This window comes from Desmodus rotundus, chromosome 11, assembly GCF_022682495.2.
Source record: "Desmodus rotundus isolate HL8 chromosome 11, HLdesRot8A.1, whole genome shotgun sequence".
NCBI classification, from domain to species: domain Eukaryota; kingdom Metazoa; phylum Chordata; class Mammalia; order Chiroptera; family Phyllostomidae; genus Desmodus; species Desmodus rotundus.
The window spans coordinates 13,421,235-13,545,214 of record NC_071397.1 but is presented as its reverse complement, the minus strand read 5'-3'; the positions used below and the strand labels follow the sequence as shown (position 1 = coordinate 13,545,214).

The 123,980-nt window shown below is 38.0% G+C and overlaps 1 protein-coding gene and 1 pseudogene across 3 annotated transcripts; one reads left to right on the top strand and one right to left on the bottom strand.

The window, feature by feature from the left end:
* Window positions 1-7,677: 7,677 nt before the first annotated feature.
* CD2AP (CD2 associated protein) lies at window positions 7,678-110,462 on the bottom strand. Of its 3 annotated transcripts, none has more exons than XM_053913482.1 (18): window positions 110,323-110,462; window positions 93,224-93,384; window positions 75,412-75,565; window positions 66,107-66,207; window positions 62,461-62,581; window positions 52,769-52,956; window positions 46,301-46,361; window positions 45,812-45,906; window positions 44,073-44,177; window positions 42,705-42,741; window positions 41,326-41,388; window positions 32,354-32,516; window positions 31,039-31,181; window positions 23,935-24,047; window positions 23,126-23,227; window positions 20,823-21,004; window positions 15,562-15,625; window positions 7,678-11,023 (listed from the first exon to the last, which is right to left on the bottom strand). In XM_053913482.1, the coding sequence occupies exons 1-18, from the start codon at window positions 110,324-110,326 to the stop codon at window positions 10,982-10,984; spliced, it is 1,899 nt and encodes a 632-aa protein (XP_053769457.1). In that variant the 5' UTR covers window positions 110,327-110,462; the 3' UTR covers window positions 7,678-10,981. The 3 variants fall into 3 exon arrangements, with proteins under 3 accessions (XP_053769457.1, XP_053769458.1, XP_053769459.1); XM_053913483.1 differs by having other exon boundaries at window positions 52,769-52,953; XM_053913484.1 differs by lacking the exon at window positions 15,562-15,625.
* Window positions 101,314-101,950, top strand: LOC112302045 (small ribosomal subunit protein eS10 pseudogene; annotated as a pseudogene).
* Window positions 110,463-123,980: the final 13,518 nt, after the last annotated feature.

Sequence of the window (123,980 nt, the reverse complement as noted above, 5' to 3'; positions counted from 1 at the left end):
TTGTCTTTAGTCTTTTTCTTTTTTTTCAAAAAAAGGAGCAGAAGACGTACAACACAAGAAATCATCAAACCCAAACTGGTGGTTTTTACTAAGATTCTTCTTTGTCTTTTTTTTTCACATATTATTATATGTGTTCTGGACACTGTCCATCTACATATTCAATCATTAACTATAGGACTATTTAAAGACACAGTTAGACGCTGAAGACCCAGTCACACACACAAAAAAATTTAGAGAGAATCACATATTTATTTCTTAGAAACATCCAGAATGCAGTATTGCAAGTAGTTTCTTATGGGGGTGAACTATGCTCTGTCATAATTCAGCCCCGACGATTGGCACCCAAATGTCACACAGCAGAGTAGTGTCCTGTTACTTACTCCTCTCTTACTGAGCGTGGAGCAAGAACTGCACAGAGTCCCGCTAAGCACGGGGTATTGCTCGGTGATCACTGAAGCTGCTGAGAACATAAGCCCAATCTGAAGGCTAGTTACTGGGACACTCTACCGCAGGCACAAAACCTGGAATGTTAAATCTAATTTGTGGGCCCACTGGATCATCATTAGGTACATGTCCTACTTCCAAAAAATCTCATGAAGATGGGTTTTGAAAGCCCACTAGGTCCATAGGAAAGTGGCTAAAATTGTATCCTGAATTCAACCTGGGAGAGGGATAGAGAGATATAAGGGGCACCAGATAATTTTCACCAAATCAAGAGAACTTTAAGAGAAGCTTCTGAACACAGTCAACTTCTGTAAGATTCTCTGACTGCTGATGTCCATGCCCTAAGCCTGCCTGTGGGCTTCCTAATCCAGCCTCAGAATGGACCCAGAGTCCTGAGCCTACAAGGTTCAGGCTACACCGTCTTTTTTTTGTCCCAGCTCAACTGGATGGGAAAACGTGCAGCCTCACAAGTGAAATAATCTCGTACTCCAAAGGCTGAGCAGAGAAGAGGAGATTCCGTGCCCTCTATTCAGCGGCATTTCAAAGACTAGGAAGTGGGCGGGGTTTGCCCCAGGAGTGAAAAATAAGCAGTACACCATCTGTAGCGATTTTAAAACAACGATAAAGGTAGGCTAAAAGTTCATCTTCTTTTTCTCATTGCCCTGTGCTTAGTGATAAAATACTACTCTCAGGGAGAAAAAGAAACATTGTTGATCTAAACCACAGGGGGCAAACACAGGCCCGCAGGCAGGCTGGCCCCCTCTACCTTGTTTTATCCAGCCTGCACCTTGTTTTTCCCCCGAGGCAGCGCTGAGCTCCTTGCCCCTAGTTCGGGAGTAGTTACATTTATACAATCTTAGCTAAAATTACATCGGCCCTTTGAAGGCAACCGGGAGGCTGACCTGGCCTCCGCTGAAAATGAGTTTGACAGCCCTGATCGAAACTCTAAAAAATTCCTGTGATTACTGTTTGAACTTTAATAATACAGATGTAAGCTTTAAACTAGCACCTTTTTTTTTTTTACTATTTTTTCTATATGGAAAATAATTTAAAGAACTCTCAGTGTTGTCCCTTAATCTCCCTCTCTCTCTCTCCCTCTCATGCACGCACGCACACACACACACACACACAGAATCAGCTACATGTATCTATGCTGAGAGTCAATTCCCAAGGGTTCACACTCTTCCTAACTCACTTGGCATGTACGTTATATCTCCAACCCATCCGTATTCCTGCATTTCAGGAGTAGATTCAATATAAACAGTACCACAGCCACTGTAGCGATTACGAGAAAGAACTTGAGTTGCTTCAATTCTGACATTACATGTGACTTTTTATGCTTGCAATTTAACATAGGGGAACAGCAAAATGTAATACTTTTTGTTTGGTGAGTACAGATTTACTTTGCACATGAACTGCTTTACTGAATTTGGATAATAGATTTAACGTGAAATTTATTTTTATTCATTATTTTAAAACTAAAGAATGAATCAAGGAAAAACCATTACACAAGTGGTACAATTTAGTAGTTGTTCTATTTCTTTTGTGGACATTTTAGTTTTATTAAAGTTTACTTTTTAGTTACTTTAACTTATTTACATCAATTATTGTATCAGACTAACCAAAGGATCAAAGTTACTGTTTCACTTTATGATTATTACCGGGCACTATTTTCTCATTGGTGTTAAAATTACCGGCGTCTGGCATCGGGTTCATTAAGTATGCCCCTATTGACATGCAGTCAGAAAGTCAGAAAAATAGAGGACTGACAGGGTTGGAATTAAAACTCGGATTTCCTGATCTCTAATCCAAGCTGTTTCTAGTACTTCCTATGTAACAGAAAGCAGACCACTGATTGATTTTGACTTTGGATTTAGAATTAACATACATATATATATATATATATTTAAAGATTTTACTTATTCACTTTCAGAGAGAGGGGAAGGGAGGAAGAGAAACATTGATCAGTTGCCTTTTGCACGCCCCCAACCTGGGACCTGGCCCACAACCCAGGCATGTGCCCTGACCAGGAATTGAACCAGTGGCCTTTTGGTTGGCAGACCAGCCCTCAGTCCACTGAGCCACACCAGCCAGGACAGAATTAACATATACATTATTGGATAACAATTATGTACTAAGTACAACTCAGAAAATGCAACTGCCCCTTGAATATGTTCAAACAATAAGTTAAAGTTATCAGGTCCTATATCTTATCATTTACAGTTTTATTTAGAGTAAATGGGAAGTCTAGAAACCTGCGTATTCACCATTTTACTCATTCTTTTTTTTAAGCTTTATTTTTTAAAAGATATTATTATTATTTTTTTTAGACAGAGGGGAAGGGAGGGAGAGAGGGAGAGAAATGTGGTTGCCTCTCTCATACCCCCCACTAGGGACCTGGCCTGCAACCCAGGCATGTGCCTTAGACTGGGAATCAAACCAGCAACCTCCTGGTTCACAGGCCAACGCTCAATCCACTGAGCCATCCCAGCCAGGGTCCCATTTCACTCATTCAAAAAAGACTTTGTGTACAATGTAAATTGGTGGTCTATTTTCTTTTCTTTCTTTCTTTTTTTTTTTTTTTTTGCATGTATCAGTCCAATTTTCCCAACACCACTTATTGAAGAGACTGTTTTTACTGCATGTATGCTCTTGCCTCCTTTGTCAAATATTAATTGACCATAAAGGCATGGGTTGGTTTCTGAGCTCTCTGTTCTGTTCCATTGATCTATATGCCTGTTCTTTTCCCAGTACCAGGCTGTTTTGATTACAGTGGCTTTGAGGTATAGTTTGATAGACAGTATTGTGATCCCTCCAACTTTGTTCATCTTTCTCAGGATTGCTGAGGCTATTTGAGGTCTTTTTTGGTTCTGTATAAATTTTTTAAATATTTGTTCTAGATCTGTGAAATATGCCATTGGTATTTTAACAGGAATTGCGTTGAATCTACCAATTGCTTTGGGTAGTATGGACATTCTAATGATGTTAATTCTTCCAAACCATATGATCTCACTTATATGTGGAATCTAATGAACAAAATAAACTGACAAAATAAAAGCAGAGGCTTGGATACATGGAACAGACTGACAGATCTTGGAGGGGAGAGGGGTGGAAGGACTGGAAGAGATTAGCCAAAGAACATATATGCATATATGCAGAGCCCATGGACACAGACAACAGTGTGGTAAAGGCAAGGGAGGGAGCAAAGGTTGGGCAGAGGGGCACAAAGAGGGGGATAGGAGATATCTGTAACAGTGTCTGCAATAAAAAATAAATAACCCTGACTGGTGTGGCTCAGTGGACTAAGTGCTGGATTGCAGACCATAGGGTTGCTGGTTTGATTCCCAGTTAGGGCACATGCCTGGGTTGTGGGCCAGGTTCCCAGTGGGGGGCATGCAAGAAGCAACCACAAGACTCATCTATGGCAAGACTCATAGGTGCAGAGGAGAGACTGATAGTGGGCAGAGGAAAGGGGGGTTTGGAGGATGGGTGAGAAACGCCAAGGGACTGAGAAGTACAAGTTCGTGGTTACAAAGTGCTCACAGAGATGTAAGGTACAGCGTAGGGAATAGCGTCAATAATATTGTAATCACTATGTGCGGTGCCAGGTGGGGACTTGAATTATTGGAGGGTCCCACTGTCAATTATGTAATTGTCTAAGCACCATGCTGTAAACCTGATGCTAATGTAAAATAATATTGAATGTCAACTGCGATTAAAAAATTAAAATTAAAAAAAAAAGGAAAGCACTTCCCTAAACCACTAAGCAGAGCTCTGAGCACGGCTCCAGCCTGGTCGCCGGTCCCTCCCTGTATCACACATTATCGGCAGTCGATGCCTTACCGACTGGCTTCCTCATGCCATCAGAGTCCCCAGGCCTCTGTGCGTGCTGTGCCCTACAACCTGGACAACCTCGCACCTTGGTTTGCCAGCAAACTCCTCGTACTTGGTCACGATTCAAACCGCTGTCTCATTCTTAACAAAGTCTCCTCCAAAGCCCGAGATGGAACTGAGTACACTCCTTTTGCACACGTTTACCCACTTACTCATTTTGCAATGCTGGAATCTGAGTCTTCCCCTCTAAAGTCATTCTCACCAGGGCTGAGATCTACCTTGTCTTGTTCCTCGTGCCGCAGCCTCGTGTGAAACTGGGCCCCTTTTCTTTGCCTTTGGCCTCTACTGCAACCTGAATGGCCACCGCCCATCTCTACCCAAAGCTCCACCAGGCTCACTCGTCCTTGTCCTCAGGTGTCTCCTCCACTGTCTCACCTTCCAGGGCCAACTACCCGGTCCCAGTGCGCCCACGGTGCACAGTGCATGGGACTGACACCACCTCATCGTTTATTCCTGTTCCCCCACCCCCAACCCTTTGTCAACAGTGAGCTCATCGTTTAGGTTTAAAGTCAGATGTCACCTCCTTTTACCCACCCAAGGTCATTCCTTCTCTTTCTTGCCACACACCTGTATTTGACCACTCATAACGGTTTTGCACCAATTGTGGCCACTTTTCTGGTCATGGAATTAGATTTGGACAGATGACCATTTGTGTTCAGTGAGTTTCTGGGAGAAGTCGGCTGGGAAAGGATTGAGCTTGTAGGAAGGATTTTTTCTGATAAGATGAGAGAGAGACACTAGGACAAAGGTTATCTTGCCCCTCTTCCCCTACCTCTTTCTCCCTTCTGGCTTTCCAACCTGTAAGAGAAGGGAATGTCTGCAGCTATGGCAAACGTCTTTCCACAAGACAGGAAAATGCCAAAACATTGCGGGTGGGGAAAGAGAAGGACGGAAGAGGTTTGGGCTTTGATGACACGACCAAATTGCTAAACCTGACCTGGGATCAATAACTTCTGGGCTAAAAAAAAAAAATCAATGCCCCTAAGACTTGTGCCGCTGTTAGCTCTTCTATTACCCGTGGTCAAAATAGCCTGACTGATACTCCTAACACCCTGTCTGAAGCAGCACTTCAACCACTCTCTGTCATATTCCACTTCTAAAAAAAGGTTTTATTTTTAGAGAGAGGGGAAGGGAAGGAGAAAGAGAGGGAGAGGAACATTGATGTGAGAGAGATATATCGATTGGTTTCCTCTCCTACACATCCAGACCAGGACCTGACTGGTGACCTTTCAACCTTCCACTTTGCTGGAGGGTGCCCAAGCAACTGAGCCACACCGGTCAGGGCTCTCATATTCCACTTTAAAAAATGTTTAATGCTCACGCAAGGATATGTTTTTGTATTTAATTTTTGTATTTCTCATCCAAGGATATATTTACAAAGGAACACTGATATGAGGGAGAAACATGGATCAGTTGCTTCCCATACACGCTCTGCCCAGGGATCGAACCTACAACTTAGTTATGTGCCCTGACTGGGAATTGAACCTGCAACCTTTTGGTGTACGGGATAACACTCCAACCAAACCAACTGGCCAGGGCTCCGCTTGTTTTTTTAATCTATGTAACTCATCAACATGATAATGCTTGGGAATGTTACCAATTAGTTTTGTTACCCCAGGACTATGGAGGCAGGAATCTAGTCAATTTTATTAGTGCTGTATTTCCAGGACCTAGAAAGTGCTCGACACTGTGTATGAGCTCAGTAGGTGTGTGCTGCACAGGTGCCGAGAGGAACGAATACCCCTGGTGACAAGCCCCTGTGTCTTGTCTCATCACAGACTGTGAGCTCCTGTAGGTCAGAGACCCAGGTTTTATTTTTATTTCCCCCAAAACTAACAGACTGCCTTGCTTGGAATATAGTAGGTAAATGATATTTTATGAATGGATACGTATGCTCTCTGGATCCTTTCTTCAATGACACCTCTCTACTTAAGATACAACTTCTGAGCATCCAATATTGGGCACCTTGATAAAGGAATTCTGAACTGTTGTTTCAGTTGAGCTTACGAGAAAATTTTATGATAGTCTTAAACTGGCAAAAGATCTTAGAGATGGACCTTGTAGACCAAGTTTCCAGATGAAACACTTCTGGTAATGCAGGGCTGGTCATCTCAGGAGACAGGGCCTACAATGAGGTTGGAGTTACATTAAATGTGAGTGGCCTCAAACAGGCCTCTTTGTGATTGACAGCTGTTGTCAAGCTGCTATCTATTCATCTTGTCTTTGAAAACTAACCCTGAAAGACTTGGATTCACATGTCTTCGCACAGACAGCTGAGCCCTATTTCACTGACTCTCAGATGCCCACTGTTTTACGGACCACTGAGAAAAAACAATGCTGACAGTTAAACTCTGAAACAATACTAAGAAACTGGAACAATACTAGAATGTATCCCACTTTCAGAGGTGTGTCTCAGATTGGACTGATACAAAGCATGGGTCTCTTCTCTTGAAAATAAGGAATCCCAGTCTGCCATGCAGTTGGCCGGTCTGTCCTGCTGTGATTCACCGGCAGGCTCACCTTCCCACGTCCCTGGATGACTAACGATATACCTTCGCTCAAAGTCCTCCCCACCCCTCACAGTATCAAGGTCACCTGACCTTTTGCAGAGAAAATAGAAACCATCAGATGTAAACTCTATCCACTTCTCACCAACAAGCCCACAAACCCGCCTGCAAGCACTCCCAACTTTCTCCTTCCCTTGTGTCCAGTTAGAGGACGTATCTATCTGCCTGTCGAAACTTGCCCCTTCTCAGTAGCTCTGTCCCCTTCTCTGACTTCCTCAGGACAGCATTCCCGGGTGGGGTGCCATAGCTGCAGACATTACCCTCTCCTACAGGTTGGAAGGGCGGGGTGCAGGCCAGGCGCGCGGCCCCGTGGGAGCCCCGTGCACAGCGCCAGGATGTGACGCAGAGCCTGGGTCACCGGGACAGGGAAGGTGCCCAGGATCGCTATGTTGACCATGTGAACAACGGCACTGGGCACTTAACCAGAGCAGGCAGAGACGCCACCTACCCAGCGCCCTTCCCAGCTCTTCAACCCGCCTCGCCAACTCGCCAGAGTCGCAACAGCTGGGGGAGGCCCGCGCACGGCGCCGGGCGGCGCAGGGAATGCAGACCTCAGGGTCCCCGTTTGACTGCAGCTGCCACCGGCGCTCACAGCACCGCTCCCCGCCACGCGCGAGCCGGAGGGCCGCCCCCACCTGCCGCAAGCAGCCACCCTTTCCAGCCCCGCAAATCCATGGATCTCAATAAGCACGTGCATACGCTTACTGAGCATATCAATAATGAAATCAATAAGCACATGAAGATAATGAAAAACCACCAAGAGAGACTGACACAACTGACAACTGTATTCTTTATTATTTATTTTTCTTTTTGAAGCAGAAGCATGCTTTTTTTACAGCACCTGTAAACAAGTCAGTGAATTTCGAGTTTCTTGAGTTTTTATATATATTTTTCCCCACCCACCCTGGAATGTCTGCATACCACACCACCGACTGCATTACATTGTAATTACTGGAGAAAAGTCAGGAGAAATCAAGGGTAAAATATTATGGCTAAAAATATTCATAGCAGCAACTTTTAAAAGATGATTTTATTAAATCAAGTCATTGCACTTGGTCATTTTATTGCTATAGCAAAATAAGGCCATTAAGTTTGTAACATTTCTGGTTTTAACTGATTGTCTCATTCTGTTCACACATTTCAAGTTTAAACGCAAGCAAAAAAATGTTCAGTGACACATCTAGAGAGCACTTGGGCTTTCCCCCCCTGTGATCACAGTAAGAACCACGTAGAAAAGAATCATCTGTTACTCCTGGCCCACTTTCTCTTCCTGTCTTCAGACCTAAATTTTCTAAAGAAGTTTCAGAAATAAATTTTGTAAAGAAGCTTTGTGGCCACACCCACCCCCCCAACACCGAAATACAATTAGGAAAATTAAACCTAAACAATACATTCACAAATAATTTGGCAATGACATATTCTGTGCTATTCACCGCTCATCTGTCATTCATGTTCATTCATAGCAAATAATGATGATGACTTAACCTCCAAGTAAAGGCTATTATTCCACACCATTTTGCTATAAACTTTATGAACAGGAATAAAATTCCATATCAAGAACAAATACTGATAAATTGCTAGATTAAAGTAATCTGTTTTCCCTGTTAGTATGAGTTTATTTGGTTTTCTTCACTTTTTGGTCAAAGGCAGAAAAATAGTACTTTTAATTACTTTTCTATTCTGACTGAGGAAGTTCATAAGCAAATACTTTAAATGCATCTCCGGACTTGTGACCATCTTGATTTCACGTGCTAGGGGAGAGAATGACCTGCGGAAACTTTAAGAGCAGCCCGAAATCTGCTGGGAACTCCCCCACCCCATTATTAGGGGGAGGAGGAATCACTTAATAGATTTTGCCAGACAGAAAGCTGGAGGATGATTTCTAGGATACATTGTTTATATTTATACTTTAGGACTTTCATTAAAAGATAAGATCTAACTTATCTGACAAGAAATCATTCAACTGACAAGTCATTTAAAACACTGAGCCCTACGTGGTGTGGCTGAAGGTTGAGGGTTTGATTCCCCGTCAGGGCACAAGCCCAGGCTGCCGGTTCAGCCCAGTTGGGGTGTGTGTGTGTGAGGCAACCAATCAATGTTTCTCTCTCACATGTATGTTTCTCTCCCTTCCTTCCCCTCTCTCTCAAATTAATAAGCATGTCCTTGGGTGAAGGTAAAAAAATATTAGAACAAGAGTAAACAAGTATGTTCAGTAATGACCTTATCAGACAAGCCCAGGGACCTTTTTTTTTTTTAAAGAGTCAGAATATACACACATACTCAATACAATCAGGCTTGTAAAAAACCTCATGAAGTTGTGAATCTAACATGAAGTAATTATGTATTGGAATTTCTATTATTTTCAACTTCAGTTATTTTATTTGAAATTTGACAATTTCATTTAACAAACTTTCAGTATTGTAGTATCAAAATTGTAAAGGAAAAATATTGGTTTGGTGTTTTAAAATAACATAAAATGGAAGCATGATAGAGGGTACTCGAAATCTGAAAGTCATCTGCAATTAAAAAATCTTAAAATCTCAATTTTTTTTGCAAATAAAAACATCAACTTTCCACTTATAATATAAAAACTGACATTTTAAGACCATACATGTTAACACTTTAAAATGCCCAACTGTTGCCCTGTCCAGGTGGCTCAATTATTGGTCAGAACATCATCCTGTACACCAAAAGGCTGCAGGTTCCATCCCCAGTCAGGGCACACACCTAGGTGGAGGGTTTGATCCCCAGTTAGGGTGCATATGAGAGGCAACCAACCGCTGTTTCTCTATCTCCCTTCCTCTCTCCCTAAAAAATCAATAAACATTATCATTGGGTGAAGATTAAAAAAAAGTTCAACTGTCCATAAGTGACTGAAGAAATACTTAAATCACCCACTTTGTGAAAATGCACTTTGAATATGGACTACATTTGGTTTTAAATAAGCTACAGTTTTATGACATACTAACACTCTTTATAAAGTTGGTTCCTAAATCACATCCCAAAATATCTCCACCACGTCGTTTGGTATTAGATCAATGAAACACTGTAAAGCCTGAGTATTCACATAAAGGTAACTTGTCAAGGTATGGAACCTCATATTGAGCTTCTGAAAGTTTGAGTTTTGTTCACCATCATCAAAAATCAGAGGGAGGGGCATAAGGAACTAACTGCAAGACCATGGAGTGAGTGACACATGAGACTGTACAGGCAGAAGAGCACGGCAATTAGGCTGGCGTTTGCGTGGTGTGCGTGCTGCAGTTTCTAGGCACAAGTTAAGGGTTAAGTTGACTAAATGTTCTTTAGACCCAATGAATTTAAAATGTAGCTCATATTTTCCCAAATATATTTAACAACCACCTTAACTAAATTCCTTTTATAAATCCTACAATGCAAGCCATATAAATTATTCCAAAAGCAGATGAAATTATTTTGATTATTTCATTAGATATTACTATATGCATGGGTGAGTACTCTGGCATACCTAGTTAGGAAACACCTATTTCATTGCCCAGAATATAAACAGCATTGCAAACAAACAGGCACAACAGTGTAATCCTGGATAAGAAGCTAAAAGTGAAAGAAAAAAATATATATACATACAAAGTTTATATCCCTTATGTATAAAGTTTATATCCCTTATGTATAATGTATGGGAAAAGTAGTGACTATAGTTACTATAAAGCTAATTTTTCTCTCTCAAATAGTGTATTTTACAGATCATTTGTAAAGATATCACCATATTTATAGTATAGATCTCTTTAAAAATAATACTACAAGTTTCAATAAAAAAACTTGTGAACTTTTTCCTTTTTATACAGATTCAGTAGTATTTTCAAGCAAACTAAAAAAGAAGTTTGCAATCCCAGCACATAAGAAATAAGGCCTCTTTTTTCCTCATATTGGCAAAACAAAATATATAAAAAAATTCACCCCCCCTACTTTTATATAGATATTATAGTTCAGATATTCGTATTTCTTCATCACAACATCAGCATTTTAAGTAACAAGTTAGTTGAAGTTCATAGTGTTGCTTCTGAGTCCCTGGATCATGAAAATACTGGGTCTGTGCCTCTTCAAGAAGACAGGACTGCTTTTTTCAGCTTCTCTACTTCTACCTAAAATATAAAACATAAATTGAGCAACAGATAAAATATATTTATGTTAGTAAAGTTTCTTTATTTCATCCTAAGTCATTAAGATCTGATCATACTTTCAAGCTCTGCAAAGGCTGATTTCTAGTCTAAAACCCAATTTTCTATTCTAAAACAGAAAATTGCCAATGGTGTAAATCAAAGTTCAACAGAAGAAAATGTCATAATGCAAATTCCTAAATGGCGGGGCGCAAAAACCACAAAAGCAAGTACAGTTTTCTGAGCCCAAATGTTAACTCATTTGAACATTTGGAAGAACTGGAAGAAAGTGAGCCCTACAAAGAACAAGAGAACCCTTGAAACCAAATTAAGAATTGTATAAACCTGCAACTAAATTAAAGGTGAAGTACAGAGCAGGAAAATATACACACACACACACACACAAATACATAAAGGACCAGTGTAGTTCTACATTTTCACTTACAACTGATGTGATGCTGGCAAATCACTTAACCTTACTTGTTCTCAATTTCCTTATCCATAAAAAGTATGTTCTAGATTAAGTTCTCTTCAAGTCCCAGAAACACATTTAAAATTCAGTCAATGTACTGGAAATATTTTGACCTGTAGGTAGACTGTATCCTTCTATTAACAGGAATTCACAATTCAGAAACTTAAGAAAATGTGAAAAATTCATTACATTTCACAATAACTACAGTTATGTAATCTTGACATATTACAAATAACTAAGTTGAGGCTCAAAGAGATTAAATATCATGCCAAGGTTCCCTGCTAGCAAACAGCCTATGACTTGAATTGGTAAGGTCTAAGGCTCTAAATCCCGGTTTTTATAGTCTCTTCCCAAGGATATAACATCTCAACCATCTCTGACCTTTCCCAGGCTTTACCATCTTCTGACAGCATCACCCCTGTACCCAACAGTGCCTACGAGTGATACACGCTATGACTAACCTCCGACAAACAGTGCATCACTGAGACGAGGTGCATTTTGTCACACAGAAAAAGTGTAGTTCAAAATGCTCTCCATCTCCTAAGCAATTCTAACTCTTCAAGAATGGTCTCTTAATGATAGGATCTTTCCTGATATTATTCTTTGCTTAATATGATTAGTTAAACTTTTTAGCAGCAATGGACTGGGAGAAACCTCAGTCTTCAGACTGGATGGAGATAAAATTTCTCAATTGTCAGCCTAATGTGCTTTTATTGTTTCTACTCAAAAGATACATTAACCAACTGTACCAATTTTAGTGGGACAGAATACACAGAAAGTGAAGGAAAAAACACTGGTGCAAGAGGGAGTAGGGGGTGGAAAGAATAATCTACATACACTCAGTAACACTCCTTACAGACTGCTATTTGTCCTAAGTTTGGACACCAGGCAATTAGACTGCTGGAAATTGCTGGAGTTTCTCACCTAGCTCTTTTATGTTCATTGTTCATCTTTAGTCCTTTTTATCATTTTAAGTATAATTTAGCATTATACAATATTAATTTCATGTCAAAGTACTACTTTTAATTTTGGGGGAAATGTAATTTCTCTTTAAGCATATGATCCAAAACAAAATGCCTGAGTGAGTGCTTTTATAACGCAGGAGTCAAACCGCTCCCCTTCAGGATCAAATCAAAAAGAATTCATCTGATTCTTTGTCATAATTTTTTTGACAAATCTTATCATATATTGAAAGTCAGCACTGTGTTAGTTCCTCTTTCCTTATTACCTCATTTTCACAGATGAATATAGATGTGTATGTATAAACTATAAAAAATAAAAGTCAAGAAATATTTAATTTCTCAATTTCTACTATGTTACACACTGGAAATTTAAGGCCTTAACATGTATCCTTTAACATTTACCAATTTGACAAAAATTTACTAGCTATCTAATATATATACATATTGGATAGCCCAAAAAGTCTGTTTATTTTTTTCCACAAAAGACACATTTTTCATTTTCACCAATGCCTTTAGTGATTTGGATTTTTTTAGTATGTCAGCTATCTCCCACATGGTATAACTTTATTCTCAATAATGTCTCAGTTTCAACTGGTCTACCCGACCGTGAAGCATCGTCCAGTGAGAAATCTTCAGCATGAAACTTCACAAACCACTTTGGACACATTCACTCAGTCACAGCACCTTCTCCACACACTGCACAAATCTTTTTGTGTTTCAGTTGCATGTTTTTACCTTTCTTTAAATAATAAAGCATGATATGTCAAAGTGTTGCTTAATTTCTTCCATCTTTACTATTAAAATGGCTACACAAAAATTCACCAATTTTGCTAAGTTTTTTAAAAAATGCACTGCTGATATGACAGCTGACACAATACAATCTAGCAAAATTGTTTCAAATGAAGTTAAAGACAACTAACGCTACTAGAGCCATCTTATGAAAAAAACCAACCAAACTTTTTGGCCAGCCCAATACATAGCACTGTGTTAGAAGTTATGGGCAAAGATGAAACACATACAGATCCTGCCTCCGACAGTCTTACAGTCTAGAAACATAGGCTGTATATTATCACATAATGTAACAGTGACAAGATAAACATTTTTACTTATTCACCTCTTATAAAATTAAAGAACATGAATTTGTTAAAAGACAAATTACTTTAAATGAGAAAAAGATTGGTACCAACTTAAGGTGATTGAGCTGGGCCTTGAGAATCTGCAGAACTTGGGCAGGAGAAGATGAGACAAAAGGAAAATCCAGGAAACACAACAGGAGTAAAAGTTCAAATGAGTAACTGTAAGAAACAATGGAGGATCAGCAAGTGAGGAAAGAAAGATAAACCAGGATCAGGACATAAAAGGTATATATACCAAGTTGGGAAGTTTGCACTTTATTCAGCAATTAATAGAAAGTTCTTGAAAGTACTGAGTATGGAAAGATTACTTTGAGATATAAATGAGAGAAACTTCAGCAAGCTAAACAGATGACAAAGAGCAAGACAAAGGGACAGAAACAGTAGAGATAAAAAGATAAAGATTACTGTGTACAAACTCAGAGGCCTGAAAGGGAATGGAATCAGAAAAGAACAGAAGTACCAAGTCTGCATGACTAGAAGGGCAACAAAACAGCAACAAAAACAGAATCAGGAAAAGGACGATGAGAAATTTCATGCTAAGTCTATGTTCACACTGGAACATCCAGGAAACTCAGAGCTAGAAACACAGAATAGAAGCTGGGAAAAGGATTAGATTTAGATAGAGATGCACTAGAGCAAATCACGATATTCATCGGCTCCGAGAAGCAAAGCAGGAATGCACAGAAAGGAGGACCACGGACAGTACTGAAGGAGCACCTTATTTATGTTACAAGACAGGAAGAAGAGATGGAGAAGTTAGAGAAAAATGTGGGATCGCAAAACCAAGCAAACCTTTGAAAGAGTGGCAGTGTTAAAATGTAACAAGCTGTCAAAATGGCAGAGTCGCTGGAGTTGCCGTCAGTAAACTGAGAATGTCAGGAGTTAGGGACTGAGTTACAGGTAAAGAATTCGAGACTGCTAATGTACTTTTTTTTTGCAAGGGGCAAATGCACCTTCACATATATTACCTCAACAACTAAAATTGAGTAAGATTAGGTGACTTCCTCAAGTTCAAAAGGTGTAACTTAATCCCTAAGAGTATAGGTTCTGAAGTCTGGCTGCTTCTGTTAAAAATTTCAACTGAACTGGTGACTTAATCAATCTAAACTCCAGTTTCCTCACCCGTAAAATGGGAAGAATAATCCTCACGAGCTGTGTGTGTGTCCCGTGAGGTAATGTCCAGAAAGTGGCGGGCCTACCTGACACGTGGGTTAGAGCTGGAAGTCACGAGTGTAAGGAGAGGAGCTCAAGCTTTCTAATGGCAAGTCCACACTGCCTGTTTCACAGAGCTGACGAAAGAAATGCCTGCGTGTAACGAGGCAAGGTAACCATAGGGAGGAGAATAAAATAAATACAAGGCAAGAGCCTCTGAAAAAGGGCAGGACACACTTTCTGTGACATGTGTAGAAAATAAGACTACAAATGAAGACCAAAGTCAGCGAGGATGGACAAAAAGTTAAGGGAAATTAAAAAAGGAAATCAAATTGTCAGTCACCAGCAGAGTGAAGATGATGACATCATAGTTAACAAGCTATGAAATCCAAGTGAGCAAGTCTATCGCCATCCCATTATCACTACCAGCAGCAGCAGCAGCTCTTCCCCAGGAAAAGAAAAGAAAAAAGATCAACTGAAAAGAAAACCATAGCTCAAGAAAGAAGCAGTGTGAGTGCAAAGATCTACAACCAGACTCTATGAGGTAAGATCCACGTCTGGTTTATTCACGTGCCTCATGTGCTGCCAATGAGAGGTAGCGCCCAAAAAACAAGCACCCGACCACAGCATGGAACGGGCCAGTGTTAACCAGGGAGCAACTAAGTGGCTACCAAGCAGCAGGGAGTGCTCCCGCTGAAGTAGGACAGCACTATTTGCAGTGGAATCCATCACCCCGCTGGGCTGGAAATGACACTCCTCTCTATGCTGACTGCAATCTCAATGCTGGCAGAAGTGAGTTACCTCTAGGTTACTTCTCTTTGCCTTCTCTTCTTCCAAATCCTTTCGCAGTTTTTCCAGTTCTTTCCTAAAAACGAAGTCTTTATTACTGTTGAGGCTTTTGATTAAACAGTGTATTTGACTAATGTTAACAGTCTCTCTGTTGCCTGATAACCCAGAATGCAGGGAAACTTTTTAAAGGAAAGAGCCACACTGACTAAGACAAATTTCAAAATCGCTAAATGAAATGGCTCAATATAACAGGTAAAACTCAGGAAAACCATGGCAAAACTACTTGAGATTAAAAAAAAATTTTTTAAATGAATACAGAACAGCTCATGATAAAGAAATAATAAGTGGCTTTTAGAAGCAATTTCCCATATTCAGTTATCATGCATTTCCTAGGCAGGACACTCTAAGAGCCTAAACAATTTGGTAAGATGAATGTCAAAATATGTCGCCTTGGCCAAATTAGAGTGTCATCCAATACCAAGGTTGCAGGTTCAATCCCTGGTCGTGGCACAGACAAGACCGAACCAATGAATGCATAAAAGCAGAACAACAAATTGATGTTTCTCTCTCTCTTAATAAATAAATAAATAAATAAATAAATAAATAAATAAATAAATAAGAGTCCCAATAGAAGGCAAAATATTTCTTATTTAATAAGATAACCTGGACTTTACATATCTTTGTTTTTTTTTTTTTAATTAAATGTTACAGCCCTGGCCGGCGTGGCTCAGTTGGATGGAGGGGCACCCTCCCTGTAACCAAAGGGTTGTGGTTTCAAGCCCCAGTCTAGGAATATACAATTCCTGGTCTGGCCACATATGGGAAGCAACCAATTGATGCTTCTCTCTCCCACCGATGCATTTAATGAGAGTCTTAGGGGAATTCCTTTGTAGGTAACTGTCTCCTTTTCTCTTGCTGTTTTTAAGATTCTTTCCTTATCTGTGATCTTGGGTAATGTAATTATGATGTACATTGGTGTGTGCTTCCTTGGGTCCAACTTCTCTGGGCTTCCTGGGCGTCCTGGAAGTCTATTTTCTTTGCCAGATTAGGGAAGTTCTCTTCATTATTTTTTGAAATAAGTTTTCCATTTCTTGCTCTTCCTCTTTTCCTTTTGTGAGCCCTATGATTCAGATGTTGGAACATTTAAAGTTCTCCTGTAGGTTCCTAAGCCTCTCCTCATTTTTTTGAATTCTTGTTTCTTCATTCTGTTCTGGTTGAATGTTTATTTCTTCCTTTTGGTCCAAACCGTTGATTTGAGTCCCAGTGTCCTTCCCATCACTGTTGGTTCCCTTTATATTTTCCTTTATTTCTCTTTTTCTCTATTTTGTGACCATACTCAACCATTTTTCTGAGCATCCTGATTACTAGTGTTTTGAACTGTGCATCTGATAGGCTGGTTATCTCTTCATTGCTTAGTTGTATTTTTTCTGGAGCTTTGATCTGTTCTTTCATTTGGACCGTATTTTTTTGTCTCGGCGTGCTTGTTATGTAGTAAGGGGCGGAGCCTTAGATACTCACCAGCGCAGAGCAACCCACCTTGCTGTGCTGTGATGCTGTATATGGGAGAGGGGTCTGAGAGGTCTGAGAGGGAATAATGCTGCTTGCTCAGCTCTCAGTTGGCTTTCAGTCACTTCCTCCACTTATTTAAGCAAATAAGTGGAGGAAGTGACTGAAGCCATAAGCAAATTGGGCCCTTCTGGTGCTGACTCCCGGGTGGGTGGGTTTGTGTACATTCTAGGACCCTGTGCTCTCTCCAATGAACTCTCCTGTGAGGCTGGGAGTTTCTCCCAGCACCACAAGCCCCATAGTATTTTATAGCCAGAGGTTTTGAGGCTTTACTTCCCCACGCTGGAACCCTGGGTTGCATGGTCTTTCTCACTCCCCAGGTGTTCCTCCCAGTTTATCCTCACACAAGCGTGAGACTATCTGGTCCACCAGCCGCTGCCTCACTCGGTATTCCAAATGCTGCCTCGCCAGGAGTCCTTTCCACGTGGCTGCTCGTCTCTGCCCCTCTAACCAGTCTGGAAGAATGTTTCTTCTTTAACTCCTTGGTTGTCAGACTTCCATACAGTTTGATTTTCTGGGAATTCTGGTTATTTTTTGTTTTTAAATTTGTTGCTGTCCTTCTTTTGGTTGTGTAAGAATACAAAATGTATCTACCAATGCCTCCATCTTAGCCAAAAGTTGCTCATTCTGTTGCTCTTTACAAGAATAGGATCAAACGATGTATCTAGTCCTGTAACTTTTCTAGGGGAGAAATAGATTACTGATGTTACTGATGTATTACTCTGTCAATCTTCCATGTCAAACTCCCTAATTTTTTAATGACTTATTCTATGGATTTAAGATTTTAATACTGAATGATGAAGACTATTATTTCTAACCTGTAAAGATATAATAACAAAGCAAAAACCTAAGAACTCCAAGCCACCTTAGGAAATAAAAAATAAATCACTCTGAAACCCAAAAGTGACCCTCCCTCCTGAATTCCACGTCCCCCTCTACTTCATAGGAAAAATTTTATAGTAATTATTGTTCCTTTTCTTCTTTTTAATTCTGCCACATACACAAATATATCATGAAACAGTATGTTTGCTGTTGTATGCTTTTCAGCTTCATGTAAATAAAATAATACTGTATGCTTACTTTTCCTGCCCCAACATTTTTTAGATTGATTCATGTTGACACATGTAGCCATAATTCATTTATTTATTTTTTCATTGTTTTATCTTTACCCAGGCACTTTTTCCCGTTGCTTTTAGAGGAACAGGAACAGAGAGAGAGAGAGAGAGAGAAACACCGATGTGAGAAACATGGACTGGTTGCCTCCCGTGTGTGCCCAGACTGGGGATTTAACCTACAACCCACGTATGCGCCCGGACTGGTCAAACCCACCACCTTTCAGTTATGGGACAATGCTCCACCAACTGAGCCACACCAGCCAGGGCCATAATTCATTTATTGTTATAGCTGTACATGGTAGAGTATTTCTCCGTATATCTCCATTCTCCTGTGATGCTCTTCTTTTGTTTAAATTTCAGGAGAGTTCTCGGGTTCTTGGGTGGTACTCAATAAAGATTTCCTTGATGAATGAACTTATAATTTATAATATGCATATTGCAGAATCTGAAAAAAATTGCTGGACTCAGAAGAGATAAACTAAAGGATTCAAGACAAAGCCACCAGCCCTGATTGGTATGTGTCAGTGGATTGAGTGTGGCCCACAGATTCAAAGGTCACCAGTTTGATTCCCAGTCAGGGCACATGCCTAGGTTGCAGGCCAGATCCCCAGTTGAGGGTGTGCTAGAGACAACCAATAGATGTATCTCTTGCACATGGATCTTTCTCTTCCTTTCTCCCTTCCTTCCCTTCTCTCTAAAAGAGCCATTTTATATCAAATTAGAAATTCCCACTTTCTATATATGATATATATATATATATATGCATGAAAATATTAAATAATTACTCAAGGATAAATTTGTATCCAAGAAATGTTTATTATAAAGTGCTATGCAAAATATAAGTATATCATATTGATCTTAATATTTTTCAATAAAGAATCCAATGCCAACTGAGTATTGAGGGAGAAATGGCACATTTAAGCTCAGAGGTAACATGGTCTCTGGCAATAACTTTTATACCAGATTCCATATTTCATAAAACACTTGAAGAGGTTACAGGAGAAAGACAGTGAAGAACGAAAGAACACTTCAACCTCAGTTGAGATAAATTAGCTCACCTGTTTTAACTACTGGGCCTTTGCAAAAAATGTCCTTTACTTTCACCTAAGGTATGTATCACCATATACCATTATCAGAAACTTTTCAGAGATAACAGATGGGTCTTAGAGATCACCCATCCCAACCTGTTGGGAACCGCCCTGCCTGGTTTCAGAAGCTGTAACCCCCCATGACTAAGGCTGAGTCAGAGACCTTGGGACCATAAGGAGACAAAGGAGACAAAGCTTATCTGCCCCCTTTTACTTCACCCTGCTTGACCCCAGGTGGACGGCTGGTTAGCCAGTGATGGGTAAGATTCCTCAAGGGAGGGACGACTTAAGATAGGCATGGTCACGAAGGGTCCCTCAGGGAAGGACTTGGGGGGCTATAGAAAAAGGGGGTGATGGACCCTCGCCCCTTGGCTTTGACATAGCCTGGGTCCTCATTCTGTCTGCAAGAAGTCTCCTAATCTCTTGGCTGCCTTACTTAAGCCTGAAAACAATGCTGGAGGGTGGTGCAGCCCTGGGCGGGAATGGGCAGTTCCCTGGGCAATCAGGCCTACGAAAGAATGCATAAAATCCTGTGAAACTTGCTTTGTTAAGAATGTCCTCAATTTTCTGCTAAGGGTCCAAGCATGAAATGAGTTTGTTCCCCAGAGTTTTATGGCCCTTTAGCTAACTGACCCTGACTCAGAATAAGCCTTCATAGTTCTTTGAATGTTATCTACTGTTTGATCATTACTGTCTGACAATGATTGATGAACTTTACCTGTATTCCTGTGCAAACTGAACCCAATGAAAGCCCACTGAGGAACACGCTCAGGGCCCTTCTCCTTTGAGAGACTGGCCACCTTTCCTCCCCAAGCAGATCATGTCTTGGTAGACTTATTCTTATCTGTGGCGGATGGGGGTGCTCTGCGGGCAGAGCCCCCCCACACCAACCCACTTGTTTTACAAATATCCAGCTTGACCCTCTGGAGAAACTGATAGGAGAAACATCTATCAAAGACCTCTGAGAAATAAACTACGTATACAGAGATACATCCCAGATCCAATATACAATATGGATTTCCTAATTTAAATTTTTTAAAAAAATTTATTACTTTTAGAGAGGTTAAGGGAGGAAGGAGGAGAGAAACATCGATACTGATCAGTTGCCTCTTGCACGCACCCCAACCTGGGGACCAAACCTGCAACCCAGGCACGTGCCCTGACAGGGAATCAAACGTTTGCTTTGTGGGACGTCACCCGACTGACTGAGCCACACAGGTCAGGGTGGTTTTTTTAAAAAAATTTTAAGATAAATTAACCCCTGTGTTTAGCCAGAAAATGTCTAGCCTTAAATTATAGGTATGTCTGTACCTTTTCTGTAATTGGGCTACTTGAGTTAAGTTTTTTGCCATGAGGAGATAAACACATTTAAGAGAAATTTCTTTGAAAGCATACTTGTTGACACCAGTAACGTGGCAGATTACATCTTCAGTTCCTATGATTTGAAAGATTTCTTTACACAGGTGTCAAGTAGTATTGAAAGAAGCAACCAAGGCCTACTTACCCATGATCCTTTTTCAGTGCTTCTACAATGCACAGGAGTTCAATCACCTCAGCTTTAAGTTCATCCAGGGAATTTTTGCCCCCATCATCTGCTTCTGATTTAGTTTTAATTTCTAATGGAGTTACAAAAGTGGCTATATTTGGTTTTGAAGGACTTGAAGGTGTTGAAAGGTACAGAGATGGCTGAAAACAAAAATAGAGATTTGTGTGATTTTATTTTCATTCAGACTTAATGCTATATTTAAGTTTAAAAGATTTTTATAGCAAGGAGATAAGTAAATGTCAAGATAAATGGTAAATTGGAAATACTAAAAACAGTCTGATGTTCACAACTAGAAAAACCACCAAAGAATGAATTTGCAAACACCAGGGATTTTTGGAGAAATGTCAAGAGTTTTGGTTTCTTAAATTAAAAAAAAAGAAGTCGTAAAGGAAGACTCCATTAGATTTATATTATGAATGCTTTGCCCAGTGGAATATTTAGAAGCAAGAATTTACAGCCCCACCCTTATCCACAGTTTTACTTTCTGCACTTTCAGTTACCTACACTCAGCTGTGGTTTGAAAATATTAAGTAAACAACTCCAGACATAACAATTCATGTTTTAAACTGCATGCCGTTCTTAAGTGTGACGAAATCTCAAGTCATCGCATTCTGTCCTGTCCAGAATATGAATGATCCCTTTCTCCAGGGTATATGCTACTTGCCTATTAGTCACTTAGCCGTCTTGGTTATCAGACTGACTGGTCCTGGTATCACAGTGCTTGTGTTCGAGGAACCCTCATTTTACTTAAGAATGGGCTCAAAGCACAAGAGTAGTGACACTGGCAATTTGGATATGCTAAAGAGATGCCATGAAGTGCTTGCTGTAAGTAAAAAGATATGTATGTATGTATGTACGTATTTAAAAAACCCATTATTTATTTATATATATAAATGATTGGAATATATGTATTCCAGTACCACTGGGGGTCTGGGAATGGATCCGCCACAGAAAAGGGGAGAATACTGTATCACCATTATGGTATTGTTTTGTTCTTCCACATTAAAGTTATCACTTAGACTATCCAAAGAGCTTCACTTACAAGTAATTATAAAGTGCACGAAGAGATTAAAATTAACACATGGTCTGACACCCTTTTACTAGTTCAATAAAGTAACAGCAAATAAAATTTCAATAGACTGCTAACATCTGAGAAAATCAGATTCAGTATGTCTGATTAACTGGAATAGCAGCCAAATGCCCTGGAATGTATTTGAGAAAGAGAGATGACTTTCTTAAACACAAGTGTCAGTTGTGGTAATAGTACCTAGAAAAAAAATGGCAAGAGTTTCAAAAAGAGTCACCGCCATATAATAGATGGAAGAATCCATGTACTCTGTCATTCATTCCAGTAGTATTTAGTGATGACGGTGCCAAGCATCAAGCTAGGTAAAAAGTAAACAGAAGTGATGGCTTCTGACCTAATGAGTATACATGTTTAATGGGAAAATGAAACAGATGTATAGATCTATGCCTTAAAAAATAGAAAACACAGCCCTGGCTGGTGTGGCTCAGTTGAACGGAGCATCATCCTGTAAAGGAAAGGCTGCAGGTTTGACTCCCGGTCAGGGAATCATGCCTACATTGCAGATTCATCCCTGATCTGGGGGCAGGTGTGTGCACCTGTGATTCCTGGTCCAAACGCCTAAGGGAAGCAACCAATTGATGCTTGTCTCTAACATTGGTGTTTGTCTTCCCCTCTCTCTCTAAAACAAAACTCTAATAAAAAAATATCCATTTGCAAGGATAAACAAAAAATAGAACACATGTAACATTTTATTATTATTTAAAGTAATGCAAGATCTTCTAAAAAAAATAATGATCTGCAGAGAATAGTGTGATTTACCTTTAACAACTCTATTTTGTTTATTTTAATCCTCACCTTGAGGTCATCTTCATTTGCTTTTTCAGAAACAGAGAGAGGAAAAGAGCGAGAAACATTGATGTGAGAGAAGCATTGATTGATTGCCTTCGCAGGCTCCCAGACCCAGACTGGGAATCTGCTGGGATCAGGGATTGTGGGGGGCACACACCTGCCCCCAGATCAGGGATGAACCTGCAACAGAGGCATGTGCCCTGACCAGGAATCCAATTGCAACTCTTCCATTAAGGGGCTTGGGTGGTGGTGGGGGGCATGCTTTAACCATTGAGCCACACTGGCCAGGGCAACAACGCAAAGGACACTTCAAATTACACAGCTTTGATGCTTAAAAAAAAATCTTATAAAGTATACAAATCTTAGACCACAATGCACATCTCACCTTTGGAGAATTGCTAGAATCCTTTTTAAATTCAGATGGCTTTATGTTGGCACTATCTTCTTCTTTTGGTGACTTCAAGATTTTTTCTGGGCTTTGAGTTGGCTAAATGATTTTTTTAAAGTCAAAAAAAAAGAAAAGAAGGAAAGGTTAGTGTTTGGATAATAAAGTAAATAACTTTTATTTCTGTTCTCAGCACTTAACTGTTCCAGCTTTCCATTGCTATTAACAGGATGTTACATAATTTCAAGCTGAATAAGAAGACCCTTGCAGATCTTGAGTGAAAAACCAGTTGCCTGTTAGCTGTGAAAATTTTCCCTACTTATGTAATTTGAACGCACCACAGCGCTTAAGAGCTAATATATTGGCACTAAAGTATTACCAGTATCCCAGGCAGTGTATAAAAAGCATAAAAACGAGTTCCACATTTAAATACCAGGATTAGTACGACAAAAACCTTTTAGTAGTTCAAGGAGATTCTCAGTCTTTCCTAAAATGAATACGCGCCACTCAACTCTAATTATTGTTGTTGGACAGGCAGGTTATACAACACCCTGATCTTGTTTAAGTGCTCTGTGGTTATGGTCTCGGTACAACTCTATTTCTGATTCTGGAACCTTCCATTTCAAGCTCTGATAATGAGCAGGATGTATTCTCTTCATCTCCTTAAATACAAACATGTGCCACTTGAGTGCAACAGCTACCTTCCTGATTTTCAAACCTTAGTGGAGCTATAAATCCTCCCTCATTCTCATCTTCACAAGGACTCAATCTGCAAAATCCCCCGTTTTACAACAGTAAGTGTAACTCACAGAATGTCCACCATTGAAGCGGCCCGGCAACCTTCTTCCAGGCATCTTCGGTCTGTTTGCAGTGAGATGTAGCAAGTTTTCTGAGGAAGCTATATCATCAAAATTTACGAGATCTGGAGAATAAAATTCAATGTACTAAGAGATGACTATGCATTTTAAAAAGTAAAAAAAGTATTTCTGGATTCTTAACAAACCATAAATTAAAGGACTCACTTGTTGACCTGTGCTTTTCATATGCATTTAGAAAACAACACTCACCCTTAAGAACAATCATCCTGTTTACCCGATATATTTTACAGCATAAGACTTTAGTTAACAATATGAAGTTCATGCTTTTAATAGGCTTTGGTCACAGCAAAAAGTTCTTGAAAGATACAAATTTATACCACCACCTGTTGTTGCATAAAAAGCTGTCATCTCAAGTTCTTGCATATTAAAAATATGATTTATTTCAACTCATAATTAATTACAATATATATCAGAAAATTAAAACAAAAAGTTTGTTTTAAACTTCAGGTAGTATCCTGATATTCACATTTTAAGGACTCAGCTATATCTTGTGTCCTGCTGCTTTTCAATTACTTTTCTCAATGTAAAGGGAAAGTATAATTTCATGTGTCTTGGTATGTGTATATATGTATGTACACAGCAAAGCTGTAGCTGGGATGCACACTGTTTGTAGCTCGCTGCATTTCTGCTGAGAAATTCCCATGTTTGGAAATCATAAATCATGAATCTAAGGCAGATGGGAGATCAAGGGAAAATCCTACACAGACCATCCATCTGCTTCCCCACTATCAAAGGCTGGTTGATCTTTGATCCATGAACGGGTGTAAAAACAAATCTAGATAATTCCTATCTTTGAAACAATAGTTTATAATGCCTTCACTTTTTCTACATGATCCAGAAAACCTTGCTAAAGGAGCTGATCTTCAATTTTGAAGCCCAGGTATTTGTAAGTAACGAAAATCTTAAGGTAACTCCGACACTTGCGCTATCAACGCTGTCTTCCTAAAGTCCAGACTGCAAACCGGGGAAATGGCAGCAGGTTTCTCTGGCCTAGTCTTCCAGGTGTGGAATCATTCTTCACGTTACCATTTGCCTGGATGTTTATACGCTCTGTTAAATATTTAATGTCCCATCTCACTGTTTTGTTATTTTATAAAAGAACCTAAAGAGTCTTATCAGTATTGCCTTCAGCTTATTCATCAACTTTCATATTCAAAGTCATTCATTTAGATAATTTTTTTAAAGGACAGAGGATACAAAAGGGGAAGTCAGAGAAAGTGGTATCTCTGCTTGGCAATACATATTTTGTGACAACTTTAAATGTTCGTTGGCCACTTCTCCATCCTCATATGCTGGGATTACTTTCTGTGTTTCATCTCTCATCTAGTCACTAAGTTAATACGTCACAACTGGCAATCTAATGTGCTCGATACAATGACTGTTTTGAGTTATTCAATAGTAGCCTATAAGTAACTATAAAACATAACAAACCATAATAATAAACACAGTGGCTTTAGTGGAAAAGGCATTATACAGTGTGAAAGACTTTGAGTTTAACTATCTCATTTTATCTATAAATATCACCAAGAAAGTAAATAAACAATATTTTTTAAAATGTTAAAAATACTGTAGTTTATAGGGTGAAAAATTGCTTTTTACACTGATGTTTATTGACAACCTAAATAAAAAAACCTTGAAAAGTACAATCCAATCATTTTGACCCATGGAGATTATTTTCAAATGCATATTTAAGCAACTTGCAGAAATAAAAAGAAAGAAACAGAAAAACATAGGAACGGATGAAGATAAATGAAATTGAAAGAGTAAATAAAAGGCAGACTCACAAAATTACACACCATGCTCAGTAAAAAGGCTTTTTTGCATACGTCCAGTTTTGGGCTACAACACCAAGACGAATAATTTCACTATTCTGTGACTCTCTCAGGCCCTCAGTTTAAGCCATTAGGTTGTAAAATGAAACAGTGCACATGTTGGACTCATGACAAAGCTGTACACTAAAATTTCCCTGAGCGATAACAGTAAATTTAGACTATACATGTGGCATAGGAGGCATGACAACTATTTAACTCGCAATCGTGCTGTCACTCTGCCAGCCATCTACATTTCTAAATACTACTGCCAAGAAGAAACGGAGTTTTTCAAAATCACAATGAAATATCATAATTTTTGAGAAAATAAACTGACTTTTATGGTTTTTAAACAAAAAATCTTACCAAAAATTAAATAATCAGGAAAAATTTTCCAACATGAATTTTATTTTAAAATGGAAAACCAATGGGTTAGAATAGACAGACAGACATGTACATTTTTAGTACAATTACAAAAATAAAATCAATGTGCACCACCTATTTATACTGAATATACTATTTTGATTTCTTTGATAAAATTATCTTACCAAAATGGAGAAAGGTAGAATAATTTCCTGACACGTAAGAAGGGAAACATGGCAAACAGGCTAGGAAACAAAATCTGGAAAGAAAAGTCAAGGATAGAAATGTCTAGAAAAAAGTCTAAACCAAAAAAATTATTTTACAAAGCAGGAAAAAGGAACAGTTGTAGAACGAATAGAAACCAGTTCAATGTTTAGCATAAACCTATTGCAAATCACCTAAATTTACATAAGATGTGTATTGGACTTTAGCTTTTTTCTTTTGTTTTAAAGGGAAAAATATGAGGAACATAAACTTAATAGACATTTAACTACAAAGAAGCCGTTTTTTATTACTCACTGAACACCAAAACAGTTTCCAAAAGAATGTTTTAGTACTAAGATTAGTGGTCAGAGTAATAAATCAGCATATTAACAACTCATTAATATAGATGTAACTAAAATTAAACCATCTTTTAGTCTAGTTTTAGTCTTCAGCATGACAATACAATGAGAAAATTTTAATTCTGTGATCTAATAAAACTATTAAATATTATTCTTTTAAAATATCTCACTCTAAAAATGCAACTCAGTACAACACTTGAAATGTCATACATATATAAATGAAATTTCAATAATGTCTCATGATACTCTTATCATTAGACAATACCAATTTTAATCTTTGCTCTTATACCCGGTAAATTCTACATTTCCGTGTGTGGTGCTTTGTATTGTTTTTGTATCCTCGTTCTGATACAGGCTCAGTTTGAACAGCATGTACCACTCAAGGTAAGCATCTTACTGGAAAAAAAACACAACATAAATTCTTTCTGGAAGAAATAAATGAATAAATATGGGCAAGTAGAGCAAACAAAAATAGATCAACTATCAAACAGAACTGAAGAGAAAGAATGGTTCCGTATCTAAAAATAAAGGCTTTTGGATCAAATCATGTATCTATTTCTACAATTTCTTTTTTACTCAAGAATTTACCACAGAAAAACAAAAAGATAAAATACTACACTTGAAGAATACTTTATCAGCTGTGTTTTCTCAATGACATAGTTATGTTACCACTAAATTTGCAACCTTGTATTTTAAACTAATTGCAAACCAATTATTTTCCCGGAAAATCGACTATTTTAGAACTATGTACATTTTATAATTAACCAGTAGTGGCAGTAAGATTATTCTAACCAGTTTTTGATGAAGTGTTTGAAAAAACAATTAAAACATGGTTGTAATAGCTCTAAAATTTGTAGTACTATTTTACATCATATATGAAGAGATAGATATGTACGTATGTTACATATAAAAATATAAATGTTTAATATATATACAAATTTATATATGTTAAATATATATAAATTTTCAAAAGAAACCCAAATTGACTGTTCTAGGAATGTTTTTCTTATAGTATGTAGAAAAGTCAAAGTCTGTATTTATATACATGCATGTGTTTTTATGCACAGGAAAATTCTGAGAGCAGAATAAGAAATTTACATCCTTTATAGATAGGAGCAGAAACAGAATGAGTTGGGATTAAAAATGGAGGAGGGGAGCAGAAGGGAAATAACTTTTTATACCAACTTCCATGTCTGATGTTCTAACAGGTGTAATAGTTATTTGGGGTCATTCAATTGTTAGCAAGAAAATAGGTTAATAAAAGAAACATGCCAATAATGACCATCAGGCAATAATTTACAACCCACATATTTTACCAGCAAGGTCAGTGTACCTTCTATTACATCACTGCACCTGAAATTATTACTACATCACAATAAAACTAAGGAGATTTGTCTATTTTTAAAAAATTTTTCTGAAACTTATGTTAAAGGGCTAGATTGATACGCTGTTTAAAAATTTTAAAACCTCAAACTGAACCAAAAATATTATTTAAAATATGCCTCAACCTAATGCCAAATTTGAGGTTGTATTTGATACAGAACTGTTTCTGAAGAAGTAAAACACTTTTCTACTACCCCGACTAAGAACATATGCTATGCTAATTAAAAAGGAAATAATGGCCCTGGCTGGTGTAGCTCAGTGGACTGAGCACAGGCCTGTGAAGCAAAAGGTTGCCAATTCGATTCCCAGTCAGGGCACATGCCCAGGTCCCCAGTAGGGGACAACATGAGAAGCAACCAGACACTGATGTTTCTCTCCCTCTCTTTCTCCCTCCCTTTCTTACTTTCCCTCTAAAAATAAATAAATAAAATCTTAAAAAAAAAAAAAAAAGGAAACAAGGAATGGCCTGAGTTGAGGTTGGAGACATAAGCATTTTGTTGTCAGCATCTGTGCCTTTTATGTTGACACACTACTTGTACCTGTAACAATACTGTGGGGAGAACACTTCTTAATAAGCATCTGCCACTTAAGATAAACTCAATTTCCAAAATTGGCATTTTCTGAACTTTACAGGGTGTAAGTATGGTACACCAGGGCAGCCTAATGGCAGAAGGAATAAAGAAGAGTACCTAGTCAGTCAGCTGTTAGTTTTTTGACCATATATTTCTCAGCATCTCTACTCCCTTATTCATGTGATTTAAAAAAAGAAAAATAAAATTTCAAAACCCAGTTCCACAAAGCCTCTTCAGTTTTTAATGAAAACCGAATACTGGCTATGAATGTAAGATAAGAATTGGGACCAAAGACAAAGTAAAAAGTAGAACTTTTCAATCAACAGTTTACACTCTTACATGTCATTTCTACTAGAAATACAGCAAAGAATTATATGAAGTAACAGAAAAAAATACAGAAAATATACAGCCTCTAAATATTACTACTTCAGTTCCCAAAGAGACTCATCAAAATTTAAAACTTCTGATCAAGATCGCAGCAAATTGTGGAAACTAAAAATGTAATGCCTATGAATTTTTGATTTCCAGAGTTAAAACGGTGCACTTAATCTTTATTTCTCCAACTATTACTTTTTAAAACACATTTCTAGCAGTACTTTATATTAAATAGAAAACAAGAATTGAGGTTAGTTTTTGCCACTAACCTCAATAGAAAGAGTATTTTTAAAAACACAGAAAGTTTTGATTTATTTAAGTGAATACAAATTATGTTCATCACATAAAACATACTGAATACACTTGAGTGAATTCCTCTCAAATACAATCAACATCTTATATTCCAAAAATTTCTAATGAATATGGCTTCACCCAGAATGGGCAGGATCCAAAATACATGATGAAATAATCTATAAAACATTGCAATTAAAAAACTTCAGGAGGTCATGTTTAGGTCAGAGCTTTGGTACTGGCAAACTAAAAAGAGGAGAAAAAATCACCCCAAAATTTTTGAAAAGTAGTAAGAAGGAAAAAAAAAAAAAATCTAAGTGTAGCCTTGGCTGGTGTGGCTCAGTGGATGGACCACCGGCCTGCAAACCGAAAAGGTCCCTAGTTCAATCCCCAGTCAAGGCACATGCCTAGGTTGTAGGCCAGGCCTCCAGGTTGGGGGCGTGCGAGAGGGGACTGATTTTCTCTCTCATGCATCGATACTTCTCTCCTTGTCTTTCTCCCTCCCTTCCCCTCTCTCTAAAAGTAAATAAATAAAATATTTTTAAAAATCTAAGTGTAACTGACTTTGAGTTTATGTTAACACTAAAATTAAAAACTATAGCCCTGGCTGGTGTAGCTCAGTGGGTTGAGCACAGGCCTGAGAACCAAAGGGTCACCGGTTTGATTTCTAGTCAGGGCACCTGCCTGGGATGCAGGCCAGATCCCCAGCTGGGGACCTGTGAAGGGCAAGCACACAATCATGTTTCTCTCCTTCCCCTCTCTCTAAATAAATAGATAAAATCTTAAAAAAAAATATATATATATTTAAAATATTAAGATTTAAAAAATATTTCATAGAGTATTCAATATAAAGGGATTTAAAGAGTTCTCTCTGGCTTATGTGATCTTGAACATTTGATATGCCTTTAGCTTACTTTGTTTAGATGCAAAATATGGAAAATTAGCATCTGCCTCTTAAGAGTTACTATAAAGATAAAATAAGAACATTAAGTGAGAAAGTGCTTTGAAAATGTAAAAAACCTAAAAACAAATTCAAAGTACTATACAATAACGTTTTAATAGTGAGATCTTTATCAAGACTTTCTCTGTTTCAAGCATTAGAACTAAAAGCTATAAAACACTAGAGACTAATAAAGACAATTAATGGGCTGAAAAATCAGTCTGAAAACTTAAGGAACAACATTTAGCTAAAAAAGTAAAATCTGCTGATACGTAGAGAGAGAAAGTAAGTCACAAAAACCTGATCTGCCTGAACTGGAAACAAAAGTATATTGGGATTAAGTGGAAAATAAAAAGTCTTCTTAAATATAACCTAGGGCTAGTATTGAAAGTCTGTATCACATCTCTTTATTTTTAAACCTTTAAAACTAAAATGTCTTCATATCTGCCTGACTTAGATGGTGTGGTCATTCTATTTTGAAGGACAATAAATGGATAAACTCTTACTATTTACCTCAGTTCTCTGACCAGTAAGAAAGCTTATGTACATCATAAATAGTTCGTCCATTTATCTTCTTTTACATTATTCTACTTGGCTTCACAGATTTTAAAGAAACTTTATTTAAATTCTATTGTATCTAGCCACACAAAATTGCATAAAGAAATTCCTTATTTTCAATACTTTCTGAAAACTACACTGGCAACTTTTTTACAGTACCACCTTTCCACACGCTAACTTACCCGTTTCCTTAGCGCTCCTAACTGTAAAGGAATCTAGGTCTACTGATTTTGGTCTAAGTGGTAACTGTTCAGTATCTAGCTTTGGTTTTGATACTGGCTCCGCTTCAAATTTGGATGAAATGGTAGACACTTCCCCATTAATCCTGAAATGAGACAAATCAGAGGCAAAAAAATCATTTACATGTGAAACAAGACCATTTTTTAACACTGTAATTAATGATATTAAAGATGTTAGAGCATATTAGTGATTTTTCTTTATGTTCTATAAAATGATTTTCAGAAACATTAACATCTACCAAGTATGAATATAAGATTAATATTTAACAGAAAATTATTGAAGTCTATAGAAAAAAAACAAGGAAAACAAATACTTTAAAAATTACTTTGAGATTTAAAAAGGCACAAATGCATATTTTGGCCCAAATTTTTGAGGGAAAAATAAGGATGCATATTATACATGGGTAGTACTAATTCCATATCTATATAAATGTTTTCTAACTCTTTTATTTATGCTTATGTGTTAAAAGTGTAAGTCTAGAAAACAGTAGAGATAAATGTATACAAAATAATACCATGGAATGTGATAATCGGATAATCAGTTTTGCTGAACATTCAAGGAACTCGCAACAAAAGCAGTTTCAGCCAATGATTCAACAAACAGAGTGAGACAGATGCTGCTGCTTCTTATCCACTTGATAAGACAGGTGATGCTGATTGTTACCCAGTTGGTAAGATAGGTGATGCCAATTTTACTACCACAGGGTGAACAGCGTGACATTTCCCTTCACACACTTTAGGTGGGAGAAATTATTGGAAAATCCCTTGGAAAATGTCACAACGGTTTTTGTACACTGCAAGCTTTAAGCTGAAAGTTATTAAATATGCGAAAAAGCACGGCAACAGAGCTGCAGAGAGACTTTGGGCCTCCTCCCATAGAGAGTGTCATCAGACTGGGGCAGCAGGAAGAAACGCTGCTTCAGATGCCAAGACAGAAGAGGGCAATGCCAGGGAAACCTCCGAAGTGGCCGGAGATGGAGCAGGAGGTGAAGATCTAGATTCTGGAGCAGCGTCAAACTGGTATCGTAAATTTGTTACTAGTACATAAAATTTCTTGTACCTTGTATCTGTTCAAAAATAAGTGCTGAATTCCTTTATAATACAAAACCCAAGTATCTAAATATAAATAAATAATTTAATTAGAAAGTTAAAACGAAACATTTTTTTCCCTAAAAGTGGGGCCAAAACCACTGGTATGCATTATACATGACAAAATACTGTATATTAATAAACTAACTTAAAATTAGGTAAAATTTACCTGGGTACAGGTGGTGGTGGAGGAACTGGTTTCTCAGGTCGCTTTGAATACATTGTTGCAGGAGATCTCAATAAATTATTGGCTTTGGTGGGTGGAGTAGGCTTCTTGGGTGGGACTTGGGGAGCAGCTGGCTTAGGTTTCTGTTCCAGCATGGATTTTTCATCTGATTATTTAAGAACATGTAATAAGTTATTAAAAATGGGAGCTGTTTAGGTTTTTCTATGGCTTAAAGCTAATGTCAGGCTGCAAAAGTGTGAAACAGATAAAAAATTATAGGCTTATATTTATAATTCACACCATGGTAACAGGAATTTAATTAACATTTTCCTATTTTGACTTCATATCCATTATTAAATCAACTGTACTATATTGATTTGTTTGTTATATAACTAATATACGATTATAATGTATTTGAGTACCAGATTTTAACTTACATAAAACTAACCATTTTACAGTGGACAAGTCAGTGTCATTTAGTACATTCACAATGTTTTGCAACCACCGCTTCTACCTACCTCTAAAACCCTTCCATCCCCCAGCAAAATAAAACTCTGTTTCCTTTAATCAGTTACTCCCTTTTCCCTCCTCTGCCCAGCCCCTGGAATCCACCAAGCTGCTTTCTATCTTTGTATTTTTATTTATTCTATATACACACAGAATAATACCATATGTGACCTTTTTCATCTGGTTTAATTCATGTAGTGTAATAACGTTTATGAGGTTCATCTCCATTGCACTGGGTTGGCCAAAAAGTCCGTTTAGTTTCTCCCATAAAATAAGAAACACATTTTTCATTTTCACCGATAACCTTATTGATTTGGATATTTTGAGTGTGTCAGCTATCTCCTATCTCCCACTATTGGCTGCTAGTGGGTAGAAGCCAGGGGTGCTCTAAACATCTTCCAATGCATATGACAGCCCCACAGCGAAGAATTATTTGACCAAAATGTCAACAGTACAAGAAACTTAGCAAACTACTTTTGACATATTTGATCAGTCACAGCACCTTCTCCATACACTCCACAAATCTTTTTTTGAGTTTCCGTTGTATCTTTACCTTTCTTGGAATAATAAAGCATAATGTGCCAAAAATGTTACGTTATCTTCTTTCATATTCAATATTAAAATGGCTGCACAAAAATTCATCCATTTTGATGTTAGGTTTTTTTTAAATGCACGTTGATATGACAGCTGTCACAACACCATCTAACAAAATTGTTTCAAATGAAGTTAAAGACAACTAAACACTACAAGAACCATCATATGGAAAAAACTAAATGAACTTTTTGGCCAACCCAATAGGAGGTACCACTTTTTTTCTTTCTTTTTGTAACTGAATAATATCCATAATGACATCTGGGTTGTTTCCACATTTTGGCTATTGTGAATTCTGCTGCTAAGAACATTTGTGTGTAAGTATTTGAATACTTGTTTCCGACTCTTTTGGGTATACGGGTATATCTTGGAGGAACAGCTGAATCATATGATAATTTTTTGTTTAACTGGTTGAGGAACTACCAAGTTTTTTCATAGCAGCTGAAGCATTTTATATTTGCAATATAGGAGGGGTTTAATTTTACCACATTCTCTCTTTAAAAGGCTTTATTTATTTTTAGAGAGAGGGGAAGGGAGGGAGAAAGAGGAGAGAAGCATGGATTGGGTGCTTCTTGTATGTGTGTGTCCCGAATGGGGACTGAACATGCAACCCAGGCATATACCTTGACGGGGAATCGAACCAGTGACCTTTCACTTCGTGGAATGATGTCGTTCAACCCACGGAGCAACCTCTGTCAGGCCTTCACCACGTTCTTGCCAACACTTGCTATTTTCCATTTTTTATTATTATAGATATGAGTAAATATGAAGTGGTAGATCACTGTGGTTTGGTTGGCATTTCCCTAATGACAATCAACATCTTCTCATGTGCTTGTAAGCCGTCTGTGTATCTTTAGAAAAACATTTGTTTCAGTTTTTTTGACTACATTTTGATTGGATTATCTTTTTGCTGGTGAATCCTAATAGTTCTTTATAGATTCTAGATACTGGACACTTTATATATTCTACATACTGAATATACGATTTGCAAATATTTTTTCCCATTCTGTAGTTTCTCTCTCCACTTTCTTTACAATGGTCACTTTCTCGATAATGTCCTCTGATGCACAAAAATTTTTAATTTTAATGAAGTCTAATTTAAATATTTTTCTTTTGTTGTCTGTGTTTTTGGTGTCACATCTAATAATCCACTACCAAACCCAAGGTCATTAAGACTTACCCTCTGTTTTTTTCCTAAGACTTTTAATTTTATATCTCTTATATTTCGGTGAATTTTCAACTTCTAGTCAAATATTGTATATGGTCTGTCTGAGGCAGGGGGTCAACATCATCATTTTGCATGTGACTATCCAATTAGAATTTTAATTTAACTAGAAATTCACCAAAAATAAGAAAAAGTTCGTATTTCAGAAAAAAATCTTACTGCTAGCTATACAAATACCCAAAGAATTGTGTAATACACAGATATTATAACTGAGAGAGCATAAAGGAAGAATTATCTAAATGTATAAAGAGAAATTTCTTACTAAAAACTGCTATAACTATAGAGCAGCTAAAAAATATAGCAAAATAACTGGACATGTCCTATCTTATTTACTATAGACCATAGCAATACATTTCCAACACTGTAATAAATCAAATCATTTATTGATTCAGATGAGTGTTAGTTCCCTCTTGCATGAATAAGAAAAAAAAAAAGTTATGATACTGGCACCAAAACACGAATGATTACAAGTACAGAAATTCTGACAGAAAAATAAAATATTCCATTCTTTATCATCAGTCATTTGGAGTTACCTAAAAAAAAAAAAAACCCAAACAAAAAACAAAACACCACAGTATCCAAAAAGTAGCAATATATTCTTCACTGAATCTACTTTCTGAAGATTTGGGGACAACAGAAATATCCCCCCAAAGTGACAAACTGGAGAAGAACATATTTTCAGAAGCAGTAAGCACAAAGCTCACGAAGCTATCATCACACGAACACACCCGAGTGACCACCACTCAAGCCAAGAACTGAACATCAGCCACATTACAGTTCCCCATGTGCCTCTTCCCCCAACTACTACCCCACTGCTCCTACCAAAAGGTTTCTTCTGACACCACAGGCCCCGTTTGCATACTGGAACTTTACATCAGTGGAATTCGTGTTGCCATGTGAAACTCTAGTTCATTTACTTGTTGCCATATAGTATTCTGGTACGGAGACATTTCAATTTATTTGTGCATTCAACTGCTCGTAGGCACTTGTGTTGTTTCCAGTTGGGAGTCAATATAAATAATGCTGTAAAAAAACTTTCTCAAAGGAGTCTTTTGGCAACATACAGATAATGTATTATAGAATGGTATACCTAAAGCCTATATAGTTTTATTAACCAATATCACCCCAATAAACAATTTAAAAAATGAGTCTTTCGGTGCATATTATGGAGCACACATTTCTGCTAGGTCTACAACTAGAAGTAAAAGTGCTGGATAACAGGATATGAACAGATTCAAATTTAGTTCTTCGTATTAGATAAAAATACATGTTCTCACTAACCGGTATGACAGTTCTGCTAATCTCATCCTCTCCATCATATAATATTAGTCTTTAAAAAAAACCTCACCCATCTTGGTGAGAATCTTACTTTGGTTTACATTTATATTCCCTTCCTGACAATGAAATTGAGTAACTTTTCATACTGACAAAGTGACTATTCAATTCTATTAACTACATTTTTGGGCTGCCTTTGTAGGAATTTATATATATATAAATCTCCACAACTTTTCATCCTCCTAATGTCGTTGTAATAGGCATTACTAATTTTAATGTAGTACAATGAATCTTTTCCCTTACAGTAGGTGCCTTATCTAGCTTGTTAAAGAAATCCTTCCACCCTGGCTGGTGTGTCTCAGTTGCTTGGAGTGACGTCAGGTAAACTGAAAGGTAGCAGTTTGATTCCTGGTCAGGGCACAGGCCTGGGTTGTGGATTTGGTGTCTTGTCAGGGTGTATACAATCCCCAGCCAGGTCCATACAGGAGGCAACCAATCCCAGTTTCTCATATCAATGTCTGTGCCTGTCTGTCTGTCTCTGTCTCTCTCCCCCTCTCCCTCCCTCCCTCCATCCCTCCCTTTTCCTCTCTCTAAGATCAGTGAGAATGTCCTTAGGTGAGGCTTAAAAAAAAAATCCTCCTGACTCCAAGGTCATACAAATACTTGCTTATATTTATTACCTTGTAGAAAATTCACAGCACAATCAACATGGAAGTAACTGACACAAGTATTTTCTAAGGTAGAGTCAGTTTCATTCAGCATCATTTATTGAAACGAATGTCTTTTACCCCTACTTTACAGTGCAACTCTGGTCATAAGGCAAGCACGTATCAAACTATTTCTGGATTCAAATCTGTGTACAGTGTAAGACAGAGGTTAGGATTCATTTATTTACTTCTTATATATAAATGTCGGTTAATCAACATTATTTATCTTTTCTATACTACAATGGCAATTGTTTTATAAGTCACATGGACTTAAATGTCTCTATTAAATAATGTTTCGTCTTTACTATAGTCAACTTTGTCAGCAATTAATATACAGTTAAACCACCTTTCTTTTGACTGACATTTGCCTGGAATATCTTTGTCCATCCTTTCAACTTAATCTTCCTGAATCCTTATCATTTAGATATGTCTCTTGCTAACAAAATATGGCTGGGTTTATTTTTCTTTTTCAGTCTTAAGATTTCTCTTTTAATGGGAATATTTTGCCCACTTACATTTTCTGTAGTTACTTAATATTTGTTATTTTTTTCTTGCTTGGCCTGTTTTCATGTTCTCTCTCTAGCTTCTTTGTATTTTTATTATTCCATATTCTCCTTACTATTATTATCTTACTACCTATACATCATTCTATTTTTGTAGTTGCCTAGAGATGACAACACATGTCCTTGCCTTAGTAAAGTCACATTTAAATTTCCTACTGGCTAGAACCTTAACTCCATTTCCACCCCTGTGGTCCTGTGCCCTCACGTCTATAAAAGCCCAGGAGACGTCGTCAACGTTTCATACAGCCAGTATTTAAACTCACCTATCTATCTAAGCCTTTCTGTTGCTCTTCATATCTGCACCTCCCACCTTACACTTAGAATCAGTTCCCTTCTGCTTGAATAACACCCGTTAATATTGCCAGTAGTATTAGCATACCAGTGTTAATAAATTATTTCTGATTTAACTGATCTGAAAACATCTTTATCTTTTTTTCTGAAGATATTTTCACTGGCAATATAAATCTCTGTTAGCAGTTATTTCCTTTAACACGTTGCTGACATCATCCCATCATTTTCAGGCTTCCATATTTTCCTACCGAGAAGCAACTGTCTGTCTGATTTTTGCCCATCTAAAGTAGTATGTCTCATACTCTGGCTGCTTTCAGGATTATCTTTGTCTTTTGTCTCTAGCAGAAAGACTACAAGGAAGCTATATAGGGAAGTATTCTTTGCATTTTATAACGTTGGAATCCACAACACTTCTTGATTATGTGTAAATGCTTAACACAAACTCTTAGCAAAGGTTCATCTTGTATTTCCTATATTCGTATCAAATTCCCTGTCAAAGCTGAAGTCATGCACATTTTCCTCCAGGAACTGTCTCTATTTCATCCCCATCCTCGCAACCCTTGGGATCCCACCATTCGACAAGCTGTATGTAATGTAAAACCTAAACCACCTTCCTCATTGTAGAGCCTAGTATATCAGTATCTTTAGCAGATAATATATTTTATTCACGCAAATACACCCTGCTTTTACATGATTATGCCAAGCCACTACGCGCACAGCATTCTTTTTACAAGACTGATCAGTCTAGAAGTGCATGTGTCCAAAGTTGGTCCAAAAAACTGAGAAAGACTTACATCCCATAGCTGTGGAGAGGTCTTCCTCTTTCCTATCAAACGGGCAAGAAATCATGTTGCCCTGATTGTCACTGTCACCACAAGGGGAATTAATTTAGTAGGCATTAAGAATGGCAGAATGGAGAGAGAGATATAATCCAGGTCCATAATAAAATTGCAGACTTGGGGGGAGGGGAGGTCAGATGACTCCTACTTCTGGCCTTCCAATTATCTAAGACTGTTTCCCTATTGTTTAAGTTTGAACACGGATTTGTCTTTCCAGAAACTGCTTCACCAAATGCTTGCCAGCACTTATTTCTCCAGCTATGAAAGTGTTCTTACACGCGTGTGTACTCTAGTGCTCATCCAAAGGAAGCCTCATGGTAAGTCTCTCAATGCTCCCAGTGCCCCCTCTGTGTAGTTACCTTCCACCCTGGCATTCTGCCCCACAAACTACAGCTGCTTTGGCCTCCCTAAACCCCAATCTTCTCAACTCTGCAGAAAAACTAAGCTCTGTCTGGCCTCCTCTTTCCTGTTGCCTGTAAAATGCTTCCACACAATAAGCTGGGGATAATTTTCGGGCTTGCCTCATTGGTCTCCTTGAAAACTCCTCTCAGTGACAACAATCCTATGCTACCTGTTGTTCAGTCTCTGACACTATATGAAATATTTGGACATTTTGTCCAGTTTCCTAGTTTTTGTATTTCAGGAGGAAAAATTCAGTCTCTGCTACTCATCATGGCCAGAATTTTGAGGAGATAAATGTAATAAAAATGCATCTCCATCAATTTTGATTATAAGATCAACTCACTGATTTCAGAAAATAGGAGAAGTCAGTATTTGAATTTTAATAAACTATCTACTTGATGGAGAGGACTGTAAAAAGAATATCATAATGTAGATGATGAAGCTAGCAACAAACTGCTACATATCTTTGTAGCTGAGTTTCATGTAGGACAGACACTGTCACCAAGTACTAGTGATCCAAGAATTGGACCTAACAATGGTGATGCCACAAAGGACTAATCTGAGATTAAGAAGTGCTTTTACTAAGTACAAATTATTTTTACACCATAAATAAAAAATTCTCAAATGTAAAAAAAGAGGTAATATATATATATTAAAAAAAAACCCTTCCATACAGAGCTCAAATAATGAGAAAGAACTAAAGCTATGAAGGTACACAACATATTCAGGAAAAAGAGCATGGTTGCTTCATTCAGTCAGTAAAAATGGTAGAGGATGGTAACAAAAATGTAATGTGGGATCAGTTCCTGACGACACCAATTATTAGCCAGGAAGTGGAGCAATGGGGAGCTCTCAATCGCTGGTGGGAATGCAAAATGATATACACACTTTGGAAGATAGTTTGATGATTTCTTAGAAAACTAAAAATATCCTTACCATATGATTTGACAACCATACTCCTTGGTACTTAACATGGTGAACTGAAAACTTATGTACAGACAAAAAAACGCATGGAGATGTTTAGAGCAGCTTTATTCATAACTGCCGAAGATTGGAAGCAACCAAGATACCCTTCCGGTAGGTGAATGGCCCCAAACAATAGAATATTAATTAGCACTAAAAAGAAGTGAGCCATTAAACTCTGAAAAGACTTGAAGTAACTTTAAAGACATATTACCAAGTGAAAAAAGCCAATGTGAAAAGCCCACACAATGCATGATTACCACCATATGACATTCTGAAAAAGGCAAGATTGTAGAGGTAATAAAAGTGTCAGCATTTGCCAGGGATTGGGGAAGGAAGAAATGAAGAGGTAGAGCAGGGAGGATATTTAGGGCAGTGGACTATTCTATATGTTATCACAAGTACACATTTGTCAAATTATACATCTGTCCAAACTCATAAAATGTACAACTCTAGAAGTGAAACCTGCTGAAAACGATCATCTTTGGGAGGTAATGATGTGTCGGTGGAGGTGCACTGATTGTAACAAAGGTGCCACTCCCACGCAGGTTTTCAATGGTGGGGAAGTGTGTGTGTGTGGGGGCAGGGAGTACACGGGGACCTTGCTTTCTGCCCAAATTTACTTGAATCTAAAACTGTTCTAAAAAAGTCTATTAAAAAAATGAGTCCTGCAAAGATGTAAAACAGAAACCAGACAAGGAACTAATGTAGGAGAAATCAGTTAAGAGAAGTCAGTCACAATTTGGTTAAGACAAAGACAAGGAGTAGAAACAAAACCGTTCTAAAATAGTATTCAAGTTTTTGCATGAATATAAAGCTTCATCTACCTGATATAACCACTCGAGATCTTTCTGTACAAAGGAGGTATATTCTCCAAATTAATCAATAATTATACAAAATAAGTAATGCTTTTTAATAAAATACATAGCTTGGAATAACTTCAAGTTTACATGGCAAAAAATACAGTGAAAATGAAACAATACATTATAAATCATTTCCATGTTTTATATTATAATACATTTATCCTTAAGAAATTTTAAAAATTTATTTCAACTGAAGCACTATAAAAATAATAGAAGTATAACTGTGTATGCTTAGTTTTCTTATACATTGCTTGAGATAACTATGATTAAGTACTACATCCTTACTAAAGAAATAGTTTAACATTTTAATGCATGTAAATTGGTATCAGTTTGAATAAAATCGTTTTTATTTACTTCCTTATTTTAATCCTTACATGAGGACATTCTCTCATTGTTGTCAGAGAGGAAGGGAGACAGAGGGACAGTGATGCCAGAGAGAAGCACTGGACAGTTGCCTCCTGCACACGCCTGCACCAGGGATCACACATGCCCTGACCAGGAACCGAACCCGCAAACTTTTGGTTACGGGATGACACTCCAACCAACTGAGCCACACCAGCCAGGGCTGAGTAAAGTCTTAATTTCCTGTGGATCTTGACAAACTACTTCCTCCCAGAAAACACCAAACACTGCAAAGTAAACACTGAACATTTCTTAATATCACTGTAAGTGACTCAGTGTGGAGAGATGTTTTCCTTTAGAATGCCAAAAAAAAGTTATTTTTCTAAAAGTGGAAAGATTAGCCATACCTCTTTCTTCAGGCTTTATAGGAAAACACTTTTTCTCTGCAGATATCAGTTCAGGTTTGGGGGCTAAGAAAAAAAAAAAAGTTCATACTTAAAAAAAATCGCTTTAGAGCACAAAAACAATTATACTACAAACTAAAGGTTAGTTCAAAAATAACATCAGATTAAAAAATGGTTTAAGAGAAATAACAATGTACCTGAAATCACTAGGCTGAATCTAACACTGTACCTGTCATGGTTGGCATGAGCAAATAGTAACTCTAAAATCTCAGTTCCTTTTTTGTCAAATGAAGGTGTTCACATCCGTTACACCACCTCTCTCCTGAAGAACTAACAATGATGATGGAAATATTCAATTGTTATGCTGCCTGATATTGACTACTGAAGACTTGAAATGCTCCCACTGTGACTGTGGAAAATTAAATGTTTTATTATATATAATTTTAACTAATTTCATAATCCCAATTTAACTAGTTTCCAAAAAGCCTTCAACAGTGTCTTTTTTTGTTTAAACTTCAAACACTTCTTTTATTTATTTATTTATTTTTAGAGAGTGGAAGGGAGGGAGAAAAAGAGGGAGAGAAATATCAATGTGTGGTTGCCTATCACATGGCTCCCACTGGGGACCTGGCCTGCAACCCAGGCATGTGCCCTGACTGGGAATCGAACTGATGACCCTTTGGTTCGCAGCCCACACTCAATCCATGGAGCCACACCAGCCAGGTCAACACTGTCTTATATAAAAATTACTTTTAACTTGTGCTTTCCTTTTTGGGGATTATGTCAGCAAATACAAAGCTAAAACCATTGAGAAGGAAAGAACTTATACCATTCTAAAGAGAGCAAATCTTTCAAGTACAAAAAATTGTACTGTATTTAAAAAAATCAGAAACTGGAGGGTGGAAATTCACTGAAAGACACAAAGAGCCAGATTACAAAAAGTTAACTCTAGAAAACTAGGTTTTTAAAAATTCAATGGTCTTTAAAAAATAAACTCTTCTAATTTGTTTAATACCTTAGCACATTCTCTTAAGGAAGAATATATAATCGGTTTTTATTTGCAACATTAACAAATTGATTTCATCTGAAAACATAGGAAATAAAATTTGTCAGGTCAATATATTAAGTTTTCTTAGCAGGTTTTAAACTTAGTCAAGTCTCTTAACTCAAAATGACACAGAACTAAAGCATACAAATTATTTCAAGATTCCTATTTTATATGCCTTGTACTTAAACAAATACTAACAGACATTAATGTATGCGAACATTCAATTTTTATATCCTTATAAAAATTGGTATACAACACATATATTAGACCCAATTTCACAATTTGAGAAGATAAAGATGTGAACAGCAAACTGAATAATGTTTTTCTTACATACCTGGACCCTTAGCAGGAGGTGGTGGTTTCTTTGGTTTCTATCAAAATAATAATGGTAAAAATAGTTGAACACTTAAATAGTAAATGTAGTTAAATTCTGGTCATTAAAATCAAAAGTACATGAGTATCTCTCTTCAACCCCCACCTGCGAAAAATTATGAGATAAACCCTAACGATGCCACAAAAGGTCACCGACAAAAATGTATCTGTTAGAACAAATACCTCCTTGATAAAAATTCAAGTATTTCAAGCTTTATCCCTGTAATGTAAACCTATAAATTCTTAATGATCAACAAAAATGTTCTGTCCTCCCTCCCACAGCTTAAGATTCCCAGCACCATTGTACCGTCTTTAACAGATAAGTTGGGTGGGAAGGGAGGGGTAGCAAGGAAAGGTAGAGAAAGAGACTTGGTTTTCAAATGAAAAACAAAGTATCTAATGTCAAAGAGAAGATAAAGCCAAAGGTCTGTGTTTCCTTTGTTTAAATTCTCCCAGACTTAGAAGGAGTCACTTATAAGATTCCACTTAATGTGTTCAAAAGCTTGAGACACATTTCTAAGTATGTGAATTTGGTTTTTCCATATTAAAAACAACTAATAACAAGCGTGCTCATTAAAAAAAGTATAAAAATAAAACACACTGAAGACTGAATCAACAGTGAATCAAATCCACCAAAGGAAGGGCCTAAGACGGAATAAACCTCCACAGAGTAAACTCGAATAATTTACTGACCTAAGTGACAGACCAAAAAGATTACAGATTTCTGCAATGGCCTAAATCCAATATGGTAGATTGTCTTGCTGTGTGTCTGCCCTCTAACTCCCCTTCCCCCTGCTTTATTTAAAACCTCAATTGGATCCATCACTCTATGGGAGGAAACAAGGGAGCAAGTTGTAGAAAACCAAAAGATCACTGACAAAACTCAGCCTCACTTTATTCACCATGAGAAATAAAATAGACATATTAAATCCTATAAGGAGGTGAAGACTGTTTCTTATTCTCCACAAAATGCACTGAGAAAATAACAGTAAGATAGAAATTGCCTTATTTTCAACAAAATTAAATAAAAATATAATTTCTTCCAGGCAAGTGCTAACCTGCCTAACTAGCACGGCTAGCTTTTTTTCTTTTAATTATAATATTGAGTCTAAGGTTACTCTCTAATATAATCAATGGGGAAAAAACAGGAATAAAGCACAGAACTGAAATAGTGTTTTTTTTTTTTTCCATTAATTCAAGAAAGTTACCTGAAGACATGAATCTAAAACTCTCATAAAACTATTCAGTAACAATATAAAAACTCTGCTTATAAAGAAACATTGGCTAAAGGTTCTTTAAACTATTATCACCATTAAAAATAAAAGCTTACTGGAAAGTCCTTATCCAGTTCATTTATCAGAACGGCAAAATTGTCTGGAAATACTCCTTCTTTACCATTAAGTTCACCCTTCCACCAGCCAGCTTCTCCGGTCTCCTAAAATGCAAAATGAAGAATAATTAAGATTGTATGGATTATCTTTATATAAGGGGAAAATTACAAATACTTCTAGCACTAGTTATAAAACTGGGTTTAATTTTTTTTAAAAGATTTTATTTATTCTTAGAGAGAAGGGAAGGAAGGGACAAAAACAGGAGAGAAACATTAATGTGTGATTGGTTGCCTCTTATATGCCCCCAACTGTGGACCTGGTCTGCAACCCAGGCATGTGCCCTGGACTGGGAATCGAACTGGTGACCTTTCGGTTTACAGGCTGGTGCTCAATCCAACAAGCCATACCAGCCAGTGCTAATTTTAAAAAAAAATAAGTCAGGTAACTTTAAATTTAATTTACAAGGATAAAACGTTCTTGGATGCCCTGGCCTGGCGACTCGGTTGGTTGGAATGCCATCCTGTACACTGAAAGGTTTCAGTTTTGATTCCCAGAGCAAATACGGGAGACAACCAATAGATGTTTTTCTCTCACACCGATGTCTCTCTGTCTCTTTCTAAAATCAGTAGTAAAATGTATTCCTGGATGAGGATAAAATTAAAAAAGTTGTTGGATAGGAGAAAATAACAAGGAAAGAAAATGGAGAGGGTGAACAGAGAATATGAATTACCAAACTGTATCTTACTTGACAGTCTTCCCAACATTTTATATACCAAATATTAAATCATATTATTCACATGCATTAGAAATTAATAGGCTCTTCTTCAACTCCTTCCAAATGCCATCCTTCCATGAGAAATTAGTCCAAACTGTAGGAATATTCAAAATGGCATACAGTGAACCACCTGATTGTTGACTTAAAACAACGGAGCCCTGGCCGATGTGGCTCAGTTGGTTGGAGGGGCCTCCCATAGGCGGAAGGGTTGTGGGTTCAATTCCTGGTCGGGTCACATGTCTAGGTTACAGGTTTGGTTCCTGGTCAGGGCGCATACAAGAGGTGACTGATCCATGCGTTCTCTCTTTCCCTCCCCCTCTTGCTAAAATCAATAAGCATGTCCTTGGGTAAGGATTAAAAAAAGGGGGGGGGGGGAGAAATTTCCAAAACTATACAATAGAATTACACCAAAAGAACAACATATTCATAACTTTTACTGTATTACAAATATTAATTATAGGTTCTGCCCATACACCAATAATACTGAGTTTCCTTTTGCCAAGTTATAAAACTACCTCCTTCTTTGAAATAGCTGCACTATTTCCCACAGTATAAAGTTTCATAACCACTTACACATTGATGGACATTTAAATTATTTCCTTATTATTCTTTGTTTTTTTCTATTAAAAACAATGCAACAAACATTAGGTGGGAAAAAATGGATTGAAATAAGAGAGAAAGAAGATAAACCTGGAGGGGGTTAGGGCTAGAGGTAAAAACACAACATGATGGTAATTTTCCAAACCATTATAACAAAGACAGTGAAAATTTAAAAACAAAACCAAACCCTCTCTCAGCACTCACTATGTGACTATGTGCAGGTTCTCAGGACAGAGAAATAAGTAAGAGAAAGTCCCAGCTCTTCTAAACCTCACATGCTGGGGGGAATGGAAGAGTATTGAGAAATATTTCTATGAATAAATTACATGATATGATTCAGTGAAGAACAGAGAAAGATCTTACCTTACTTATCAAGTGGATTATCTCTCCCTCTTTGAAAGTAAGTTCATCTTCATTAGCACCTTCATAGGCAAATAATGTTCTACAATATTCCTTAGCTAAAATAAAGAATGTAAATAATGTAACTTATATAAATGGATTCTTTCAAAAAAAAAACCTATGAAGTCTCTATTTTGTGCAAAGAAATGTACACTAGAAACTATTAAAATGAATTTAATAATTTCAGCCAATACTACATGTTAAGTAATAATTTTATTCATCCTTCATTCAACTACTTACTAAGTCCTACTATGCTATAGGCTCAGTTCTAATTGTGGGGGTAGAACATTAGAGAACAAAACATCTTAAAAACCTTGACTTCATGGTGCTTACACCTAAGCAGGATTTAATACTCTGATCAAGTAGTACAGTGTTGACGAAAGTTTTTAAAAAATCTAACATATTTGAGCATCTTTCATTCCTAGTATGAAATCTTTGTATTCAAACACCTACCTTTAATTTTACCTTCAGTGTCTGTTTTTATCTCCACACTCTGAGTTCTGGATCCCTGTGACTGTAGGATTAAGGGCCAGAATAGAGAAGGATGAGATCAAATTTTTAAGTTAGAATAAAGATAATACTATTAGACAAAATCTACATTTACAGTCATCCAGCTTTCCCTAATGGTACTTAGAGCCAGGTTAGTAATGTGACTGAAAACTCTGCCAAGATCTCAAAACCTACTTAAATGATAGCTCAAAACTTGTAACTTCTCTGCTTATCAACAACTCCGAGATCAGTGATCAGAGCAGGCCTCGAAAGGCCATCCTGCAGGGTGACGCCGAGGCAACTCTCAGTAATGACAGCTCTGGAGGAGTGGGCATCAGAAGCGGCGATGGAAAGATTTCCAGAGTAGGCGTGATGCACAGGCATGCACATTTGCCCAAATATGCTCACTTGTACTCCTAAGACGATGTGTGTCACTGTGTGAATTCAACTTCAATTGTAAAAAAAGAAACCTGTGCCATGGAAACCACAAGCTGCAGGACAACATGAGCTGTCTGACAAGAAAGTCAAAGGCAGGGTGGATTTTCTGAGACAGCGGAAGCAGGGGAGGCCTGCTGGGGATGTGTCACTGGAGAAGAGTCCCTTGTTAGGCCCAGGCCAGATCTTCCAGCTCCCGGGTGCTAAAATTAGACTAAGTTGCAGAAGCTGCAGTCAGCCACTTGGTCAGGAAATTCTAGAGCTGGCGTTGTACCATCAACTCCTGCATCGCCTTCTTCTGGTGCTGACATCAACCCCCATGCGTCTGCTGCTCTCAACAGAAAGACTTAGAAATCAATCCCTTTAAAAAAGACAGATCGTGGTGAAGAATAAGTTGCAAAACTGCAGCCGACCACTCAGTCAGGATATTCTGGAGCTGGTCTTGTACCATCAACCCCTGCATCAGCTCACAACAGAGATGATATGGCCTTTCCCGACCTGATTTCATCACAACAAGTAATAACCACTGTCAAATAAAGCTGTAGCACTTGAGGCTGGAGTTAGCCATTGGAGACGTTTTGCTCAGACTCTCGCAGGGAACAGCTATGATGACCATGACTTCTACAAACTTCAATATACCATCAAGAAACTTGAACAAAAGAAAAACAATATTGATAATCATCAGCTTGAAATGGCAGGATTGCAGAATGTTCATGAATATAAAGTGAGAGAAGTAAGGCGAAGGCATCAAGATAAAGTAAATGAGTACAAAAGAAAAATCACACAACTTGAACATCTTTTACAGCAGCGCGGCTTGGGAATCAGAGAACCTGATGATTCTAAAATTTATGGTACTGCAAAAAACTATTCCAATTCTACAAACAGAAAAATAACAGTCTACCAAGAAGATCAAAGGACTTGAAATTAGAATGAAATCCCTCAAGAAAAAAATTATCTTCTGTACAAAGTAAGAGATGTTTCAAGGACAGAACAAGACCAGAAAAATGAGAAAAAGAAAAAAAAACAACTGAGAAATGTGAATTGAAGCCCGATATTATGAAGCAAAATGATAAGGTGACATAAAAGGAAAAAATTCTTCCACAAAGTACATCTGTGGAAGAAGTGCTGAGAATGCAACAAGCACAGTCTGATGCTGAAAATAAAACAATGAGATGCAGCAGTTTAAACCATGATGACAATCTCACTGACAACAATCAGAATTTGGAGAAGGAATCAGCACAAAGTCAAATTGAATTCCTCTCTTTAAGTAAAAATTTCACTAATAAAATAATGAAAATAACTCCTGAGGAAGGCAGTAAACAACCTGAAGGACAGACTACTAATTTTTGAAGTCAACTTTGGAAAATCAAACAGGAAAATGAAAAAATTGTAGAAACGTCTCAGGAAAAGGAAACAGAAAGTCAAGCAGTAGTAGACAAAAATATGTGACTTTCTATGATGAGTAAAGAAAATTGGAGTATGTTGCAATGATGAAGAAGGCTCTTGCTGTAGAGGAACTACTGGGGGGAAAAAAGAGCATGACAGGGGAATTAAATCCGCTTTGAAAAGAAGTTATATCTCGAGGACTTCCAGACAAGATGGAGGTAGACACATTTTGCCTCCTCGCATGACCGAAAGAAAGACAAAAACAAATTTAAAAACAAAAAATAACCAGAACTGCCAGAAAATTGAACTGTATGGAAGCCTGACAACCAAGGAGTTAAAGAAGAAACATTCGTCCAGACCAGCAATGGGGTGGAGAGGATTCGGGACAAGGGGGTGGCTGGAAGACCAGAAGGGAGGGGGGGTGAGTGGCCAGGTGACAGCTGGTGGAGCAGGATAAGCCAGGAGGAACAACTGGGGAGCGAGACAGAACACACAACCCAGGGTTCCAGTGCAGGTAAATAAAGCTTCAAAAGCTCTGGCTGTAAAAACTTGTGGGGGTTGCAGTGGCAGGAGAAAACTCCCAGTCTCACAGGAGAGTTGGAGAGATCCACAGGGTCCTAGAACATATGCAAAACCACCCAACCAGGAATCAGCAACAGAAGGGCCCAATTTGCTTGTGGGATATGGAGGAAGTGACTAAAAGTGGACCAAGAGCTGAGCAAGTGGCATTGTTCCCTCTCGGACCCCTCCCCCACATACGGCAACACAACACAGCAACATTGCAAATATCTAAGGCTCTGCCCCTTACTACGTAACTGGTGCACTGAGACAAAAAAAATATGGCCCAAATGAAAGAACAGATCAAAATTCCCAAAAAATACAACTAAGCAATGAAGAAATAGCCAACCTATCAGATGCAGAGTTTAAAACACTAGTAATCAGGATGCTCATAGAAATGGTGAGTATGGTCGCAAAAGAGAGGAAGAAGTGCAGGCTATGAAACGTGAAATAAAGGAAAATGTATAGAGATCCCATAATGACAGGAAAGAAACCGGGACTCACATCAACAATTTGGAGAAGGAAGAAATAAACATTCAACTGGAACAGAATGAAGAAATAAGAATTCAATAAAATGAGGAGAGGCTTAGGAACCTCTGGGACAACTTTAAATATTCCAACATCCGAATCATAGGGATGTCAGAAGGAGATGAGAAAGAGAAGAAATTGAAAACATGATGAAGGAAAACTTCCCTAATCTGGCAAAGGAAACAGACTTCCAGGAAAGTCCGGGAAGCTCAGAGAGTCCCAAAAAATTGGATCCAAGGAAGCACATACCAAGGCACATCATAATTACATTACCCAAGATTAAACATAAGGAGAGAATCTTAAAAGCAGAAAGAGAAACACTGCAAGCAAGAAGGGGATGGAAGGAAGTATTCAAAGTCACGAAAAGCAATGACCTACATCCAAGATTACTCTATTCAGCAAAGCTCTCATTTAGAATGGAAGGGCAGATAAAGTGCTTCCCCAGATAAGGTCAAGTTAAAGAAGTTCATCATCACCAAGCCCTTATTATATGAAATGTTAAAGGGACTTATCTAAGAAAAATACTGAAACTATGAAGAGTAAAATGACAACAAACTCACAGCTATCAACAACTGAACCTAAAAAAACCAAAAACAAAAACAAACTAAGCAAACAACTAGAACAGGAACACATTCACAGAAATGGAGATCACATGGAGGGTTATCAGCCAGGAGGGAGGTGGGGGAGAATGGGGGAAATGGAGTAGGAAGCATAAATGGTAGGTAGAAAATAGACAGGGGGAGGTTAAAAATAGTATGGGAAATGGAGAAGCCAAAGAACTTATATGTATGACCCATGGCATGAAGTTGGGGGAATAATGGTGGGAGGGGGAGGTACAGGGTGGAGGGGAATAAAGAGGAGGTGGAGGGGAAATATATTTTATTGATTATTTTTTATAATCAATAAAAATAATCAATAAAATATATTTAGAAAATGTAGTTATATCGCTTGAGGAAGAGACAGGTATGTCATTTTGGCATTGAAACAGAAATAAACGGAAACTGTGCCTTAGGGTAAGAGGATCAATGTTTATGTGACAAGGAATTACACTTAAGCCAAGACCAAGAGATCCCCTAACCATGCTTTAGGACCACAAGATCATCCTTTGCCAGAATCTTGGGCTGCAGAAGATACAACTAAACTTAGAAGGAAAATCACAGCACTGGAGGAAAAGCCGCGTACCCATTTTAATGCGATGGAAAAGGCAAGCCTTCACGCCAGTATGTAGGTAGTCACTGCACGAACAACTGAATGCTGTTACCAAGAAGAGAGATGATTGTGCATTATTACAGCTTTCTGTCTCTCGGGAATAAGAAAAGCAATATTCTCATGCACTAGTTAACCTGAAGTTGGTACTAGCTGAACAGATGGAGCAGTCTAGATGGAAAACTGGGCGTGTTACAGGGGTGTCTGAATAAAGCAAATGCTGGCTTGGATCAGAAGGAAGAACAAATTAAAGAATTTAAAAAACACAATGAGGTCCCTCAGGATGTCCTGGATACCACACAGAAGAAACTAATGAACTTACTAAGTAGCACAGAAGAAAAAGTCAAGAGTCCAAATGAGAAAGCCCTTTAGAGGATATTTTCAAACACCAAACCATGAATGCTGTGAAGTGTTACAATTAATAGGAAGCCCTGTGGGTGTCAAAAGCAAAGAAATGGAGCAGCTGCTCAGTGAAGAGCAAGGTGGTGTTACCAGGTAGACGACCAGCTTGGGTCAAAACATGTCCCAATGCACCTCTGAAAGCAATGTACCAGTCTACCTAAGAGCTCTTTTTTGGAACTTCTTGTTAAATATCTGCAAGTAGAATCTCATTCAGCTTTCCATCAGCAAACACTGTGCTTGTGATATAAGACTATAGATTGACCAGGAAAGACAAGGAGCGAAAAATGTACAACCAAGTCTTCAAACTATCTGAGCATCCACACCCAGAAAACCAGGTGTGAATCCTTGTTCCACAGCTGTGGCTCTTATTAACAAACCTGGGCCTGTAACTGGTGGCTCTGGCCATCTTTCAAATGCCATTCCTCATGTTCTGCCCACATATATTCCTTAGCTAATGTCACCTGAAAAGATTGCTCAAGTTGTCCTAAAAGACTCTCCAAAGCAAAATAAATGATTCTCGAGCCAAAGATAAGACAGTACTTTAAAGCAGTGGTCTTAGGGAAAAGGTACATATTTGTTTTTGAGGTTTTGCTTTGTTTAATAAAGATACTTAAAAATTGCTCGTGATATCATAAATCAAATGGAGTCACAAGCTTTAGAGCTGGAAAGGGGCCCCAGATCATCCAATCTAGTGTCCCTCCTACTGCAGACATTGCTTCTCCGACATTCCTAGCTACTATATGATTATACAGCAGTACTTCAAAAACCACAAGAACTCCAATCTTTATCTTTAAAACCAAGAATCAATGAGGACCCATAATCTTAAGGCTAGGCAGTGTCAGACCTAGCGGAAGATAGGATTCAAAGTACAAGTTTTCTTTCCGGAACCAAGTCATAATGACATGAGAAAATATGCAGCAAGCTAGAAATAAAAAAACATGTTGAAACTAAACACATTAGGAGAAAAATTCACAATATATTTCACCAGCCAAAAGAGTCTTAAAAGCGAAATATTGCTAAGTTAGGCAATTAAATACGAAATACTTCAAACTCTCAGGAGTTAAATAAAGACATACAAATGACAGCCACAAGGGAAACAGTGCCCTACCAACCTCACAGGAAAAGCATCCTATCTGAACACTCCATCTGAAGCTCCCAGAGGTTAGCACCAAGAACAATAGCCTTGAAATAAATGCCCATAAGATTGTAACTATTTTCCCCCCAAAATACATAACAACTGAAGCCTCTGAAGCTCCCTGATGTTAACACCAGAAAGAACAGCTCTGAAATAGGTACCCTTAAAATTGTAGCTACTTTTTCCCAAAGTAAACACTTACATATTTAGTTTAAAATCTCTTGTTAGAAATTAAAACGTATGGTACATTCACTTTGATTTATTTCACAATGCCAGTGAAATGCATAAGAAAAATAAAGTTCTCCATACATTTACAGAGAGAGGTGAGGAGATTTCACCATTGCTGACAGAACACAGGAGAGCTAAACAGTGCCTAATACACTTAGTTCCCATTGCGAAGCCATTTTAAAATGGCCCATCTCTTGCCTACTTCAAATTAAAGGGGAAAAATACATAATTTTAGCTTTAAAAAGCAAAAAAAAAAAAAAAAAAAAAAAAAAAAACCCTTGCCTTTTCTAATTTTAAACTGACAATTGTAACTCTAAAGCTTCCACTAAGAATTTGTGTTAAATTTACAACAAAACATTCTAATTTTATAAAAATCAAATACAAACATTAATCTCTGTAAACTTGACAAGAGTTTCTCACAAGTTTTCTTAACCAATGACTATAGGTTTCAAAATAGGACATTTAAAAGTTGCAAAGTGACTTTTACGTTCTGCAATATGCTTAAGCAGAAAAACAGTGGAGTTAATCTAAGCGAAGTTACTCTGTATTATTACCTTTTCTGATTTCTTCTCTTCTATCTCACTACTGGGCGTTCTTGTCCTGAGTTTTACGGAGCCTTCTTTAAAAATATCTCCAAATCCAATTCCTCTAATTTTCTTTGGCTGTGTCACCGACGCAGGCGCACTTTCACTCCCACTCCCCAGAGAGGGGAAAGACAAGGTAGGCCCAGTCCAAGCAGCTTCTGAAAGAATAATTTGTGTTTGAAGAATGACACCTAGCATCCTGAAATTCTTGATACTCCCCCCTCCATTGTTTTTACACTGCGTAACTCCTAATAAAAAACATCAAATAAAAACAACGAAATGACTAAGTACTAATATATCCGAGAGTAAGATGCACTCTACATTGACACTTTTCTGAATCTGTGTAAAACACTAACAATTCAGGTATTTTTTAATTAGTAAAGTGCTAATTAAGAAATTGAGGAAACCACATTATTCATGATTCTTACAATAGAATGTCAGATTTACTGCTTTGGACAAAGATGGTATAAAATGTAATCGTGAAGAATTAAAAAGATAAACTGAATCACTTTTTAACAGTTATGCAATTCAGTCTAATTAAAGTTAGGGTGAGTTTCCAAACACAAAAACTGGGAATATCAGCAAATTTTTATTTTAGAAAGTCAGCAGTTCAACACCTGTCACCTCAACTCATGGATGAAGTAATATAAGTTACTAAATTTGAAGCAGTCCATGAAAACTTACATTATAGTGGTACAAAAATGTTAAATAGCGTTTAACATTAAATGGTAAGAAAGTTATCCCTACATTCTTGCTCAATAGCAAGGGTTCTCATTTAGAGTCTTCAAGGAGTGCACGAACAACCCCAGGGAAAACTCTGTGGGTATTTTTTCAGTTCAGTTTTCTAGGTAAAAGCAGCACAGCTTACAACAGATTCTCAAAGGACCTTGTAATCTAAGAAGTAAATTTCTAGGGTAAATCATACAAAAAAATTCCAGAAATGTTTTAGAATGAGGGTGAGAAATGGGGAGAAATAGATAAATTTCAGCCCACTAAACTAAAAATTTATGTTGAAATTTAGCAGCAAGACTAACAACAGGTAATAGTAAAAATGGCAGTTATCACTTATTCCATGCTTTTGTAGCAGGCACTTGCTAAGTACTATAAATGAATTATGTCTAATTTTTATAACCATCCATAGACTTAGCATTAAGCGCTATTACTCCTCATTTTGAAAAACCAGGCAAGCAGATGTCACGAACTTTTCCAAGGCCACAGAAGGTTTAAGTAAGAGTCAGTGTTGGAAGCTAATTCCTGATAACCCCAAAACCAGTTTTAAATATTTTAATATAATGATTCAAACAACAAAAGCCTCCAATCACACATTTGAAAATATCTGAGTTATTAATAAACACAAATTTTATGAACTTAAATATAATGCTACTCTCATAACTTGACATTAGAGCCTAAGCCACATCCGAGGAGGGAACCAAAAAAACCTCCTGGAATGAATTTATAAGAAATTGTGTACTTATTCCTACATGTTTAAACTTCAGTCACCTTCAAAGTACTCTCCATTTGATGTACTACACCTACAGAGATTTTTTCCCCACTGCTCAAAACAGTTTCTGAACTTACTGATTTTGATGTCTTTTAGTGTTTCTGTCATTTTTGTTTCACCTCTTCCACATTGGCAAACTGTTTCCCTTTGAGGACTTTTTTTATCAGGGGAAACAAAAACAGTCACTCGGGACAAGATTGGGTGAATAGGGAGGGTAGGGCACGGGGCAGGGGGCATGCTGTTTTTGGTCAAAAACTACCGAATGCTCAGTGTCATGTGGGCAGGTGAACTTGTAAATCACCCATTATGAAATGGGCAAATGCACTAAGTCTTCAAAAAAATTCATGAAGCCAAACACAGCCTCTTACAACAATGCCAGCTGGTACACTGACACAGATGGGTTCCTAGAACACTCACAGTGGGGGAAGCCTGTCCTATAAGGGGCCTGCCCTCCAGAAGACAATTCCAGGTTTTTGTGGGTCCCCCCTCATATACTTTTTGTAATAAAGTTTTAAGTCAACTTTTTTAAGAGAATATTTATATACAATAAAATAAACCCATTTTAAATGGACAATCCATTTGATAAATGTGTGCCCCACGTAACCCCAACAATTAAAAATATAGAACATTTTGTCACTCCAAAAAGGATACTTTGTTTACCATTTCAGACAATCCTTCCTACCCTATATTCTCAAGAAACCATTGGTCTTCAAGTTGTCACCATTAAATGCAATGTCATTTTTAGATTTCAAATTTAATCACATAGCACATCTTTTCTATCTGCTTCTCCTGCTAAGCAGAATACGCGTAAGCCATCCATGCTTCCACACTTCAGTCCTTTTTATCTACCATTATGATATTGCCCTGACAGGGAATCAAACTGGCAAGCCCTTGGTTTGCAGGCCCGTGGTCAGTCCACTGAGCTATACCAGCCAGGGCTGACTGCAGATTTTTCACAGACCAGCTTTATCCAATACTAAAAGTTCCCTTCCGTGGCTATTATAAAGAATTTTTATCCTAATGTTGAATATGTAAAATTATCTTTCTGCATCTATTGAGATGACCATATGGTTTTTCTCCTATAAACTGTTAATATGGTAGATAAACTTTTGAATTAGTGGGATAAACCCCACCAGTCTTGATGTATCACATATTTTGTTGGATTTGATGTGGCAATGGTTTATTAAGAATTTCTCTGTTTATGATCCTAAAATAATAGTTTGTAATTCCTTAATGACTTCATCAGATTTTGATAAAAGTCATACAGATTTCAGAAATCTTAAAGCATTTATGTTAAGACTAAATGCTTGGTAGAATTCACCAGTGAAACCACCTTGGTAGAAAATTTTGTGTGAGGGTGTTTGATAATGAATTCAATTTTTTTTGACTGTCAAGTTTTTATTTCATCTACATCGATTTTGGTAAGTTGTACTTTTCAAGGAATTTGTATCTCATCTAAGTCGTCAAATTATAGGCCCATTTCCTGACTATGCTTATATTGTCAGATCTGTAGTTTTACTCCATTCATGTCTGATTGTCAATAATATTTGTTCCTCTTTTTACTTGATCAGCTTAATCAATTCTTTTATCTTTTTTGAAAAAATCAACTGTTGAACTTATTGATTTCCTTGACTGTTGGTTTGTTTTTTTATTTCATAGTTTTGTGCTCTTCCTTCCTTCCTTCCTTCTAATTTTTTCAGATTCAATTTGCTCTTTTACTAGTCTAAGATATAAATTATTGATTTTTGTATTTCTTTTTGAATCAGCTGTTAAAGCTATCAACTTCTCTACAGGTGCTGCTTTATCTGCATCCCACAAATTCTGGTGTGTTGTGTTTCCATTTTTATTAATTTCAAAAACCATTCTAATTTCCCTCATTTCTTCTTCGACCCACTAGTTATTTACAAGTGTTACTTAATTTCCATATACCTGAAGATTTCCCAAATATCTGTTATTGATAATTCCACTGTAGTCACAAAACCTACGCTGCAGGGACTTAAACCTTTAAATTCACTGAGCTGTAAATTCACTGAGCTTGGGTCACATAGACCGAAACACAGGGTCTATCGGCTAGACATTCCATGTACTCTTCAAATGCCCGTGTATTCTACCACTGCTGGCTCAGGGGTTCTGTGAGTGTCAGTTAGGTCCACTCATCATTTGATGTTATCATGCAAGTCTTACAAACCCTTATTTTTTTTTTTGTCCACTGGTTCTATTGATAACTAAGAGAAGCATGTTCAAATCTACTTGTGGATTTATCCGTTTCTTTAAATTTCTGGCAGTTTCTGTCTCATGTATTTTCAAGTTCTGATATTAGGTTATACATATTTAGAACTGTTATGTAAATATTTCGAACTGACTCTATCATTATAAAGTATTCCTTTTTATCTTTGGTAATATTTATTTTCTTGAAATATACTTTGACATTAATATAACCACTCTAGATTTCATGTGCTTTGCACAGAGTATCTTTTTGTCATCCTTTTTAAAACCTGTACCGTAATACAGTCATGCACCATAGAACATCATTTTGGGCATCAGCAGACTATGTAACAATGGTCCCATGAGACTATAATGGATCGAAAAAAGTCCGATTACCTAGTGATGTCATAGTTGTCGTAAAATCACAGCTCAATGCATTACCTACTGTAACTTTTTTACTTAATAAAATTAAAAAGTTCATAAGGCAAAAAAGTCACGGTAAGCTAAGGTTAATTTATAATTAAAGAAAAATACTCATTTAGTGTAGCCTGTGTGTACAGCGTTTATAAAGTCTACGGCAGTGTACAATAATGTCCTAGGCCTTCACGTTCACTCACCAGTCGCTCGCTGACTCACCCGGGACAAATTCCAGTCCTTCATGGTAAGTGCCCCATATAGGTGTACCATTTCCGACTTTCAAACTGTGTTTTTACTGTACCTTTTCTGTGGTTAGATGTTAGGTATACCAAGTTACCATAGTGTTACAACTGCCTACAGTATTCAGTACAGTAACATGCTGGACAGGTCTATGCCTCAGGGGCAACAGGCTGTTCCATATAGCTTTGGTAGTAGACTACACCACCTAGGTTTGTACAAGCACAGTCCACAATGTTCACACAACAATGAAATGACCTAACAACGCATTTCTCAGAATGTATCCAGTCATAAGGGACACATGACTATATTTAAAGTGAAACCATATGTTATCATCCAGTTAAGTGGCCTGCCGATTGGAATTTACAAACTTAATTTTAACATAATCAATGATGTGGTGGTTTAAATCCAGTATCTTGCTAATTGTTTTCTATTTACCTCATTGATCTTTGTCTATCTTTTCTCCTCGCTTCCTCTCTCCTTTATTAAGGGCAGGAGTCAGGGGGTGGGAGAGTGTTAAGCATTTTCAGTTCTTAAGGCTGGAAACCCAAGATCAGAGTGCCAGCATGGCTGGGTTCTGGTGTGATCTCTCTTCCTGGCTTGCACATGGCTGCCTTCTGTGTCCTCACAAGGCCTTCCCTCGGTGTGTGCACATGGAGAGACAGTGGGCTCTGGTGCCATCACAATGCATAATTACAAATTTTTTTTCTTCTAATGAGAACTTTTAAGATCTATCCTCACATCGATGTTCCCCACCAAAATCAATAAGCATATCCTTGGGTGAGGATTAAAATAATAATACAAATTAAAAAAATAATAATCAAGACTTCATTTTAAAGAACAAAAACATTCTTGGACATATGTTGTCTTCAACTGCTACACCGCTTTATACTTACTATCCACTGACTCACCTCCCTTCCTCCTCACTTCAGCTTCTATCCCGATGACCTCTCTTTACTGCTCTTGCCCACGTTATTAACGATCTCTTCACTCCTAAATCCAGGGTTACATTTTATTTGGTATCTTATTTACCTTACTTAACCTCGCAGCAGCATCTGACACTACTGTGCACGCCTTCCCTGAAAAACTCTTTTCCCTTGTGCTACCTACCACACACTCATAGGTTTCCTCCTGGCTCTCTGTGCCTTTTCGGTCATTTTTTTAGTTACTCTACCTTGGTCCATACCATAAATGTTGCTACACAGGATCATGTCCTAGGCTCTTTTCCTTTTTCTTTCTAGACATTCTCCTTAGGTACTCTTATCTAACTCCATGATTTCTTGTACCACCTAAAACACCGTTAAAGCCCTAAATTTGAACATCCACCCAAACTTTTTATCCAAGATTTCAGACCCACATATATAACTGACTACCAAGGATCTTCACTTGGATGCCCTCACACCCCTCCAGGACTCAAACCAAACATCTCCAACGGCGAATTCATTAACTTCCAAAACTTTTCCCTTCCTCTCTACAAGTGGTATCTCCATCCACCCATCTTCTTGAGCCAAAAACCTGGTAGCCACAGGCTCTTCTTCCTCAGTCATTCCCATATGCCATCATTATAAGGTGCAGTTCTGTATACCACCTATTTTGCTCCTATTCTACCCGTGTTTCTCTATTCCCATGATCATTCCTCTAGTCTAAGCTGACACTATTTCTACCTTAATTATCAGAACATTATCAACTAATCTTGCTATCCCAGTCTTATTCTTCTCCAACCTCCTTTCAACAATGCAACCAAACCAATCTAAAAAACAACGCAATCATTTCACTCCCCTTTAAGCCTTCTTGGTGACTGGATTGAGCATTTCTGTAAAGCCTTCTTAAACCTGACTCAATAATTTCTCCAGCCTTGACACTCACCACATCCAACTATACACTCTACAATCCATTTGAACTTGAATCTGTTTCAGATCTTGAAATGGCTATGCTCTTTCTTCACCCTCCTGACATAAACTTGCCTAGGGACCTCCTACCCATTCTGGGATCTCAATCTGTAACTTCTGCGGTGCATTCCCTCATACCATGCTAAATTTGGGTTTTCTGACATACATCTACAGCACCCTAAACTTTCCTGTCACAAACATTTCTCATGTTGAATTATATCATTTGTCTAGTAAGCTTTTCTTTTGCAAAGGACCAAAAGCCTCAAATACGGGAAGAATCACGCCTATGTTTCTCATTACTGTATTCCCCAAACCTTGCACATTAAGCACTCAATATATTGAATAAACAAATATATGAACTTTGAATTAACTAAATAGTAGTAGTTATATTCAAATTTCCCTTCACTGACTTTGACTTCCAAATTTCAGATTTAAGAATGCACTGATTCCATGGGAAATGCCACTGTACCCACTGTCATTGCTCATTAACTCTCACAGGGCTAAAAGTACATGAAAATCTAGTTCTACAAGCATGACTAAAAGAATATTAAGATACAACAGGCAAATAAGTGGGCTAAAATAGTGAGAACTGGGTAGTATTCATCCCCCAATACGTTAAATAGCATAGTAAGGTAAAAAGATCAGAAGACAATTCCAATTATGATTTTTACCACTCTAGGTTGAATAATCCCAGTTACAATTTCTTCACCTTTAAAATGGAGTGAACTCACTCCTCAAAAGTCAGGAGAATTTACCCTAGTTGGTGTGGCTCAGTTGGAGCATCATCCTGTAAACCACAAAGGTTACGGGTTCAATGCCCAGCCAGGGTACATGCCTAGGTTGTGGGTTCGAACACCAGCTGGGGAGCATACAGGAGGCAACTGATCAATGTCTCTTGCATATCAATGTTTGCCCCTCTCACTCCTTCCCTCCCCCTCTCTCTAAAATCAGTAAGCATGTCCTCAGGTGAGGATTTAAAAAAAGTTAGGAGAATTTAACATGATGAAGTGTTTGAAAAGTTCTCTGTACAGCACAAAAGACTATTCATTTATTCACTGAGCCCCAATGTGCCGACTTTCTAGAAACTCAATATGCAGTAATGAACAACATGTACATTCTAACACGGGGCAGACAATAAGAAAATTAATAAAGAATAATAACAAATACATCAAAGAAGATAAGGGAATTAAAGAGCAGGAGATGGGAGCTTTTGGCTGTTTTATACAGAGCTGTCAAGGAAACGCCTCACTGAAAAGGTGACTTCTGAGACGACTGAAATCAGACAAAACCCTGTAAGGACATCTCAAAGAAAAACATTCCCAAAGGTTCGCAGCAAGTACAAGGGCTATGAGACGGGAATGCTCCTTTCTTCTTGAAATGGGTGGCTACTGCAGGGTGAGCACTTTACATGTATCTGACAAAAGAAGTCGTTTAATTTTAAAAATGGAAATATAACACTTCCCTTGAAAAGTAAAGCTTTCCATGAAATGGAACACTAAAAAATTTTTATCTTGAGATTTTATATAGAAACCAGCCAGCAATAGAACAAATTATGAATTCACCACATTCCTATAAAAACATACTAGTGGCTCTCTTACAACTTTTATCCTATTGTTCTTCAATGAGAACTTAGGGTATAAAAATAAATTACCCATGAAGGTTCAGGTAATATTGTCCACTTTTTATCTAGAGTCAGAATTATCTTCTTAGCAGAAATAGCTTGAGTGTTTTGTTTTTTTTTTAAAGATTTCATTTATTTGTTTTTAGAAAGACAGGGAGGAAAAGGGAGAAAAATATCAATCGGTTGCCTCTCGTGCGCGCACCGACCACGCTGCAACAGGGGACAGAACCTGCAACCCAGGCATGTACTGTGACTGGGAGCAGAACCAGTGAACTTTTGCTTTAAAGGACAATGCCTAACCAACTAAGTAGCATGGGTGAGGGCTGTAATAGCTAGAGTTTAACTGCTCAAACCAAGAACATCATCCCATATATTTCAGTTTATTGATTGTAAGAAGAGAACAGAAGAGCTCTACTAAATGTAAAGAAGTGTAAGAAGAAACCATGTAAAATAATCAAATGGTGGGGGATATGGCATTCCAATTCTATAAGCAAAAATCAATAGTTTATAATGTATAGTTGACTATGATTCCTGTAGCACACACTATTTTACTAACTAAAATATCAATTATAGACAGAGACAGTAAACATTAATTTGTTAGGACACAGAGAGAGTAAACATCAATTCTTTAAGTCATAAATCATAAGGTCAACCTCTTAAATTAAAACTTAAAGGACTATTTACTTTTATCACTAAAGTTCTTAAGTCCTTATAAAGCACTCACTTCCTGGCATTCAAATCAATATTCAAAAACTCTCTGCCTAAAAATTAGAGTTAAAAAAAAAAGAATTATAGTGTACTTAAACCACTGGCTTACCACCCCATAATCACGGAGCTCCACATTTAGAATGCTTGTCATTGTAACAGGGTTAAGCAAGCACGGAAGTCCATTTTTAACAGATATGACTCTGCAAGGTTGCTAACATTCAAATAGGGCTAAGCTGTACAAGAAAATGCCCGAAGTATTTATAATTATAAAAATAATAAACTACATCCAAGTTTAAATTTGATTTCTTTTGCTACTGGTCCCATATGGAGATTAAATTTTGTACATATTTTAAGAGCTCAATTTATATGGCATCATAAAAATCATTTCACTATAAGCTTTAATTAATACCAAATTTTAATGTTAAAAAGTCAGATGATCCAATGCCTATAAAACATAAGAAATACCAAAATGGATCAGAAGTAATTCAGGGGACAACCTGCTAAAGAATAAGTGTATCATTAAATGTAAGCCAGATGTTTTTAGTACTTATGTTTGTTCTCTAGTGGTTTATATATCCTTAAAGTATAAGTTTTGACTTCAGAATTGGTACCAAGTATTCTCACGTAAGTGTAACATAAAACAGTAAATCTGTTGGCAATGACTCCTCTATCTACCACCATCTCATCCTTCAGTAGAATCAGCATCTGCACTGCAGACTGACTGCATCACCTTTGACTTTGGGAATTTCTAAAATCCATGAAGTAGACGGGCACCTTTGCAAAATCAAATCAAAACTGCATGTAAGTGTACCTTACGTGGGAAGAAATAAGGGAACGTAAGTAATATCATTTCATAATTAGGGTACTTACTACAGGTTTACTTCAGGCCAAAGCAGACATCAGAGGAAAAACATTAAAGATATTTATTTCATTTTAAGACCCTGTCATAAGCTGTTTGTTTTTTTAAGTAGATAAACGAAGCTCACAGTTCAAAAGAAAGAACAGAATGTCAAAAAAGACAAAATAAACACTCCAGGACATACATGATCTATTTAAATCTATTGGAAATTGTTAAATAGTCTACCTGAATCTTCCTGGGCTTCATGAGTTTCACCATCATCAGTTACCTCTAGTTCCTTCACAAAATTTGAGGGAAACAGTCCCAACTTGTTGTTCAGGGTTCCACTCCACCAGCCTTCTTCTACCTGAAAGAGTTCACAACTCAAAAATAGTAAAAATTTCTCTGAATGAAAATCTCCCCCCTATGGGAAAATAAAGCTACAAAGTGAATGAGCACAAAGTTGGTGATACAAAATAATCCCTTTAAATCTGTAAGAAAACAACATAGGAAAAAATATTTTTAAGTAGATTAAATCTAAGTGGATTGGATTAACCATACATGGGTTTAGTCATATATCATGAGCAGTTTGCAACATTTACATCGAGAACCTGTAATCAATTGTAATCTTATAAAGAATTTTCATGAAAGTATCAGATAACTGAGAATAATGTATTAACAGCAAGAAGCAGAGAGCTTTTCTGGAATGTTACTCTTTTAACCTCAACTGAGACTCAGTTTGTAATTATGATGTATATTTCTTGATTTGGAAAAAGTCTAATGAATGTAAGAACAGTGAGTCTTAACCCAAGTATGAAACGAATCACTTATTTTTAAAAATCCTACTGTCATGCTCTACTGAAGATTCTCCCCACCCCAACCAGAAATATTTTCAGAAACCAAACTTTTAGAAAAATATTTATATTCACCAATAATAAGGTTACTAAATTTTCATGAAATTACTTAATACTATTTAATAACTGGCATTTCTAAAATGTCTCAAAATATTTTTTAAAAGATTGAGACATTTTAGAAGTACAGACAATAAGTAATTTCATGAAATTGCTGAATAATACTTAAGGTATAGTTTCAGCTAAGAATGCTAAGAGATACTAATAGGTAAAAACAATTTTTTAAAGAGTAAACTATTCATTGTCAAAATACACTTAGCAGTACATGCAATATCATAGCTATTTTTTTGTTTAAAATATTTTTATTTTTTTTACCTCATTATAATGACAAGCAAACTTTAATAATTTATTCATCTAACGGGCACTATGTAATAAAAGCCATGGTGGTAATTGCTAGGGAAAGATTCAAGTTTGCATATGAGAAATCCCTGTCCTTGATTAAAAAAATCTGAAAGGAAGCCAAAAAATAAGCAGATCGTTGCAATATAATGTAGGCGCTATAACAAAAGTATGAACAAACGCTATAGGAGCATAAAGGGCTTAAAAGAACAAAAAAAGGACTACACTAAAATCTAAATGAAAAAGAGTTTGATATTTAAAGGCTGAGTAAGAATTTTCTAGGTAAAAAGCATGTTAAAAAATATGGTGACACAAAAATGAAGAACTTATTCATGGAATACATATAGCTAAAACATGAGGCGACTACAGGACAAGCTGTTTGAGGGATAAATAGAAGGTGGTAAGTGTGGTAAGTTCCGAATTTTTAGCAGACGTAAGGAGGCACCAAAGTTTGTGAGTTCTTTAAAACCACATGTGATGGAGATATGCAGACCAAACTGGAACAGGCACAAAAAGGAGAAAAACATTGGAAAACCATTATCTACACCTGGAATCCCAAACTGACAGCAAATGGATAGTCAGAGTGAATAACCCTATAATTATCCCTATTAATTAAGAAATTCGTAAAAGGCAGGGTAGTATGGTGGTAAAGAACTGAGTCAAACACTGACCGTGTGGATTCAGAATCTGGCTCCGCTGCATGCCAGGCGTATGATCTTGGGCAAAGATGTCTGAGACAAGGTCTCCTATCCCCTAAGCTCATCTACAGTGTAAAATGACATCCCTCCCACCAAGCAGTGGTGGCCTTTGCCCCACCCCCTTCAATTTTGCTTGGTGAAAGTGACACTATCACTTCCAAGGTTAGATTATATAAAAGGCTCCTCTATGTTCGCTGAAATACTTACACTTATGAGCCCTGAACTGCCATGTAATAAGTCCCATTATCCTCAGACCTCCCCCCCCTACAGTAAGAAAGCCAAGCCAAAGGAGACTCTACATCATGGCTCTCCAGAGGCAGTCCTAATCTTCAAGTCTTCTAAGCACCAGATACATCAGGGAAAAAGCCTTCCCATGATTCTGTCAGCACCCAACCTTGAACCTTTCCAGTTGGTGCCCCCAGACATCACAGAATAGACACAGGTCTTCTTTGCTGTGCCCAACTGAATTCGTGACCCATACACCCATGAACCTAACAACACAGCTGTTCTTTGCCACAAAGTTTGGGATGGAATGTCACGCAGCAACATTAACTAGAACAGCCTGAGATCAAAACTACTATATTCAGGCTGTTTAAAGATTTAAAGGAAATAAAAAATGTAAAAACAGATTTTCAGATGTACGTTCAATGACATTAACTATTATTACTGCTATGTAGCAGAAATAAAACTGAATTGCCTTTTGTGTAAACACATCGGAACTTAACATAAACCTAAGTGATAAACTGCATCACAAGATGTTAGAACCCTGTATCAATTCCTGTGACAAATATATGATATCAAACATATACTATGAAAATGAGAACTTTAGCTGCCAAATAAAACTAACATTCCTTTAAAGGTAAAAGCAGATATAGGGAACCTATCCGCGTGGAATGGCAAATGTAGCCCAGCCCAATTAGAAAGCCTACAGGCAGGTGTCCACAGACAGGACGCCAAACCCATGGATGACTTTCCCATGGGAAACCAGGCCTGCATTGTACCTAGGCTGCTTTGAGGCTTGCTCTTGCTAAAACTTCCCCACCCTGAGTTGAAGCAGCAAAGGCTTACTGCGTATCTTTAAAGTAACTTCCTGAAGTCTCGCTAATTCTCCCAAAGACTAAAGTGTAACCAGACCAATTACTCTTATCATTCCCTTGCATTTGCAACATTTTTTCCCTGTGAATCTGTAGGAAGTAATCAGTAACATCCTTTCCTTTGCTATCTGTGAAAAGTAATCACCTAAAACAAACCTGAGCATAATGAATGAGAACCTTCTTTGATGGATGCTATTAGAAAGCCAATAAAAGCCTGTCAAGGCAAGGGTCGGAGGTGCTCTCCCCTTGAGAGAGTGGCCGCACCTCCCTTTTTCTCCACAGGACTCGGTAGTCCGTGTGAATTTGGTTGTTGCATCCACAACATACGGACCCCGCTGGATGGAGTCCGCATCAAGCAGAGATATAACAAAGTTATTTTTTAAATATTTTAAAATATCATTCTAAGATATTAAAGTAACAGATAAATGTTTTTGGTTAATATTTCAATGTAATAACACAAACAATGCGGATATTGTCATTAAAGATTTATTTTAAAGTCAGTATCTTAAAATTTTTATAAAAAACAATGAAACTTGCAAAAAATTTAATATCCTTGCAAAGTAATTTTCTGATACCCAAAGCATCAATTCTTTTTTTTTAAAGATTTTACTTATTTATTTTTAGAGAGAGGGGAAGGGAAGGAGAAAGGGAGAGCAACATCAGTGTGTGGTTGCCTGCTGCACGCCTCCTACTGGGGACCAGTCCCACAACCCAGGCATATGCCTTGCTAGGAATCCAACCAGCAACCCCTTGGTTCGCAGGCTGGCACACAATCCACTCAGCCACACCAGCCAGGGCCCAAAGTATCAATTCGAATTGCTGCTTTATCTCTAACACATGTTTTCCTTACCTCTTCATTAATATCAATAATATCTCCCACTTTCAGCTCCAGTTCATCATCATTTTGTGGAATGTATTCAAAGAGAACTTTACACTGACGCTTCTTGGTCTCTAAAGAAATAACAGAAAAAAATTCAGGTAACAATGATTAAAACAACAACAGAGCCTTTATTTACATATTGTATCTTTTTCATGGGATTTATAGACATGAACAAAAACAGAACATGTAAGCACTCTAAGCAGCTAACCACAGTCAGTTTGGGGTGGCTTTTCACCTTGCCCCCACATTACAATCTATTCATTCCAAAATAAATTCAAACCAACTAGAAATAAGGTACAAAGCTCACAGCAATGAAATCATTTATACATCTGATCCCACCAATTACACAACTGGATATCCAATGCCAATTTTGAGACATTTTAGAAATACTGACAATAAGAGATACTGTTGGCACAATAAATTTATCACATACAAGTCCTCCAAGCCACTGATTTTCACACCTTCCTGATCAAAGCCTAGGAATATTTACAATGCACTAATTTAAGAGTATCTGAGTTAAAAAAAAAAAAAAAGAGGGAAAATGCATAAATCTAAAATGTACTTTATCTTCTTAAATAGCTGTTTTCTGATAGATAAGAATCAAATTCACATAGGTAAAGATAAAAAATTTTACTTTACCTTTTCAAACAAGCTACATTTATTCAGGCAAGTAATGATCATTTAATAACAATCCAGGTTTGTGGCTCTAAACTTCTTTTAAACTCTTAATAATTGAGAACACAGCCCTGGCTGGTGTAGCTCAGTGGATTGAGAGTCAGCCAATCAATCAATGGGTCACTGGCTTGATTACCGTTCAGGGCACATGCCTAGATTGTGGGCCAGGCCCCCAGGAGGGGGCACACAAGAGGCAACCACCCATTGATGTTTCTCTCCCTCTCTTTCTCCCTCCCTTCCCCTCTAAAAAGAAATAAATGGAATCTTTTAAAAAAGTAATTGAGAACTCAGACTCACTCCTGTCTTTAAAAGTGAATCATTAAAACAGCTATAGGTAGATGACCAGGTATGGCTGATTAAAACTGCTTCTCACTACCCAAAGAAATCAAGAGAAGGCTGAAACTTGGAAAGGCAGCAATGGAAGAATTAGGAAAAATCATCAAAAGCAAAGATGTTTTATTGGAGACCAAGGCTAAGATCATCTAAATTCTCATATTCCCAATTACTATCTACAAATTTGAAAGTCGGACAGTGAAAAAGGCTGATAGGAAAAAAAAATTGATTCATCTGAAATATTACGTTGGAGGAGAACTGTATGGATACCCTGGACCACCAGAAAGATGAACAAGTGGGTCCTAGAGCAAATTAAGCCTGAAACATTGCTGTACAAAAATGACACAAGTGAAGTGGCCCTACTCTGGGCACATCATGATAAGGCAATTGCTTCGGCTCTGACATGCTATGGATCTATAAAATTATCAGTGCAAAAAAGTAAATCCAACTGAACCCCCCAAACAACAAAAGAGCACTGCAACCAACATCTCGGAATAATTTTCAACAACAATTTAATAGTGGCTTTATGTATGTTACAGGGAAATGTCCCATCTCTTAGAACCACAGATAAATATAGTTCCTAAATATTGTAAAAGTTGTTGAGGTGACCTTGAGAAAATGTGTTCTTTGTAGTTATTAGCACTTCAAATATAAGGGGAAATGATCTATATTACAGAAAGGAAAAATCTATTTTGCTCAGGGTACACTTAAAAAAAATCTTTTATATCTCTCTGATAACCATAGACCTTTAAAAATATAGTCTGCTTTTTAATTAATATAATTATCTTTTTAAATGATTTAAAGTGGAAAAGAATATTAATTAGTATCCATATCCACAAACATACCAATCAGCTTTGGGCAGCCAAGTTATGTTTTAACCAAAAGCCTTGGTTCTTCTTCCTCACACTAAGCATAATTCTCCACTCAGTGTTTTTTTTCCAAAGTAGTTTGCAAAGTTATTTGCAAAGAAATTTTTCATTTTTCAAAGGAAAGAGCCATATAGGATGAAAACTTCTAAATTACCCCAATTACTAACACAAAATGTGAGTCATTTATCTAAAAGTATTTTTTCAAGATTCCATTTTTAAATATGGTTCATTCCTAAGTTGAGGTGACTATCTCTATTGAACTCATCTATTATTGGCAGCAAAATTAAAGGAATTTTTTCTTTTTTTTCCCACATCTTCAAATGGCATACACAATGTCCATCCATCCATACTGACCAATATTTACTTAAGTACAACAATGTATCAGAGCCTCTGATAAGCACTAAATAAAACAGAACTTCTGGTCAAGAAGGTAGCGTAGGCAGACATGGCTTGCCTCTTCCCACAACCACAACAAAATTACAACTAAAATATAGAACCACCATCACTCAGAACTGTGGAATTCGAGTTGAGTGGAAGTTTGACAACTACGAAATTAAAGAAACCACATCCATCCGGACTGGTATGAGGGCACAGGTGTGGATCAGGCTGGTCCCTCACCCACATGTGGTGGACAAAAGTTCAGGAGGGATATCTCTGGAGTGTGGAGTCCCAGCCCCACACCAGACACCCCCTCCCAGCCAAGGGTTCCAGTGTAAGGAACCCTTCCCGAGGGGTTCCTTGTACTGTGGGGGTTTCTCCACAACTTCTGGCTGCAAAAACCAGCGGGCATTAAGTCAGTGGAAAAAACTGTTGGAGCCCCAAACAGTTCTTCTTAAAGAACCCACACACAGACTCACCTACTCAGACTCACTCCCTCTGAGCTCCAGCACAGGGGTAGCAGCCTGAAAAGCACCAGTGGTATACTGGGAGAAACTGAAGTGTCTGGCATCAAGGCGAGCAGAGGCCATTGTCCACTTTCTAAACCCTCCCTCCACAGAGGCAGCAAGCTGGTGCCATATCTGAAGATTCTATCCACCTGGCTAACAGTGTTTGATCTGCCTTGCAGATCCCCAGAGACTCTGTTCCATCCAACTTACAGGCCCACCCAGGTGCTTTTCCATATGAACGGCTGGTCTTGGCCCATGCTTCACAAACTTCCTAAATCCTGTGAAACAAGCAATAGCTGGCCTCAGTGAGTTCCTGGCCCCACACAAGCAGCAGCCAGCCTAGATTCATTAACTTGGCTTTGCCTGGGAATCTCTAAGCCCAGTACAAGTAGAGGCCATCTCAGATTTGCAGGGTAGCAGCAAAACACAGGTCAGGGCTGACATGACCTGCACCACCTGAGAAGCCCAGGGCCAGTGCACCCAGTGGGCAGCTACACACCACGTTGGAGCACCACCACCCTGCACAGCTAATCCTCCACAGAAGGTGGAGGTTGGTGGTCAGTGGTCACAGCCAATCTTTGCAGATAACTGGCCTGGATAAATCCCTTTCATTTATCTGCCAATAGCAACCAAGGCTCGACTAGAAGAGGAGGGTGCACTCAGCCCACACAAATACCCAGCTTGGGTAGTAAAGGAGGCTGTGCCACTGGACTCTACTACGTTAGGCCACACCACCAAGACATGGAGTCAAAGCAGTTCTACCTAATACATAGAAATAAACACAGGAAGGCTGCCAAAATAAAGAGACAAAGAAACATGATCCAAATGAAAGAACAGATCGTAACTCCAGAAAAAGAGCTAAACAAAACAGAGATAAGCAATCTATCAGATGCAGAGTTCAAAACACTGGTTACAAGGATGCTCAAGGAACTTCAACAGCATAAAAAAGATCCAATCAGAAATGAAGGATACACTAATTAAAGAACAATTTATAGGGAAACAACAGGAGAACAGATGAAGCCGAGAATCAACACAATGACTTGGAACATAAGGAAGCAAAAAACAACCAATAGGACAACAAGGAAAAAAAAAAAGAACCCAAATAAATGAGGATAGTATAATCAGCCTCTGGAGCAACTTCAAGACGACCAGTAATTGCCTCAAAGTGGTGACAGAAGGAGAAGAGAAAGAGCAAGGAACTGGAAATCTACTTGAAAAAATAATGAAAGAAAACTACCCTAATTTGGTTAAGGAAATAGACATGCAGGTCCAGGAAGCACAGTGAGTACCAAACAAGACAGATGCAAAGAGGCCCACTGTAACACACATCATAATTAAAAGGCCAAAGTTTAAAGATAAAGAGAAAATCTTAAAAGCAGCAAGAGAAAAGAAGTTAGTAGCTACAGGGGAGTTCCCATAAGACTATCAGCTGATTTCTCAAAAGAAACTGCAGGCAAGAAGAGATCTGCAAGAAATACTCAAAGTGATGAAAAGCAGGGACCTACAGCCAAGATTGCTCTACCCAGCAAAGCTATCATTTAGAATCAAAGGGCAGATAAAGAGTTACCCAGTCAAAAAAAAATCTAAAGGAGTTCATCATCACCAAACCATTATTATGAGAGAAATGTTAAAGGGACTTATTTAAGAAAAAGAAGATTGGGCCCTGGCTGGTGTGGCTCAGTGGACTGAGTGCCACACCAGCCTACGAAACAAAGGGTTGCTGGTTCAATTCCCAGTCAGGGCACATGCCTGGGTTGTGGGCCAGGTCCCCTGCAGCGGTGTGCTAGAGGCAACCACACATTGATGTTTCTCTCCCTCTCTTTCTCCTTCCTTTCCCCTCTCTCTAAAAATAAACAAACAAAATATTTAAAAAAATATTTTTTAAAAAAGGAAGATCAAAACTCTGAACAATAAAATGGCAATAAATACATTATCCATCAACAATTGAATCTAAAAAAAAAACAAACTAAACAAACAAGAAGAACAGAAACAGAGTCACGGATATGGAGAACATTTTGGTGGTTGCCAGATGGGAGTGGGGTGTGTGGGAGTGGGTAAAGAGGTGAGGATTAAGAAGTACAAATAGGTAGTTAAAGAATAGCTATGGGAATGTAAAGTACAGTGTAGGAAATGGAGTAGTCAAAGAACTCACACACATGACCCATGGACATGAACAATGGTGGGGGGATTGCCCAAGGGAGTGGGGGGTGCTGTGTGAAGGGGGGACAGAGGGGAAAAAATCAGGACAACTGTAATAGCATAATCATTCAAATATCATTAAAAAATAAAAAATCAAAAAAAGAAAACAATATGTATCATAGTCAGTAAAAGAATGAATAATATTAAGTTGATTTTTAAAAATAGCAACTAGTATTTTCTTTTTTTAAAATCATTGATTTTAGAGAGGGGGGAAGGGAGAGAAACATCTATTTGTTATTCCACTTATTTATGCATTCGTTTTTTTGATTGTTGTATGTGCTCTGACCAGGAATCAAACCCACAACTCCAGTGTATCAGGACAGCACTCTAACCAACTAGACTACCCAGCCAGGGCACAACTAGTATTTTCTTACCACAAGCAATCTTGGATATAGCTTTTTCACATCTAAACAATGTCAAGAAAGTTTTCTTAAAGTCAGTATTTCATAAGTAAAGCTATTAACAAGGAAGAGGATAAAGGAGACACAACAAAGGCAGGGACATATTTCATGTCTTTTACGTATTAGAACTATTCTAAGTCTTTTTCAAACATCTCTACACAACAAATCATAAAAACATATTATCATCATTACCAACGAGAAAACAGACCTTTAGTTAAAGAGGTCGTCCAAGACCACAGAGCCAGACAGAGGCAAAACCTAAGCCTTCTACCGTTCCAGTGTGTTGTCGTGTTGCCTCCTCTACAGATCACCATGCTGGGACGCACCACCCGTGCGGTCTCGTCACGTTGGGCCCTTATTCCTTGAAAACGCCCTACACTTGGTGTCTCCATGGGTCTTCCAAAAGTAACAATTCTACGTGGAATCCATAATCCCCAATGAAAACCATCAAAAGTTAAGAAATACAGGGCTTGAGTCATTCGCTATATATATGGTTGAATCTTCTAGACTCTTTCTTACCCTCAGCAATAAAAAATCCTAATACTTAGGCCATTACACGTAAGATTCAAGCTGTTCAAGATACTAACTACATTGCTGAGACATACCTCTTGGTCAAAATACTCAAAATCTTAGAAAATATTATCATTACCATTACCATGAAGGGTAAAACTCCTATGACTAGGGATGCAATATCATATCAAAAACATACTTTCAACTGATTCAGTTTAAAAATGTATTTGCGTATGTACAAGTATATAGATACAGAGATAAAGCCAATATGACAAAATGTTAACAGCTTAGGTGAAGAGTATACCATGTTCACTGCACAATTATTCTTTCAATTTTTCTGTAAGATTTAAAATTTTTCAAAATAAGATAGAAAGTTAGTACACCCTAACCCATTCATTTGAGAGGCTGAAGCTACAGGAGTCACTTGAATGACTTTTTCCCTTTATGAATCAAGAGTATTTTACCATCAAAGAGCACAGCCTGAAGTAATATGCTCATTAAAAAAAAGCTGCAAAGATGTATTTTCAGTGGACATAATTTGATGGTATTCAGAATTTTCATTACTTTCTTCAGTGCTGACTCAAAATCGGGAGGCACACTATTTGCTACCAACTGTTTGCTGGGAATTAAACTCTGTGTAGACTGCATTCTAGTCAACTCATTTTTCATGTGGCAACATCACTTCTTCCTCCACAACTACTGGCGATCTACCAGTATCAACTTCAATGCATCTTTCACATTCAAACTAATTATTAACTAGATGAAAAATCACTTCTGCAGCATGAGACTCCACTAATAAGGAAAATAAAGTTACAAGCACTGATTCCTTCCCTCACGTGAGCCAAGAGTAGATTCACATCTGACATCCATTTTTTCCCCATATAATATTCCAAAATGAATGTCATACAGAGTTGTAATGCTGAAAGATATCAATTCTTTACTCTCTAAGTAAAATACTCGACACCATTCCTTACCTTCGTGCCTAATTTTACAAGGGTCTCAACAGTAATGTGAGAATTATAGCTGTTTTGCTCTCCTATAACTTTAGCAACTTGTAAGTCAACTTTGTCCTAGAAAAACATTATTCTACGCTAGCTCTAGAAAATACCTGTTTACTTGACCAAAGAAGTTACCATAGTTAACTAAGTTTCAGTGGTTCGTGACCAGACTTTGCAAAAAGCAAACACTTTTTTGGCTGTGGCGACTTCAAAAAGAAACTAACCAGTGCAATTTCCAGATACTTAACATCATACTATCTATTTGAACTGGTCCTTTTTAGTTGCTTATATAAAATTCAGCACATGCAGATTCACTTGTCTTGGCACACGGATTTAAACTGAATATTCAATTTGCATTTTTTATCACTACCAAACCATTTATAATGGTTTTAAGGTATTTAAGAATACATTTTATTAATAGTATTGGTTAGTAGTATCCACTACTATTTAACATTGCAATGAACCACTTTCAAAAACTAAGTCTATTTTGTGAATTAAGAATATGGCACAAACAGTAAAACAAAATGCGGATTAAAAAAGAAAACACAGAAGCTTGCTTTTCCTGGAAAAGCAATTTGAAAGCGAAAACAAGCTGCATCCTGTTTTAAATGTTAGCACCAAACGACCAATTTAGCCCTTGCGGCACAGGCACTTAAAAGCAAGTTATGAAAGAGCCTTAGGAAAAAACCTAAGCCTCCTGGCAACAACTACATAATATTTATTTTTTCTTACAAGAAAAAGAATTATGACCCATGTTCTTGAGGAAGGTAAAAATTTAGTGTGTCCTTTCCTATTAGGAGACAAGATAAAATATTCATAACTTTGAAAATCTTTGTCTAGCCTTAAGAAGAAACTTGTCTCTTTATAGTTCAGTAAAGCTGAAGAAAGTTTTAAATGGATTTTACAATAGGCAGAGGTCATAAATACCCCTTCTCTGGGCCTGTAAATTCTCCTTGTGCACAAAATTCTACAGAGAGCTTCACCTGTAAGATGGGGACATAGCCTGTTATCTGTTCCTCAATCCCCCAACAAACACAATTTCAGAGTCCAGGACAATCAGATCTACTGATTCACCTACAGCCAGTGGACGGAAAATAGTATGGGTAATATCTAAATACTGTTTGTACATTGCATTTACTGGGAAACAACACAGAGAACCCTTCAACTGGTCTGTCTCAATGTCATGAAATTTTTTTATGAAAATCTAGTTTTATTTTATGAAAGTAAACAAAGGGTGATAAAACCCAGCAAGTACAGGCTTCCCCAAACTTCACAGGCAATAGTATAGAAAGCAACAGGTTGAGATATATAAGGAGACTGCAAAATTCATACATTTTTCTTAATTTGTGAAACGTATGTAAATAAAATTTCTTTTCTGTAGACTACTTGGTACTGCAAGGGATTTGAAGAGCACAATATGAAAGATGCTGATCTAAGATAAATGTGGTTGGACACTCATTTACTACTTATTATATTAAATCGAACACAGTAATCAGTATTCAATCTCTCAAGGGGCTTCAGGTTTTACTATGTTAAAATGTCGTCTACTTGCATAAATACTTCACTTCTTCGCACATGTTTAATATTTTTTATAACAGCCTTTCCCAAGATGTCAAGCTCTTTGAGAACAGCAATATTACCTATCTTTTTTTTTTTTTTTTACCACTTTCTCAGCAGCAGCAAAATAAAACTCAAGAGTTTAAATGATCTAAGTAGTAAGATGGACTCCAACTCTGTTTGACTTCAAATGTGCTCTCTCTCTATGAATGGTTATGTTCAGGTGTCTTAACTACTAAAGAAATGTACTATCAGCCCTGGCTGGTGTGGCTCAGTGGATTAAGTGCCAGCCTGCGAACCAAAGGGTCACCACTTCGATTCCCGGTCAGGGTACATGCCTGGGTTGTGGGGCCAGGTCCCCAGATGAAAGCATGTACACAAGAGGCAACCACACATTGATGTTGTTATCCCTCTCTTTCTCCCTGCCTTCTCCTCTCTCTCTAAAAATGAATGAATGAATATTAAAAAAAAACCAAATATACTATCAAAATTCTGGCATCTATCTATACTGCTTAAGGATAAGCAGAGATTTAAGTATCTCATTAAATAAATGTTATTAAAATAAGTTTAAGGCAAAGTGTTAACTATTCTACAGAGAATGTAACACTATTAAGAAAACAAAGCCTCATTCTAATTTATAATCCCCGCGCATAGTTGTCAGCAATTCAAGCTATCATATGAAGAATGACTACATGAGTCAGTAACTTGTAACATTAAGAATACGTAGAAAGTTTCTGCACTCAGCTGCAAAAGGTAGAGCTAATTTTCTTAACATAATTTATGAACACTTACAAGATATATTTTTTATTCTGACTTAATTTAGTAGTAAAAATAGTATTTACATACTCTTCTTAATGTTTTTAATTTGTGGATGTGGCTGGATCCCTCCAGCTGGAAGTCCATAGGTGCTTATTCGCTGTACAAGACTTGCTACATTTCCATGCCTTTCCCGTCTGATAGGCAAATCGTCATCCTTGGATTCTGTCTCTCTCTTAATTTCCTAGAAAGGGAGAAATCAGTAAATAGGCAATTTTATATTTTATTAAATTGAATTTTCAAATGTAAAATACCAAAACAAAGGTATAGTGATTATTATATAAAACACCAATATCCACAGTGTTTAACGTTTTCCTCTGCCCACACAAATTTAAAGAATGCAACACACTTTGGTAACAGTGACTCATAAGTTTAAGTTTTTATCTGAATTGGAGATATAGGTACAGAAAAGGAAGCTGAGAGACCACCTCCACCCCAACATTCACATTCAACCGAAGTACATAAACGAACAATGACAAACAATAATTCTAAGTCAGAGGTAGACATACTTTTTCTATAAAGGGTCAAATAGTAAAGTATTTTAGGATCTGTGGGCAATAGAACCTGTGTTGAAACAATGGACTCTGCCAGTTTTAGGGCAGAAACAGCTACATACTTAATGAATAAACATAACTATGTATCAACAAAATTTTATTTTTGGACACTAAAATTTCAATTTGATATAATTTCACATGTCACTAAATACTGTTCTTCCTTTGATTTTCTTCCAAGCAGTTATAAAATTCTTAGCTAGCATTCTCGGCTCATGGACATTACAAAAATAGGAAGTGTTCAGGTTTGGCCAGTGGAGCCATAGTTTACAAAAGATATGCAAACCTTCATGAAAAGAAGTATGAAATTTTATTGGGAGACATAATAAGACAGAAGGGAAGTTATGCTGTGTTCAGTTTAAAAAGTTAGTATCACAAAGATACCAATTCTCCCTGAAACTGATGTAATGATTCAATGCAATTCCAAAAATATCTCACAGATTTGAGAGAGCAATTTAATAAACATGTTCTAAGTAAGTATAAAAAAACAAGGCCAAGAATAGCCAGAATACTCCAGGGAAAAGAAGGTGAGGGGACTTTTTCTTTTTGACTAAGATATAAAGAAAAACAATGTAACACTATAAATTATACAGTGGAATACTGGCACAAAAACAGACATACTGATAAATGAAACAAAATAAAAAGTCCATAAACAAAAAATTTGTTTTATAATAGAGAAAAAGTGAGAAAAAATTGCATGGTGTTTGCAAAACTACTAACTATATTTAGGGTGTACAGAATAGAGCTGGATTCCTACCTCACATATTTATATTGATATTAATAATTTCTGTTCATTAAAATCAACAATTAAAAAAGTGAATCACTAACCAGAAGATATTTGTCACATACAAAGTTAACTAAAAATTTCTATCTCCAGGCGTTTGTGTCTAGTACAATGTTAAGCAGTTGTTACTCTGTAACTGGTAGGACTTCAGATAACTGACTCATCTGTATTATAGAAAAGGGTCTGATGCTTGCTTTTTTTAATAAACAATATATATTATTTTGCAATCAGAATAAAAGTTTTTCACTTGGAGAAACTACCTTATTGGTGGAGAAATGTGAAAAATTATTAAAGTATGAAGCATAGAAAATACTTCGTAATATAGATAATTTGCTTCATTGTTATGGGTAATGCACTTAAGGAAAATCAATTAGCTATTAAAACATAATGTATCATCATTTGAAAACCTGTTTTCAGACTACATTAAGTATTTTTCAAACTAAAACAAACATAAAAGTTATGTAAAGACTGGTAGTTAAAAATTCAGCATGCCAAAGAGTATTCACTTTGGATTCTCCTGGTTCTTGAGCTACCTACGTTTTAAAAAAAGTCGTGTCTCTGAGAGTCCAAGAACTTAGCTTGACATTCAAATCTTGTTCTTCTAGGAAAGTAACTCTAATTTAACCCAATGTTAAAAGTAAAGGTTCAGGAGACAGATCACTTGGGTACAAATGTTGGCACAACCCTGTTTACTAGCTATGTAACTTAGTTACTTTGGTTATATGTTATCATTTTGTTTTATTTTTAAAAATATTTTATTTATTTTTAGAGAGAGGGGAAGGAAGGGAGAAAGAGAGGGTGAGAGACATCAATGTGTGAGACAAACATGGATCGGTTGTCTCCTCCACTCCGCTAACCAGGGACCTGGCCCACAACCCAGGCATGTGCCCTGACTAGGAATCAAAGAGGACACCTTGCATTTTGCAGGATGCCCAAAACCACACCAGTCAAAGCTATTTATATTATCTTAAAAAAAAATTAACTATGTGAGCCCTGACAAGGTGGCTCAGCTGATTGGAGTTTCATCCTCTGCGCCAAAGGGCTGTGGGTTTGATTTCTGGTCAGGGCACATTCCTAGGCTGCCAGTTCAGTCCCTGTCAGGGTGCATGGGGGAGGCAACCAGTTGATGTTTCTTTCTCACTGCTGTTTCTCTCTGTCTCTCCCTCTAAAAAATCAATAAAAACATCCTCAGTTGAGGATGAAAAATAATATTAACTACGTGACTAACTACACTTAATTGAGACAATGTTTCCCATTTCTAAAACAATTAATTTACAACATGTTGCTCAAGATCTAGAAACATCTTAAGGAACTTTAAAAGTCTATGAAACAATCATATCCACTTAACATTAGATATAATCTCAGGACAAAAGAAATAAACTGGAAGGGAGAAACAAACTAAGATGTGTGTGTATACACACATACACAGAGTCTACTGAGAAAATTCAGGTTCCAAATACACAGTGTCAACGAAGATGTTATGACAAGCACCAAATTACCTCGAAGCTATGAGCAAAATTATAAATAAAGCTTGCATTGGGTTCCTCCTCCACCTCTTCCTGATACAATCCATAATCTGCCTACCACTAGCCACCTTCTCTCTCTCTCTCTCTCTCCACCCTCCTCCCACCCTGTGCCTCTTCCTGCCTCCACCCTCCCCTCCCCTCTCATACCAACTTACTCTCTTTTCTAGTTCCTGGACATATAGTGCCTCCAAGTTACTATTGTTTTTTTATTAAGTATATTTTATTGATTACGCTATTACAGTTGTCCCATTTTTTTCCCTCTTTATCCCCCTCTTCCCTGTACCCCCCCTTCTATCCAATGTTCCCCTCCCCCTTATTTCATGTCCATGGGCTGCACATGTAAGTTCTTTGCCTTCTCCATTTCCTGTACACTATTCTTAACCTCCCCCTGTCTGTTTGTACCTGCCATTTATGCTTCTTATTCCCTGTATCTTTGACCCCATCCTCCATGTGATCTTCATTTCTGTGATTCAGTTCCTGTTCTAATTCTTTGCTTAGTTTGTTTTTGTATTTTTAGGTACGGTTGTTGATAGTTGTGAGTTTGTTGTCATTTTACTGTTCATAGTTGTGATCTACTTTTTCTTAGTCCCTTTAACATTTCATATAATAAAGGCTGGGTGATGATGAACTCCTTTAACTTGACTTTATCTGGGAAGCACTTTATCTGCTCTTCCATTCTAAATGATAGCTTTGCTGGATAGAGTAATCTTGGATGAAGGTCCCTGGTTTTCATCAGTTTGAAAAGTTCTTTCCAGGCCCTTCTTGCCTGTAAGGTTTCTTTTGAGAAATCAGCCAATGGCTCCTTTATAGGTAACTCTCTCCTTTTCTCTCGCTGCTTTTACAATTCTCTACTTATCTTTAATCTTGGGTAATTTAATTACGATGTGTCTTGGTGTGTTTTTCTTTGGGTCTGACTTCTTTGGGGCTCTCTGAGCTTCCTGGACTTGTATGTTTATTTCTTTCACCAGATTGGGGAAGTTTTCTCTCATTTTTTTTTTCAAATAATTTTTCAATTACTTGGTCTTCCTCTTCTCCTTATTACTCTTTAGCTATCAGCTTCAACAGCAAATTTTACTGAGTACCTATGAAGTATTAGTAAGGCTTCCAGTGTTTCTTCTTTTTTCTGCCCTTTACTGACTTTGCTTAATCAGCCAGTAAATAAAAGACAAATTAATATCATAGCATCTGTTTTTTTTTTTTTTTAACCAACTTCACTTCCTTTCCTAACTTTGAAAATTAATCCAGGAGATCCAGTAAAAAAAAAAAAGAAGAGTCCTCACTGAGACACTATCATGTCCTGATAAAGCAACCTCAGAAAAACTCTGAATCTCATTCCACAAATTAGGAAAGCCTCCTATACAGTCAGTTATGTCAATCCAAATTAGCCAAAAAAAAAAACCAAACCACCAATGTGGATAATTTCCAAATAGGTAAGAATGTACTATATGATTGGTTTTACTTCACAGATAAGGGGTAAGAAGCAGCAAATTAAAGGAAGATGAGAGATATAAGCAAATTAGGGAGTTAAGATTGGTGAGAATATAGTTATCCTTTATTTATTAGGATAATCAAAGATACTTAACTCTTGATTGCACTAACCAAAAACAGATAACTTAAAAGATGATCGAGATTCACAAATCACTACTTCATGTTTTAATATACCTATATACAGCATATATAGGCATATTAAATTATATATACCTATCATGAAATTATAGATCATGAAATTTTTATATATATACCTATATATAATTTCATGATCTGATCATGGCCAGTGCATAATCATGATTTAAAAATAGAAATGAATTAATTTCCGTATCATAGAAACAAAGGTCACAAAAAATGAAAACCAGGTAAGAGGGAAGGGGCATTCCTATTTTTTCTTAAATGAAAGATACAGGTTAACTAGTCATTAAATTCCTAAACAGAGTAACAGATCTGTTTATGCTAAATAAAATTAGGGAATATAGCCCTGGCTGGGTAGCTCAGTTAGTTAGAGCACCATCCCAACACGGCAAGGTTGTGGGTTTGATCCCCAGGCAGGGCCGCCCCCTCCCTTTCTCCCTCTCCCTCAAAAAATCAATAAATAAAAATGTAAAATATGAAACAAAATTAAGAAATATATTTAATTATTTTTAAGTTTACATTCAGGATTTCCAAAAAAAGTGTTATACAGAACTAGAACCTCAAAGTTTACAAAGGCATAAATCAGAAGAAATGGAAAAGTAACATTTTTAAAGAATAAGGAAAGTTAAGATTAAATATTTATTTGGTACCTATATGTTTTAGCTTTACTGCATCAACATCAGACCCACATTTAAAACATTAGGTTTCCAACCTAACAAAATGGTTTACCCCATTCCTAGAGTTTTTGTTTTATAGAATATTAGTGATAGTAGATAAGAAATGATACAGTAGAAACTAACCATAAGTCATCAGATTTTCCATCTTATTATGATCAAATTAAATTGGATATTCACACGCATACACACACATACACACACAATAACTTGAGTGCAAAGTGAAATGACCAACAGAGAAAAATCTCCTCAATATGAAATCAATGTGTACCTTTTAAGTGCTAACATATCAGAATCATCAAGAAGAACAGCAAAGATATAATAGGAGGACTATTTTGAAAGCTTCTAAACTTCTTCTCTCCTCTCCCAAATAAGCTATTCTCCGTGGAACTGCTGTCTCTTTAATTTGGACAAAGAGCTTCCCTATTTCAACAGTTCCTCCCCCATTTGTAAAAGGGAAAAGTAGGAAAAGGTGGGGAGAGTTATGCACATTCATTGGCATCCTAGTCCTTTCCTTTTCCTATTACAAGAATGCTAATGAGAGCCAAGTGGAGTGGAAAAAACACTAAATAAAGCACTCTTCTCTCAGTCAAATTCTTTCAGCCATACCACATTGATTGAAATGAACTAAAAATACCCCAATAATTTATAATGGTCCCATTTTTCACACTTTATTAATTTTTCAAAATATGCTATTTGTGCTTTCGGTCCTAAGATGAAGGAGTTTTAGGATATGTATGGCAGAAGGTGAGGGCTAGTCTATCTATGACTCAAAAGACACCAGACCTACATGGAGATCTTTTTCTCAAAGCTGCTAGATTCCTTGAGGCCACAGACGACACTGACAAACAGACAATGAGTATGAATTAAAAAAAAAAAAACCCAAACCAAGAGATATCCCAGAAGCCCAGCTTCTGGCAATCAAGATTTCCCAGTTTAAATTATTACAACTTGAGGAGGACTTCGGGATAACATGGAGGCGTATGTAGACACGGTTCACCTCCTTGCACAACCATAAGAAGGATCACAACTAATCTCAGAACAAAATACAACTAGAACTGCCAGAAAATCTAATTATATGGAAGTACGACAACCAAAGATTTTAACAAGAAATATTCATTCAGACAGGAGGGTCAGAGACAGGGAGGAGAGGACACTGTGTGGTGGCAGCAGCACGGCAGTGGCAGGGGTGCCAGGTGGAATGCGCAATCTCACACTCACCTGTGGTGGTTAAAAACCAGGAGGGACACCTGGGGAATAAGCTATCCCAGCCCCAGGCTAGACCTCAAAGCACAGCGTTCTAGTGCTAGGAGAAAAAGCATCGTAACTTCTGGCTATAAAAACCAGTGGAGGTTGGCATGGCAGAAGAAACTGCGGGCCTCTCAGTAGGGTTGGTTTAAAGGACCTGCACAGCCCTAGAATGTACCCAAACCCCGCACTCTGGGATACACCACCAGGGCAGCAGCTAGAAGGGCACCAGTCCTATAGGGAAGTGGGGGAAGTGACTAGAAACAAGTGAGAGTCAAGAAAGCAACATCGTTCCCTCTCAGACACCTCCCCTACATATAGTGCCACAAAGTGGCGAAGTGGGTTGCCCCACCCTGGTGAATACTAGGGCTCTGCAACCCTTACAATGTTAACAGGTGCACCAAAATGGAGTCAAAGCAGCTCTACCCAATACACAGATACAAACACAGGGAGGCTGTCAAAGTGAGGAGACAAAGAAATATGGCCCAAATAAAAAAACAGATCAAAACTGCAGAGAAAGAACTAAGCAAAATGGAGATAACCAACCTATCAGATGCACAGTTCAAAACACTGATGATAAGGATGCTTGGAGAGCTCATTGAGCAGGGCAAAAGCATAAGGAAAGAAATAAAGGCTACACTAAGTGAAATCAAAAAAATGAAGAGAGAATAAGACTCTAGGACATCTCTAAATGTGCCAATACCTGAATCACAGGGATGCCAAAAGAAGAGGGAGAGCAAGAAACTGAAAACTTATTTGAACAAAGAAAGAAAGAAAGAAAGAAAGAAAACTTCCTTAAATTGGCAAAGGAAATAGACATGCAAGTCCAAAGTCCCTAACAAGTTGGATCCAAAGAGGACCACACCAAGACACATCATAATTAAAATGCCAAGGTTAATGATAAAGAGAATCTTAAAAGCAGCCAGAGTAAAGCACAGAGTAACCTACAAAGGAGTTCCCATAGGACTATCAGTTGATTTCTAAAAAGAAGCTTTGCAGGCAAGATAGAACTGGCAAGAAGTATTCAAAATGTTGAAAAGCAAGGACCTACAACCTAGATTACTCTATCCAGCACAACTACCATTTAGAATGGAAGGGCAGATAAAGTGCTTCCCAGGTAGGATTAAGCTAAAGGAGTTTATCATTACTAAGCCCTTATTATATGGAATGTGAAAGGGATTTATTTAAGAAAAAGATCAAAACTATGGACAGCAAAATGACAACAAGCATACGACTATCAGTAACTGAATCTTTTCAGTTGTAAAAAAGCAAAAACAATCTAAGCAAACAACTAGAACAGGAATAGAATCACAGAAATGTAGATCACTTGGAGGGTTATCAGCAGGGAGGAGGAGCGGGGGGAATGGGGGAAAAGGTATAGCAATTAAGAAGCACAATTGGTAGGTACAAAATAGACAAGGGGTGTTAAGAATAGTGTAGGAAATGAAGAAGCCAAAGAACTTACATGCATGACCCATAGACATGAACTAAGGGGTGGGGGGGTGACACACGTATTGCTGGAGGGAACATGGGTACCAGGCAGAGGGGGACAAAAGGGGAAAAAAATGGGACAACTGTAATAGCATAATCAGTAAAATATACTTTAAAAAAAAGAAAAAAAGCTGTGGCTGGTGTGGTTCAGTGGATTGAGTGCCAGTCTGGAAACCAAAAGTTCGTGGGTCCGATACCCAGTCAGGGCACATGCCTGTGTTGTGGACCAGGTCCCCAGCTGTGTGATTGATGTTTCTCTCACACATCAATGTTTTTCTCCTTCTCTTTCTCCCTCCCTTCCCCTCTCTCTGAAAATAAATAAAATCTTTTAAAAAAATTATTACAACCTGAAATACTTTAGCAGAAACAAAATATATTAACTCCTTAGGGAGAAATTAGGTTTTAACTTTTCAGGTATGTTCCAGGTAAACACTAACATAATTTATATCATGATGTCTGGACTTTAAATTTATGGTGTGAAAAACAGGATATAAAGGGGAATGACGGTACAAATAATTCAGTTTAAAATATTTTCTACGGAAAACAATCTATAAAGTATCTACCAAATTCATAAAAGTGGAATGAGGTGAGGGAGCGTAAAGAAATGTACTTTTCACAACGGATACTTTCATACTGCTTGAATTTTGTTTCAACATGTATTACTTCAGTGACTTTTAATACAAAATGTATTAAACACCTTGGAGAAGTGTCTGTTCAAGTCCTTTGCCCATTTTTTAATTGGGTTGTTTGTCTTCCTGGAGTGGAGTCGTGTGAGTTCTTTATATATTTTGGAGATCAGGCCCTTGTCTGAGGTATCATTGGCAAATATGTTTTCCCATACTGTTGTTCTCTTTGTAATTTAGTGCTGTTTTCTTTAGCCATGCAGAAGCTTTTTATTTTGATGAGGGCCCATTTGTTTATTCTTTCCTTTATGTCCCTTGCTTTAGAGGACATGTCTGTGAGGATGTTGCTGTGTGGAATGTCTGAGATTTTCTATGTCAAATATTAATCGACCATAAAGGTGTGGGCTGATTTCTGGGCTGTCTGTTCTGTTCTCTTGATTTATATGCTTGTTCTTGTGCCAGTACCAGGCAATTTTGATTGCCTGGCTTTGTAATATAGTTTGATATCTGGTATTGAGATCCTTCCAACTTTGTTCTTCATTCTCAAGATTGCTCAGGCTATTCCGGGTCTTTTTTGGTTCCACATAACTTTTTGCAATATTTGTTCTTGATCTGTGAAATACGCCATTGGTATTTTAATAGGAATTTTGTCGAATCTATAAATTGATTAGGGCAGCAATACAGTCATAATAGGGAACTTTAAAACCCCACTGACATCAATGGATAGATCTTCCAGGCAAAAAAATCGAGAAAACAGTGACCTTAAACGACACACTAGATCAGATTGACTTAACAGATATTTACAGGACATTTCATTCCAAAGCAGAATATACATTCTTCTCAAGTACACATGGAATATTTTCAAAGATCACGTTAGGGCACAAAATAAGTCTTAACATATTCAAGAAATCTGAAATCATATGAAGTATCTTCTCAGATTACAATGTCATGAAACTAGAAATCAACTACAATTAAAAACCTCAAAAACATTCAAATACATGGAGGTCAAATAGCATGTTATGAAACAATGAATGTATTACCAATGAGATCAAGGAAGAAATCATAAACTACCTGGAAATGAACACACAACCCAAAATCTATGGGATATAGTAAAAGAAGTCCTGAAGGGAACTTCACAGAATTACAGGCCTACCTCATGAAGGAAGAAAAATCTAAAATAAACAATGTAAGACTACACATAAAAGAGTTAGAAAAAGAACAAGAAAAGCCTGGAGTAAGTAGAAGGAAGAAAGTAACAAAGATCAGAGCAGAAAAAAAATGAGAGACTAAAAAAATAATACAAAGATCAATGAAACCAAGGGCTGGTTCTTTGAAAAGACAAACAGAATTAATGAACCTCATCAAAAACTCAAGACTCATCAAAAAACAAAGAGAGAGGACCCAAATAAAATAGAAATGAAAGAGGTAAATAACAGTAGACATCACAGAAATACAAAGGATTTTAAGAAAGTACTATGAACAACTATATGCCAACAAATTGTATTACCTGGGTGAAATGTACAAATTGAAATGTACAAACTCCTAGAAACATACAATCTTTCAAAACTCAATCAGGAAGAATCAAGTTGGTACAATATTCACAAATCAATAAATGTGATACACCACATAAACAAAATGATGGATAAAAATCACATGATCATATCAAAAGATACAGAAAAGGCATTCGATAAAATCCAGCACCCATTTATGGTGAAAACTCTCAGCAAAGTGGGAATACAGGGATCATACCTCAATACAATAAAGGCTATATATGAAAAACCTACAGGCAACATCATACTCAATGGGCAAAAACTAAAACTGTTTCTCTTAAGATCGAGAACAAGACAGGGCCCTGGCTGGAGTGCCAGCCTGCAGACTACAGACTGAGAGGTTGCTGGTTTGATTCCCAGTCAGGGCACATGCCTGGGTTGCAGGCCAGGTCCCCAGTTGGGGGTATGTGAGAGGCTACCAATCGGTATTTCGCTCCCTCCTTTCCCCTCTCTCAAAAAATAAATAAAATCTTTAGGGGGAAAAAAAACAAAACAAAAAAAAACCAAGAGAGGGATGTCCACTGTCACCTCTCTTACTCAACATAGTACTGAAAGTCCTAGCCACACATATCAGACAATATAAAATAAAAGGCATCCAAAATGGAAAGGAGGAAGTACAACTATCATTATTCACAGATAACATGATAGTGTACATAGAAAACTCTAAAGCCTCCACCAAAAACTACTAGATTTAATAAATGAATTCAGCAAAATAGGGCTACACAAAATTAATATCCAGAAATCACTGACACTTGTATACAGCAATAATAAAATCTCAGAAACTAAGAAAACAATCCCATTTACCATTGCAACAAAAAAGGTAATGTACCTAGGAATAAATTTAACCAGGGAGGTAAAAGACCAGCACTCAGCAAACTATAGGACACTGAAGAACGAAAAAGATGACACAAACAAGTGGAAGCATATACTGTGTTCACAGAATAGAAGAATTAACATAAATGTCCATACTACCCAAAGCAATCTATAATCAATGCAATTTCTACTGAAGAAGCGTTTTGATTTTTCTTTTCCCAGGGTTATTTCTAAAGGTTACCAAAAGAACTTTTAATTTTGTAATTCTAACATCTTTCAACTATGCTGATGCTACTGGGGAATTTCAAAGGCTAAGATTCATTATCACTTTGTCCTTACATTCTTAAAAGCACAGAAAGTTATAAAAGAATTGTATTTCTCTAAAAATCAGCACATACCACATACACTACATTCCTCACCTAAAAATAGCCTGACATTTGCCTATCTATCATAGAGCTACCCACTACTTGCCTCACTATCACCAGTACAACTTTAGGCAAGAACTATACATTCCCTACCTAACTTTCAAAAATGCCAGGATAAAGTGAGAAAATACAAGTGAACATGCAAAGTATTAATACAAATAAAAGGTATTATTAGCCTATCCCTTCATTTCCATCGTCACTGTAACACTCTGATCTCCATTATTATACTTTATAGCCTCTACTTTCTCTTCTTTAAAACTTCTCCTTTCACTCAGATTGCCTGTAAACAATATTCTACATGCACTGTATCACTGGCTTTAATCTACACTTTTGGCCTTAAATCCCATTACCTGCCCCCATGTTAAAACTTTCACTCAGTCAACATAATCCATCTAATTATTTTTACCACAAAACACCTTTTGCTGTTGCGATAGACTACAATAAGTATTCATCTAACTTCCTATCTTTAAAGACCAATCCAAGTGTTATTTTTAATGTATTTCCTGAATAATATTTTTCTAAGATCTTTTAACACCCATCATTTTTACCATGTATGTGACGTTCAGCCACACAAGGCATTACGATTTATCCTCCTTTTTCCATACTGTCATCTCCCCCAATAAATTAGTCTTCGCACACTAACACTTCACAGTTAATTACCAAGCATTTGTTTACTGGAGTGTGTACTTTAACATCTCAATTACAAAGCAAGTCCAATGGCATAGTGCCAAATGCCAACAGAGACACTGATATTGAATCTCAAAGTTTATAACAACAAGTAAGGCATCTGACTTTCTACTTTAGTCCCAAACATTAAAGTAGAGAATGTAGAAAGAGCCAATAAACTAACATTTTCCTTCTCAATTTTGACTTAATTCTTAAACATTATAAATCAATGAGGTAAAGGGAAATTATTTGGTAACTTTTCATGTGGAAAAAATGAAGTTAGTGCTCAAATGATATGTGTCCAAAAGAGAAAGCAAGACTGATAAAAGACTCACGCTGAAAATCAAAACTTTAAAATAAACACAAAAAAGAGTATCTTTAAGCCTTCTCTGTTCCCAAGTTATACTTAGACAAGTCACAAAAAGTGCTTATGAAGGATAAAAGACACATAAGCAGAAAGATGACAAAGGAGTAGTATTTACAATACTACTACAGCATTAAGAACTACAGCAGGTTGAGAAAAAGAGCAAGAATGCAACAGAAAAATGGACAGATCTATATGAACAAACTATGCACAGGAAAAGAAACTTAAATGGCCAATAAATGTGAAAAGATGTCTAACTTCATTAGCAAAACAAAACACTGAAAAATGGTGGATACTACTGCAGATCTGTAAGACTAGGCTCCCTGTTCCTCTCCTACTGGTAGGAGTTTAAATTGGTATAATTACATATTGAGAATATGACAATATTTAAACAGATGAATATCTGTCTACTCTAGGATACAGCAAATTCTCGACTATGTGTAATAGCCTATAAAAGAATGTTAATAGCAGCACTGTTTTTAACAGCTAAAAATTGGAAAATAGTCCTCAATATTCATAAAATATGGTAGAGACATACAATGGAATATAACACAACTGTTAAAAAATTAACTAGTTCTAAAGGAATTTCTACTATAAAATTACATATGCATTCCTAAACATCTGATGTTCTGAACACACACACACACACTAAAATTCCATTGATTATGTGAAACTTCCAAATCAAACACTAAAAATACTAGTAACAATATAAAAAGTTGGGTTTGGAGCAGCCCAGTCTAAACCTATGCAGCTTTAGAACCTGAGCACTAAAAATGAAAATAAATAAGTAACAGTAATTGGAACCTCAGAAGATGGACAATAATTTAGGACTGTCCAAGCAGTCATGAGAATGGATTCCTTGGGGAGCTAGTAAATGCATAAAAATAGCCCTGGCTGGTGTGGCTCAGTGAACTGAGTGCTAGCCTGCAAAGCAAGGAGTCGCTGGTTCAATTCCCAGTCAGGGCACATGCCTGGGTTGCAGGCCAGGTCCCTAGTAGGGGGCATGTGAGAGGCAACCACACATTGACGTTTCTCTCCCTCTTTCTCCCTCCCTTCCTCTCTTAAAAATAAAGTAAAATCTTTTAAAAAAAGCATAAAAAAAATAAAGTGGAAATGCTGCTTTGTGGATGCTGAGACAGTGCAGACAGAAATGGAGGTGAGCACCAGACGTTAAGAGTCCTATAATACTAAGACTGTAACTTTAAGGAAAATACCAAGTATAGATAATCATTTAAACAAACAAACAAACAAACAGACAAGCTGAGAGCCTATCCCTTCTTTGCTAATATTATAATTCTACACTCTATCACAATTCTCCTTACCTAGAAAATAAACTAATACAACTTTCCCAGTTACCTGACCTCACACCTATATTTACCAATCACTTATGAACTATCTAGTGTTACAAAATACACTGTAGCCGAAGTGACTGTATTAGGTATCCACAAGAAATCTCTCATTGATTGTGGATACCTAGGAGAGGTAAATCTGTATAAAATTATGTATTAGAAGAGATAACATACAAATTCAGAATACAAGTGGTTGGGGGAGAGAGAAATAAGAAGGCAACAAAGAAATCAATTATTATCTGTAATGTCCTATCTCTTTATTATAAAGTAACAGTGAAGCAAAAAAAATGACAAAACAATGATGTTCTGTACATTAAGTCCATATATCATTGTTCTATATTCTTGATAAATTATTTTTTAAATAATGGAAAGATGAGCTAACATGGCAAAGGGACACTGAAATGGACATGTCTGTCACAAAACAAATTTAATGTCTATAACAGGCTGCAAAAAGGATCTGAGCTTTCTATCCACCTTCCTGCCCAATCTGAGTATCACTGCTCTTTAGTACAGGTATCCAGAACAATAACAGGGATGTGAATTTTCTATAGGAAACTAGTTCTACTGTTTACTCCACAGTCTCCACATTTACAAAATAACAAATGTACCTCAATGTTCCCCCAAAAGGCTTATTTTCAAATACACAATGGATTATTATAAATTACAACTTTCCCTTGAATCTTCACAAATACATCTGAAGTGTTAAAGTCAACTGTTCCTATTAACTAAACTACTGACTTCATACAGATTTCATTTGTTTTTCTACTAATATCATTCTTTTCCCATTCCAGAATCTAATCCAGGACACCACAAAGCATTTGGTCATCATGAATCCGTCGTCTCCTCTGGTCAATCTCAGTTTCTAGTCTTATTTTTCATGACCTTGAAATTTTTGAAGAGTACTAGTCAGGATTTAGAAAAATGTTTCCCAATTTAGGTTTGTCTGATTATTTTCTCAAGCTTACAACGGGATTATGAATTTAGGGGAATAAATACCTCAGAGGTGAAGAGGATACATGCTATCAACATAATTTTTAACTGATAATGTTAGTCTTTATCAATTGTTTAAAGTAGCATTTGCCAGGTCACTCCATTGTGAAGTCACTATTTTTTTCCTCCATCTATTCTTTAGTCCAGCCCACACCTGAATGATGCTTCTGAAGGGGGCAAAGGTTGAGGGGTAGGATATGGAAAAAAGTATCTACAAATCTTTAGAATAATTCTGTAAAATTTATCCCTTCAACATTCATTTATTTACTCAGCCATCTGTATCAGTATGGACTCATGTATATTTATGTTCTACTTTGGGTAACAATCAAATACTAGGTTATTTTGTTGCTGAAATTGTTCCAGCGCTGGACATTGGGAACTCTTTCAGGTTGGCTCCTATGTTCCTTTGACACGGGCCCATCATTTTGTTTTTTCGAGCACTTCCTTACTTTTTGGCACTACTAGGTACTCTAATGTCATCTTGTATTTTCCTCGCTCCAGCCCTAAAATCAGCCATTTCTCCAAGGAGCCCTGCTTCCTCTTATTGGAGAATGGTATTTAGGAATCAAGATTCGAGCACTGGGTGTCTGTCTACCACTGTGCCACTGCTTCTAGACCCTCTCGGCAGAAAGAGCTGAGAATATGTGCGTGTACTAATGCAAGTAGAGCGCACACATACATAATTATTTGTGAATGCACCTACACATGTTTTAAACTAAGCATGAGTTCATACTGACGTCCTGACTCTAATTCTGTGGTTTCTTTTTAATGTCAGACTGAGCTTCCCTCTAATACCTAGCACACTCAAAATGTATTCTCTCCTAGCAGGCAGTTCATTACACTCAGGCTCTACTGTCAGCTGTAACAAGAAGGAAAAATAAAACACATTTCAAAATTGAGTCCCATGATAGGTCATTCCCAGTGCTGCGACTACACATGAGCACATAATTAGAACTGTATACAAACTATTTTATTTATTTTTTAACCAATGTTATATTACTTTAATACTCATTGACCCTTGAAAAGCACACATTTGAACTCTGCAGGTCCACTTAAGACACAAATTTTTTTCAATAAATATTACAAATGTATTTTCTCTTCCTTATGATTTTTGTAATATTTTCCTTTATTTTAATCCTCACCAGTGACACTTTTTTCATTGCTTTTAGAGAGAGAGGAAGGAAGAGAAACATCAGTGTGAGAAAGAAACACAGCCCTGACTCGTGTGGCTCAGTTGGTTGGGTGTCATTCCCCTAAATGAAGGGTCTCCAGTTGATTCCCCATCAGAGCACATCTGGGTTGCAGGTTTGGTCCTCAGTGGGGATGCACATGAGAGGCAGCCACTCAATGTTTCTTTCTTGCATCGATGTTTTGTTTTCCCTCTCTTTCTCCCTCCCTTCTCCTTGCTCTAAAATTTTTTTTAATCTCTTAAAAAAAAAAAAAAAGAAACAAACAAACATCAATCAGTTGCCGCCTGCACCCACGCAGACTGGGGATGGTACACACCTAACCCAAAGATGGAACCTGCAACCTAGGTATGCGTTCTGTCCAGGAATCAAATCCACAACCTTTGGCTATAGGATTAACACTCCCACCAACTGAGCCACACCAGCCAGGGCGATTTCTGTAATAACATTTTCTTTCCTTCCATTTACTTTGTTGTAAGAATACAGTATATAATACATATAACATACAAAACATGAGTTAATCGACTGTTCATGTTATCAATAAGGCTTCCAGTCAACAAAAGGTTTTTAGTGGTAAAGTTTTTGGGCAATCAATTATATACAAATTTTCAACTGCACAGGGGGATCAGCACCACTAACCCTTGCATTGTTTAATGGTCAACTATACTTTCTCTTAAAAAACCACTTTCCATTAAAAAAGAGAGAGAGAGAGAGAGAGAGAGAGAGAGATGAGAAACCAATTTCATGGCTTACTATATATACACCATCAATACAACATTTTAAAAGAAAACAGAAATTATGTGATTTGCTCTACATCACACTACCCGCAAACGGCAAAGCTGAAACTTAACTATGTTTAAATCCAATTTTTTCTACTCCAATTCCCACAGTCTCTACATTACACATCATTTTAGGTGATAAAAAAGAAGTCAATTTATAGAACAAAAAATAAAAACAAAAGTGGCCTTCCCCCATAAGTTCAATCGCCTACTACAGCTTTTCTCAGTTGTTTCAAGAGAGAAAATGTAGTTAGGGAAATCTTCTCTAAAGATTCCCTAACTACGAAGGGTGATGTAGTTAGTCCATCTTCTCTAAAACCAATTAACAAAGTATGCATTCATACTTAGAGTTAAAACCACAACTAAAACAAACACAAAGTTATTCAGGGAACAAATATTTACTTAATAACTACTCTACAAGTTGGACAAGCAAATCAGACACACACTTTCACCTTCTCAGAAGAACCCATAATTTAATGAAGCCAGGCATGTGGTTGGGTGTAAGAAACTTAATAGAGAAAACAAGACAATTATAACTGCTGTGTAAACACTCAGATACTCTTTACTTTTTTTCCTTCTCTTAAAGGCTTACTAATTTTATTAGTTTGTAATAGATTTGATTGTTTTCTGGCACAGGTGAGTAGAATGTTTACTAAAAAGGAATGTTTGGTTATAGCTGAAGAGTAACTGTTACTTTAATAGATTAACTGCGGCAATGCTGAAAAGCAACAACATATAATAAAACTTAAGTAGAGGCAACAATCCTGGATTTCTGTTCAGATTCTGTGTCTTATTAGCTACCCAACACTGGGTAAACCATTTAACCGCTCAGTCTCTATGTCACCGCATTTAAAACAAAGCTATCATTGCCCTAACTACGTCACAAAACTTTTGAAGGCTCAAATAAAAACTGCAGAGCGAGACTTGAAGTGCTCCTCAAATGCACACTACTATTTATTTAAAAATACAGACAGGCAGATAATACACACAGATATACACAAACAGTGTTGTTACTTACAAGGACACCAAGAAACAATGACATAAATTACAGAAGTACCTAGACCTCTAGTTTTTTAAATCTGCAGGGTGAAAGTTTATCTAAAACACTTAGTTATATAGATACATGACATTAAGATATAATGTTAAAGACTAAATCCTATGAAGCAACAGCTAGAAATTTAACTGAAAATACTTACCTTAACAAAATTATCGGGAAACATTCCCCTTTTCCCATTTAGTTCTCCCTCTAGCCATCCTTCCTCCTGTAGTTTTTTCACATTCCTGATGACATCCCCAACTCGAATAGTTAATTCATCATCATGTACGGCATCATAGTCAAACTCCACAATATAGTCAACTAAAAAAAAAACCAATAAATTAACGTTTAAAACTTAACTCATAACACTACTAATCATATTACTAAACTTAGGAACCGGTTTAACAACAATAATATTTTACAAAAATATCAAGAATTATCTCAATGACTTTAAATATTTGGCTACATAAGCAAATTTCTTGATTACCTTAGTATAAAGCATTGTACAAGTTTTAAGCAGAAGGCTCAATACAATGTATAAAGCATGTCCTCAGTTGTTCTCACAGTCAGATATTATACCCTTTGTGTTAAGGGGCAGAAAAAGTCTGGTCTCCACGATCTCATCTCTTGATACTCATGTCCTTCTGTAATTCATGTCCTTCTCCATGAATGTGAACATGACCTGTAACTGACTTCTACCCACAGAATGGGACAAACACGATGGACTGTATGCGAAGACAAGACTATAATGGCCATGTTCTGGCGACACAAACTGCCATACTGTGAGCTGGCCTCTGGAGAGGGCCACGTGCCAAGTACCCGAGGGAGGTCTACAGCTGCAGCCAGCAGAACACCGAGGCCCACAGTCCAACAGCCCACAGGGGACTGGATGATGCCAACAACCATGTCAGCTTGGATCCTCCCTCATTTGAAAACCCAAGCCCTGTCCAACACCTTGATTGCAGCCTTGCAGAGGCCCCAGCTGGCCACGCCCAGATTGCCGAACCACAAAATCAGTGAGATAATAAATGCATATTGTTTTAAACTGCTAAGTATGTGGCAATACTGTCACAGAACAATACAAAATGAACACACCCTAAAATAAACATTTATAAGGATATATATTTTACCTTCTTTAAGTAAGGATTTGAGATTATAGGACATGATTTATGCTACATAGCATTAAATTTTACATGGTTCAATAAAAGTAATAACAGATTTCCTATTAAGATGGCACACTAGACATACCTCCATTCATCTTTCTTCCTCCCATAAGAGAAAAAAGATCATACATATGCAAAACCTATAACCAAAAAAAGGAAAGGGAACATGGGCAGACACTGCTGGTTACCAAACCAACAGACATTCCCATACTGACTCCCCCTCCTTCCTTTCTCACTGAACTTTTACAAGTGAGGCCTCTCTCAGACCCAACAGGTCTAGTCCAGGCCAATACTTCTCAAATAGTAATGTACAATTAAGTCATCTTATTTACTTGCAAAAATCATCTTGTTAACTTGGGGAATCACGCTCAAATGCAGACTCTGAATAAGTACGTTACCTAATACCAGGATACCTAATGTTGCTAGCAGGGCAAAGACGCAAAGGTCTAAAGATAGTTGACTTATAATAATTTATACACACATACTCTGATGGGTTTTTAAATATGCATGTGATGGATGGATTCTGAGCAAGAGTCTGGAAAGGTTTTATTTGACCTTAAATCCTGCAGACTTTGGATGTTCTTTGATGAGAATGTAATGCCCAAAACTGCTACAACTATTTGAGACAAGATAAAGAGCAGGTATGATTAGGATGAAAGAGAAGATGAAAGTGACCTGGATCTTTGCTAAATTAACCAATCCAAGAGTTACAATACTTTTAGATTTCTTGTTACAGAAGTAACTTTATCTTAACTTTTAAGTATATTTTACTCACTATTTCAATCTGCAGCTGAAAACATCCCAACCTCAGAAGGGAGCCAGTGAGAATTTTTTAATAATAAATTTGTGAAAATGGATCCATAACTGATAAAGCCAGGAACAGGAAGCCCAGAAAACTTAAGGAACTATAAAAGAGATGCCAAACTGCTGTGCAGAATCCCAGAAAGGCCAGAAATTCACAACAGGAGGGTTCATGGGAAATGTAAAGCTGAAAATAGGGAAATGAATCTCCACATGGAAGAGCTGACACCCACTATCAACCACGATAGCTCTAAGACAATAATGCTAAGTAGGCAGGCGTTTTTCTCCTAAGGCAAAAAACTAAAGGATTAATCACACACACACACACACAGTTTGGGGAAACCAGTATAGCTACTAAGAATGACAGCTGGTTTCTTAGAGAAATGACTACTGATTTCCAGAATTTAAAGGTCTCCAGAGCTGTGGGCAGCTCCCCTCCTGCTAACTGTAAAATAAAACTCTAAGTCCCATCAACATAAACAGAGTTCCCAATCAGCTTTTTACTAAGAGGAACCAGAAATCTTTGGAAATACAGGCAATTCCAGGGTTAAGGCAGGAAAAGTACAAAATAAGCCTGGAACATAAGTGTTGTGTCACAAAGCAAGGAAGTTCTCAAACAAGGATGAGATGATGCCAAGGATACAGAGAAGTGATATTAGAAGGCTCCTACTGCTCTGGCCAGTGTAGCTCAGCAGGTTGGAGTGTCATCTCGTAAACGGAAAGGCCACCGATTCAATGCCCAGTCTGCCTAAATTACAGGTTCGAACCCCGGTCAGGGTAAGTGCGAGAGGTGACTGTTCAATGTTTTTCTCCTTTTCTCTCCCTCTCCCTTCCCCTCTCTAAGCATATCCTTGGGTAAGGAAGGAAGGAAGGAAGGAATAAATATATTAAAAGGCTCCTGCTGGCCATATATCAGGAAACCCTCAGCACCAAAATAATTAACGACAAAAATTGAATATACTCCATTGAATAAAGAAACAATGAAGTCCATACATGCATAAATATTAATTTCCTGAATTTTATAGTTGGATTATGATTAAGTAGGAAAAGGTCCTAGTTTGTAGAAATTACATACTAAAATGTTCCAAAGAAAGGTCTTAGTCAGGAAAAAAATTCTTTGTACTGTTAAAATTTCTACAACATTATTTCAAAATTTTAAAAAATTTAAACATGTGCAAATTTGAATCCTCAAGAGATGTACAGGCATGCATCAAAGATACTGCAATTTCATCCCTTACCAGTGTGGCTCAGTTGGTTTGGGTGTTGTCCCACAAAGCAAAGGGTATCCGGTTCAATTCCCGGTCATGGCACATGCCTGGGTTGTGAGTTCAGTCTCAGTCGGGGTGCATTTGAGAGTTCACTAATCGATGTTCCTCTCTCACATCAATGTTTCTCTCCCTCTCTGCCTCCTTTCCCCTCTCTTTAAAAATAAATAAAATCCTTTTTAAAAAGACATTGCAGATTCAGTTCTAGACCACTGCAATGAAGACAATACTACCATAAAGCAAGTCATACAAATTAGTAAGATAACAATGAAGTTTGCCACATCAACTGACTCTTCCTTTCACGAACGATTTCTATGTATCATGATGCTGTCTGATAGCATTTTCCCCCTAAAACTTCTTTCACATATTGAGGCTCCATTTCTAATTCTAATTGTCTCACTATTTCCATCGCCTCTGCAGTTAATTCCTCCACTGAAGTCTTGAACCCATCAGTCACCCACGTTAGTTGTAATCGACTTCTTCCAAACTCCTGTTACTGTTACTATTTTGACCTCTTCCCATGAATCAAGAATGGTCTTAATGATATCTAAAATCATGAATTATTTCCAGATTTCCAATTTCCTTTGCCCAGTTCCACCAGAGGAATTACTATCTATGGCAGCTATAGTCTTACAAAATGAACTTCTTAAATAATATGACTTGAAAGCCAAAATTACTTCATGACTCACTGGCGACAGGATGAACACTGTATTGGCAGGCATGAAAACATGAATCTCCTTGTACATCTCCAGTCTCGGTGACGAGGTGCATTGTCAATGAGCAGTAATAGTTTAAAAGGAATCTTTTTTTCTGAGTAGTAAGTCTCAACCATGGGCTGAAAATATTCAGTAGCCATGTTGTAAACAGATATGCTGTCATACAGGCTTTGTTCCTTCTGTAGAGAACAGGCAGAGAAGATTTAGCACAATCTTAAGGGCTCTAGAATTTTCATAGTAAAACTGACTTCAACTGACTTCAACTTAAAGTCACCAGCTGCTATAGCCCCTAACAAGAGAATCAGCCCATCATTTGAAGCCAGGCACTGACTTACCCTCCCTCACTATTAAAGTCCTAGATGGTTTAATAATATTTGGATGACTCAAGACACATCATACCTTGACTGTGGGGTTGTGGTTTCAGACAAAACAGAAGTCACCAAAACCTTGTCCAGGAAAAGATATCCTAGACCCCAAATTGTGTCATTTTTTTAAAAATTTATGACATCCAGAGACAAAGACAACCAGACATATAAAGTAACTACAAAACATAAATAAGTACCTACAGAAACAAACAAACAAAAAAGAAACTTTCCAATAAACTCCAGATACTGGACTCATCAGATACAGACTTTAAAACAGTAACATTTCCATGTTTACAGATATAAAAGTTGTGCTTAGAAAACTGACACACAGCTAAATATTGTACAGAGTGAGAATGTACACTGGAAAAAGGCCCACAAACATATTCTCAAACTGCAGAAGACAATAACCAAAATTAGGAACTCAACAGATGAGGGTTTGTTGGTGTTTTTTAAGTATACTAGACACAGCCGCAGAAAACTAGCTAAAATGAAGACGGGTAAATAGAAACTAACCAAAACGAAGCTGAAACATGGGAAATAGAAAAGAGAATGTAAGAGACATAGAAGATAAGACAGTCTAACAAGCTCAGCTGGAGTCCCAGAAGAACATAAGAGGTAAATATCTGAAAGGTTAATAGCTATGAATTCACCAAACTGATAAATGACATCAATCCATGGAGTTAGGAGGTCTAAGCCACTCCAATCAGTTAAACAAAAAGAAATCTGTAATTCCAACTAGTAAATTGCAAAAACAAATAAAAAAATTCAAAGACAAAGAGGTAAAACATCTTAGATAGGCAAATTAAAAAAGAGAGGTCACAGAAAAAGCAACACATACTGACAGCTCTCAGCAGCAACGGAAGCCAGAAGCCACAAGATTTAGGATCTCAATGTGCAGAAAGAAAATAACGTGAAATCATAACGACTACACCAGAGCATATACCCTTAAAAACAAGAGGAAAAATAAACACTTCTGACAAGCAAAACTGGGAGGAACTAAAAGAAACTGCGAAGGATATCCTCTTAGCAAAGCAAAAGTAAGAGATCCAATATGAAAAGTGTCAGAAAGCTGAAAAGTAAAAGAAGTGGTAAATATATAGGTACACAAACACTGAGTAAAATAATAACACAAAAATTAACTTAAAATGCATTAAAGACTTGAATGTAAAACCTGAAACCATAAAACACCTATAAGAAAACAGGCAGTGCTCTGGCTGGTGTGGCTCAGTGGACTGAGTGCTGGCCTGCAAACCAAAGGGTCGCCGGTTCAATTCCCAGTCAGGGCACATGCCTGGGTTGCGGGCCAGGTCCCCAGTTGGGGGCATACTAAAGGCAACCACACATTGATGTTTCTCTCCCTCTTTCTCCCTCCCTTCCTTTCTCTCTACAAATAAATAAATAAAATCTTTAAAGAAAAAAAAGTGAAGACTTAAAAAAAAAAGAAAGAAAAGAAAACAGGCAGTGAGCTCCTTGAGATCAGTCTTGGCAGATTTTGCAGATTTGACATCAAAAGCAAAAGCAACAAAAGCAAAAATGAACAAGTGGGACTACATCACATTGAAAAGCTTCCCCATAGGAAATTAACCTGTCAACAAAATGAAAACGTAATCTACCAAATGGGAGGAAATATTTGCAAATCACATATCTGATGAGAGGTTAACATCCAAAATGTATCAAGAGCTCACAACTCAACAGGAAAAAAAATCCATTAAAAAAATGGGCAGAGGATCTGAATAGACATTTTTCCAAGTACATACATATGACCAACAGGTACATGAAAAGGTAATCAACATAACAAATCAACAGAGAAATACAAATCAAAACCACAGGGAAATGTCACTTCACACCTGTTAGAAAGGCTATTATTAAAGAGACAGTAAGTAACAGGTGTTGGCAAGGATGTAGAGAAAAGGGAATCTTTGCACACGTTAGTGGGAATGTAAATTGGTACAACCATTATGGAAAACAGTATAGAGTTCCTCAAAAACTGAAATACAGCACACTTCCATATGATCAAACAAATCCACTTCTGGGTATTTATCCAAAGACAACAAAAACCTGAAAAGATATATGTACCTCCATGGTCAATGCAGCATTATTTACAATAGCCAAGAAATGAAAACAACCTGGACGTTCATCCATGAATGAATGGATAAAGAAAATGTGGTATATATACAACGGAATGCTGTTCACCTATAAAACAGAAGAAAGTCTTGCCACCTGCATCAACATGGACGGACCTTGAAGGTATTATGTTAAGTGAAATAAGTGAGAGAGAAAAAGTCACATCCCAGATACCACAAAATCTCACTTTTATGTGAAATTTAAAACAAAACAATAAGAAGGTCTAATTAAATAAAGGGTGTTTAATTAGACCCTGTTATTTAATTACTAAAGTAATTAAATAGTACTATTACCATTTAGTACTATGCTATTAAACAATAGTATAATACTTTTAAAATATTTTCATATATACTTTCATTAGAGTCACAACAAACCGGTAAGATTTACGTTCTAAAACAGCACTATCCAGCCAGTAACCAGCAGCCACAGCTGTCTACTGAGCACCTGAATTGTGGATAGTCTGAACTGAGACATTATGTAAATAAATAATACACACCAGATTTCAAAAAACAGAAAAAAATGTAAACTATCTCGTTAATAACTGCTTATATTGCATGTTAAAGTAGATTTTCTTTAGCACACATATTAAAAATAATTTCACCTGCCCTGGCTGGTGCAGCTCAGTGGACTGAGCATAAGCCTGTGAACCAAAGGGTCACTGATTCGATTCTCAGTCAGGGCACATGCCTGAGTTGTAGGCCAGGTCCCCAGCAGGGGGGGCACAAGAGGCAACCACACATTGGTTGAACCCATGTGAAATGAATGAACCACACATTTCATTACGTCTTTCTCCTTCCCTTTCCCTCTCTCTAAAAATAAAAAAATAAAATATTTTAAAAATAATAATAATTTCACCTGTTTCTTTTTTTTAAACATAAGTACCAGCAGATTTATTGGTATGTAATTTGCCAATTCAGTATGCTTCAAAGAACATATGTATACTTGCTTCCCAGCACCCACTGAAGATGATATAATTTCACAGTTCACTCGACACTGTTCAAGTTATTTAAGACAAACTTTTCTAAGCAAATTAACTTTGTGTCTAAGTTTGTTTAACATATAACCTGTAGACATATAGAAATGTCTGTCATTTGCAAAACAGGTAACTTCCACTCCATTTACTAGAAGCATGTAAATATAACAAACACGGAACAGGCAATCAGCAGACCCACCTAACAAAATGTTTGATAACCCTGATCATCGATTCTCTACTAGAAGGATTTAGGAGACTCAATGAGTCAGACAAAAAGGATTAAAGAGTTTCTTTCTAAAACGAAAGTTAGACCTCATCCATCAACTTGAAACAGGAGTTCACTCCATTTAGCCAATACTCTGTTAATGTGGTTTAGGTGGACAAATTTCAGTATGTTTAAAGTTTGTATTATTCATTAGAATGCCTCCCAATTTTCTGTTAGTTATTAAGGGTTTTGTCCTAGTATCAGAATATGGTAATTTAACACTGGGTCATGGAAAGGAAGATAACTATTCAGCTAGTTCTTCTTCTTGCATTAAGATGCTTGACTTCTATACAGCATTTTTAATACAAGCTACACGGTGTTTTCATGTTCATATTCTCAACTGACCTTTTTTAATTTATTTGTAGAGAAAGGGGAAGGGAGGGAGAAAGAGAGGGAAACATCAATGTGTGGTTGCCTCTTGCGTGCCCCCCTACTGGGAACCTGGCCCGCAACCCAGGCATGTGCCAGTGACCCTTTGGTTCTCAGGCTGGCACTCGATCCACTGAGCCACACCAGCCAGGGCATGGCTGTGAACAGATTTTTTAAATAGAATTAAATAAGTGATGTGGTTTCTGGCATCAATGAGTTCAGGGCAAGTAAGGTCATTACATATGAAATGAAGAGAACCGTTAACAACGGTCTTAATTTTAGCTTTAAACTATAAGCTTCTAAATTATAAATTCCATTGCATTTTGGTCCCTTCCGTTCCAGCTCTGACCTCTGATGCTGCGCCTATTGTGATGCTGACACCCCAGAAGAACCAGATAGCCATTTATGAACTCCATTTTATGGAGGGAGCAATGGCTGGCAAGAAGGGTGTTCACACGCCTAGACACCCCGAGCTGGCAGACAAGAATGTGCCTAATCTTCCCATCATGAAGGTCATACAGTATCTCAAATCATGAGGCTACATGAAGGTCGTTTGCCTGGAGACATTTCTACTGCTACCCTACAACGAGGGCATCCAGGACCACTGCCCCGAGACCGTGCCTTCCACTTTGCCTGCAGCCAGCCTGAGACCGGCAGGCAAAGGCCCAGGGAGCCAGAGACCTACAAGACTCACACAAGGGGAAGCCAACAGAGACACCTAAGGCTACAGAAGGAGCACTGTGCCCCCTGGTACCGACAAGAACGCTGGGGCCAGGGGTAGGTCAGCAACCCAATTCCAGTTTAGAGGCAGATCTGGTCACGGATGTGGTCAACCACCTCAGTAAACATGGAGCAATTATTTTGTGTTGAATATTTTCAAATTTAAAAGAATATATATTTTTAAAAATGAATAAATTCAATTGAGTTTTACAGGATATAAGGAATATAAGAATTTTAGGATATTTGTGTGGGAATGTCCATTTGACATTCATTCTGAAAATTCTGAACTCTCAACAGACATATTTTCCATCGTTTTTTGGTAATTTTCTTAAGCTACTTCATAAAGCGTGGTTGACAAGAATGGCCTAATTAGTAGGTAAGTAAAGATGGAGTCTTTGTCTCCAGTGTGTAATATACAGAAGTGTGCATGTGCACACACACACACTCCTGAACAGCAAGGAAAAGTACTCCAGAGTACAACCCTCCGCAGCACAGTAGGGATTTTAATGAAAGTCTACCATTAAATGTGTTTTGATATCAGCAAAACACATTTGTCAATAAATTAAGTTACAAAATACAGAAAGATTACTATTTGAAAAACCAACTTTAAATGTTTCCTAACAATACTGTACTCTGCTTTAGCCAAGACTCTACTGTCTCAATGTTACAAATATATGAACTTGTATACTTACAATCGAAAACAAACAAAATGGCACTTCATTATTATAATAACCATGGCAAATGCTGTAAGGATGGCGGTGTTACAGTTAATCAAGTCAGTCCGGGTGTCAGGTAACGTTTTGGCCTCCCCAGTCGTGGAGCACTGACAGATACAAAGATGATTAGGACAGTCTGAATATTTCAAATAAAAGGATCTTAAGACACCAACTGAAGGCGTGCTTCAGTCTAAAGACTCAGCGCCAGGAGTAGAAAGAAATATCCTAACCACTGCCAAGTACTTACCACGTGACTGGCCAAACTAAGGAGAGATGAGCAAATCCTACTTGTCTTCCAATACAGGGATCTGTATCCTGATGCTTCCTCACCTTCTTCCTTATGCTTCTCTCAGTACATCTCAACATTTCTCACTTCACACATACTGTTTTCATGGACTACCTAGTTCCTCACTTGTTTGGATGTCCAATGATTCACCTGTTACTCCCTGTCACAAGACTATAAACCATCCCAACACACTTATGACACTCATTAACAACGGGAGGGCAGGAAAGGCAGGAGAGCTTATATCACAATTGCCAGGGGTTGTGGGAAATATTTTAAAAATCCAGGTGACTCTAATAATATGGCCAGTGCCCAATACTGCTGTAAACTACTTGAGGCACCACAACTTGCATGAGGAAGGAACCAAAAAACCCAGAATTGATTTATAATATTCTTACATGTTTAAACTTCAGTCACCTTCAAAGTCCTTTCCTTTGATGTGATACACCTATCAAAGACGTTTTTTCGACTGCTCAAAACAGTTCTGAACTCATCAATTTTGATGCCTTTTTGTGCTTCTGCTGCTTCTTGTTTCACCTCTTCCACATCAGCAAAACTTTTCCCTTTGATGACATTTTTCATTCAGAGAAAGAAAAAAATGTTGCTCAGGGTGAAATCAGTTGAATAGGGAGGGTGGGGGCACGGGGTTATGCTGTTTTTGGTCAAAAACTGCTCAACACTGAGTGCATGTGGGCAGGTGTGTTCATAAATCACCCATCATGAAATGGGCAAACATATTGAAATAGTCTTTAAAAACAAATTCACTGAAGCCTAACTCAGCCTCTCATAATAACACCAGCTAGTACACTGATACAGATGGTTGCCTAGAACACTCACCTAATGGGGGGAGCCTATTACAAGGGGTCTAGCCTCCAGAAGATAATTCAGGTTTTTGGCCCCCCCCCCCATATTTGTCCTAATTCCTCTAATGTCTAGTATGACATTAATCACACTGCTCACAATAACATAAATTCTTGATTAATCAATCTCTTATCTAACACTCATTTCCTTAATGATGTGAGAGAACCTTTCTCTTAATGTTGGTAGAAACTGGTCATTACTGTTACTATACTTGAAGTATTTTTCTACTAGAAACTCCCAATGATTATATGCTACACAATGTCTTGAAATCACCTGAACACTCAACCACCAAAAAACAACCTGAGCTAAGCGGCACTAAAACTGACGCAGGAATTTAGGATCTCATGCTAGGCATGAGAAACAGAATGGGATCATGATGGAAAGTTTAACAAAGTATACAAAACCTTTAAGAGTATGAAATGCGAGTCTACTGGGGGCACTGGACAGGACTGACATGGCGTAAGTAGGGTTTAGGAAAGAACGAATCCCTAACACTGCCATATGTGACACTAGGTCAGCATCTTAGGCTACATATCAATTTAGAATCATGAATTTTTTAGAAGGAGAGGTTCTTCTTAGAGTAAAAGCCCCTTTAAATGCAAATGACTGAAGTATGCTTTCAACTGAATGAAAAAAGAAAGAGTAAAAATCACCCAGGTACCGGAGACCTCCAGAAACCAGCAATAGCCAAATCAAGCCAAACAGAGGTAAGGTCAAATTTAGCCCAAAGGAGGAAACATTTAGGAGCCCAGAGGAAAATGCCTCTCTCGCTTGGGCTAAAAGCCAAGCTCATGACAGAAAAATGAGAAATAGTACATGTAGCACAGTTTCAGGTCAGAAAAGCCCTAGTAAGATTATGAAGGGGATTCTGTCTGGTTAACAGTCTGCACATCTATCTAACATAAACCTAAAAGAAAGCTGAGGAGAAGGAGATGAGGAAGTGTGAGGGAAGACTGAGAAGGACAAGTACACCCTACTTGAAAGGAGAGGAGAGAGGAGAGATGAGAGAGAAGAGAGAAGAGATCTAATACTAGTTGTGTTTTTACCTTTCTTGAAATAATGAAGCACAAATGCCAAAAATGTTGCTTATTTTCTTCCATCTTCAATATTAAAATGGCTACACAAAAATTCACCAATTTTAATAAGTTTTTTTAAATGCATGCTGATATGACAGTTGTCACAATACAATCTAACAAAATTGTTTCCGAATGAAGTTGAAGACAACTAAGTGCTACTAGAACCATCTTAATGGAAAAAATACCGAACAAACTTTTTGGCCAAGCCAGTAAGATCTAGCAGGGGTGTCTAACCTGTGGCCCACAGGCACCACGCAGCTCAGGATGGCTGTGAATGTGGCCTAACACAAAATCATAAATTAATTAAAACATTATGAGATTTTTTTGTGTGTGATTACGTGTCTCGTGTATTTAATGTGTGGCTCAAGACAACTCTTCTTCTTCCAGTGTGGCACAGAGATGCCAAAAGACTGGACACCCCTGATAGCTTAGGAGTCCAGCATCTTGTCAGTTTTACTACTTGGCTCATCTTAAACAATTCCAATAACCAAGCTCATCATAGAAACAAATATCCACTTTGTATCTCTCATAGAAACCCGGACCCTGTCTAGTTTCCCTTCCCTGTGGCTGGGTCTTCAAGGCCTACTGCCAAACCCCACCTCCCTTGCCCCCAAGATGGCAATCCAAACTGCTACCTAGTGCCTGCTACCAACCACCACCCCACTCCCGCACAAGGTGGCCTGCTCCACCTACCTGTGCACACACTGCCTTTGGCTACACACATCCCTCACACTGACAGGCTAACTGTAGGTATATATGGATGAACCTTCACCCAGATTTCCCAGACCAGTTTTCTGGCCTCTCCCCCGTCTACAAAGACATAAGTCCAGCCTGAAGTCAATCTGCCTAGTAATCGGGTATCAAATCCCAAAACTAAGCAAGTCAAGCTCACAATGATTACCCAATTTACCTAAATCTCAATAATATATTAGGTTCTATTTGCCATTTATTTTCTGAACACAAACTGAAACTTTCAGATCCCTCACAACTTGCTTCACCCGTTTACCTGGAAAGATCAGCACCTGTGCTATTTTCATCCAAACCAAGAATCATTACAGCTCTTTCCTTGCCTATTTTCAGGCCCTTGACATGACACCATTTCTTCATATACATTAAAAAATTAAACATGTATCACACAAAATACATTTAATAGGAGAGGATGTTCCAAGATTAAGGAGGGGAAGAAAAAAATCACGCATTTGGATTATGTATCAATAAAAATTTGGAGATATTTTTGATTAGCTATATGAAATGAAGTAAAAGCATTTCATGTTTTTTAACTTTTTATATTAAATGCTTTAAAATTCATATACTATTAAGTTAATGTGACATCATTGTATTACAAACCCCTCATTTGGAAGGATATATGGCAAACTTTAGGCTAGTTTCTGTAGAAAAATATAAAATATTATAAATGTGAATTTTTACCCTTAATGTGATTTTATGGAATTGTAACTATTCAAAGTTTGAAATGCTTACAAAAAACCTGATCCTAAGGACTTACTAATTAAGGAGTACAAGTGATCAATAGATTTGCTAGAAACCCAACTTTGAAACAAAAATTTCCTAATATTCCTCTTGCATGTGGTGGGTTAGTTTAACTGATGTAAATTCTTTGATTGAAAGGTGAGCCAGTAACAGGCAATTTACATTTATCACTACTTACCTGCATGAATCAAGATTTTCTCCAAACAGGGCAACAAAGTAAAATAAAGAAACAAGTCACTCCATGATATGCTAGTAAGTGCATCTACCATTTCTAACCCAACTGCTTATTTTTTGTCCATTAAAACTACCTAATAATTTAGCCCTGGCTCGTATGGCTCAGCAGATTGAGTGCTGACCTGCGAGACAAAGGTCGCTGGTTCGATTCTGAAGCACATGCCTGGGTTGCAGGCCAGGTCCCCAGCTGGGGGTGTGTGAGAAGCTACTGATCAGTATTTCTGTCCTTCTCTTTCTCCTTCCTTTTCCCTCTTTCTAAAAATAAATAAATACAATCTCTAAAAAAACCCCTACCTCATAATTTAAATATGTTGGCCTGTTACATATGTGAGCTTATAGAAAATACATTAAAAAGTTCACAACCTTATCTAAAATTAAGAGATTCAGTCCTTAAAATCCACTTACTTGTTCACAAATAAAAGTTCACACTTTGTGCCATTTGCTTTCTATCTTATTCCACTCCAAAATGCAGATCTGTACTTTTGGAATAAGAAAAATAAGTACTGCTTTTCTATCTCTTTAAATCTTTTCCCAAATCCTTTCACTCACAATGCCTCAAATGTTATGATAAACTTCTGATTGTAGAAACTAAAAATGAAGCTTTAGTGTAACAAAATATCGATACACACAAGGCTGTACTAGTACTCATCCTACTTAGTTTTTCCTAAACCACTAAACCTACTTCCAATACCGGACTTTCTCACAGTATTCCTAATATTGAAAGTATCTTTCTACACTATTTTTGTAAGAATACAATATATAAAATTCAATTTTTGCATTAGTAAAAAACCATCTCATCCCACTGGTCCTTTAAAAAAAAGATTTTACTTATTTATTTTTAGAGAGAGGGGAGGGGAGGGAGAGAAAGAGAGAGAAAAACACCGATGTGTGAGAGAAACATCCATCAGCTGCCTCTCACACACGCACCCAGACTGGGGACTAACCGCAACCCAGGCACGTGCCCAGAAGGGGAGCTGAACCGGTGACCTTTAGCCTTGCAGTAGGATGTCCAACCAACTGAGCCACAACAGTCAGGGCCCCACTGGTCCTTTAAATATAGTATGTTGCTTCTAGCCAAGGTCAAAAATTGAGAACTATTTTTTTTAAGTTGGTACGAAAATTAAGGAAATCATTTGAAAATGAAAATAACAGCAAAACCAGCACTTGGCCCTATTCTAAGCACTGTACAAGCATTAGTTCATTCAACCCTCCTAACAACCTATGAGGTTAGATCAGAAAGGGTAAGTAACTTAGTCACAACTAGTAGGTTGAAGAGCTGGGATCTGACCTTAAGTTGTCCCAGTCCAGAACCCATGCTCTTAACTCTTTGGCTGTACCACCTAAATGTAGGACCCATCACTTAATAGGTATACAAGTTATTTCAAAACAAAGAAATTGAAAATTTTGCATGTCGTGACAAGTCATATAAAATACCATGTAAATATTTTAAGCTGTCATCTTAAATCATAAGAAATAAAGACTGGTGATAACAAAACCAAGCAAATGAGTTTTCTATTATAAGAGGAAACTCCCTTAAATGATTTTGATAATTTTAATATGAATCATTACATGGCAATAAATCTGAAGTATACATTCATATGGAAATGTCTGACAAATACCTGTCAAAAATTAACTACAAATGCCCCAAAGAAATCAACCTTCAAAACACATTCTGGCCTGGCTGGTGTGGCTCAGTGGATTGAGCTCCAGGCCTGTGAACCAAAGGGTCACTGTTTCGATTCCCACTCAGGGCACATGCCTGGGTTGCAGGTCAGGTCCCCAGTAGGGGGCGCGCAAGAGGCAACCACACACTGATGTTTCTCTCCTTCTCTCCCTCCCTTCCCCTCTCTCTAAAAACAAATAAAATCTTAAAACACACACACACACACACACACACACACACACACACGCTGGGAAGTCAAGGTTGAGAGTATGTAGCCAGCCCGCTTCATCAGGATATCGGCAACTCACCTAAACAGGACACAGGGAAGAAGTCACTAAGAAAAGGCCTCTGAACAATCAAAACAGATACTCCAATGTCCACGTAATGATACTCATTAATTTTTCTCAAAAGAGGATCTCGCACACTACATAAGGGTCTACTTTATTTTTCCCTAATACAGAACTACAAATGTGAGTATGATTTCCATACTTGTAGAAAAATTAGAGAACACAGTTGGTGAAGGGGGACACTGATTTCAGTAACAAGCACACCCAACAGCAAAGCAGAAAAGTACTTATTTTTATAACTTCAAAATGCAAATAAATCTTGTCAACAGTCTTAGACACAATGAACAGATACTCAAGGCCTCACAGTACCTGACACACCCAACATTACGATGACCCTAGGTCATCAAGAAGTTTAATTATATTCTGCATTCTCTTCAAGACAGAAAAGAATTACACATTTTATTTTAGTATGATATTCACTGAAAGAAATTAAAGTTCTTTTATAATTTGATGCTTCAAGAATAAACCCTCAATTACTCAGTAAGATCAACCAGTCAATTAGAAAGGAATTCATCCGAAAGTTCCAAATACCAAAGGTTTTACTCTTTCCGAGTTTAAAAGCACTCTGTGTACAAAAGCTACCTGAAAGCTAGAGGGAGGTGGAGGAACGTGTAAGAAAACACAGAAGAGCAGGGCGGGCGTCTATAAACACTATGTTTAAAGCATTTCCCGCAAAACAATGTGTGGGCAGAAGGTGCCACATCAGCAGTATTTTGTATCTGTCCTCCTTCTAAATCACTTGTCAGTTTCATAAATTACTAATTTCGGTTAATAGTGTGTTGGTATGAAGCAGTACCAACTCCCGAGAGCAAAAAATAATAGCATCCTCCTATTTATTCTATAAAACCAAAATCAAGATTACTCTTGAAAGAACATGCTTATTCCTTATGGTGACTGAAATTTATGCTTTAAGGTGGCACACTTTTTTTCTTAAAGCAGCTCTTTAAAATTGCTTTTTAATTTTTAAAGAATTGAGGGATAGCGCTTAGCCCGGCGCGACACTTTGTTATCATCCATAGCATTGTTACACTGCTCAACAAAACTCCCTTTCAAACCAGGCTGCACCACAGACCACTTTCCCTAGATCTAAACAAAACTTTCAAGCACACAGGCAATAACATATAAGGCCTTGTACTTTCCTCTCCTCTAGCAAGGAAGTCTAACTCCAAACAGGAAACTGCTTCTCAAAGGGCGCAACACATTCATCCTACCAAACCCCGAACGAGTCTGCAGAGATTTAATATTTAAATGCCAACAGGCTCGCCTAGGTAGAAACGGAGTAAATAAATACTCATGCTTCCCGGTCCTGGAGGCATCCCTTGCAAATTTCAGCGAGGGGGCAGTGGAGGGGGGAGACTGACGTTTCAAACAACCACAAATAAAACTTTGAAAAGCCAATCTGTACACTGCCTCGCAGAAGATAAAGCAGTCGAAAGCGCTCCTTGGCCAAGTTTTTCAATCACACTCCCGCACGGGGGAGAGAGCGGGGAGCGGGGAACACAGGGAAGCCCGGGGCTGAGTTCAGCCCGTCCTGGGCGAGGAGAGGTGACCGGCGTCCCCATCCCCCACCCCGTCACCTTTCCCGGGAGCAGGAAAAAGGCGGGAGGGGAGCGCGGGAGGCAGCCCCGCGCCCTCCGACGCATCTCTCCGCGGGGAGAACAAGGTGGAAGGCAGCACCGGGAGGGATACGGTGGCGGGGAGGACGGCTCGCTGCCGCCGCGGAGGGGCTGCCCCCCCCCCGGCCCTCCCCCGCAGACACCGAGAAGGGGAACCGACTTCCCGAAGCGGGAGGGTCGCCCAGGCGCGCGAAGCGCCCCCCGAGTCGCTTACCCATGCTGGGGGCCCCCGCGGGGAGAAGCCCGGCGCCGCCACTCCTCCTCCAGCTGCTCGCGCCGCCGCTCTGGCGGCGGGAGGCGGGCCCTGCGCAGCGCTCGCGCCCCTCCAGGGCTCAGGCGGGGCGGGGAGTCGCCCCCATCTGCCGGCGGCGCCCTCCGTGCGGTGCGGCCCGTGCGGTGCGGCCCGGGAGAAAGAGGCTGGGGCGGCGCACGCCCCGGGCCTCCGCCGAAGCCGCGCGGGTGGGGGGCCGTCGCCCGCCGGCCCGGCCCGCGGCTGTCCCACCCTGGGTGGCTCCCGCAGGGGGACGGGCCCGGCGGGGTCGTCTGGGCCGCCGGCTCCAACCCCGAGCGCTCGCCGAGCCGAGGACCCGCCCCTCGCCTCTCGGGGCCCGCCGACCCGGAACGCTACGCCCCAGCCTGGGCTGGAACCCCGGGGAGAGGCCGGGAAGGTGCCGGGAGCCGGGAGCCGGGCCCGGGAGGAGGCAAGTCTCGCGAGAACCCCCCCTCCCGGGCCCTCCCGCGCCGCCGGGGCGGCTCCCCGCCCGGCCCGGGCCCGTGCCAGGTGCGCTGACGTCACGGCCGGGGGGCGCGCGCCGTCGGCGTCCAGGTGCGGCGAGCGCAGGGAGGAGAGGGCCGCTGGGACCGCGGGCGGTGCTCCGCGCGCGTTTGGGGCGGCCGGGAGGGCGTTTTGGGGGGTTGGTCGCCTGCGATGAATGCGCGGAGTTTTTGCTGTTGGGCAAAGTGAGCCCGGGGTGCCCCGCTTTCCGAGGCGGCCGTGCGGCGGCGCAGGCTCTGGGGAACCTAAAGGAAAAGAGGCGGCGGGAGAGAGCGAGCGCGACCCGCGTGCTTTCCACCTTCGGAGGCCCAGCTGCTGCCGGACCTCGCAGTGTACCTTGCAGAGTTCCTTAAGAATCTGAATTTAGGATATCTGAAAACGTTGCCAGTGGTACCTTTATAACAAGAATTGTGAGTCACAATCAGAAGCCAAAAAAGAGAAAAGAAAATCATTTAATCTGCACACCTAAACAAGATACACATGTTGGCTGTGTTATAATGATACCTTAGAATATATTGTGCTTTTTTCAATCAACAAATATTTGAGTATTATGTTCATTGTCCCATACCAAGCAAACAAACAAACAAAAAAATAGCTGAAGTACAGCCCTTATCCTCAAAGATTTTGCACTCTAACTAGGAAGTAACCCATTAACCCAGGAGAAGTTAAAGGGAAGTAAATTACTATGGGCAAGTCAAGCTTAATGAAGAAGGTATAAATTGAACTGGAGCTTAGGGGAAGGCAATAATTTCATCCTCGAGGAGTCCTAGAAATAAAGACTGGAGGTGGATATGCAAAAAGAATATTCCTGGACCTTACACAAGTTGTGGTTCCAGCCACCCATAAGAAAATAAACAATTTCTGATTTGAAAGAATGAGGCTGGTGGGAGGCAAAAGAAAATTTATGAAAGGAGACAAAGAATAGTATAGTACATTGGAAGAAAACTAATTTCCTAAGTCTCTAGAATCCTGGACATTTCAAGAAAGTCCAATGAGTAGAACTAAATAGAAGTTAAGGAAAACAAACAGGAGGGGCAAAGACCACTGGATTTGACAATAAGATTACCTTTGAAAGTATAAATTCAGAATATATAATATGTATATTCAGAATATATATAGCAGAAAAGTTAAGTCAGTTAAAGGTTTTAGTGAGTAAATGAGTGACAAGGTGTGGGGGCACAAGTAGATAAGGTAACAACCATACTTTCTTAACCAGAAATCAAGTCACATGATCTGACAACAAGATAAAATATTTACTATCAGTTCTAGCCTAGAAATCTCAGGATCTGTATTATTTCCGTAATAAATCATGTACTTTAGAAGTTGGAAAATTAAGCAAAATCACTGCAAATTCAGAGGACAATATCCCATCGAGATAATGTTGAAATATTGGCTCATGAAAGAATTGGAAGGATCGGGGAATGTGACCCATAAGAAAGGCTGAGAAAACTGAAGTAAAGCTAAGAAGTAACCCCAATCCTAGAATGAATCCTGTCTTCCACAGGTAAAACCAAAGGAAACACCAATAGAAGAATGAAATCTAGAAATTTATTTTTTAAACTTACAAAATGGTACATAAAACTACATTCCAAACTTTCAGTTACTAAGCAAATGTTAGTTGTTAATTACTCCATGAAGTTGTTTTCATCTTGTCTTACCTCCTGAATGAGACCTTCAAAGTATGCACTATATTTTATATATTTTTATATAGCCATTCCTTTTTTAAAAAATTATTTCATTGTTGTTCAATTACAGTTGTCTGCATTTTCTCGCCACCGCTACCCCCCACCCAATCCAAACCCACCTCCCTCCCCCACCTCCACCCTCCCCCTTGGTTTTTTCCCTGTGTGCTTTATAGTAGTTCCTGAAAATCCTTCTCCCCACTGTCCCCTCCCCCCCTCCCTTCTGGCTATTGTTAGATTGTTCTTAACTTCAATGACTCTGGTTATATTTTGTTTGCTTTTTTCTTTTGTTGATTATGTTCCAGTTAAAGGTGAGATCATACGGTATTTGTCCCTCACCGCCTTAGCCAGTTTGTTATGCAGCTCAAAACGTTGCTTTCCTCAGCAATAACTATTAGTTGGAGAATAGAAAATATAGTGAGAAGCTGTGGCTGAAGCCCTGGCTGGTGTGGCTCAGTGGATTGAGTGCAGGCCTGTGAAGTAAAGGGTTGATGGTTCGATTCCCAGTCAGAGCACAAGCCTGGTTTCGGGCTGGGTTCCCAGCAGGGGACCCACATCAATGTGTGACTGATGTTTCTCTCCCTCTCTTTCCTTTTCCCTTCCCTTCTAAAAATAAATAAATAAAAATTAAAAAAAAAGAAAATATAGTGAGAAGATAGTCTCATATTTATTACATATTTGAGATTTAACTTCAATTTTTTCAGCTAAAAACATATTTTTTCTTTTTTGCCTTTATTTCCTTTATTGTTATAATGAATTAGTTTTTATCTATTCATCTGGCCTCAATCTTTGTATTCCCAGACAGACAGATGAGTACCACCCTAACCATTCACTTTTTTTTTTCTTCCACTGCTGAATAGTGAATGTGTCAATCTAGTATCAAAGAAAATATAACAATCTCTGTGAAAATGATACAATTTCAGATCAACATAATCATGCTACACTGCCATCATTTCTTCCTAATATTTCCCTAGAAATTTATCAGAAGATATCTATATTGAAAAAATTGTCTGCCTTGATTCCTTCTGATAAGGAAACTATTCTAACCAGGAAGATTATTCTGAAGAAATTCAGTTAAATAATAACTCCATTGTGTTATTTTTAAAACACTATTTAGTTCAATTCTTATGGAGTTTCAACTAGTTCTTTTTTATTCTTAGTTCTGCAGCACAATATTTCCTGGCCATTTTCCTTGTTACCTTGTCATGGCTTGGCTAGTTTATGGTATACTTAAGCACAAATTCCATTCATGTATAGAACCTGCATTTTAAAAATCATTTTTTAGAAGACAGGTGCAGGAAATAATCATCTCAAACACAATGCCTATACTGTGAGATTATTAAAGCTGGAAAATCGCCCTGCTCAACTGGTGGCCCATCAGCTTGTAACAAAATCCTGCTATTCTTCTACCAATTTGGGGGATGTGCTCAAACATATGACTGCTCTCAGCACTTTTCATTAGTGCACATTAAGAAAAATTTTAATTAATAAATGATGAGGCCAGGCAAATGTCTCGCCACTTTGCCAACTGAAAGGACCTTTTTAATAATGTTATTTGCACTTTGTTCTGATGGTAGTGTCACTACAGAGCTGATATATGGCAGGTAAGTCATGGAGCCTGGCAGGCCCCCAAAGAGGGTCTCTTTCAAGAAATAATACTTTTTCAAAATGTTAAAGGTAGTCTGTTGAAGTGTCAGATGTTAAGTAAACTCACCTGACAAATACATTTGCATTTTTCAAATAGCAGGCAATTCAGTGGTGCCCACAGTATTATGTAAAGGATTTCCAGTCATGCATACACATTCATTCAACTCCACAAGCATTTGCTGATCCCCCCCGTTATAGATCAGCACCTGCTCTGTCATAAATATAGAGATAGAAAAATACTGTCCCTCCTCTCAAAAGAGGAAGTATGGGGAGCCCCTGAGAGTACATTGGAGTTTCCCAAAATGCACAAGGAAGTATATTCAGACAGCCAAGAGGCAGATGTACAATTGAAGCCCTAGGATGTATTTGGGGGGACCAGGCTCAGGAAAGCAGAGTCTAATCTAGAGGGTGTCATATGTTACAGGAATGATTTGAGGTGTTATTCTAGAAGTTAATAGATAATTAATGAACCAAGTAGGTAGTAGATTTGCTCTTTCAGCCATGTCTACAGTCACAGAAAAAAAATCATACCTCTCAGAAAATTAGATATGCAACATATAGTTCAATAAGAATCACCTAAGCGCCTGTACCCCTGTTTCAATTAGTAAATATTTTTTCACTAATATGAAAACGTTTAAACTAACATGATATATGAGGCACTGTGTATTCTGAGATACAACACAGAAAACACAAACTCTGCCTTCAAGGCATGCGGTTTCTAGTTAAGAAGTTTAAGATCTGCCTAACTGTTACAAACGTACGCTTATTTACCAGTAAGTAAAATTCACCTTATTGCTGAGAGTCTGCATGTAGAATCATCATGGCACAGACCACTGAACTGGGCATATTCTCATTTTAGCAATGAATTTGCAGTATTCTTATCTAGATCACTTTTCAAATTTTAAGCATGAAATACAATGACCTGTCGCCCAATATTCAGAAGATAGTTGTACCTATCACAAGTTACTCTACCACAAAGTAGCCTTTTTGAAAGCAAAAATATTAATAATCTGTGTTCACTTGTGAATTTGTACAAATGAAAAAGAAGAAAAAAAAACTTTTTAAAATAGCACCCAAGGGAACACTCAAGGGAGGATTCCATCTATGATCATTTTCCCTTGGGCACTTCCATCTCTACATGTGGTCTAAGGTGACACTAAAAGGCACTCATCCAATTGTTAGATTCCTCTGTTTCTGAAACAAGAAGTAGAAACTTTCTTACAAATTCCTGTAACTTCCTTAACTGCACAGATGACAATGTGGGTTATGTCCTATTTGACACTGGAGCTTTTAAACTGCCTGCTCTGACATTATTTTGATGCCAAGAATTAAATGCCTGCCAAAGCAAAAGCAGCTCATAAACCAAGGCGTTCCTCCCTGCATGTTCCTGAGAGTTCACGTCCCGTTCAGCTGGTTTCCGGGCCACATCTCGCCATTCCCACAACTGTACCACACTGTATATCCACACAGTAGATTGAGGATACCGGCTCACAGGCAGACCTCCTCAATCTCCTTGTCGGCCCCCACCTCCTTCCCCAACTTTGCCTTGTCTCACAGCTGCTTAAATATCTGAGAGTGAATTCAAGTACAACATAGTAAGTACAGCACAACCTCCTTACTCCTGAGGCTTATACAAAGACCTCCAGTTTACAACTAGCGAAACTGAGTCACTCTACATGATCTCCCCCACACTCTGTCTACCTTCCACTTTACACAATTGATTCATCTTCAATATGGACGATGTCCCCTTTTTTTCTCCCAACAGTCCTATCTTATCCAGGCCCTCACAACTTTATCCTTAGGCTACCTTTTCTTCACTCTTAATTTCCTAGACTGTATCCCCCTCCTTTTTTCATTCGTCCTTCCCACCCTTTTTCTCTGTCTTGTATAGCATGTCCGTTGTAATTCTTTAACTCTGCCCTTTGATCATCAGTCCAGTTTGCCCAGTCTAGTAAACTCTACACAGGTTGCCTCTTTGATCTCCTAACTCTGACCCACCACCGCAGATCTTTTCACAGAATGTCTTGGACCTCACTGAGTCTGTTAGAAGGTACCAATGGTTTTTACACATTAACAGCATGTAATCTCCATGTATTCCTTAAAGTAACTCAGTGAAGTAGGTAATACTATTTCTTGTTTCATATTAGCAACAACAACAATGTGATTAACAGCTAACCCCATCTGACCATTTTAAGTCTTGGGCGCTGACCTACACACTTCATAGACCTCGTCCAATGTGATCCTTATTACAATTCTATGAGTCATGGTATTACCATCCCCATTTTAGAGAGCAGGAAACTGAAACCAGTAATTACCTTGCCTGAGATGACATAATTTTTAAGTGGCAGAGCCTGTGCTTGAACACAGGACTAATTCTATAGCTAATGTTCCAGCCGATCTCAAGTCAATTTCCTCCTTGAGCTGTGATTTTCTTTTCCTTTTGTTTAAAGAGAAGGTGGGTAAGAGAGACAGGGTTAGGAGGAGCATCTAAAGGAATGCTTCAGTGGTTTACTATAAAGAGCAACCAGGAAAAGGTCTAACACAGAGTGGATACTTGATGCTAATTTCTTTCCCACTTTAAGCACTCACTGAGGACCTACTCTGTGCCAGGTACTGTAGAAGGTACTAGTACAGCTGGGTGTAGAGAAGTAATAAAGGAGACATGGTCCCTACACTTGTGGAGTTTATGATCTAAAGGAGGAAGTTGTATTTCCCAAGTACACAATATAAATCATCTGTATTACTTCTCACATGCCATCTCCTTCACGACTCTTTTTTTAAACGTGTGTCTCCTTCCTCATAGACACTATGTTTATACCTCTCCTAGGACATTTGATGTATTTTCTTTTGTAATACAGTCATTATCATACTAGTTACATTTCCTGTCATGCTGGTGATGTCCTTGAAAATTGGGACTATGTCCTCCCTATCTTTGCATTTTTGCTAGCCATTAACATATAGGAAGCTCTTAATAATTAATGTACTGCATTTAACAATAGAAGGACACTATAAAATTATTTCTCATGGTCCTCAAGATTTCAAATCAAAGAATGATTATTTCAGTGTTTAGGCCAGATTTCTTCCTATGAATGCTGTCTCATAAATGTATTTGTCACCTTGTGGTAAACTCTTGGTGATTAGCCAAGATGTGATTAGCCAAGATGTGATTATCTAAGGCATAGGTTAACTAAATGTCCCTTTATCTTTTGCAGTGAAGACAGACTTTCCTAAACAAGAAAGTAACACTTATACGTTAATTTTTATATACCTGAATTTTCTTACAAATATCATCTTTAAAATGCTGAAGAAGTATATATTTAGAGTAAATGCATTCATTTATTAATGAATAAAGGTCATAATTTTTTCTAACAATTATGTGGTAGGAGGGAATAGTGAAATAAACACTGGAGTAAGAAAGATATTTCAAGTCTCATCTACCCTAGAGTCCACATCAGAGCGGCCACTCCTGATAGGTGAAGCCTGGTTTCATCAGCCCCGCCTCATGCTCATGTTCTCTTTCCACCATGGAACCACCACCTTATTCTTCAAACCTTGCCTTGCGCCCCTACAAAGTATGTAAAGAATGAAGAAATCCAGGCTATTACAACACTTCAAGTTTGTGCTGAAAATATATTAAAGAGTCATGGCCTACTGGTTAGGAAATTAATCACTTACCCGTGTGTACACGGTTTTCCCTCAGATCAGAAAAGAAACAACAACCCAGGACTTGGAAAAAAGTTCCATGTTTCAAAATATGATCAAACAATTAAATAAAATATTTACAAAAGAGAAAGATATGATCACACAGTGGAGTTTTTTTACAAGACCATGTGGATTTCAAGGCCCCAGGAAATGATACTGTGCCAAGAGAATCGGCCTTAGAGGAATTCACATTTCTACTGTAAGTTCAATACAGATCTATTTCCCAAATGAAAGTGTGAATTGATGGGTCTGTGTGAATATCACGTAAACTAAATGAAAGGGAAAGAACTTCCTGGCAGACACTTTTTAGAGACAGGAACTGAAAGCACATTGGGACAGTTTCATTTGTGAGGGGAGAGCCCTGAGAAAGAGGAACACTCTAAACAAATTTATTGAGAGAAATGTCAGACTACAAGTCCTGAGAGAAAATATCTATTCATTCATTCATTCATTCATTCATTTTGGAAGAAGAATTTTTCCCCTTGACTCAGGATGAATTTTTTAATGAAGTGTTCAATTGAAATCAAATATCCAGTATCAGTAAAAAATTGCCCTATTCTTCAACCCATCGTATCTATTAATTACATCCATATTCTTATGCTTTTCTTCTGATTGTGTAAAAAATGCCTGTTATAGTAAATTCAAACAATACAGAATCATATAAAGTAAAACATGAAAGCCTCAAAGAATTCCACAACTCAAAACAATCACTATTGACAGTTTGGTTCATATTAACCAGAATGTTTATTCATGTTCTTATATGCAAATGACTTGTAATTATGCTATACACATTGCTCTGTTCTTTTCCCTCCACCAATAGATATTGTTTCATGGCAATGCATTTATTTCCATGTCAAGTCATTGCTGCAAATGATGCCTCCCATTGCTTTACTGAACCAGGACCAATCAATCCCATAATGGACATTTGCATTATTTTCCAAGTTGTTTAATTTTTGGTATCATAAATGCTGCCTCAGTAAATATCTTTCTATGTATACTTTTGCACACCTATGTGAAACTTTTCATAGAAGTAGAATTGCTAGATCACAGGCCAAAGATGGTGTACCAGTTACAGGCATACTTAAGAGATACTGTACTGTGGGTTTGGTTCTAGCTCACTGCAATAAAGCAAGTACCACAACAAAACGAGTCATAATTATTTTGCTGGTGGAATGTCTTGCCTTCCATTTGTTAGAAAAGGAGGGGGGCATCATCTGTGAAGCACAATAAAGGGCAATAAAATGGCATACACTGTTACCAACATTGAGTATTAACAATCTTTTGATTTTAGTTTGTATGGTAGGAGAAATATTATAGCTCATTGTTTCAATTTATATTAAGGAGGCTGAGAGCCTTTGTAGAGTCACTATTTTTATTTCTTTGTCTAAAACTTGCCAGCCTGCAAGCCCATCTCCTTGGCTCATTTTTATATTTTGTTAATTATCATTTTCTATTAACTTCTAAGAACTCTTTAAGGATATTAGTCATTTTTCTGGGTATCCATTTGCACTTAAATAATTTCTCTTGCCCTCCTGCCACTCCTGCCCTGCATGTTGGGGAGGGGGGAGACATGGGGTGCTAACCCCTGTAGATTGTTTTTCCCCGTCAGCTGGCTTCCAGCTGAGTCTGGAAAATGAGAGGCACTGGTGGAAGACAGTAATGTGTGGAAGGCTAAATAATAGCCCCTCAGAGATGCCCAGGTCCTCATCCCTGAAACCTGGGAACATGTATTATGTGGCAAAAGGGAACTGGGTTGCAGGTTGAATTATGTTTGCAAATCAGCTCACCTTAAAATAAGGAGACCTTTGGCTGGGGTGGGGTGGGGTGGGGTGGAGAGGTGGGAAGAAAATGCAGACAACCGTCATTGAACAACAATAAAAATTAAAAAATAAAATAAAATAAGGACACCATCCTGGGTCATGCAGGTGGGTCCAATGTAATCACAAGGATCTTTAAACGTGGAAGAGAGAGCCGGAGCAGGAGACCCAGAGAGATGGCAGTATGAAAAGGACTCCAGCAGTCATTACTGGCTTTGAAAATTAAGAAAAGGGCCACAAGCCAAGGCAGGTAGCCTCTAGAAGCTAGAAAAAGCCAAGAAAACAGTTTCTCTTCCAGACCGTCCAGAAAGAAATGCAGTGCTACTGGCATCCTGATTCCAGCCCACTGAGGCCTAATTCAGACGTCTGAACATCAGAACTGCAACATAATAAATCTGTATTGCTTTAAGTCACTTCCTTTGTGGTGATTTCTTACAGCAGCAACCGGAAGCGAATACAGAAGCCTGGAGGAAGGGGTAATCCACCTCCACCACCACCACACCCTCCCCTCCTCCTTTAGACAGTGTACCTTGCATCCACCCTGTCTTCTCTATTTTCTGCTTCTGCCAGAGAGGCCTGCCTGGGTTTTGCTTCAGCCAGGTGACCCTGGCCCCTGGGTGCAGGGAATACCACATCCTTCCCCTTTTCCATCCAGTTATTAATAACTTCTGAGATGCTTACCATCCTCTTTTTGGCTTCTCACATCTTCACTCGCCACTGAGAACAATTCCTGTGTTGGGTTCTCTCTGTTTCAGATATTTGGAGAAATCTTTTCCAAAGATAGAGTCTGATAGAGTCTGTCCAAAGTGTTACATATATGTTTTCCCATTTTGACTTTTAAAAAAATTTTATGATGCTTTTATACCATTCAGAAAGTTTTAACTAGCTTGTAGTTAAACTTTTAAACCAGTTTAAAAGTTTTTATTTGTGAATAATATATAATTGCAAAAGTATTTATCATAGGTGTACAGCTTGCTGAATCTTTACAAACTATAATTTTATAGTCATGTTACAATTTCACTTTCTATATTTAAAATGATATATCTGGATTTGATTTATGGTGGACAGAGTAAGATTGAAATTCGGGTTCCTTTTCCCTTCAATGACTAGCTATGCCTAATGTTTGAGAACAGTAATCTGTATTTCTCATATGAATTTGCATTGCCACCTTTATCAGATCTTAATTCTGCATACACTTCATCAATTTCTGGACTTTGATCTACCTATACCTATGTTACCTTATGTGTACCTTAGAACCATTGGTTGAATAATTAGACTTCAGCTAAACTCCCAGGAGTCATTTCCAAAGAACACAGTGCAGAACTAGGCCACCAGAGAGCTGACATACATAATCAGGTATGTGTCTTTGGAATCTGGAAGCTGTGGGTGGGGCTGTTGTCTGTAAAACTATCCGCTCCACTGCGATTGGAAAGCTGCCCCTGTGAAACTGGCAACCCCGTCCTGTACAACCGAATCTTCTTGCAGCCTCTGCCATAAACCACACCAGCAGAATGGCTGCCTCTTGCCCTGTCTTTCTCCTCACTTAGCTCAATTTCAAAATCAAGTGCCGTACACCTATTTAGAAGAACCTAAATCACTCAGGAACTCTGGTTATAATGGAATCTGGAAGATGTTAGATTTTTAGCTTTCTATCCTCTGCAACACAAGAAGGCACGCTAGCAGGAGGTTAAGATCGGATATTAAACAAACTAACCAAGATATGTACTACAAACGAGGTATGTTTCTGGAAGAAAACATGAGAAGCTGATAGAGTGGATGCAGCTAGGGAGGGGGATTGAGTGGTTGCAGGATGGGATGGGAGGGACACTTTATATTTGTTGTATATCCTTTGTAACTATTGAAATGGCACTTTGCACATGTTGGTTATCCACAACTAAATAATTTTTTAAATGGCATAGGGCAAAATGAAGCCAACTAAAATAAAAATAACAAGATTTCCAATGATGCTGATACAGTTGGTCCACTGACCAGGGTCACCACACCAGGACTTGGTGAAATAAATGTTTTCTATTTGGTTTAGTTGAGGATGAACATAGGTGAGGCAGTACTTTATAATTATTAGAATTTAGTTTTATATCTATCTTTTATTTTTGACATGAGTGATGGGTAAGAAGTAATCTTTACTCTTAAATATTTCCTTTGGCTTGCATTTTGCTCTCATTTGTTACTTATCCACTTGTTAGTGGGACTAGTTAACTAAAACAGTGGTCCCCAACTGGGGCCAAAAAGGGCGGGGACTGCCGAACTAAAATAAGCACAAAAGACTTACTTTCCATGATCCATCACTTGAATAAGGCTAAGCCTTTGGGCTGAACTCCACAGGCAAGGACCACAGTTCCACTGCTGGTACCTGCAAAGATTACAGACACAATGTCCAAAAGGGAACAGGTCTAGTTCCATAGGGTAGTCTTACAAAAATTAAACCTATTAAACTCTTATAAAAATAACTTGAGGAGTGATTCAATATAATGCTGAGCCTGAGAGAGTATAAAAAGGATTTATTTAAAGAAATGGGAACAGAAATGGGGAATCCAGAGGAAGTGGTATTTTGGGGGGCGGGGGGAGAAAAATGAGTTGATTTATGCAGCATTTGGGGTTGGTAGTTGGAGATGGTCTTTCAAGGGGCAGTCTGAGCAGTCATTTGAAATGAGGAACTGACATTTAAGAGCGGGCAAGTCTGCTGAACATAAGCATTCAATAACCATCCAAACCATTGTGAAGGTGATAAAATACGCTAAAAACAGGTTTCCAACAGACACAGTGAGAGGCCCTCACCCTTAGTATTATTAAATGAACATCGACAATAGGGACGGAGTAGAAATTATAACCTGAAGCTTCCTCCCTGAGCAATGTAGCATAGGGGCATAACTGCAATCAGGCCGCTGCTTCCTCGGGGCATATCCCACTGAGCTGGTCTGTGGACTCCCAGAGGCTGCATAAGTGTTTAGTCAGCCCCTAGGTCACTACAGGGCAGCATCAGGCAGAAGGCATGCCCACTTCCCTCCTATGGCCATTGAGAGATTTCTGAGAGAACAGAACTATTCTCTTTTTCTCCAGCTTTGTCGAGGTATAATTGGCATACAAAAAAACTACACATAATAAATGTGTACAATTTGGTGAGTTTGGACATATGTATACACTCACATTATCAGCACCACAATCCAGGTAATAAACATATCCATTGCCTCCAAAAGTTTTCTTCTGTCTCCCTCACCACACCGCTCCTTTTTTTCTTGTGGTAGCAGATGTACCTTCTCAATACATTTTAAAAGACATAACACCTTATGGTTAATGTGTGCCTGCTATGACGTACAGAAAATCCCTGGAATTCACTCATATTACTATTGACTCGAAAGTCATAACCCTTTGAAATTGGGCCATTGATTGAGAAGGAAAAGAGGAGTGTAGCTTTGTGCGGAAACACTGAAAACAGCTCTTCTATGCCCTACACATTCACCTCACACACTCAAACACTGACACTAGCTGTAGAAGAGTTGCCTTCAAAAGTTAACCATTGAACCCTGTCTGGTGCGGCTCCGTGGATTCAGCGCTGGCCTGTGAACTGAAAGGTTAATGGTGTGATTCCTGTCAGGGCACGTGCCTGGGTTGCAGGCCAGCTCCCTCCCTAGTGGGGGGCGTGTGAGAGGCAACCAATCAATATTTCTCTTGCACATCAATGTTTCTCTCCCTCTTTTCCTCCTTCCCTTCCCCTCTCTCTAAATAAGAAATAAAATCATTTTTAAAAAGTTAATCATTTCCTAGAATCCGGAAGACAATCCCCCACTGCTCTCACTACTACCAATGCAGGCAGGCAGGCTGGCGGAAATCTGCGTGTATTCCCATGACTCCCTGGAGAACTGACCAGGTGTGGAGGAAGAAACTGGTTCAAGCAGTGATCCGACCCATGACCAGACATCTGATTCCACCAAAGGACAAAGTCACAGGCTCTGTCAGATGCAATCTCAAACGTTTAGCAGGAACAACTGTGGGAAACAGGAGAAGGGCCACTCACGGGGGGCCAAGGAGTCTAGCTTCCCAGGTGACTCAGGCCTTTTCTAAGGGGGACAGGAGAAATGGCTCTACGGGACTATGCATACAAGGGTCTGGTGCCTTTCCTGTTTTTTGTAATGCCCAGAACAAAAGTAAAAACCACATATGGGGATGTTATTAAAATGCAGGTTCTGATTCTGCAGTTGGGGTGGGGACAGCTGAAATTCTGGATTTTTTT

What these genes read in the sequence shown, in the direction of transcription:
- CD2AP (XM_053913482.1), bottom strand. An exon ending in TTATTGATATTAATGAAGAG is followed by an intron (nt 62,582 to 66,106) that starts GTAAGGAAAACA and finishes GAACTCTTTCAG; the next exon opens with GTAGAAGAAGGCTGGTGGAG. An exon ending in TATAAAGCCTGAAGAAAGAG is followed by an intron (nt 32,517 to 41,325) that starts GTATGGCTAATC and finishes TTAAATAATCAG; the next exon opens with ATGAAAAATCCATGCTGGAA.